Here is a 114,393-nt window from a genome sequence, read left to right on the forward strand (position 1 = left end):
ACTGAGGCGTAAGTCCTGCAGCCCGTGGACTGCAAGACAAAGGAGCCGAAAAAAGAGAGATGCTAAAAGGAAAATTCGGAAAAATTTCTGGGTGAAAACAGCTAGAAAATTGCGCAATTTCCTGCGCCTGCAGATACGAGAAACACGAATCTATGCACAATACTCTCGCACTCACTCACTCACTCTCTCGCTGTCGCACATTCATTAAAAGTCGAGTCCTGGCCAGCAGGACTTTGGGGAATCGCAACCAAATTAGTTGCACAGCCAGTTATTATTACTGCAGTGCTGGGCCGCTTAGGCCAAACGGAAAGGAAACGAAACGGGACGAATCTGAATCTGATTCCGAGTTGAACATGGCCAGAGTTCGCTTTTTGGCCCTGGCCAATTTAAAGTTATTTGTAAATGCAACTAATTTGCCGTAGACAAAAGGGACTTCTTCAGGCCTTAATTATCAGCATGGTTCTGCTTCGGCTCTCTTGTTGTTGTGTCAACCCTTTGTTGTTGGCATTTTCCCCCCCACCCCCACCCACACCCCACTCGGCCCGCACCGGAAAAATGTACTTAATTAACATGCAACTGGATCATGGAGACTCAGTTTTGAGTTTCGTTTGAAAGGCGAGCGCCCAGCTGCCTCGCAGCCACTTTTGTTCCCGGTTCAGTTGAATCTGACAAGTATCGATGGAATTTTCATCTCGACTGGGGCTCCAGTTGCCTTTTGTGCAAATGATAGCATTATGCTAACTAATAAGCTTTTGCCGTTCGCCTCACCAATGCGCTTGTAATTAAAACTCCGCCCAGCCTGATGGGCGCGACATTTCTGAAAGCTACTAAAATGGCAGCAGATTTTCGACCGTCGCTTTAAACGTTAAGCAGTCGTTTAAGATGTTCGCAGGTGTAGCTGTCGGAGATTTCGCACACGTACGCCTGGTGTGAGTCGGCTCAATGATTTGACATGATTGGCAAGAATGTTGCCATAGTTGCTGGGGATAGGACATGGCGCAAGCGTCGCTGTGACGCCGGCAGCGGTAACCACAACAAGCGGAGCAGGCGGTGTCCTTGTTCCGTTTCGTCCTCGCTGTCGTCGTCAATAAGTCAAAAGTTGGAATTTCATTATGCCTGGCCCGAAAGTAGGCAACGCATTTTGGCACACAAACGCCGAACGGGGGGTAACTGAAACTAAAGCCCACTGCCGCGCCATTGGCTGATGTCCTGTTGTCCTGATGTCCTTACCCTCCACGGCCTACGCCCCGGATCCATTCTGCCCGCTTCTGCCCGCTGCCCCGCATTCCTCCTGCCATCGCCGCCCCTTGGAGAGACAACATGCGCTGCAAATTTGTCATTTTGCCAAACGTCTAGCGATGTGAGTTAGTAACCGACGACATCGACGAGGACGAGTTTTAGCAGCCGACTCAGGCCGGAAAAACCAAAAAAAAACACAAAAAAGAAAAGAGCTGAGAACCGAAACCAACTACCAGAACGGGAAGCAAATAAAAATTGAATAGCGAGCGGAACAGCCCGACATTGGCGGGGCATGGTGGGCTCAGGGGTTGGGTTTTGGGTTGCAAGTTCCGGGAGGCTTTCATGTTGCTGGCGCAAGTAGAAAATTAAATTCTTGTTTCGCACGTCATTTAAATTCGACATTGTCAGTGTATTGCGGCACAGTGATCACTCGCAATATGACGCTGTCTTAATAATATAATAATTAATAAGCTAGAAAGATGTGTACAAGTATACGGAAAGAATCAGAATTTGGCCCATGATATATATTACTAAGATAATGCTGAATATGTTGAAGCACTAGATTTGCTTAAGAAAATCCAATGTTTTGGTGGGACTTATTTACTTTATTTTGCTGCTGGTTATATCCTTGGAGTCCACTGTACTTGTGTATCGCGGCCGCGGATAAGACATCGACAGCTGCGGTGGCGGCAATGCGTTTAATTTCATTTGCGGCTCTGGCTGCTTGGCAACCGCAGCTCCAGCTCCAGCTCCAGCTCCAGCTTCTAGCCAGCAGCCTCCATAAAAAGCAGTCGAGGCAGCCGCCAATCGTGTCCGCTTGATTTGACTCGACTGGGGCGAAGTTGGCCCGTTCCATTTGCAGTTGTTATTGAGACGGCGACAAGGCCGCGCTACTTGGTGGCATCAGCGTAAATGCAATCAGGCATAAGCTGGGCGCAAACAAGTTCTGAGTGCGAGTGTACCCCATGTGCTGTGCAGGGGGTATAATGATCACGATCTACACTTGCCACCTAATGCCGTGGGAAATGACGCTAAGGGCTTAAGTGGGCACGACACGCCAACCTTGAGGGCGCCGCCCGTGGCGCAGAAAAGTATGCGACACTTTTAGCGGCAATCGAATGATGCCACGATTTTCGCAGTTGGCCGTCGCCTTCGTCGTTCGGCCAAGACAACAATTATCCGGCGAAAAAATGGGGGCGGGTATTTCAGTGGGCGTGTGGAGCGCTTGGTCACTGGCAATGAAGTCGCAAAGTCGTAAAAATTATTTTGTGACAAATCGTCCGCGTACGTGAGCCTCATTTAAATGCGTGAGTCCCAAAATGTTATTAACAATTCAACGGGCCATCTCTTCCCCTGCATGGAAAAGAAATGACTTTGGGGCGGGGTTCAAAGGCCAAGCCCAATTCGAAACCGCTGAAAAGTGCGCATCAACTATTTCAACTATTTTGCCACGCACAAGTCCTCGCAGCAAACAGCTCTCCCAAGTTTTCCACAGCGCAAAAAGGACGTTCATAAATAAAATAAACCATTTAGATTGCTTTTATCTTGCTACAGGTGTGCAGGGGCGTATTTAAAACGACGACTTTCTTCCCTTGGTATTTTAGATTAAGTGCAGAAAACGCTACCAATAGACGGCAATGATTGATTTGGCATACTTTTTCCCGCAGTGCAAGAGCCCCAGTCCTCGCACATTGGGAATGCTAACAACAACGTGACATGGCTGAAGAAAAGGGCAAGTGGGATGAACTGGATTGGGTTCAGTCACTCGGCGAGTGATGTAATATGTAATATGTAATAGCGACTATGACGAGGACTTGCTTAGCGCTCGCTAAGCTGTCGCCTGCATGTGTCGCCGTGCATGTGTTATGAGGGGCCACTGTACTTTTCGCAGTATGAGGGGCAACGTTTTAAAATAGTAAAACGCCGCTCCACGCTGCCATAAGCGGCAAATTGCGTGCCATGGAAAATTGTGCGTGAAATGTAAAATACACCCAAAGGCTCGGACAGTTGCCCCCTCGCCTGCCATATCCTATCCATATACTTGTAGTTATCCTGGCATTGCATTGCGTGCGTGTCCTGGTCGGATCGAGAGTCGCCCTCTCTGTGCCCAAGTCATAACTGTTTGGGGTGCGTCGTCCTGAACGTTACCCTCCATTTCCTATGTGCCACCACCATCGAGGGCTGCCATGTATCAGTGCACTTTGGCTCCGAGTTGCAGGCCGTCCTTTTAAGTAAATTAAGCATAAAAACGCAAAGTGGACGCCATTATGTCGCAGTGCGTTGGCATCGTTGTTGTTTTTCTCGCCCCATATTCGTGGCAGTGTGAAAACGAGCTCGAGAATGAAAGCTCCGTCGACTCGGCTGACATTTCAGCGTTTTTCGCTTTTGCCACTTTCTAATTTATTTATGGAATACGCACACATACACACGCCCAGGAGCTCCCCTATATAACGCGTATGCATCGGAATTTCCTCGCTTTTCCTTCCTTTAATTGCAGTTGAAGTGCGTGTAACAGTGCTCTCGGCGCTTATGGTTATTGTTGCTATTAGATTCGCTAAGGGGACTCATATTTCTGTTGATTCACGCAAGGAATAAACAATCAGCAAGTCCGCTTAACGGACTACGATGGTTATTGCCCCTTAAGGGGGAATATACAAAATTAAAAGTGAAAAACCTACTCTGCACTCTTAATTTATATAGAATACAGGATTAGTACAATATTAATTTAACATTTAAAATATTGATACAGCTTTGAGGGGCTCTTGATCGGCCTTGAAAAACCATAAACTATTTCAACAAGTAATTTGCATACCAATAGGCCAGCAATAAAACCCACAAGTTTCCCCGAGTTTAATGGACTTTGAATAAAATTGAACTAATTTCGTTGGCATATTCTCGTGCGGTAATCATCCATGGCTGCCACGTAAATAGACATGATATCATAAACTATTTGAATTTAATGGTTTTGTCATTTCACAGTCTCCAGAAATTGATTACTGCCTTCACCCAATAAAAGTTGACTGATCCTTGGCCGAGGGCTGTGTCGCTCGTAAAATTGTCCATAAACTTTTTTCCACTTGTTTGGCAATTGTCTCGATGCTCGTTTAATTTTTCAACACGACTCGTTTTCCATATCGTGGCAAATGACTATTAGCCGATGTAACGAGTGCCAGTGCCTCATTGTCCTGGCAAACAGTGCGTAACGGAAGTTGGTCGTCCTTCCAAAAGGACGAGGCCCAAGGAGGAGCAGCAGCAAGTTGACGTCGCATTGATTAGCGCGTGCCATTTGCCTATCATAAATGTCATAAATTGATTGTCGTAAAGAAATGTCAACGAGGAAGTTTATTTGTTTTACGACGCAGGATACGAAACGTTTTACAGTCGGTAAAACTGATATAGAATTTCTCTGGGGCGCCGTTTGCGTAATGAGTAAGTGACGTCGGCCTATAAAAAGGGTTCCTTGTGCCGCGTTCAAGACTGGCACGCCTACGTCGCGTATACGCAATTTAATAGCCGCAAATATTGGTCACAAAAATGGGATTGATTGACGCTCGACAAAGGTGGCATTCGGCGTTTTCAAATTGTCACGCTAATTGTGGAACATGTGGGCGTGGCCGAGGTCCTTTGGTATGATTGTTTTTATACCCGTTACTTGTTGAGTAAAAGGGTATACTAGATTCGTAGAAAAGTATGTAACAGGCAGAAGGAAACGTTTCCGAAAATATAAAGTTTATATATTCTTGATCAGGATCAATAGCCGAATCGATCTGGCCATGTCCGTCTGTCCGTATGAACGCCTCGATCTCAGGAACTACAAAAGCTAGAATGTTAAGACTAAGCACGCAGCTTCCAGATACTTGAAGTGGCATACCTCTAAATGTTTCTAGAGCAATTCTCTAAAAACCTGCATTCAAATTTGGAAATTTATTTTTTCGAAATTTTTTGGTAATTTTTCTGATGCTGTGATGTTGTAGAATTTCAAAAATGTCCCAAGGCTGAAGTTCTAAAGTCCATAATTCAACTTATCTTAATCGGATTTTGAAGTGGAATACCTCTAAATGTTTCTAGAGCAATTCTCTAAAAATCTGCATTCAAATTTGGACATTTTTTTTTTTTTTAAATTTTTGTCATTTTTCTGATGTGATGTTGCAGAATTTCAAAAATGTCCCAAGGCTGAAGTTCTAAAGTCCGTAACTCAACTTATGTTAATCGGATTTTGAAGTGGCATACCTCTAAATGTTTCTGGAGAAATTCTCTAAAAATGTGCATTCAAATTTAGAAATTTATTTTTTTTTTGAAATTTTTGTCATTTTTCTGATGTGATGTTGTGGAATTTCAAAAATGTCCCAAGGCTGAAGTTCTAAAGTCCATAACTCAACTTATCTTAATCGGATTTTGAAGTGGCATACCTCTAAATGTTTCTGGAGCAATTCTCTAAAAATCTGCATTCAAACTTGGAAATTTTTTTTTTTTTTAAATTTTTGTCATTTTTCTGATGTGATGTTGCAGAATTTCAAAAATGTCCCAAGGCTGAAGTTCTAAAGTCCGTAACTCAACTTATCTTAATCGGATTTTGAAGTGGCATACCTCTAAATGTTTCTGGAGCAATTCTCTAAAAAACTGCATTCAAATTTGGAAATTTATTTTTTCGAAATTTTTTGGTAATTTTTCTGATGTCGTGATGTCGTGGAATTTCAAAAATGTCCCAAGACTGAAGTTCTAAAGTCCGTAACTCAACTTATCTTAATCGGATTTTGAAGTGGCATACCTCTAAATGTTTCTGGAGCAATTCTCTAAAAATCTGCATTCAAATTTGGAAATTTATTTTTTCGAAATTTTTTGGTAATTTTTCTGATGTTGTGATGTCGTGGAATTTCAAAAATGTCCCAAGACTGAAGTTCTAAAGTCCGTAACTCAACTTATCTTAATAGGATTTTGAAGTGGCATACCTCTAAATGTTTCTGGAGCAATTCTCTAAAAAACTGCATTCAAATTTGGAAATTTATTTTTTCGAAATTTTTTGGTAATTTTTCTGATGTTGTGATGTCGTGGAATTTCAAAAATGTCCTAAGACTGAAGTTCTAAAGTCCGTAACTCAACTTATCTTAATCAGATTTTGAAGTGGCATACCTCTAAATGTTTCTGGAGCAATTCTCTAAAAATCTGCATTCAAACTTGGAAATTTTTTTTTTTTTTAAATTTTTGTCATTTTTCTGATGTGATGTTGCAGAATTTCAAAAATGTCCCAAGGCTGAAGTTCTAAAGTCCGTAACTCAACTTATCTTAATCGGATTTTGAAGTGGCATACCTCTAAATGTTTCTGGAGCAATTCTCTAAAAAACTGCATTCAAATTTGGAAATTTATTTTTTCGAAATTTTTTGGTAATTTTTCTGATGTTGTGATGTCGTGGAATTTCAAAAATGTCCCAAGACTGAAGTTCTAAAGTCCGTAACTCAACTTATCTTAATCGGATTTTGAAGTGGCATACCTCTAAATGTTTCTGGAGCAATTCTCTAAAAATCTGCATTCAAATTTGGAAATTTATTTTTTCGAAATTTTTTGGTAATTTTTCTGATGTTGTGATGTCGTGGAATTTCAAAAATGTCCCAAGACTGAAGTTCTAAAGTCCGTAACTCAACTTATCTTAATAGGATTTTGAAGTGGCATACCTCTAAATGTTTCTGGAGCAATTCTCTAAAAAACTGCATTCAAATTTGGAAATTTATTTTTTCGAAATTTTTTGGTAATTTTTCTGATGTTGTGATGTCGTGGAATTTCAAAAATGTCCTAAGACTGAAGTTCTAAAGTCCGTAACTCAACTTATCTTAATCAGATTTTGAAGTGGCATACCTCTAAATGTTTCTGGAGCAATTCTCTAAAAATCTGCATTCAAACTTGGAAATTTTTTTTTTTTTTAAATTTTTGTCATTTTTCTGATGTGATGTTGCAGAATTTCAAAAATGTCCCAAGGCTGAAGTTCTAAAGTCCGTAACTCAACTTATCTTAATCGGATTTTGAAGTGGCATACCTCTAAATGTTTCTGGAGCAATTCTCTAAAAAACTGCATTCAAATTTGGAAATTTATTTTTTCGAAATTTTTTGGTAATTTTTCTGATGTTGTGATGTCGTGGAATTTCAAAAATGTCCCAAGACTGAAGTTCTAAAGTCCGTAACTCAACTTATCTTAATCGGATTTTGAAGTGGCATACCTCTAAATGTTTCTGGAGCAATTCTCTAAAAATCTGCATTCAAATTTGGAAATTTATTTTTTCGAAATTTTTTGGTAATTTTTCTGATGTTGTGATGTCGTGGAATTTCAAAAATGTCCCAAGACTGAAGTTCTAAAGTCCGTAACTCAACTTATCTTAATCGGATTTTGAAGTGGCATACCTCTAAATGTTTCTGGAGCAATTCTCTAAAAATCTGCATTCAAACTTGGAAATTTTTTTTTTTTTTTAATTTTTGTCATTTTTCTGATGTGATGTTGCAGAATTTCAAAAATGTCCCAAGGCTGAAGTTCTAAAGTCCGTAACTCAACTTATCTTAATCGGATTTTGAAGTGGCATACCTCTAAATGTTTCTGGAGCAATTCTCTAAAAATCTGCATTCAAATTTGGAAATTTATTTTTTTTTTGAAATTTTTGTCATTTTTCTGATGTTGTGATGTTGTGGAATTTCAAAAATGTCCCAAGACTGAAGTTCTAAAGTCCGTAACTCAACTTATCTTAATCGGATTTTGAAGTGGCATACCTCTAAATGTTTCTGGAGCAATTCTCTAAAAAACTGCATTCAAATTTGGAAATTTATTTTTTCGAAATTTTTTGGTCATTTTTCTGATGTTGTGATGTCGTGGAATTTCAAAAATGTCCCAAGACTGAAGTTCTAAAGTCCGTAACTCAACTTATCTTAATCGGATTTTGAAGTGGCATACCTCTAAATGTTTCTGGAGCAATTCTCTAAAAATCTGCATTCAAATTTGGAAATTTATTTTTTTTTTAAATTTTTGTCATTTTTCTGATGTTGTGATGTTGTGGAATTTCAAAAATGTCCCAGGACTGAAGTTCTAAAGTCCGTAACTCAACTTATCTTAATCGGATTTTGAAGTGGCATACCTCTAAATGTTTCTGGAGCAATTCTCTAAAAATCTGCATTCAAATTTGGAAATTTATTTTTTTTTGAAATTTTTGTCATTTTTCTGATGTTGTGATGTTGTGGAATTTCAAAAATGTCCCAAGACTGAAGTTCTAAGGTCCGTAACTCAACTTATCTTAATCGGATTTTGAAGTGGCATACCTCTAAATGTTTCTGGAGCAATTCTCTAAAAATCTGCATTCAAATTTGGAAATTTTTTTTTTTTTTAAATTTTTGTCATTTTTCTGATGTGATGTTGTGGAATTTCAAAAATGTCGCAAGACTGAAGTTCTAAAGTCCGTAACTCAACTTATCTTAATCGGATTTTGAAGTGGCATACCTCTAAATGTTTCTGGAGCAATTCTCTAAAAATCTGCATTCAAATATGGAAATTTATTTTTTTTTGAAATTTTTGTCATTTTTCTGATGTTGTGATGTTGTGGAATTTCAAAAATGTCCCAGGACTGAAGTTCTAAAGTCCGTAACTCAACTTATCTTAATCGGATTTTGAAGTGGCATACCTCTAAATGTTTCTGGAGCAATTCTCTAAAAAACTACATTCAAATTTGAAAATTTATTTTTTTAACATTTTTTTGTTATTTTTCTGATGTTGTGATGCTGTGGAATTTCAAAAATGTCCCAAGACTGAAGTTCTAAAGTCCGTAACTCAACTTATCTTAATCGGATTTTGAAGTGGCATACCTCTAAATGTTTCTGGAGCAATTCTCTAAAACTCTGCATTCAAATTTGGAAATTTATTTTTTTTTTTAATTTTTGTCATTTTTCTGATGTTGTGATGTTGTGGAATTTCAAAAATGTCCCAGGACTGAAGTTCTAAAGTCCGTAACTCAACTTATCTTAATCGGATTTTGAAGTGGCATACCTCTAAATGTTTCTGGAGCAATTCTCTAAAAATCTGCATTCAAATTTGGAAATTTATTTTTTTTTGAAATTTTTGTCATTTTTCTGATGTTGTGATGTTGTGGAATTTCAAAAATGTCCCAAGACTGAAGTTCTAAAGTCCGTAACTCAACTTATCTTAATCGGATTTTGAAGTGGCATACCTCTAAATGTTTCTGGAGCAATTCTCTAAAAATCGGCATTCAAATTTGGAAATTTTTTTTTTTTTGAAATTTTTGTCATTTTTCTGATGTTGTGATGTTGTGGAATTTCAAAAATGTCCCAAGACTGAAGTTCTAAAGTCCGTAACTCAACTTATCTTAATCGGATTTTGAAGTGGCATACCTCTAAATGTTTCTGGAGCAATTCTCTAAAAATATGCATTCAAATTTGGAAATTTATTTTTTTTTGAAATTTTTGTCATTTTTCTGATGTGATGTTGTGGAATTTCAAAAATGTCGCAAGACTGAAGTTCTAAAGTCCGTAACTCAACTTATCTTAATCGGATGTTGAAGTGGCATACCTCTAAATGTTTCTGGAGCAATTCTCTAAAAAACTACATTCAAATTTGAAAATTTATTTTTTTAACATTTTTTTGTTATTTTTCTGATGTTGTGATGTTGTGGAATTTCAAAAATGTCCCAAGACTGAAGTTCTAAAGTCCGTAACTCAACTTATCTTAATCGGATTTTGAAGTGGCATACCTCTAAATGTTTCTGGAGCAATTCTCTAAAAATCTGCATTCAAATTTGGAAATTTATTTTTTTTTGAAATTTTTGTCATTTTTCTGATGTTGTGATGTTGTGGAATTTCAAAAATGTCCCAAGACTGAAGTTCTAAAGTCCGTAACTCAACTTATCTTAATCGGATTTTGAAGTGGCATACCTCTAAATGTTTCTGGAGCAATTCTCTAAAAATCTGCATTCAAATTTGGAAATTTATTTTTTTTTGAAATTTTTGTCATTTTTCTGATGTTGTGATGTTGTGGAATTTCAAAAATGTCCCAAGACTGAAGTTCTAAAGTCCGTAACTCAACTTATCTTAATCGGATTTTGAAGTGGCATACCTCTAAATGTTTCTGGAGCAATTCTCTAAAATTCTGCATTCAAATTTGGAAATTTATTTTTTTTTAAATTTTTGTCATTTTTATGATGTTGTGATGTTGTAGAATGTCAAAAATAATCCAAGACTGAAGTTCTAAAGTCCATAACTCAACTTATGTTAATCGGATTTTGAAGTGGCATACCTCTAAATGTTTCTGGAGCAATTCTCTAAAAAACTGCATTCAAATTTGGAAATTTATTTTTTCAACATTTTTTTGTAATTTTTCTGATCTTGTGATGTTTTGCCACGCCCACACTTTAAAAAATTTTTTTTTTCATTCCACCGATATTTCAGAATACATATATTGAAAATTTTCGTTTGCACTTCCACTAGCTGATTAACGGGTATCTAATAGTCGGGGAACTCGACTATCTTGTTTTTTTTGGGGGGGCGGACGAGCGTGTTTCGTGCAGACAATTCGACATTGCTGTCATGTTAAATTCATGACACTTTGTGACTGGGCTCGTAATTGATTAACTTTGATTTGAAATTGTTTTCGACTGGCCAAAGTTCACTTGCACGCCAAATCCGAATCCGCATAGTTATCCGCATGTAAATCCATGGTAAACAAGTCAACAATCTGTTTACCAGAAAAAAAAGAAAATAACCCAAATTAAATCCTTGGCCACAACAACACACAGCTCCTGGGGTCAAAATGAAAATTTGCGCATGCATTTCAAAATACGTAATTTCGCACATGGCCAGACAATTTTAGTTTGTGTTTTTGGGTTTTTTTTTGTTGCCCAGGCTCAGGCTGCTCTACCGGCTAAATAAAACATTAATCCATAAATATTTCATGTTGCCTCCTTTCGCATGACGAAATGTCTTGGGGCTGAGCAATGCGAATGCTTTTTGGCAGAGCGCAAAACTTCTTAGCCAAATGCGTTTTATTAATCAGTGCGCATGTGGATGTGCCAGTGCCACTCGAGTGCACTCACACGCACATACACACACACGCAGAAAAACACACACACACAGTTTTCCCTCGATTGTGCTTACATATTCATAAATGCATAAAGGTAGATTCGCAAGGAAAACATTTCGCATCACTCTATATCAAAACTCTGCCCCGCCTTTCTTCTTTTTTCTTTCTCCAAGTGTATGTGTGTATTTTTCTTACGGCCATCTGCGAAAGCTCTGCTTTCTCTTTCTCTTTTGTTTGCTTTTAATTTTCGAATTTTGAAATAATGCCCGTAGTTATTTGCTTAAGTGTGCGTATAAAAATCAAGTATACGCATACCATTCTAGCACATTTCTCTTCACTGTGTTCCACTGCGTTACGAGCTGAACAAAGTTCGAGAGTGGAAATATCTCGGTTGCTGCAGTTGCAAATGCAAAAATTCCTGCCTCCATGGCAATTGCATAGGTGTGGATTGACGTGTGGGTTGATTTCAGCTGGCAGATATCAGTTAGCTCCCTTATGCAGCAGCCCCTAGATTCGACTGGCTTACAATGATATCACAGACTGTCTGCATCGTTTAACCAGCACAAACAACAGGGTCTGTTGTTGCCATTTAATTAATTAACAAAGCATTCAGAATTTATCGAAAGAAGTTTTCGGCAAAATGCAGCTTGCAAAATGCAGCAATTAAACGAAGAAAGTTTGGCAAATAAAGCCCACAAAAACCGGCCAATTAGGGCCTGCCATTCGGGCCAAAGTCAATCTCCACACGCCCAAAACCTGAATCATCCTTCTATGACAAGTCGAATCCGAATCTTTGCCCCGAAAGAATGCGCAACTAACTAATCTAATTAGGCGAACCACAAACATCGCAGGATATACACATATGAAATGCCTGGCTCTCGTAAAATGAATTTTATGACAGTGCATAAAAATGTTGAATGGAATTAATGAGCAAAAATTAGACATTAGATGGGAGAGGAGCAGATACAGATACAACCACTCAAGTATTCAATGACCGCAATTGACATTTATATGGCGAAGCGGCCTGCGACTGGGGGATAATCGAAATAAAATGCAATTAATTGAATTTATCGCTGCAGTTAGGGATCCTAAGCTCATCCCACTGCCAAAAAGACACAAACGTAATCTGGGCATGGAGGGGATTGTAATCTCAATTATAAATAATATACTTGAAGGGAAAAATAGGTAAATAGAGGACTTTACTGTGAGATGCAGATTTTTTTAGGAAAGTGCACATGGTTTTGATTAAAAGTTGGCAGGGCAGCAACTTGGACAACGGTTGACAGTTATTTTCACAGCTCAACGATAAATTTATGAGCTTTAAATTACACATGTCCCTTCGTCATAAATCATATCGCAGGGACAGATATGAATTTGGGCGGATAAAGTGGCTGGGGAATATTCACATCCACTTTTGGTATTGGATGCACTCTGCAAGTGTTTCGGCTGCAACGGCAAACATGGCCAGTCCGAATCCAAGTGCCTGGCCCATTCTTGTTCCGAATCCCGGCCATATCCCAATCCCAGCCCAATCCCAATCCCTATCCCTGTCCGCACTCGTATTCCTATTCCTGTTGCAATCCCAAATCGAGTCGCCGGCCTTTGTGCATTGCCACTGACCATTCATCCGGCTCGTTCACTTGCACGTCGTCGTATTCATTCCTTTTGCCACGGTTGCACATTGTCACCGGAAGTGGCACACAACCGCACAACACTCGCACACACACAGCGCCACACTCGGCTCCAATACTGAGATCATTCCTATTCCTATTCCTATTTCCATTCCCATTCCCATTCCCAGTGCCAGTGTCATTTAGCCGTTGACATGGCAGCCAACCAACTTCCTTCGACTTTGGCCAGCTGCCGCTTGGCTTTCGTACACTGTGAAATACGTTAGCCCAAAATAATATGTATAAGCTTGAAATATTTCATCAAGCGAGTCATTTGCTCGATTTGGTTTAAGGATCCGGTACTGCGTAGACATCAATAAAAGTAATTAAAAATTGCACGTTTAATTGCAGGTTTGTTGTTTTCTCCCAGTGCAGCCGCTTCCCCACCGTCCTGCTCCACTTTTCCCTTTGCCACTGCAAATTCTATGCAGTTTCTTATTCTGTTTATATGGCAGGCAGCATTGGCATGCAACGCATGCGTGTGGCACATGCCACACATGTCGTGTCCAGCTCCAGGAGCTGCTCCTGCGACGCCTGCTGCTGCTCCGCTCCTCCTGCTGCTGCAGGGTTGCCGCGCCCGTTCCTTTCCAGCTGCATGTTGTTGAGTTTCATGAAGTGTTTGCGGCTTTGTCGGACAACAGCGACATCAACGTAAACTGATGGCGGACGGTCACCGGGAGCCGGCTGCCGGCTGCCGTTGAGAGCGATTAAACTTTTTCGAGAAACCGAAAAGGTCCGATGATTATCACCATTACAGATATACGGAGTGGCCAGGGTCGGGCTGGCTTTTATGCCACGCATTACGACCATAATCCCAACGGGGAGGCGGTGAACACGGCCGCCGAGGACCATCAAATGGCTGCAAGGTCCCTCATAAAATGCATAACTAAAGCGCAGTCTTACACTTCGCATTCATAGGTGCACAATGGTGTCTCCAGTCTTCCGACCCCCAGGTACCCCTTTCTCATCTCGTGGCCTTTATTAGATGTCACGTGTTTGTTGTTGTATATGTAGTTTTGTGGCTTTGCGGTCGGGTGATAAATTTCATTGTCTTCGCTAGTGCTGCTGCCGCAGCTTCTGCTGCTTCTGATGCTTCTGCTATATGATCCCCGTTTTTTTGCCATTCATCTGCGTCCTTCAAGCCATATCAGCAGGAGCTATCCGAGTGAGCGACTTGAGGCCCTCGCCACGGCATCATCGCCAGGTCAGGACTTGGCCTTGTGCACCGCGAAAAATTCTTCGAAACTGCGTACCAATCTGCATAACATAGAAAAACATACACAACAACAAATAATAGTTAACTGAAAAAGAAGTAAATGCAGTAAATATTGAATGGCGAATCATTTCACGTTGCTATTGCAATAAAAGGCAAAGCAAGGTTTTCAGCACTATAATATATCTTTATTTTCTAAGGTTGAAGGATTAAATACCTAAACCTATCACTGGTGTCTCCCACTGCACAGTTTCAGTCATGTGTGCCATCGGTTGATCTAACAAATGACACAAAACTGCCAAACCAAATCACTATGAATGTCGCTTGAGTTTCGTCATTCGGACCAAAGTTGTTCCCCTCAAACTCCATGCCCCAATGTTGCCACAACCCCCCGTTCCCAGCGAGCACCCCTGCCTCCACTGTGCCGCTTGGGGCTAACGAATTTTGACAGGTGCCATTATTAGTTCAGCACTCTGGCTTTTTTTGCGGTTGCTCCGCTCTGGTTTTGCTGGTTTTTGTGTTTTTTTCGTTACCCGTTTTCGGTCGGGCTTGGCTTTGTTTTTGCCCCGTGCGTTCTAGAGTTTTATGGCCATAAGAGTTTTACTCCTCAGATGGATGACAGCAATAAAAGTACCCACAGACACGGGGACCTTGATGCGGCCGGGCCGTTTTATCACACGAACACACATTGCTCATACGCAACGGTGGCCACAGGCTTCCGCTTTCCGTTGGCCTCACTGGGTGCACTAATTAAACTTGCGCTCGCCTCTTATTATGGCAGCATTGCATGGCATCGGTTAATGTGAGTTACACGACACGGCACTTGCCGCACACCTTCAATCCGACCACCACCCACCATTCACCTTTCACCCCTCGGGGATGGGCACCTGTTTTTATGTGGCGGCCGCATTGTCTCCCAGGTGAAACTGCTCTGCGGCGAGGGCGTTAAGCATTTATGTGCGCGCGTCTAATTAAAATAAGTTCGCATGGCAATGGCACTTCAAAGTCTAAATAGTCCTTATGGCTTACTTCGCTCCAGCTGCGCAGGACCCAAGGCGCTGCGGACCATTCACCGTGGCGGTGGTCACCGCCGTCAGATATATGTAATTATAATATTTTTTATTAGCTCATCTGATATGGCGGCAAATGGGGAAATAACATAAATTGCACTGCCGTTCCCTCTGCGTGTGTCCTTCGGGTTGAGGGGCTTTGATTTGCCCAGGGTCGATAAAAGAGCAGCTCTAAAAAGTGGACGAGGGTAAGCTGTTTTTCCGATGCTCTATTACAATTTATCTGATATTAAAAATAACCAGCTTAATATATTTTTAATATGCTTTTTTTTTTAAAGTTATCAATTATTTTGTTTGACTCCAATAGTTTTTAAAACAAGCAATCTAGGTCAAGTTCCAGTTAATCATTTCATTATTAGGGTGTGCAAAAGTTTCTGGCCAAAGTTCAGCTGGAAGTTGTGTTTGTTTATTTTCGGCAGGTCGCATTGTTTGTTATAAATTTTAATATACTAAGTACATGTATATGTATATATGGTATACATGTTGCAGGTATCACGACAGCAGTGGCAGCCACAATGAGACCACGCCCCTTTCCCGCTTCGGCCAGACAGAGAGGGGCGGCAACAACAAGGCCCTGCCGCTTTTTATCCTTGTGGCTGTCCGAAAAGTCCTCGTTTCGGCGTTCCCCTTGAGTTGATAATGTAAATGGAAAAACGAAAGGTCGACATTTATTATGAGGCTTTATCAGCAGAGGACATTTGTTCTGTTTTGTGTTATGAGCCGAGGATATTCGGCTACTTGTACCGATGCAGGACATCGGTGGGCAGGACCTGCCTGTTTGCTTCATTATGTCCCGAATTGTGGTTGCCCGTTGGACGCAAAGGAGGGCACGTGTTTTCCTTGGGGTGGCATCTGTATCAGTTAGCAGTCATAGCCGTCCGGTAATATGCCAACAAAAATAAAAAGTTCTTGGCCATAAATAACAGGGTTCTGTATATGTTAATGATCTCGTGCATTGGAAACTTTGGCACACTCTTTGGCGCACAACCGCTTTGCGAGTGACCCAATTAAAGGCTGCCATACATTGGGGGGCACAGGATGTGTCACGACATCTGAGCGGAGACAAAACACAAATGCATATCTGCTGTCAAGTGGCATTGTCGCCTGCCAGCTGCATTGTTGCTCCGCTGCCGTTCGTCCTGTTGAGTGTCTAATCTGCTGGCACGAGGATATAGGGATATATGCTGTGTAGATGGAGATGTAGATGGAGCCACTCAGCTGGCACCGAGCTCTGCATGCGGCCACAGCCCCGTTGCCGTGCGGAATCGTGCTGAGCGTAAAAATCCTCAGTGCCCTGCTATTTGCGCATTTCCGGTTTCCGTCGCACAGCTGCACGTCCTGTTGAGACCTTCCCCCCCTCGTCCTGGCAACCGGCTGCAGCTGCTGCTGATACATTCTTTATATTCTGCAAATATCCTGTTATGCAGAAAATGCTTCTTGCTGCCGTGTCGTCTTAGTGGAGGCGACAGGCTTTTAGCCATGGGAATTATTAACTAAACATGCCTTGGAGAGGCGTGGAAGGCTAAGCTGTGGCATTTGAAAACGAGCTAACCTTATATAATCATAATATGAGGCTGCTTTATACTTGCATAGATTTTTGTGCTTGAAAATCTAGATATGTTACCCATATCCTACTTATATATCGTTCTTGTTTCTGTTTATTGATGCCTACGCTCTCATCTGCCCACGGTTAGCCACAATTTGCCAGCCTTTAAACAGTATTATTTCCGAATTGAAGTCGGCAAATAGGCGAAGCCCTTCTAAGATACAGCTGCTATTTTTCGTACGAGTCTAAATATATCCATGGAAAAACTTCGCCGGCGAAATGTACTTATCCGTATGTACACAGCATTTCCTAGTCAAACAATCTATTTTTCCCTTCGCCCCCATCTGTATTCTGAGCCAAGTTAAAATAAGCAATGGCTTGGATTTCACTTTTTATGCTGCTGTATTTTTTTAAGGCCAAGGAAACTTGGGCCAACATTTGCACGCCTGCGAAAGGAATCCGACGAGGGTTGCGGATGACACAGTGAAATCAAAGTCAAATGTAAGTAAATAAAACATATTGTTTCTCTTATAGGAAGACATTTTGCAAAATTACGCCGATTTGCAATGCAAATCAAACATAGCGCCATTACTTTGTGAGAGCTAACACAGACACACACACGCACACGCACACACACACACGCAAGTCGGGCGAAAGTGAAAGTAACGCATATGTTGCTTAAAAATGCAGCCATCTCAGCGTCCTTGCGCGTGTGTGTGCTCGAAATCTTTGTGATAATAGACACACTCACACGCACGCAATAAATATAAATGGGTACTCGTATGTGTGAGTGTGAGTCTGCTGGTTTTAACCTGCGGCAAAAATGTGAAACAAGAGCCAGCAGTCGCGACGCCAAAAAAGGGAGAGCAAACAACAAAAAGAATTGGCGCAAAAATATGTTTTAAACATTTTTCTCCGCTTTGCATTTTCCGCCATCCCTTTCCGCTGCCCTCCACTTTCCCTTCAGCATTTTGTCGTCGTTCTGTTTTTGTAAATTTTTGATTTGTTATTGTTGCACGTGTTGTCCTTTGCCTTTGTTATGCCAATCCATCCTTGGCGGCCCAACTGCGAAGCAGCTGCCACGGTGTATGTGTGCCCTGTGTGTGTGTGCCCCATCCGGGGCATAAATGTTTTTAACGAACTCACCTGTGAGGCATACGCATAAGTAGCAGAACGTCTTCTTCGTGTCACCTGTGTAAATGGAAAAGCAGCGCTCCTCAACGGCGAAAAAAAGCAGGGAAGATGAAAAACAACAGCAGATAGCGATGGCCAAAAGCCTCGGGGGAAATGAGCAACCAGCCGGGAAAACAGCCATATGCAGAGATCATAAGGCAGAACAACAACATAATGCAAAATCATCTCGACTGAATTTTATGGCAGTACAAAGTGCTCGGGGAACCGATACTTCAACTGTTCAGCGGCGTTCAAAATGCGGACTTTAAATAGGAGAAAAAAACTTATTTTAAAAAGCTAATAAATGTTATAAAATAATATGAAAACTATAAGTTCAAATTTAACTACGAGTAACTTGAAAATCCTTGCTGAAATATTGTGAAATAAGAACACAGGGCAGAAGTTTTATTTTTACAAAATTTTTTTGTTCGTTTTTATTTGTTTTCTTTCAATATATTTATGTATACATAATATAATTTTTGTTGTTTATTCGGTATATTTACTTATTTTCATCATTTCTATGTTGCAGTTGTTCTTTGTTTTCCGTCTCGCCTGTTATTACACTCTTGTTTCTGTGTTATTTGTGTTTTTATCTCTTTTTTTGCTGTCACCTAAGTATAATTTCTCTATGCATTTCGCCTCTTATGGCCATCCAGCGTCTAGCTCTAAAACCTTCCTCCACTGGTCGGGGTCACCTCTGCTGCGAGAGCTTCTCGATGAGGTGGTGACCTCCACGCTTCGCTGACATTGTTGTAAAATATTTTGCTTGCATTTCGCTGCCGGGTTATTCGGGTTTCTTTGGCGCGTTGGTATACAAATACGCAACCAAATTGCCCGGGTTTTTATTTGTTTGTTTTGTTTTCAACTATAAATATTTTTCTTTTGAATTTCTTGTTATGCTTAATTTGATTAACTCTTTTAATATTCGTTACGTTGTTTCACTTGTGTGTTTTCTTATGCAAATGCCGTTTTTATGTGTGTATGTCTGTGTGACTGGTGATGCCGTATTTAAATTGTATATATATTTCTGTTTTAGTGTATATTTAATACTTAGCTTATGCATTAGGTTTTCAATTTTCGGCTTTGTTCTTGTTTTGTTTGGTTGTTTTGGTTGTTTGCTTATGTTTTCGGCCCTTATATTCCGCTACAATGTTTTCGATTTTTTCATCCTGTTTGCCCTACGCCTTTGTGTTTTCCTTGTCCTAAAACACACTCAAACATGCTTAAATTTCTACAAAATATTTGCAATACTGCAGTCGATATCTATACTTTGTTTACTTTAGTTATTTGCTATTTACTTATCATATTTTACGTCTGTATATATATATGTATATATATATATTGTGTTCGTATAATATCGATATCTATGTTTGAGTTTGTATCTGTAGCTGTAGCTGTAGCTGTATCTGTATTTGTATCTGTATCTGTATCTGTATCTGTAGCTGTATCTGCATCTGTGAGTGTGAATGTGTTCTGTCCTTGTGTCGAATGGCTTTCAAAACTTTTTCGGTTTTAGCTTTTGTTTTCCTTTTGATGTTTGTTTTGTTAGCAGCTTTTGGTTGTTTGCTCATCGTTTGATTTTTTCTACATTTGCATTTGATTTGTTTACAATCTTAGTGTAATTTTAATTGCATAACATGCCCTTCATTCCGCCTGGTTTATTGCACAAAAATATCCTGTTTGCCTGCTCAGTAGATGCTGAATTTGATTTGGTTCCAACGGCTATCGTGGCTAGTACGTTTACTATACTATTTCTGATTTTTATTTGCATCTGCAAATCATACTCTCCTGTGCCCTATCCTTGCTGGTGTGTAATTAAAGTTACGAGAACACACACACTCAGAACTGGGATACTAGTATGCACTGCCATTCACGTTGAAGGGTCTGCCTGCATGTAAATATATATAATTGTTTGTAGCTTAGATAATACTTTTATTTGATTGATTTTCGGTTTCGCCTTGCTGCAATTGGATCTCGTTAAAATTTGTTCTCCCCCCGTTTAGTTTAATTTATGCTATGTGCTTCCATTTGCATCGCATGCTGTTGCTTTTCGCGTTGCGTGTGGTAAATTTCGCTAACTGCTCCTGTTTCAGCACTCCAGTTAATTACACTTCGAATTGACTAATTGGTAATTGTAGTTTATGGTTAATAACTGCAATCGTTTCAGTGTGTAGTTGGCTTTGAACCCAAACCGAATTAGTAACTCAAAGCGAAGGACTCGGAATTGAATTATGCTTGACTAATGGTGGAAACGGGCTATGATCGGAACAGAACCTGAGTCGATGAATAATAATAATAATAATCATCTTCTGGCAATATAGTGCAGCTACACATTATCCTTGTAGTGCTTTGGTTTTTGTTTCTGTTTTCTGTTTTCTGTTTCTGCTTTTGAATGGGCAAATCCTTCTGCCAGTATTAGCACTTCTCTGCTGTATATGTGACGTGGGCTGTCATGTGTATAAATACTTTGTATATGTTCATATATATATATATATAGACGTATATAAATGACTTAGCACAGTTTATAGTTACACAACATAAATACATACAGTTACAGCTGTTATTAATATATTTTAATGCTTTCTTTTATACTTGTATATTATTTAGTTCGTCGTCTTTGTCAGCTTGTTTTATGCTTCTTACCATCCACAGTTAATTCTTATTTAGTTTCCAACTCTTCACTATTTCTACGTGCCAACTACCCATTTTAACTCTTTACTGATATGTAGCGCAAACATTAACAAACAAACCGATAATATTTTTTTTTGTATTTTTTTTCGTCTTAACTATAAACTTGTTCACTTATAAATGTTTTTTAATTTCTTTGTTTTCCTAGCCAAATTTTTGTTTTCTGCAAAACTGTGTTTAAGATTATTTTATTTTTCGTTTGGTCAACAACATTTCAAATTTTTGTTCTCGCATTTTCGTTATACTTAACAAAATTCTAGAAAATAAAATAACAACAAAAAATGCATTTGTCAGCTTCACTTTGCTTGCATTATTAATCCGGCCCAATCCCGCCCACTTTAAAATCACATCTACATCTAAGTCGCATGCCATGCGGCTCGTAGTTTCTCTAGATTCTAGTGCTAAAAACATTTAAATATACAGTACGATTGCCCCATAGGACTGCGTGTCCTGCTGATCCTCAGATCCTTGGCTAAAATCCCCGACCCCTCTTTTCGTACTGAGTGAGCGCATCCAACGAATACTACACATCCGTATTTGTATTTGTATCCGTGTGTGGGTATTATCGATAGACATTTACTGGTGCTAGGGCCACACCCGTGTGTGTAACTAAATGCTCTGCTGCGTTTGATGCAAAAATTCTACTAAAAAATGACATAACAAATTCCACGCTGCAATTCACTGGGGATTGGGGCGTGTCAAATGCAAATCAAGCCTCGTCCTTGCGTCCTTGCGTCCTTACGTCCTGTCGTCCTTTGCAGCTTAATTGTCCGATACGTATGACGATACGATGCGATTGCGATTACGTTACGTATGCTTATTGCTATTTCTAGTACTTGGGATTTCTGCCTGTTGTTCTTGTTGTTGTCATCGTTTTAATTGGTTTTCATTTTGAACATCTATTTGTGATTTATCATCCAACGCACACAACACAATAAACAATAAATATCATTTACCATACGTTGCTCGCATCTAGTTTTTCTTCTCTATGTTGTATGTAAACACCGTGTGAGTGTATGCATGTTTCTGTGTGAGTGGGCGCTGTCGTGGTGTGAGTGTTCTCTATACGGCTTGTATATATATATATAAGTATATATATGTTATATAAGCATGTTTGTTTAATGCATATGCTGTATACTCTATGTACTTATCAACCAACTCTAAGTCTAGACTTTACCACTTTACATTAATATACTCTACACTTTTAGTTGTATTTACCATATGACTATTTTTATGTTTCACATTCATGTTATGCTATGTATTCTCGATCCCTATAGCTTCGTGTGAGTGTGTCGTGTTGTCTATAAGTTGATTAATGCTTGCCTTTCGGATATCTTGTCCTATGTCTTGCTCAACTGTCTCGGTTTTTGGGCTGCAAGTGTGTTTATTGGCTTATATGATTAGGCGATAATATCTACTTTATTACGGCTATGCTCGATTAGCTAATATCAATTAATATCATTCGATGGCATACTTTGATTGTTTTCAATATATTTTACTTGTTTATGGGAGTTCTGCTCTCTCTCTCGCTCTCTATATATATATATTTAACTCGTACTCATACCACATACATATTTTTAACTACTTGGATATTCTGCTTGGTTATCGGTTCGGTTTTGGTTTCGGTTTCGGTTTGGTTTGGTTTTGTTCGGTTTGATTTGATTTGACTTGGTTTGCTTTGGGTTTCCTTATCGCTTTCGTTTGGCCTAAACAACAGAGAACTAACACAACAAATTTGCAGCTAGCCACTCCTCATCTGGCAACTGAAATAAAACCATAAACGTAACATGTACAAACATGGATTAGTACTGGCGTGTTTTCAAGAGTAAGTTGTTTGGAGGGAGTTTGAAACATTTTTGCGGCTGCTTTGTACATGGCTCTCCTGAAGCGCTTGTTGAAAGTGAAGCGAGAAGTCATAATGAATTAGGTTGTGAACTTTAAGCAATTTATGGACTGGTCAGGGCTGGCTGGGCTGGACGTTCCTGTACTTTATATGATTATTTTATATTCAGATACTTCGAACTGCGAGTGCTGGTGAGACCGTGTGAGTGTGCGTGTGTAGGAACCTGTCTTTCGATTGCTGATCGATCACAAATCGGTGTGAGTGCGTGAACTTTCAGTTGCATTCTATATAGGAAATGATAGCAGGACATGACGAGCTAGTTGGCCAATTAACTGCACTTGGCCCGATAACTGGCAGTTATTTCTAAGCAGTATCATCTATTATAGTTTTTAGGCACTAGTGCTAAGTGTGTGCGGGTGAGTGAAAGTCGCGCTCCCTCTAATTTCCTGTCTTTTATACCACTTTAATTTCACACACTAATCACTTTATAGTGTGCAAGGGCTGGCTGAATGAGAAACGGCTTTCACTCGCCCAGTGAAGGTAGTGTACAAGTGTGTGTCTGTGCTAAGCTAAAACCAAACTGCGCACAAAAGTAGGCAATGCAAAATGATGCGGATCCTGCTGTGAGAGGGATGATGTGGGGTTAAGGACTGTTTGCATACACGCACACACATACATATTTGCTGGAATACATGTGTCAGCCTGCCTGTGTGCGCGTAATTAATTTTAACGCATTTTTAATTATGTTTATTTTAATTTAATGCCCCGACTATGTTTGATTTAGGCTGCAACATCCCACTCGATTTATGTTTTCCTTCGACCAAATTGTATTCCTGGCCCGCAATTTCTCCCGCTGCCTTATTAAATTAATAATTGTTGGTTTTTTAACGCGCTGTGCTCCAACACAATTACACAAAGCATTAAAATATGTGGTTCGAGGTGTGTTTGTGTGTGTGGTGGTGTAAGCAACTAGGGTTAAAAATATGCTCGCTTTCTTTTCATTTTCTTTTTTCTTTTTTGTTGGCATATACATAATAATTGTTTGCTTCCCCGTTTGCTTTTTCAACGGGCGTTGACAGATAATTATGCTCTAGTTTTATATATATATAAAGATATATATTCATGTGGGTGTGGGATTTCGGATTTTGCATTCGCGCTTGCTTTTTGTTTCTGGGGTGCAGCTCTCTAAAATCGCCAAACTTCAAGATGCCATCAATTGTTTTGTAATTTGTGTGTTCTGCGCTTCGCATTTTATTTACAGCTCAGTTTGGTTTTGTTTCTGTTCAGAAAATTGCGGCTGTACTTAAAAATTTTGCTTGGATTTTCAGTTTTTGGCTTTTGGCGTTTACTGTGCCTGCAAGAGTAGAGGATAAACCTTAAAAAATAATATGGGTGTTAGTAAGAATTGGAAAAAAGTAGTAGACGGAATAAAAGTAATTGTTATGCAAAAACGTGGCTTATTTCTCAATACAACACACAAATTTTAGATGCATAAATAATTGTTGGAAATTGTTCGAAATATTTGAGCTCACGAGATAAACAAATAAAGGGTACAAGCTAATTGGCAAATATATTACACGTAAAATAGATAGCACTAGTGCCACAAATGGTTTATGGCAAGATTACTAAGCCATACATGCAAAAGAGTACTATACATATTTCACTAGAAACGGCTTCAGTATTTATTATCCAAATGTTTATTTTAATATTCAATATACTTTGTGTTCAATTGTTTTACACCCTCTCCTATTCGCTATAATGTTGTTTCATCAAAAGCATGCATGCATATTGACAGATTACAATTGTCTCTGTCCACATTCGATATTCAAATGCAAAAGAATAACATTAGCAGGCAAAGGCATTCGAATGGCGATGGAATATTTTGATAGCAGCCAGAAATATGTACGCATTTCGAGTGCACACACAGCTGCCGAGCAAACAACCCATCGCACACCCTAACGAACCGAACGAATCCCATCGAATCGCATCGAATTCAATCGAATCGAGTCGAATCGAATCGAATCGAATCGCATCGCATCGAACCGAGCGAACTACAATGGCATCCAAAACACATTCAGAACTTTCAACAAACGGAGTGGAGATGCACGAAAAATGTTTCAATGTGTCGGGCAACGAGTGTATCTATGTGGCCGTGTATCTGTATCTGCATCTGCATCTGTATCTGTATCTGAGTGGGAGGCACCTACCTGGGGGCTCACTTGGAACTGCTGTATCGGATAGGCCACCACGCCGGCGGCCTGCGGAATGGCGGTGCCGGCCACGCCCGTTGCCAGCTGCTGGGCAGGTGAGATCTGCGCCTGGGTGACGCCTTGCCAGGTGGCCGGAATCTGCACGCCCATGCTGCAACGAGAGTCGATAGTTTGCGCACATAAGTACACGCGGAGAAAAGCTAGGCAGATCATTTTCACTAAGGGTTTCCCTTCCTAGAAAGCATTTCTAGTGCTTGTAGAGAGTTTTTACAGGTAGCTTAAGGTTAATTAAATAATGCTCAATCAATGAGGTTCTGGAACTTTCTCCCAGTGCAGAGCTGCTGCACAACAGCTGCATTTGCTGATCCGCTGGTTAAAATCCCCGGAGCGTGGTGTGCGCCACAATTATCACGGGTAGCATAGTCGCCGGATGGCAAAGGGATTCGCAACCAAAAGGGCGGCGAGTTGGAGGGGCGGCGGAAAACAAAATTTACGCGACTGCGATGCAAATAGCACGTTATGTTGACAGCACGACGGACGCGGAAATGTATTTCATACGGCCGCAGACCGAGGAGGGTGCAAATGAAAAACTTTCGCAATTAGCAAATGAATTCACCCATCCGTCATGTTGTCGTTGTTGGTGTCGCCTCCGTTGCTGTTCCTGTTGCCGTTGTTGTTGTTGTTGTTGTTGTACCCAATCCCTGGTGGCGGTTCAATCATTGCACAAAGTACACAGATGGAACGGGCAGCTTTCGGATTTGCATGCACGCACGTAGAGAAAATACGGCTACTTTCATAAATAAATCTCATGTTGAGCAATACATACGCAACAAAAGATGGCGTGTTAAGCGCAAGATACATTTTAATGGCCTCTATAAACGTTAATTTATTCGATTTTTAAAATGGATTTGGAATATATCTTATTTCTCTCTCTCCGTGAAACGTTGCGTGTCTGTTGCAAGCAGACACATCAGCCAATAAAATTATTGCGCGCAAATCCAATGACAATGGATGCCACCCCTCATAGAGCCCCTAATCCCAATCTCCCAATCTCCCACCTCCACACCCGCACTCACCCCATGTATCCCTGCTGATAGCCGCCGTACTGGCCGAAGTGATAGCCCTGGATGCCCTGCAGGAACTGGTTCTGCACGGCGGCTGCACTGGCCGCCGCCGGGGTCACCGCTGCGGCCGTGGCCGAGGAGGCCGGGTAGGTGGGCGTGGGCGAGTACCAGCAGCCCGTGGCGGCCAGCTGCTGTCCGTAGGCGGCGGCGGCGGCGGCCGCGCCCACTCCGTAGGGGAAACCGGCGGCAGCGGCGGCGGCACTGTTCAGCGCCTGGGTGGCGATGGTCTGCGCATTGTTGGGGTCACCACTCTCCTTGCCCCACGAGCACTTCACCGGCTGGGCGTTGATCTCTGTGTTGTGTACGCCCACGATGGCGTGGGTGGCCGCCTCCTTGGTGGAGAAGCTGTCGGGGAAACGCGAGAAATTAATAAGACATTGCAAAGCGTTAGAATGGAGCATATCAGTGGGATGGCGATAAGGATATGGCACTATGAATATGATTTTGAAAATACAAATATACAAGGATGAAACACTTAAAAGCGCAAAGATGCTCCAAATTAAATACATGCTGGAGACTTGGCTTACCGCACGAAAGCGTATCCCTTGTCCTTGAAGACGCGGATCTCCTGTATCGCGCCGTAGGGAGCGAAGGTCTTCTGGAGGACCTCCTCGCTGAGGGCGGTGAGGGCGCTGTTGACGCCGCCCACGTAAACGGTGCAATTGGAGGGACTGCTCTGATTGTAGACCTCGTCGAAGGTCAACGGCTTGATGTTCTCTGCGGGTGATGAAATGGGAATGCAGGCAAGTGTTACTCGGCGTGTGTGTTGGTATGATGGATCTGGATTTAATGTTGCCACCTCGAACGACAATTTATGGAAGGCTGTTTTTCTGTTCGAGTCGGTTTTTTATTCGCCAGCTGCATGATTAATATGCAAATTAATTAACGGATTTACCCGCAACAACGGCAGCAACGCAACGAAAGAGCAGCCTCGGCAACGTTTTGGTAATTAAAATAACCGCATGCACTTAGTCAATATGCTTGTGTGTGTGCGGTTCCTATATGCGTGTGCTCCACTCGGTGAAGGAGTGTGTGTGAGTGCGTTAGTGTGCGTGAGTGTGAGTGTGGACTGAGGGGGGCGGTGGTGCAACACCATTTATCGTTGCTTTCTTGTTGTTGCCGGTGCATATTTAAAATTGTTGCGGTTGTTATTGCATTTTTTATTATACGTATTTTGTGGATATACATTTTTCGTATGCCGTTTTATTGTCGCCATGCTTTTTGCACTCACTGTACGCCCTGCACAATATGCACCACATATATATGTATGTATAGTAATGGTCTGAAACAACCCCACATTGTCGTTGTCGTTGTCGTTCTCGTTGCCCTGATTGTTGTTCCGTATGCGCCATGAATGCACGTATTTGTATGCAAAGCTACACTAATTACTTCCTTTGAGGTTAAAACTAAATTTGCACTTTTAAAAATAATGCCTGCCTTGCGTGTTTATGTCTTTGTTTAGTTTTTCGTTGGGATTTCCACGCACTCGATTGTGGGCAACTATGGCCCTAATGACACTTGCACAGATCGAAGGGGTGGCATATGGATATGCTGCAAGGACCTTCTGGGTCCAGGCCTACTTAACATGGTCTGTTAATGGCAGGCAACTTCTGGCCAAATCCCTCCATTTGGACCACTCAAAATGCCATTGCAGGATGTCTGGATTTGTGTGTGTGTGTGTGTGTGCGACTGCTTTCTGTTTTGCCTTCGACGGCGCAGCGAACATGCAGAAGAAAACACAAAAATATGGCTCAATGACATGCAACAGGATTGCTGCACACACACGCCACCAAACAACAACAATCACGGCTCCAAGGCGAGGGTGCAGCCGAAAAACACGGAAAACTAACAAGCTCGCAAATACTTTTGAAAACGTATGCGCTTTGGCCACGCACACACACGCAAATCAGAGCACGAGCACTGGGAGAAATTACCTCTTGTCTGTGTAGGTAGTTTAACATTTTTTTTTAATATTTAATGAGATAGTTTAGCGCAGCGTGTTGCTTTGGCTTTCAATAAGCCATATTTCACTAAGCGCTTGACAAGTGAATTACAATTGTTCTCAGTGGTCTCGTGTAAGAAACATTGCATACTTTAGAGCGTCATGTTTCACTAATTTGCACTTGGCTTTGTGTTTGTGTGCGCCTGCCTTTCGCCCCGTATTATTTCCACTTTTTGTTTTCTCTAATTTCTTTTTTACGCTTTTAAATAGGTGTAATTAAATTTTGAAAACTTCAACCAACGAGCCGCACATATTCGCACACGCCCTACGTGACTGAGTTACTTGGCCAAGTTTCATGTCAGCAGCAAATTAAAGCACTTTCAGCCGAGCATGGGCATAATTATCGCACATTTTTGTCTACGACAGACCATGTGCATTCCCATTTCCCATTTCCCCGTTTCCCAATTTTCCATTTTCAATCCGTGGGCGTCGTGGGGCAGACACAAATAATTGGAGTCTGGTCAGTCCAATGGCCATTATGGGACCAAATAGCCAGAATGCGAATGCCAACGGCGCGCCGGCAGGTGCTCCCATTTCTGCCGGCTATTTGAAATTTTAATGAGCAATTATAGGCATGTAAAACTAAATCATGAAATAATCACCGAATCATTAACATAAATAATTCACATTTTTACACGTGGCAAAAACAACACGAGCTTGGAGGACGTGGCAAGCACTTGAGCAAATTCAAAAGTAATTAATATGCATGGAAATTCTCGTTTTTTTCTGGGTGATGCCAATGGGCGTCTGGCAGGGGCGTGGCAGTATGCTAATTGGCACGCACTTTAGATTCCAGCAAAAAAATACCTAATGATATTTGCAACAATTCATATGAAGTATTACCACTTAAAGACAAAATTCACTTTTTTTTACATTAACCAAAAACAAACTTAAATCCACCCATGGGTGTCTATATTTAGGTCCCTTTTCCGAACGCATTGAGGCATTTAAACTTTTACTTAATTGTGCGCAACTCTGCATAAAATGTTGATTTATTGCGTCAACTAGCGACTGCCGGTAACGAGTTCACCTAACTCGAACTCTTGCAAATATTTTGCTGCGAGTTGGCCAAGAAACTACCGCCCACACAGCCGGGTCAAAAGTCAAATAGTTTCGGCAAAGAAATTTGTCATACGGAGCGCAGTCGTCTTTTGTCGTCGGCATATTGTTTCTGGTTAATTAAGTTATTACCATAATGAGCTTGCAGGTATTTCGGTCCTTATTTATGGGCTTGCAGCGGAATAGAGTCTAAGGTCTTGTTTGACAAAGGTAAAAACTTTGCGGCAACTTTCCCTTTTTTTCCCAGGGCAAAGCCATAAAAAAGGTTCGCGGCAAATGCGTTTGTTGTAAACCCGGTGTAGAAAAGTAGAAGGGGGGGGGCTGAGAAACTCTTAGCCAGGACGAAATTGCAAAGCGTCGCCAAAATTGTCACAACTGTAAAATGCGCAATTGCGCCGGATCGTAAATCTTTAGCAACAATGGGGCAGACACATGAGTGGCCCACTAAACGCGGACGGACGTGAAATGTGCAGCCTGCTTAAAACATAAAAATGCCGGGCCAACTGGATGGGATTGCCAAAAGAATCGGGCAAAGTGGCTGCGTAAAACATGAAGTAATGCGAATGCCAAATGCGAAATGAGTTGAGTGCTACAAATCGTAAAGTTTCGCCAGCAGTCGCTAGGCGTATCATAAAACCTATACCCATGCAGCCATATACCATTTTTTCAACCCTTGCATATGTGAGCGGCACATAAAAAGCCCTTAGCTGCTGCGTATCGTATGCTACTCATTTCTTCCGCCGACTCAGCCCATCAAGGCGATCAAAAAATCAAAATTATTTCGCTGTCAAATTGCTAATAATAACTTGTATTACAGAATGCCAGCCAACTACCGCCCGGTAATTTAGCTTTATTCCACTTCACCCCACAGAGCGGCAGATAGCGAGGAGCAGACAAAACCGTGACAGAGTCAAATAAACAATGAGACCAATAAAAATACGCTTAAGCTTTCATAGGCGTTTTTTATGACAACAATATAAATGCAAAGGGGAAAATATTATACTCGGGAAAGCCCCATCCGCTCTTCCTTCACGTTTTCCGAACCCTTCAACAGTTTGCGGGCCTTTGCACGATAAATTCCACCTTGACTCCAACTATTTTGCCCAAATATTCGTTGTGTAACCATGTTCGCCTTGTGGCGAGGGGGCTCTTTTATGATAATAGTTTCGTGTTGGCAAAATTTATTTATCTGATTCCCTGCGACTCTCCTCCACTCACGGCGTATGTATGTCTAACAAATAAAAATTATGTTAAAACATGCAAATATGCGTTAAGTTTTGATTTATGAACGTCGAACGGGGGAAGCCCCCCCCGCGCATGTTTGTCCGCTGTTAATAATGATTACGCCCCATCCTAAGGATATAGGATATAGTTACGTTTAGGGTCCTGGGAAGTTTGTGCGGTTGACAACGATCCGTGGCCATAAATTGGGGGGCGTGTCGCAGGGCCCAAATGAAAATTGATTTGCCGGGCCTAATTGAATGGGGTTTTCTTGGCATTCTTTTTGTTGCTTAGTAGCTTCTATACTTATTTCTGGGTCGACTAATTGAAAAAGTTAAAACCAAATTGGGTACAGGCCATTACGGAAATTAAACGCGTGCGCTTCAGAAGGGACAAAAATATTAAGAAAACATAATCTGGCAGAAAATTTGTGCGCCGTTTATAAATAGCGAGCGGTTTTCCTGAATGCCGCCGCTCTCCCTCGATTTTCCCAGCCATTTCCCAGCATCACATTTGGCCCTGGCATTGTGCCTGTGTCGCTCTACCTTTGGCATTCATTGCCATAATTTCCTGTAATAAGAACGACGCGTCGTCTGGCTCTCAGTTCGAGCCGCAGTTTCGGTTCGAGTTTGAGTTTGAGTTTGAGTTCGAGTCCGGGGTCCCAAGTCCGTAGTCGAAAGTCCGGAGTGTACGCACACCGGAAACTTTGTTGGCCTGCCGACTGGAGTGACACTCATGATTTCCTTACCTTTACTCGCCGGCGGTTTCCGTGTGGCCCAATTCGTGCGAATCGAGCGGGAGCCAAGCCACTGGCCATTCATGGCCGTAATGGCGCTTTCGGCTTCCTGCGGGGCGATAATGAAGACAGAGACACGGTCAGGAGCAGAATCGGAGTAGGAAGGACACGGTGAGAAATCTCACTTGAATAATGTCAACTCAAATAAATACGATTTTTTCAGAGTAATATAAGTTCAGTGGTACATCAAAATAACTATTTTAAATAGTAAGAAAACCGTCAAAACAGAAAATATTTAGAAATATATTTTAGAAATAATAATAAATCGAAGGAAATCCATTTTAAATAGTAGGTAAATCGACAAAACAGAAAATAACTTGTCCAAAGTCTTAGTCCTGATTTTAGAAATAATAAAAAAACTAAGGAAATCTATTTTGAATCAAGTTTTACCATCAAAACAGAAAATAACATGTCACAACTCTTAGTCCTGATTTTAGAAATAATACCAAATCTATATGAGATTTCCTGAGCATTGTTATATTTGCAATATAAGACTATTTAATATTTTTGGCAGCGTGCATTGTCGAATTCAAATAAAGAGCCTGCGCACGACTGCATAAATATGCACTTAAATATGCTAATGCCACTGGCGGCTCTTACCGATTTCTTGATGAAGGACACAAAGCCATAGCCCTTCGACTTCAAGGTTTGTGGATCGCGCACCACGCGACAGTCGCTGCAAAAAAAGAGGAAAATAACACGAAATGTAAACATTAAAGTCTCGAACAGAGTTCACTAAGTCTTAAATATATATTTCTGTGCAGGGGAGCCTCCTGCCGTTCTGGCAAACTTTAAAATTTATGCAAATTCCTAATAAAGACATCTCCCGAGAACTCCGCCTGCGTCTCCGTCTGGCCGACGTGTTCAAATATTTCCGTTCGAGTACAAAATACAAATATATTCAGTCTGTGTTTGCCGGCGTGGGCGGGGGCGTCGGAGTGGGCGTGGCTCCTTGTAATTCGGAAATTAGAAATCTGACCTCATGCTGGAAACTTTTTATTTATCTTGCAGTTTGCGAAGGGGCAGCTTCCGGATTTGAGCTGCCAAGAAACCAGTAACGGTCATCTCATCGCTGGGCTTTAAGATAACGATAAAGTTTCTTGATGAATTTCTGCCTTCCGAACCGTGATTTGCCCCTCAGCCATCTTGTTGCTTCCCTTCAGCGAAATCGAACTGCGCTCATTACAGTTGCGGGATAAAAGGACCTGCTCGTTTTGGTCACTTACACTAGTGACCCGGCACTTGTGCCAATTGGCCAACTTCCGACTCGGGGGCCCAAATTGATTTCCCCCAGCGGCTGTACGACTTCTCATTTGGACAATTGGGGCCTCGACACCGCACTAAAGCGGGCTGCCAGGAAACTTTGGCAATTACCCCCGGTCCGGCAGTTTACTTTTCATTTATGAAGCATAAACCACAGCGGCGGCGAAGTTGGCGACGCTGGCCGGCAACTTTTCTTTTTTTTTTTTATGATTATTATAAGTAAAACGCCGAGCTAGCGAACCCGTCGGGCGTTTTGGCCAGGCTTTGACTTTGTTTTGGGCTTTGGGCTTTGGCTTCTGGGGCTTGTTGCCAGGTCTTATTAAATATTCACACGCGCCGCGCATTTAACAAAACGAAACAAAATGCGCTGGGACCTCCGACAAAAATCCAAAAAAAAAACAGAATGTAATGCCAAAACCAGGCAACACCAAGCCGGGCAACAATGGCCCGAAAAAAAAACCAGAAAAACAAAGCCAAAAAAAAGGGCAAACAACGCCAGGCACGCATAAAAGTTTTGACAGCCGGAGCGGGGACATCTTGATCCTTGGGAGCCGCACGACCGAATCCCGGCGACTTTGTGCGTTAAGCGTTTTGACATGTTGGCTAGCAGATCGACTCCGAGTCCCGAGGAAAAGCCATAAGAAATAAAGTTCTTTAAGCCGCTCCCATACCAACCAGGCTCCTCCCTCCCTCGTCCAACATCCTTCGAAGATAATCAGCTGGCGAAGTGGGCTGAGTTTTTGGGGAGTATCGGCGATAATGATGTCAGCGATAGCTATCACAAAGGTGCCAAACGATTGTTCAATGGCACTGAAATGCGTAGCCATCGATACGGTTGTCAACAGGCGGTGATTGGAGTGGTATCGCTTTTCTATTCCTGACTGAGGTTGGCTTGTAAATGCGTTGTGTTTGTTCTATTTAAAGGTGCCTAAAAGCATAAGCAGGCTTACTTGGAACTCTGAATTCGAATTATTTCCTACTTTTAGACACTTGCCCAAGTATCATATTGATCTGATGCAGAGTTTTGCGTAAGTCTGCAGCTGTCAACGGCATTTGATGAAAGACATGACCAGTTCATTAGCGAATCAGAAAACCCTTTAGCCCAATCAAAGCCATGGTCATTAGAATGATTTTCAAATTATTAAAATTTAAATTGGCCATCGGCTGGAAGATGAGCGGAGCAGATTGCTGATAGACCGGCTGACTGAATCCTCCGCTTCGCGGTTCAAACAAGCGGCAAATCCGAAAATCAAATACTTTGGCGTAATTTTTGATAAGCCGCCGCAGGACCTCTTTTTGTGGGTGGAAGGGGAGGTGGAGGAGGCGGAGGAGCAGTTCCTCCCAGGAGACGGACTAACATTTTGACTCGAAACTTTGCGATTAAACAGAAGTTAATTAAGCCAAGTTTTTGATGCTGTCGTTGCCACGGGAGAGGAGGTGGGTCCTCGTGGGTGGTAAGTGGTTGTGGATGGCTAGTGACTTTGCCTTTTCATGCCGAAAAATAGCAACTTAAATATTTGAATGTCCCGACTTTTTGCCGCACTCTCCATCTGGCTGTTCGAGGCGACACTTACAGACAGCGAAAAGAGTTCGGCCAAAGTGGCATTTGCATAAATTCACTCTTTTTTTTGCCATTCAGTTATGAATTTTTTATGGAGTAGCGAGTTGCGAGCCTCCTCCACACGCGCCTGCCAATAATCAGAGAATGTGTGACAGGAAAATTGTCGCAAAAAAAGGGGGAAAATGCGAAATAAAAGCTGCAGAATGGGGAAATGGGAAAAAGGCAATTCCAAGTTAACTGGCAAATGGAAAATTTGCATTTTAATACTTACGAGATTTCGCCGAATGGTGTGAATGCTTCGCGCAATTGCTGAGTTTCAATTTCTGAGCTCAAGTCGCCGACAAAGATGTGGAATTGTTCTGCAAAAAAAGAGTGGGAAAGTGTCAAGTTGAGTATCGGGTTTTTTTGCAGATTTTCACAGATTTTCGCAGATTTTCACTGGGACTTTTGGGAAAGGGTTGATGCCGCTGGCGCATCGTGAATCGCACAAAATATGCACCAGATAAAAACGCAAATCAAATGAGAAACTCAAGTCATGCGCTTTTATTTCGCAATTTATTGCCAACGCTGACGCAGTACTTTAATGCATATTCATAAAAAAAAAGTCCAAGAAGCAGAACTTTCTCATGTATAATTTTATGCTGCATAAGCAGAGATAAGTTAATTGAAATCGCAAAGGAGCCGCGCAGATTGATGGGTTCAAATGGCTGGGCGAAGGCGATGACAAAAGCTGCCAAGCTCCCCGCCACCCACACTGTATTAGTTTTTCAGATACGTCACGCAAACCTCGCCCACTGTGTATCTCTTACGCTGCCACGCCCACTCGCCCACTGAAGAACGTCCCCATTAATACTAATTAACCCATTCATCTAAGTAAACTTTCCACGCTCGAATCTTCTGGCCCCATCATCAGGCCAAACATGGTGTACACATGCACAAACTCAAAGCCATTCGCTGTCATGCAGGCTGCACAAACACAAGTGCAGTGGGTGGCGCCACCAGCCACCCAACAAGCACCTATCTGCAATGCAACCACCTATCTCTGCACCGCAAAACACTACGAGAGCTTGAGGATCAAACAGAGAGGCAACTTTGGAATTGAACAACTTTTTACAGTCTTGGTGCTCGCAAAAGATTATACTTATTGCAAAGCAGACTGTATTAATTTAAGGAATAGATATCCCAAAGGATTTTAAATAACTCATATCTGTTTGTAGATATTACACAAATTTATGGGCTATTTCTTTTGCCATCAAATGCAAGACCAGAAAGTTTAGAGTGTACGCTTATACAATAAGAAGCTCACATGCAAAGCAAACACAACCACACTTGCGCGAATCGCAATCATTTATTATTATTTTTGTGTGCTTTGTCTCTGTGGCACAGAAAAAGTCGCGAGTGCGAAGGAAAGGGTGGCTTAGTTCGTCCTGGTGGTGCTGGTGGTGCTGGTGGTGCTCGTTCTCGTTGTCCTTCGTGCGCTCTTGTGTCAGCTCAGTTCGGTGGAGCTCAGCTCAGTAGCCAAGACTTGGCGAAAGGCGAAAGCAGCGGAGCGACGCACGTGGGGTGGTAATGGGTTAAGGGCCAATGCAATGGGGCATTTTTTCGGGGGTCAGCCCAGCGACGCCCCTTCCCATTTGCGCAAACACAAACACACAGTGAATTCTTACCCTAAATAATTAGCACTATTCAGCTGGGGCCACTGACGACTGCGACGACATTCGAGGCTGACAACGCCGCTGGGCGTGGCCCAGACCCACCCATTATACCACCCACCACCCAACGGCCTTGTCTGCTGCACGTGCAGAAATTAACATTTCCGGTAATTTTGCGAAAATGAAAAGCAAAGCGAAAAATTAACGGCAACGTCGTCGGCGCGGCCGCAGCGAAGGCAAAATGCGAAATGCGGAAAGCTTTTGTGTTAAATAAATATTAAAAGGAATTTCCCAGAGCCAGCGGAACTGATGGCGAAACGTTAAGGCGCGGGATCCTGGCCGGGCTGAATAAGTAGATTCGTTCTGACTGCGGCCTGTTGGCCTTTTAAAAACACAAACCAAACGAGTAAATCTCTGCGTGTTCACGTGTACAAATATACCAAGGGGGTGCACTGCGAGAAATTACACAGATTGGAACAGAAGCACTAAAATAGTAAGCGCCCATTGCGAAGGTATTAATGCTGAAAGCTGAAAGAGTGTTGTTTATAGAATGCATCAAATTGCACAGCTTTTTCGCGCAGTGCTCGCGTTTGTGTGTACGTGGCCACTTTTTATTTAATTGCGAATTGCGTATACGCCACCGTTAATGAGCCCATTGTAATCGCAGTGGCGGAGCCGAGCGCGGCTTAGTACATTGAGGCGGCTTGACTCGGCTCGAGTAGTTGGGGTTATTGTAAATCAATTGTGGGGGCTCACCCCCTTTCGCACACTTGGCTCAAAGGTGAAATGCTTTCGCCTGGCTGGCCAAAAAGGCGAACAGCACTGGCACGCAACCCGCCAAGTGTATGTAACGTTACTCTCGCACGTATCCGTGAGATTCGCGCTGACTGTGTGTGAGACAGACAAACGAGGCAGCCACTAATTGCAGTCAAAGGCCGCTTTAAATTTGCACTGAGCCGCGGGCTCGATTGGCAGTTCTTGCCCCACTGCCACGCCCCCCCCCCAGCTGCCACGCCGCCTTCGGTGTCAGCATGTCAAGCGCGATGGCAGCTTTTCATTTCTTTCGCCCGCTTCCGCTGCCGCTGCCGCAGCTCGGCTCGTTTGCTGATTAAAACGGTGCGTATGTAATGAGTTAATTAAGTTTTTGCCATCGTTACAGTCGCCCACTGTCGTTGCCGTTGTCGTTGTCGTTGTCGTTGTCTTTCACACACGTGCCCATAAATTAATCATAAATCCTTGCTAGCTGCACGGCAGTTACAAGTGTTTTGTATATTTGCCATGGAGGCACCCGGCCCTTTCCGTTCACCTGGTCTCCTGGCCTCCTGACTTACTTCACCCACCAACCTCCCGGACTTTCTGGGCGAGAGCGTTAACATCGTCGTCAGCCAGGTGATTCAGCCGGCGGGGACTGTGAGTCGCCTTTGGACAAAGTGTGTCAGCAGTGCCTCTTGCCACACCTCCTTTTGCCATTTGATTAAAGACGGCAGCTACTCAGGGCGTACACCAGCGTCCATGTGTGTGGGGCATTGGAGCACTGATAAAAATCATTCCTGCGGTATCAGCAATTTTGTTTCGCTTGATATACTTTCCCAGAAAGCCAATTAAACCGATTTAAATGTATAGCTTGGACGAAAGACTTGATTTTGGAAGATTTCTTGTGTTTATTTCTCCCAGTGCATAACTATACACTTCTACTTGTCTTGCCTGCTTCGGCGGCTCCTGTTTGTTGGCTTTAGTTGTTGTAAATTTTATGTTATCCGCTTTCATTGTTTGTATGCCTTTATTTATGTTACCCACTGCCTGCTGCCTTGCTTTACTGATTTGCCGTTGTTATTTATGCGTTTGTGCTAAACCTTATTTCCTGTTTGTCTTACATAAGCTGCAGCGCTTAATTACACGCAACCCCATCGAGGACACGATTCCGGGCAGGATGTGGCTGGCTGCCTTGCTGGCTGCCTTGCTGGCTGGTTGATCAGCCCCCAGGGAGTGAGTTGCTGCCCACGGCCTTGCCAAGATGTATGTGTCCCAGTCGCATCGATCCGTGGGCCCTAATGTTTTATTGACCGACCCCGGCAATCTCATTTCGCAATTCACTTTGTAAGCGACCACGCGGCGTATGCGTAATGGCAATTATGAACTGCCCAAACTAAGTGGGCAGTGCATTAAGGCTAAAAGCGTTTAGCCGGCGGTCAAAAAACCACCAGCTGACCGACTGCGCACTGATATCGTCCCGCTGTGACACTGAAAGCCCCAAACAAGCAAAACAATTTGACGCCAGCAACCGCAAAACGTGCTGGCCGCCCCAGCATCCATTCGCATTCAGATACATTTGAACCCAGCCCGGATACCCGTATACCCGGATACCCGGATGCCTGAGACCGCCCACAACTTAACCCAAAAATTGATGAATATGTAAGCAAATACGGGCCCAACACGCAGCGGGCTCCCTCTGTCATGTATACACATATAAAAAAGGATCAAAGTCCTGAGGCGCGTTAATTTTCCCAGACGTCAGCAGGAAAAGTTAGGGCTGCCCTTCCCCATTCCCATCCCCATTCCCATCCTCGTTCAGTGAATATGAAGGCAGGCCCACAAATTATATTGAAATGTTAATAATCCAGTTGCCTAGACGTGCTGTGCCATCCCGGGATGTCCGAAAAGGACAACTCAACTGTGAAAGGATATTTACATGGAGATTTGTATGCCGCTGACTTATGACTTTGATCAAGGCCGTCCCCTAAAACCCAATCAATGGGCTCCCTGCCGCATTTATGTGCTCTCGAGAGTCACTTATGCCCACAATTTGGCACTGCGGTTATCTAGGGGCTGCCTAAGTGCTGATAAGTCTAAAGATACATACATTTGTATGGGTGGCTTGGCAAATCTTTAAATTAAATTTGCTTGGTTGGCAAATCACAAATCAGGGCGCATTATAAAGTATAATGTGCTTTTAATTTCATTCATTTGCATGAAATGCGAGCAAAGAAAGCGAGCAGTGGGTCCTGGCCAACTGCTAAGTCGAACTAAAAAATCTAATTAGCGTCGGCCACTGCACGAGTCGACTTAAAGCAAACTTTGCGCTTTAATTTCATCTTGATTACGTCCTCGAACTGCAGCTGCAACGCCTGTTTGTGCAGCAAACTCGAAACAGAAAGCTCCCAACTCGAAAGCCAATCAACTTGACTCGCTAATGAAACGCCAGTCACTTTAAGGATACCCAACTCCCAGCCCGCTGCCTCTTTGGAGTTGACGCCATTAGACGCCGTTGCCGCCTTTGCAATGATAATGCTGATTTTTAATGCTGATTACCACAAGCTGCCAGGCCGCAATCCTTTGCCACCATTTTGTGCCCATTCTCGCACCGAATCTGTGATAACCGAGCTCTGGGAGTCAGCATCATTTCCGCAAGTGTGCGTGGCATTTAAGTTGCCACTTAAATGAGTCCCAGTCGTTTGTATTGTGTAAGTGCACAGAGAAAATAGGGGAATTACACTTTCATAACAATCCTGAAAACCATTTCGCAATGAGTGATATTTACAGATTCTTAGTACGCAAATTGTATAACTCAATATCTTTTATAAAGTTGTTTAAACAATATATGTTATATTTGGCTTTTGGTATTTCTTTCTCTGCATAATTCAGGTGGCAAGCTCCTTGGTTTGGAAAAAAACTGAGTGGGTGGAGCTGCCTCATCAAGTTGTCGCGTCGCGCAGATCAAATGAAAATTTCATTGTGTTGTGACTCGCTTTTCCTGTCTTTGTGTCGCTGTTTTCGCGGGTCCCGAGAAAATTTGCGCGGAAATTCGCCACCTTTTCATGTTTTCGTGACTGGCTTTGGAAACTTTTGGGAGCAGTGCACTGCCGCCGTATTGTTGTTTGTGTTGCCACCGGCGTCGGCGGCGACGTCTTCTGCGCTCGTCTAACGTGTAAAACAATGACTCATTAAGACTCATCTAAATTCTAATGAGATTCAGTAACTATTAAAAACAAAACATGACAGAAGCAAAGGCAAACGCAAATGCGGCAAAAGGGTTGCTGCCCCCGGGGCCACAAAAACCCAGCCCCAGCCCCACCCAAACCCCTTTGCACCACCGGAATCATCAGCAACCCCAGCAATTCCCGACTCTTATCAGGACCTCAACTCAAGTCCTTTTTAGTGCTGACTCTGCGAGTGCTCGACTTTAAGTGCCCGACCGAAACTTCAATCATTTGTATGCGACTCAAGCGCCCGGCTTTTAAGCAAATGTCAATAATTTGATTTAAATGTGGCAGGGTCCCACATTCCGCTTGCAGATCGCGTGCAAAATTCGCATTTAAATGCCAGTAGCCTACTGCCTACACTGGGTATTTGTCGATTTTCCAACTCCATGGGGTTGACAATCGTGTGAGGCGACAATGCAGCAGCAGCAGTCGGAAAACCCGGAGACGACAACGAATTTGCGTAGCCAGGAATCGAAAAAAGGCAGGACAGGCCAAGAAATGCAGCAAGGTTCAGTCCGGAGTCCTGAGTGCCGAGTGCCAGGAACATGTTGCCCTATAACTGGGAAATCCCACACACAGAGCCACTGCGAAATGGAAATTGCGTGTGTTCCGGCCTAGAAACAACAAAAGCAGCGCTGGTCGAAACCAAACAAACTTGGCTTAAAGAAACCAGGCGGTACACTGGCAGCAAATGTGGCAACTGGCTGAACAGCTGATCAGTTCATAGCCTAGGAAATATTCCAACAAATCAGTGAAGTATATAATATTTTAATTAATATAGGTAGGGATTGATGCGTCTTTCCTCTACCAATTCTAAATCCTCTGTCTGATTTCAAAATTTCCTCCACTCCTTTGATAAATACTCGCAACAATTTTCTATCCGTGCTGCTGGGGAGCCCATGTGTTTGCATTTGTGTCCGGGTTAGTTATATCCCACGCACACAAACGCACAGCAAGGCTATAGACAACACGCCCGCCCGCAACCCCCGGTGAACATTTAACGCTGCTGTAAGCGTTTGTCAAAAGGGGGTGGAACGGGTGGGGAGAAGATACCAAGCCAGCACCCGGAAAATGTATCTGTCGTCGTTGGTAGCACATGTTAGAGGTAAACGCGTCGCAGGTGGGGCAAGGGATGCAGCCCCCGTGTGCCAATCTGCATATTTGTCGGGCGCCACGAAATGTAAAGCAAGTAAAAACCTGGGTCAAATTGCGGTTACCGTTTTTATTTTCCGCCGTTACCGGTCTCTCGTCTCTTTTCCGCTTTCATTACACTTGGCCAGTTCCCATTTTTGTTTGCGCTGTGGGCGGTTGTATACAGTAGGTGTTGATACATCCACACTTACGGGGCATTTCCCTTTATTTCGTAGTGTCACTCGTTAGTCCGTTAGCCCGAATCGCTGTCGTGGCTATATGTTAGTATCGTAATAGTGGCAGTGATACTCCTTTTTTCCCAGCTCCAACATGACTTGTACATATGGGTTAGGCCGGGTTAGGATGGGATGGCATGGGATGTTATAGGGTACGATTCGGGTTAGCCGGGCGTTGGAGTGTTAATTGTAAGGTGTATGTGCCTGCTTTTTATGGAAATGCCGGGCAAGTGACTTCATTTAGTCTCGCACGTTTGCAGTTAATTAATTTGGCCCACTAGACACAGCAAGGCGTTGAAGTGGGTGCCAAATGAGATCATTTCAAGGGGTGGCCGTGTAAGTAAATTAATGTATAACAGCCATGAACTTGGGTTTCATTACATTAAAGTCATAAAAATGGTGAAACAGATGTACCTACTTGTCATCTTCTTTTTATTTAATAATTCTGGCTAAAATCCCAGCTCTGCTGCGGCAGTTACCATGCCAAAAAACAATATATGCATCGCAGACGGGAAAACGCAAAAGACGACGAACTGGAAATTCAAAAATCGTCGCTGAATGAAATGTTGAAATTGCACAACCCGCGTCTGGCATTTGGCTAACACATACATGGAAAAGCGGCCGGCAAGCTGACCGACCCCCTTCCCCTTTTCCCTTCTCCTCAACCTCCAGACTCTTACAAACCTTGTTACCTTTTTTTAGAACGCTGCGCAGCTGCTGCACTTTATTTCAGTCACTTGCTTTCCATTTTTTCCGAAACTCTCGCTCTTTTTTTGTTGGCCACGAGTGGCTTGTTTTTGCCATGTTCCCCCACTTTTTTCACTGTGCACATGTACGTGTGTGTGCGTTCGGTCGCTTTCTGTGAAGCCCGCTTTTGTGTGCAAGTGCGGTCATTTAATTTCGATTTGTGTTTTAGATTGTTTTGCGTTGCATTTGTTGATTTTTGCCATTTAAATAGAAATTTTTATTTTCTACACGTTCCCATGGCCGTGGCCCCCAGTTTTGGATTTGGGTTTGGATGGCCGGCTGCAGCCGTCGCCAGTTGGCCAGTTTTTTGTGCCTGTGTTGTTTTGGCCCGACGTTTTCCATCATTTTTTTTTTTGTTTATTTTTGAGCTCCCTTTTTTCTCTTTTTTTTTTCTTTTTTATTAACGCATGTCCATGGGGCATTGCCAGCGCGAACCAGCGCCGGGCAAATTGGATTTCTTTTTTCGGACATTTGAAACTGACGAACGCCGACCGGGGACCACGGATGTGCGGCATCAGCAGGGACCTAACTCAAAATATATGCAGCTACCATGCTGTCGCAGCCTCCTAGCCGCCCAATCAGCCAACCACCCAACCACCCAATCACCGAACCACCGAACTAGCCAGCACCACCCATCCTGCACCACCGTTTCTATTAGCTACGCGCATTCATAAGAGCGGAAATTTAATCTATGCCACAGTCGCGTTCATTTGCCCACTTCTTTTTTCGATCGCGCTCTGTTTCGCTTTTGTCAATTTAAAGCTGCCGGCAAATGCTATCAACTCGCAATGTTCGTTAAATATTTAAATTGGCGCAGAACTAATGAAATAAAACCAATGCGAGAGCGATGTCAGAGCGATTCCCAAGTGGCTTCAGTTGGTTAAATTTGTGCCGGCTGCTTGGTTCGTTGGTTGACTGGGTTCGGTTTCGTTTGGTTTGGTTTAGAGGTCTTTAATGTCCCTGGGGAGTCGCTGGATTAAGGGGTGGAATTTAAATATATATCCCGGCTGGGAGTGGGTCATGTTAGGTGGCTAATAAGGGGGATTACTGTGCCGCAGCGGTGAGGTTTTTAAATGAACAAGCTAGACAGATTATGAAGCGCACAAATTATGAATAAATAATCTGTATTAAATGTAAGATTTTTGGGTAATTTAAGTACTAATTACTAGTACTATTATTCGCTTTTCTTTCTATCATTCCTGATCTCTTAAAGAGCTTAATGCCCAAATTAGAGCAGACTTTTCGCAGTGTAGGCTGGGGTGTGCAAGGCACGGCATTCAGCTCACGTAGCATCTTGCTTTAAATGCTTAAATAGAAGCAAAGCCAGCCGAAAATCAACAATAACAAACGAGCCACAATCCGGCAGGCACATCGCACTCTCGCACACGCAGGCCAAAAATTGGCATAAATAAGTAAAAGCGGCAACAGCGCCAAAGTCAACTTAGACGTCGCCATATTGCGCATACGACGCGTGTGCCCGTGTGTGTACGGGTGAGGGCAGTCCTCCCCCTGCCCACGTGTGTGTGTGAGTCCTGTTGGTGTATTTACTCAACTGCTGTACCCAAAGCGCACTTGAGTGTGTATCATCATCAACATCAGCTGCTCTTCAGCCACCCAAACCAAACCAAGCCAAACCAAGCCAAACCGACGACCAGAAGCAGCAGCAAAAACCCGGACCAAGTTGAAGTTGCCGACTCCGGCGGCAGCACTAAAGATACAATGCTGCAGATACAGCCAGAAGAGTCGTGCCCCACAGGACATTCCCCCCCTGCATTCTGTGGCCACTACACTGACAGTATCTTTGGATGCTTAACAACATTACAAGCTGACTTATGAAAAAGGGGATGCGTTCGGGCGAGTCCCCTGCAATTTGACTTGACTTTTACGTATCGTCAAGTACTTTTCTGGTTTTGCCCACTCGGGGGACATTTGTCAGTCGAGAGACGAATTTAATTTCTGCCATTTTGCGAGCGATGTCTGCGCACAGATATGAATTGCAATGAAAGTCATACTCGACATGTACGAGTATGTATGACGAGACGAGATATCCATATTCCGGATTCCAGTGGGTCGTGGTCGGTCTAGTCCGGTTGTCTGGCCAAACGGCAAAACTCGTTTTTAATATGCAGCCTGCAGTGGGCGCACACAGCGTATGCGTAATATTATTACAACTGCAGCAGAAGCATCAAATGAAACTATTTTCTGGCCCTCTTCTGTGGGCGTGTGGCCCACACTGAATTCATTTCGCATTTAAATTGCTGTTCAGAGAGCAATTAGCCGAAATTATTGCTGCTACGTGTGCATCGTCACTTGGCATGCCCAAATTAGTGGAGCTCGGGCCACCATGGCGAATGCTTAATGCGAGGCGAAAGGGAAAAATGGGCAGAAAATGGGGGAAAAAAACAGAAAACTGCTGATTTGCGGTTTGCCAATACCCAAACAATGCGAGTTCCGCAACCACAACGAGATTCCCAATAATTTACCAATCGCCCAGCCAAAGGAAAAAAGTCGGAAAGACGGCAGAATTATGCCAAAACAAATCAAGCAAATGAAAATATCACAGCCACAAAATCAGGGCAAGACACACGCAGCGCTGCACAGTGGGTGGGATGAGGATGATGGGTGGTGGATGGTGGGTGCTGGTGGTGCCACAAATGCTGTGCTTAATAGGCATCAGCTGGGTATTAAGTTGTTGTTTTTTGTCATCGTCTTCGCCGCTTCTTGGCAGCATGACAACCTTTTTTTTATGCCATTCCTACAGGACGAGCGGCTGGCGGAAAGGAGGAAGTAAGTCCCGAAGTCCTGAATCTCAGTCGTTTTGACAGGCGTTTGCCCTTGCCTGTGAATTCAACAAACAATTTGCGGAATGCCATTAGGTGACGCCTATTGCTGAAATTATCTCTGGCTTTCTTGCTTTCTCCTTTGTGGAGCGAAATTTCAATCACCTCATCTTTTGTTAAACTCCAGACCTGGGCAAATAGGCAATAACAAAGGAAGCCCATGGAAAGTATTGCCTACTTTTGTGGGCGCTCAATGTTAATGGGTTTTATTGTGAGCAAAAAAGGTAATACAAAGAAATAAAATCCACAAACTCTCTTCCCCTTTAAAATCATCATATAGCCATAAGCCTTTGATTGTTTTCAAATCATTTAGGCTGTTCCTTATTCAACACCCTCGCCGAAATTGCATTAAAACTTTGACCTCACACGGGGGAAAAAATAGAAGCACAAGCCAAAAGAAAAAATTAAAAATTAATAGCAACTGTCGAGTGCCAATGGAAACCACAATGCAGCGCACAACTAGAAATACAAAAAAAAAATAAAGAAATAAAAAGAACAACACAAACTGCGCAACAAAAACTAACCGACTAACAAAGTGTAAAAAACTATTGAGTGCTGGCGTCCCAACACTTCACTTTTGCCCTTCCCCATCCTCGATTTCTGCAACTAACAAAAATTTCTAATTTAAAAGTTTTACGCCCAACCGCCGACGACGAGCAACGAGCAACGAGCGGGCCAAAAACAAAAAGTGGGCGGAAAATGAAGGCAGCCGAAGCTGGAAAATAGAAAACAGCAACAAATACATAGACATAGACACAGACATAAACGGCAAATAAAAATGCAACAAACACAGAAAGGCAGGCACACACACACACACAGACGCGCGCAGATAATGCAATTCCCGCCCAGGAAGAAAGTGGCTAGCTGCAATTTTGTTGCTGCCGACTTCGTCCTGCTTTCGTCCTGGCTTTGTCCTCGTCATCGTCAGCGCTTCGTCCTCGTAGGCGTTGTGTTGTTCTTGCCCACATCGTTAGCAATGCTCATCGGCAACATTTCGTCAGCTTCCGCTAGTGGGTGGGCTGGGTGGTGTGGGTGGTTCTCGGCGGTTCCTGGTGGCTGCTGGCGGCTCCTGGTGGGGCGGTGGGTCAGCGGAACAGCCAGTGAGTTTGCGGCGGTTGGAGGAGCGCGTCATGCGCGTTGGCCATCCTGCGTGGGCTGCAGTCGCAGTCGCAGGGGCAAAGCAAAGGCAAAGGCACTCGCTCCTCCTCCATCTTGCCAGCCACTATTTTTATATGCTGGCCCAGTCTTTGTGGCACTCGCCCCCGGGGATTTCTAGCCGGATTCGGTGGTGCCACGGTGCCAGTGGTGGTGGTTTGGGACGAGCGTTTGTCATTGTGCATTACTTTTAGCATGCATCGCGGCGCGTTCTCTGATGCAACAATGTTGCCCGCCCATTGTTGTAACTTGCTTGTTGTTGCCCGGTTCGTTGGCTTACACTTGGAGAAAGTTCAGCAAGCGTCTGCACTTGGCCATAAAAGTCCCCCAATTATCATAAGCATATTAAAACCAAAGAAACTTCTTTCAACTTTTTGGAAACATTGTAAGTAGAATAATACATTACATAAATGCTTAACTCAACTTCGCAAGTAATTGCTGCACATTGCTTTCAGTGATCGCTCAAGGTTCTGCTCTTCAAGAAATTTTACGATGATTTTCATTTTCATATTCGAATCGTGTGCTCGTGCGGGTTGGGAATAGCTTGCAAATCGAATTATATCTGCTGCCACAATGTAGACAACGAACAAGGTCGCATTACAATGCCTGCAGTCTCGTCCTGCATCTCGTCCTTTTCGCCCTTTGGCCTTTGCTATCCCTTTGACCGCCACTTTGTTGTGTGGCCTGCGGTCCTCTTTTTTAGCTGGGGCTCCGAAATTACCTTACTCTCGAAATTGGCTGCCGAAAAGGCCATACTTTTATGACCCTGTGTCTGAGGCTTCATATTTCATTTTTATATGTGCTCTTTAATATGTATTTTGTCGTGCATAAGGTTGACATTTTGACACACTAATAAACATAATTTGCCCATAAAATACACTTTATTGCGCGTGCCCTGTATCAGCCATCAGTTTGGCTTCAAGGATTCATGGGGCTTGTGCAGCTCCAGTGGGCTAATGCCGATGAGCGACAGTTAATGACAGGATATAGCGTTAGACGAGACAGGCATAAAGCCCAAATTAGGCGCACCTGGGTTCACTGACCAACCTTTCGACCAACTCCATTTGCTCGCGCCTCGACTTGCATAATTAATTGCCAGTTTAATGGGGAAGTTCTTGCTGCACTGCTCCGCTGCTGGAAATCACATTTTCCCATTTCGCACACAAACATTTTGAAAAATTTATTAGCAAGAGCTTACAAGCGCCATCCCATTTTGCAGCGTTAAGTAATTTCGTTATTTGCCAAACATGCGACCGGTTCGGCCCACAAATCCCGACGAGCCACGCCTTTTGATGCCATTATCTCATTCGGCAGCCTTGTCATCTCGTAAAGGATGCCTATTATAAATTAATTTTTGCCAGCCGTGGCTTTTCCTTGCCATCCTTATCGCCTCTATCACTCGCAGAGGGCCCGCACCTAAATGCCGAGCATGTTGCTCCTGTTCCGGGCCATGTGTTGGTTATGGCGCCGATGTGTGTGCGCCCGACTATATGACTATATAATTTTTTGATTTAACGCCGAGGCTGCTACTCTTCCTGCTGCTTTGGCAATTTTTCAAAAAAAAAAAGGAAGAGAAAAAAGAAAACACACCCTCATGCTTTCATTTTTGTTGGCCTGCTGTAAAAGTTGAAAGTTGTGCTGGTGCTTTTCCGCATTTCCCGCTCCTCATATGTGACATTGATGCCTCCGCGCGCTGTGTGTGAGCTGTTTTATTGTTATCATTAAAGCGTGCCACATCCCATCTTGTTTGACATGTTGTCTTTGTCTTGGCCCTGGGCCTCCGATTCCACCAATGATGCGGGCTGGCTCCTGGAGGCTGCCTCAACAAGTTTGACATGGCACTGGGGATGGGTGCCGGTGCCGGTTCCGAGATCCCATTATGATTAAAAATTGCTCTGCCAGGGCTTATCTTTTGCGGCTGGCTGCGATCATTAATGAAGCAGAAAGTGATTGCCTAGGGCCATGATTAATTGGTGGCTAAAATACAGAACGGCCCCGAAGGGACGAAGGAGTATAATCAAAAGAAAGCTTCCTGCTTTTCGGGTGCTAACTGCATTTCATTCATCAACGCTTGCCAACCGCAACGAGCAGCTGCTGTTTGGGGCTGTGGGGGAAAGCAGATGCATTGGAAATTCAAATAAAATTTACCACAGTTTCTCGTAACTTTGTCAACGATGCGCAACATGACGCTGATGTCTGCCAGACATCTTGAGGGTGTGGCGGGGGAAAAGTCTGGGGGGGGGAAAGTGGAAAAAGACCAAGACCTGCCAGCGAATTGCAATTTGCAATTTTATGGCAGCGCTGCTGGAAACAGTGGCAGTACGAAACACTGGGAAAAGTGTCCTTTATGTCAATTATGCAAATGCCATTAAGCAGACTACAATTATTCCCTTAACATCAAATATGTACAATTTATAATTAAAGCCATGGTCTGAATACATCATGTTTCCAAGTAACGAAGCTCCATAACTATAAATATTCGGACAGCAATAAATATCAAATTAAACATATTTATAATTATATTACTGTGAAAGTGACAGCCCTTTTCTGCCAGTGCACCAGAAGCCGCCGCAGTACAAAACAAACCAATTTAAATTTTCAGCGAAGTCGGTGGATCGGCGGTCGGTGTTAGTTTGGATGCAAAAACACAGTTAACGGGAATGAAGATGGGGAAAGGCGTGGAAAATCAGGAAAAGCGGGAAAAGCGGGACAGACGGAGCTGGCGAAAAGCGCAACAAAGCGTAGCTGACAAAATCAAACCGACAGGGCCAGCAAAACAAAACGCTGCAAAAAGAACGAGCTGAAATATTCGCAATGACAATTGAAAGTCGGAATTGAAAGTGGGTGGTTGTGCAAGGTGGTGCAGGGTCATGGGTGGCGGAGTGGCGGGGTGGCTGGGTGGTGTGTGGTTTGCTGGTTGTGGGGGCACAAGGTGGTTGCTGCGGACTGGCCAAACACTCAATCAATAAATTATGCTGCCACGAAATATACAAATCAGCGAACGGGGAAGTGTCGCGGCTGCCACAAAGTCAGGGGAGCATGGAGGAGCTGTGGGTGGTGCTGTGGGTGGTGCTGTTGCTGGCACTGGGGTGGTGCTGCTTGTTTGGCTGGTCACGCGGCAGCTGCAGAACAAAAGGCCATGCCACGACCCAGGAGCAGAGCAGCGAGTGACCCAAGCGGCGCACAGACGGATGTGGCTTTGTGGCTTTTTGTGCGGTCGCTGCTGCTGCTGCTTCTCTCTGCCTCTGTTGACGTCGGGCACCGCAGCTGCTGTTACTCATTCGAGGAGGATCCTGTTGTCGATGGTCATGACCAAGATAGCACCATCACATGGCCAACACAAGCAGCAGCCGAGGGCAAACAGGGGCGTAGTGATTGGGGTTGTTTTCAAAAGGGGTCACAAGCTTAAGCAAAATGAATTCAAATTAACTTAATTGTGGCAACCAGAAATATTACCGAAATGCCCATTGAACTTTCAGCTCCATCTGCAGCAGCCCTAATCTCACCACGGATCCCCAAGGGAAGCCCCTCCAAGCCAAAAGTGAATGGTAACCATGTCCACCCGGCTGACATTGTCAAGCGCGTTGACTGCCGGCTGCATTGTGCCCCGTGCCACGGACATGGCCTGTTTCTGTTGCTGCGTCCAGCTTCTGTGGCTGCGACAGCCTCCAAACAGGCGCCAAAGACAAAGGCAAAGGCGCCCAGCCACCCGGATGGCAAAATGGCCGCCCGGCTGACGCACGGCTGACCTCAGCCCCTCAGCCGCAACCCAGAGCGGACTTTAAAGCCGCTGCCAGACGGAACGGCTCAACGGCATCGATTTTTCCACACAGGACAGGAAGAGGAGCAGACATTTTGCATGTGCGTCTGGCTGACATTTAAAATGCTGTGTATAAAACATTGATCATGATTGACGATTGCGAAATTACGAGCACTGGGATCCGCATGTGGATGCTGTGCCCGCAGGATAACAAGCACAATGCTGCCACCAGATGTGCTTGTATTTGTGCATGTGCGTGTTATGATGGCCCGCCAAACATTTTTATCTGCGGCCACTGCGCACAAAAGTATGCAACACCGCTCCTGGGGAAAGTATGCACGTTTTATGTGCTTTTTGGCAGACTCATCTGAGAGCGAACGGTCACTGGGATATGCAGCTTGGGGTCTTTAAAAGTTTTGGATATCGGAATAAAATAAAATAAATTGGATATCCATCTCAGTTGCACTGTTCCAGTCAGAAACCTAAGCTATATACCCAACTGAATTTAGATAAGATTATTTTTAATAATTTGTTTATGTTATCCCTCTATAGCTTAAACTAAAGAACATTCAGTTTGACCGCCTACAAGAGAAGACAGAGATGTTACAGACTTTCGACTTACTGCCTTGGCTCGCCTTCACAGGCTACTTGATCGATATTTGTAATCGTCCTTTAATTTGCACCCATCACGCACACGACGCACCTGACCAGACCACAGGACCTCCACTGCCACACCCCTTTGCCGCCTCCACCGCCTCCACCTGGCCATGTCCAGTCAAGCGGTCCATTGTCCCCGCTGTGACTGTCATGAAGTCCAACAAAGCGGAAGCTGTAGGAATTTACCAACGTTTAAACTTTAATGCCTGCTACAACAGTTTTTATTCCTTCCTCCTTTTCTCTTTTAGTCCTTGTTGCATGTGAGTGTTAGTGTGTGTGTGGGCTTGAGATTTTTTTCCAGCCGGGATGTCTCTTTTTTACGCCCCTTCTGCCCTTTATCCCGCCGCCCGCTCCAATTGAACCTAATCCGGCTGCTAAAGTATTAGCTACGTAGTTGTATGCTCATCCCGGCTGTCCAAACTGCCTTATGCTGCTTTTGTTGTTTGCTGGCATTTAGCAAAAAACAAAACAAAAGGAGCCAAGAAAGGACGAGGAAAACGGGCGGAAAATCAGGCGGAATGCCAGGCAGCTCTGCACAGGAGTGACGTTTGTAAAAAGTTTTCCCTCTGGAAGTGGAACTGCACCGTCCACTTAATAACAGGGCATCAGCCGCTGGACGTCACTTGGCATACTAATCCATTGCCCACTTGCACCGCCCACTGAGCTAAGAGGGCATCCTGTAAAGAAATGCCCCATTCCACCATGCCATATGCCATATGTTGTATTCCATATCCTGTCGCACGGGGAAAAGCGCAATACCATCTACCAATGCTCAACTATTTGGATCATCATATCATGAAAATCCTGAACTCATTAAATTACGGTGTAAACTTTTCCGTCTTTCCCACAAGCTGTCTTAGCAAAATTTATGGAAAAACTTTTTCATTCATTGAAGTGCAATTGCAATTTTTGCGAGTGCATCCTTTGGGTATTGGGTATTCTTTGCTGCATTCCAGCACCTTCCTGGCAGCCAGACAAAGTCGCTGCCAAAGTGGACAGCGAATGGACAGCAGGGCAAAGACATTAATGACAGCCAACATCAATGAGTGTCGGGTGGCGTTGAAAAATTAATACAAAACGACGTTGACAACCGGGGAAAAACAAAGGGGTCTCCCTGGGGACTCCATTTCCTTCAGCGAGCTGGCAGGTGATGGTCGGCTGACTTGGCTTGGCGTCAAACATGGCGTATGATTGATTTTCCAGTCGTAAACTATGGCTGAGCTGTGAGCCAAAGTCGGGGGCGCCAGATAAAGCGGCAAATAAGCTTCAATAATAATAAAAGTTATAAATCTTTCGGCATGGTCTGCGGAGGACAAGGCGAAGTCCTTCCAAAAGGACGACGACGACATGCTGCAACTCGGCGATAATAACAATTTATTGCACACACACACACACACACACACCGACACACACGTGCAAGAAAATGCCGCGAGACACGATTGCAACAACAAATGGCGAGGACAAAGCGCAAAAAGCGAGCATAAAAACCACACAATAATAAAAATGAACAATGACAGGTTAATAGCAAATAAATGAAAGCCCATAAGGAGAAAGCAGAGCAGCGCACAGGAGCTGGGTGGAAAAAAACGCAGCCAGACAAAGGACGAGATGGCGATGCCGATGCCAATGCCTCCGGTCCAGACGACAAACTATCCCCTTGGCCTAGGCACAATTGATATATAGTTTTCAATTTTAAAAACCATCGAGCAGCTGCAACGGCGAGGCGTTGTGGCAGAAAAAATGCCCAAGATATACGTAGCACGCAGCTGGCATATTTAAAGCATAATAACTGCAAGGGGGCAAGGACACGCCAGGACATGGAGGAATGATAATGGCGGCAAACGTACTTAACGGCCACAATAATGACGATAATGGGCGATGAGTTAGCGAGCAGTGAGCACTGAGCAGGTTGACAAAATGCACTCGGCATGCAATTCACTGGCTGCCAATAATAATCGTAATCATCATCATCATTATCATTAGGGAGCAGCAGTGGCAGCAGGTGCAGCCAAGGGACATTCGACTTTCGCACACGAATCGGTCTTTGTGTCTGCCTATGGAAGCGGAAAATGCATTAACTCAGCAGCAGACGCCGAACTGAATTTACACTGCACTTTGAGGGGGCTTTTCCCACTCGCCAATTGTTATTCCGAACTACGAGTATGTCTCTGAATTCATCGGTCTAATTATAGGGCTTTTAATGGCTTCTCCCACGGAATTTATAGTGTTTTCCAATGTATTCAGGGGATCTGCCCTGCAAAAAGGACCCCAGTTTAAGCTGTAATTATAAAAAATGTATGTTGGCTGTCGGTAAACATTTAATATGCTTATTTATTCAATTACATTGAAGCGCAGTGCAAAAACTATCGCTGCAGCCAGAAACATGAATATGCAAATCGTTGGAGAGCTAGGAAAAAATTGCTAGATAAAATAATATAAATAATTTGCATTATGTGCAGCAGCTACAGCTAAATGGGCTTCAAATTCAGCCATAATCTGCACAGCTCTGCGCGCTCAATTTTATTTCACTTTATTTTATAATTTAAATATGCCATATTTAATATACGATAGGTGTCGCAAGCCGCCTGCAAGCGGATTAAATTCCGACCCGCCACAATTTATTAAATTTTCGCTCGGCCAGCGCGAGCAGCTCCATAGCGACAAAGTGAAAAATCGATCACCTGTTTAAAGTTGGCCCACCCAAGCCAGAGGAAAATAAAAAAATTTTTAAAAAAATAGAAGAAAAAAGGAAAAACTGAGAGCACAACAATGGCCAGGCTACTTGGCAGCTGTGCCAACGCATCAGTCAACGTCCTTACCGTCCTTAACAAAGGACGACATTTGCCGGTTGCGACACTCAGACAAAAAGAGTAGCCACTTTATAAGCCAAATTCAACGCCGCCTTTGTCTGTTTGCTTACAACTTTCGAGTTGCACATTCTTGTGTCGTTCGCTTTTGGCAATTTGTTTCTGCATCCTACAACGGATTCAATTGAAAATTTTCCTCAGACACTCGGCAAATTTAAAAACAAATTTGCCGCAAAGCAACGCCAGCAAACTTGCCAAAGAAACTTTTCTTTCCACAGTCCGACTACAACTCCACAGCTCCACAGTTCTCCAGTTCGATTTTCAATTCCCCGTCTCGGAAAAGCTGGTCAAGTGTGGACGTGCGTTTAAATGCTACGTATACGCCGCGTTGGCCGCCTTGTCTTGCACTTTTTGCTCTGACCCACAGGGGGCACCAAAAAAAGCGAAGAACAAGAGCGGCGGCAGCAGACAGACAAGTGCCACGCCCCATTCTGGTATTTACATTGCCACCCACGCCGTCTGTTTGCTTTTGCCACGAGTGTGTTTGCCTTTCGTTTAGTCAGCATGCCAACTATGACAAAATCGAGGAATCAGGGAGTCCAAATCAAAATCAAAATCGAATCGAATCGAGTCGATTCGAGTCGATTGACTGAGCCAATGTCACTGTGGAAATTGTCAATAATTTCAAATTGATTTCTATTTGACTTAGCAGGGCAACAAAGGCAAACACCTTTGCTTCTATAATTGTGATACTGATAGCTGTTGTGTGTGGGCTGTTGTATTCCTTATGTTTAGCGGCAAAGTGAAAACGTAAACTTGGACAAACACGCTGGCCTCGTTCTGGGCCCAAATATCATTAGACAGCTATTAGAGGCTTGGCCAACTTTTACGACGAGACCATAAAAAGCATTACTTGAACTGCTCAAGCTGCTCGTAAAACTCGTGAAATTTGTATGGACCTGCGACTCAGACTGGGAATGGAACTGGAGTATGGCCATAGGCGTAGGCAGGCAATAAAAGCCAATCGATAAGTGCCCAAAGTGTTGGAGGTCCTCGTAAACAAATGGGGCGAGCCCACACCTCAATGGGTAACGCTCATCCATCAGCGAATCGTCAAGGGAGCTGCCCAGTTTGGGGTACGAATTTATTAGCTGGCCCATCAACATATCGATTATGACAATTACGCGCGGGGCACACTAATATTAATGTTGCCATTAGCCTTGCAACAAAATGATGGAGCTGCCATTTGCGGTAATTTAAAGTCCATATATGGTTAGAGTATGCTGATTCTTTAGCTTACCCTGCTTGGGCGAGATGCAGAGCACCTGCTGCTGCTGCGGCGACTGCTGCTGCGAGTGGATCTGGTACTGCTGCTGCTGCTGCACCACCACTGCCTGCTGCTGGGCGGCACAGACTGCTGCGGCCACGGCCTGCTGCTGCTGATGGTGGGCTGCTGCGGCTGCAGCGGCGGCGGCTGCTGCGGCGGCCTGCTGCTGCGACTGCTGCTGCTGGTGCGGCGACTGCGACTGGGGATGCTGCTGCTGCTGCTGCTGTTGCTGCTGCTGCTGGGTGGTGACAATGGTCATCTGCTGCGACTGCTGCTTGCCGTTGGGCGCCTGCTGCTGCGACTGCTGCACCTGCTGCTGCTGCTGCGGGGGGGCGGTGGCCTGTTGCTGCTGCTGCTGCTGCTGGAGGTGCGTCTGGTGGATGGCCAGCAGCTTTGTCTCGTAGGGCTTTCCGTGGGCGGCGCTGAGCGTCATCTGGGCGGTGGCTGGCATCATCAGCGTGGGCATGGCCAACATTTTCCGGCTGGCTCAGTGGTGCTGGTACTTTTGCGGTGCGAAATTTGCACGTTCTGCGGTTAAACGCAGCTCGCTTTAATGCTTAATGAAGTGCCTGGCGCCTTGCAGTTGATGATATAAACAAATTGTGTTATAATTTGGCTAGGTTCGGGTTTTTATTTTAATGGCCGCCTTTTTGTGTGAAACCGCACCGTTGTTGTTGCTACTGCTGCTGTTGTTGCTGCTGCTGCTTTTTGTTTGATCAAACGATTTGATGCATTAAATAATTTCTACAATTTTGCTAATTTGGAAAATGCTGCCTTTTTGTGGTTTTCCTTGACGTTTGTTCCGCTTCGTGTTGTTTGTGGTTGGTTTTAGTTTTTATAAAAAATTTCCTCTTTGCTTGACCGTCACTTATCACAGACCAATGAATTTTGTTTTCGAAAAGTTCATTTGGTTTTTGAATTATGTTTCCAGGCAGAATCCCCAGCACTCAAGGCAAGCGGATTCCCTTGGTTATAACTTTCTATGGAAATATTAAAGCACATAATTCTTTAGCTTGACGAAATATTTGCCAAACAAAAAATGAAATTATACCGCAGGCTGTAAAACATGAGTACAAGCGAACAAACAAGGATAATTAACTTCGCCTGGCTGCTAGTGTGATCAATGTCCTTCGAACCATAAGAAAAGTAAATAAAACTGACGACTTTCCTGGTTTTTATTGGCACCACGCACAACCATTACCATATATCAAGACTAAGCCATTCACACATCATTTGAAAAATTAAATTTAATATTTTACGATTTGTGTGCTGCGGCATACGCATACAAAAGCGAAACATGAGCTAACAAAAAATAAAAAGTTATGCGCGTAACGCAATGTCTAAGTGCCAAAAGCAGAAACAGACAGCTCAGCCAGCTCAGTCAGCTACCAGGCAAAAAAAAAAAAAAAAAAAAAATTATAACAATAATAATAAAAGCAGCGGAATACAAGTGCCAAAAAACACGCACAAGGAACCGTGCCGGGCTTTTACGACAGGACCCCGAAAGATGGCATTCCCAGCAGCCCAAACAAAGCGAGTCCTGACACCCTGTACGCCCCAAGTGTTGGCAAGTGTCAGGATCAGACGCTTCCGGTTTTTATATCTCGCGCACGAGGAGGGCAGACAAATGCTATGTATAAATATAAATATAAACTTATATTTTTATGTTTATTTGGGGGCCCAGGACACACGGAAGCACTCGCGGCCGCAAGGATAAAGCGAAGAAAAAACCAGGACGAGTGCAAGGGCCGCACCAAAAATACAAAATACATACGGCACCCAGCATTCCCTCTTTTTTTCTCAGGCGAGTGTATTTCTGGGCGTGTGTGTGTGTGTGTGTGTGCGAGTGTGTTTGCCGGAGAATGAGAGTATGAATCACACACAGCTGCAGTGTCCTTTTTATATAGAAACCCAGTCGGCAGGCAGCATTTATTGGCTGCTCGTTGTCGGTTTATGTGGCCCACAAGCCGAAGTGCCAGACGCCTGTAGTTGTACATAATGTGGATATGGCCAAAAACACAACAGGCACAACAAAATACATGCACGCAAAAAGCGTTCTGGCTGGCTATGTAAATATGGCCAAAATCGATGCTCGCCTGGGTGACAACGAAGCCAAGGAACTCAAAACGGGTTAGGCGATTTCAAAAATTCACAACTCGAATCGATTTTCTATGAAAATCTTTACCAATGTTTAAATAACTTTAAAAATCTGTACTAAAAAAAACGCTATCTCTAAATCACACTTTATAAATTCCGATTCACACATCTTGCAGTTCGAAACACTTGGAAAGTTTATGCAACAAAAGTCTTTTGAAAAACCAGTAACACCAAATCATATCATATCATTTTCAAACACTGAAACAGCAGGCACTCAGCTTAAATAAAAGTGAAAAACTAGTTACTAAATAAACATATAAACGATTTATAAATATTTTCTTTAATTTTCCAAGCTTTAATATTTATTTTCTGCAGATTTATATTTAGTTTGATTCTTAGTTAGTTTTTCATTTGTTCGGCTTTCGTTTGTATCACTTCGTCGATTGCTGGATTTTCCTTTTTCTCGCTTTTTCTTACTTTTCGGTTTTTATTTTGAATTCTCTTTAGCGAGCAGTTGGCTTTCGGTTTGCTTTTGGTTGGTTGGTTGGTTGGTTTGTTTGTGAAATTATAATAACAACTTAACAACAATGTAACGAATATCCTTTCTTAACGAGGACACAATTCAAACTGAAAGCGAAGCGCCTTCGTCCGCCTCACAAATAGTCAACACATCGTACCGCTCCGGTCGTTTACCGTTATTCTGCCGGCGTCGCTGCCGCTCCGAAAATCTTTCATCCTTGCCGAACGTTTACCATTCGTGCTGGCCAAAAGGAAAAGTCCCGAGTGGCGCCGAAGTGCTGTTGGGAAAATCTTTCTCCCAGGCATGCGCGTGTGGAATCTCGAAAAGGTTGCTGCCTTGACTAAAGGTTTTCCGCGATTTCCTTTGTGCTCACTCCTAGGAAAATTTCCCTACTTTTCCTGATGATTATGGCATACTTGTGTGTTATACACAGCCACTCTGTTAATCTGCCTTATCATATTTCTTAATAAGTTCTAGTTCTAACAGCGGTTTCGACTGCCGATTACATTAGCGCCTTTTTACTCATTATGCAAAAGCCACACAGTCGTGAGTGGAGTGTTCTTAAACGCTTTACACTGGGCAAACAAACAAAGGCCCAGAAACACACAGGCCCACATGCCATTGTTTATGCGCTCGAGAGCCAATAATCCACTTTTGTTTTGTTATCACTCTCCAGCCATCGAACCACCCAGTAAACCACCCACAAAACCACCCACAAAACCACCCACTAAACCACCCACCACCAGCAGCACTCAGCTCGCTGCGGCTGCTTTTGCCTTTGCTTTTGCCCTTGCCCGCCACCACTTAATTTCTACTTGATTTGTCGTTTAAGAAAACTAATTGTCTGCCTTTTGTTGAGCGTGAAAACAATGGAAAACATTTTAGCAACTGTTACTCTTCGCCGAGAGCGTATTAGACGCAGACCTCCAAAGACGTTGGGCCCAAAAGTCTGGGCGGCGTTTTGCGGCCGTGTGGAGGGAAAAGTGGCCAAGATGCGTCTAAGTCGCAAATGGCTTTGGTTTTTGGTCAGGAATATTCCCTTCCACCTCCTTCAAGGTCACTTGAATGCGGGAGAGCTGCTTAAGTTCATAAGGCAAACGGAATGTCCTGCATTTCTACGTTTAACAGGCACTAGTAGTTTGCTTGCTTTCCTAGCTTATAAGTAAGGTTTGATCAGACTACTGATTTAAGTATGCTTCCTGTAGTTCCGAGATGAGCCTCCAAAGCGACAATCTTCTTTTTGGTATCTCAAAGCGGACCCCGATCGATTTCCCGCAAAGCGGAAACGGATACGGATACCCATACCAATCTTGCAGGGCGGAATAACGAGCAAACTCAGCGTTGCATATTCATGGGCCCTGCACAAACACAAACACAAACGAGGACAAAATGACGTCGATGGTGTAACAGATATCGGTTGTGTTGCATGCAACACCAGCGAAAAAACCTTCGTGAAAGAAGGGGTTAAGCTTGGGAAAAGCGACCGAAAAGTAAGGAACTTGTCGCACGCATAACTTAAATTGTATAAATAAACTTTATAAGCAAGGTATATTGTAGTAAATAAATTGCTTACATTTTACACACCAAATATATAAAATAAATTTGTTTTTATTTTATTTATTATATTATATTAAATATGATTGAATGCTTGATTAGACCTACTTCTGGAATACTAGCACATGTCTGACTGGAACCCTAGCTGCTGCAATATGCAAATGACCAAGTTGGCCGTGACGACAATGATGGAAAGTTGGCGGCAACAGCAACACGAGCAGGAAAATCAGAAAGTAATACAGCAACAGCGATAGCGATAGCAGCTTGGCGACATATTATCCTGCGACTAAATATGTAAGAACACAAACAGCAACTGCGCGCTCACACTCACACTCACACGCACACTGGCAGGACTCACGTGAGCGATTAAAATCTGAAGGAAAGCATTTCAGTTTTACTTTTTTAGGTTTTTTTTTATTTTTAGGGCTGCAGCCGAGGGTTGCTGAGGTGCAAATGAGTTCAGTTGGAAGGGTTGCTGGCTGTGCCAGTGGCAGCGGCGTGTAATTGGAGGCGAGTGTCGTGTAAAATGTAAAACTTGCGCCGTAAATAAATCAAAACTTTCTGACTGAACAAACATTCAGGTGAGCGAAAAAATGCAGCAGCAACGGCAGCAACGGCAGCGCCACCGGCAACATCAGCGGCCCAGCAGCAACATTTTCATATTGACAAGTGTGCCGAAGAGGGAAAGCGTGGAAAGTGGAAAGTGGAAAATGGATGGGCGGATGGCGATGGGTTGGCTGGGAAAACTCAAGGCGGGGACAAAAACAGGGCTGCTGTCGGGGTTATTTACACTAAAAATTGGAACAGCTGCAAAGCGAAGCACTTACAGCTGCTGCCGCGGGCTTTTTAAAGGAGGAAAAAGCAGGAGAAGACGAAAGCCAGCTGATGTTAATTCCCCCTTGAGTTTGAGCCCTCTTAATTTGAACACGATGTAAATATAATGCATTTGTTTAACTATATTTATGCAGTTCTAATAGTTTAAGTAGGTTAAACTTTAGTTTTGTAGTGAACAAAGCCAGTAGTGATCAGAAAGTATACATGGTTTGCCTACTTTCTTACTTAAAGTATTAGCTTACTTAATAAGTGTTTTTAAATTCCAAGCGAACTTAAATATTTTATTCTTATACCCAAAACATGCAATAATCCTTTTTCATCCCGCCCTGAAAAGAGTTAATGTGCACACAAAAATGCCACTATTGATTTATTACACAAAATGCTAAACACCAACCACACAAGGCGTAACGAAGAAAGTTTCGTTTGATTTATATATTCATTATTCTATCATATTTACGGGCGTGCCGCACAAATGAAATGTAAATGGTGCTCTGCTCAGCGGATTAATACGGTTGCTCAACACAACGAGCAAATAAAGTGAATTTAAGTTGCAGAAAAGTTTCGGCCACAATCCCGGCTCAAGGTGGTCACAACCAGGACGGCGTCTTCCACATTTGTAGAGTCGTCATAAAATGATAAAAATATTAATATAAATAAACAGGCGAGTTTGGAGGAGATTTCGAGACCATTTGCCAGTGCTACAAGGCTTTTGTTTGCCGAGCAAAGTTTTTGATATTATCTGTAGCGGAACAACCGGCAAGTGGGGAGAAAAGGGCAGGGACTTTCTCATAAGTTGACATTTTTTTGCCGCTGTGACTTGGCCTTCCCCTGGCTGGTTTGTTTTTTGTTTTTTTTTTGTTTTTTTCTGTCCTGCTTGTCTATTTACCACCCTGGGATAAATATACAAAGATATATATTTGGGCTGCAAACTTTTGCCCATTGCGGAACACACCGGCACCCAGCTGCCTTAGAGCTCGTCCCATAATTGATGGTCAGCGTTTAACTTAATTGTATGTGGGAATCTGCGCTGCCGGTGGCATGGGCATGCTGATTGTGTCAAGATTTCATTTCAATTTGCGCCGCGATAAGGCTGCGAGACATAAAAGTAAATTGAAACGCCTGACAGTGCCTCTGACAACGGAGCACTGAACCACTGAACCACTGAGCCAGTGGACCACTGGACCAAAGGACCCATGGATGGCTGGATAGCCGGGATAGCCAGGATGGCCAGGATGGTCAGGTGCTGCCGGACGTCAGAAGCTCGTCACGCACGTGCAGGTGGAGCAGTTTCAAAAATTTTTAATTGAATTTGCCGCTGGACGGGGAAAGGCGCTCTTACACCGCCAAAAAATACTGAGACATGGTGTAATCTTATATGTCGAACACATTTTAAAGTTTTTCTTTGCGAATTATAAGGCCTATCTTATTTCTTATGAGATAGCTTGATATTTAATTTCATTGATTGGAAAGTACAATATAATAATCGTACTTATTGTAGCATTTCCTTAATAATATATTTAGTTTTTATATTAAGTTCGCGGCAGTGCAACTGTACTCACTGTGCAGCGGCGGCATGTACTCCATTTCCTCGTCAGAGTCCTCCATGTCCTGTCCGCCTCCTTCGGTCCTTGCTGCGCGAGGGGGGAGTGGGGCATGGGGCGGTGGAGGGGGCGTGGCAAAGGAGTTGGTACGCAACGCCATTTCCATGGCACGCAGTGCGGGCAGGCTCCTGGGCAATTTGCCATTCTGCAACGGACAGAGCGAAGCGATGGACCATTAAAATTAGACAATAAATAGATAAAGATGAAAATAAAAACACGTGCCAGGTCATTCCAATTTCGAGGTAGAGACAGCCACCTAATTGAGGCATTCAACTTGATTACGACTGGGAAAGTCGAGCTGAGTTGAGCTGCGCTGAGCTGAGCTGAGGACAAACGACTAACCTGAGACTAATGCCAAGGCCGACAAATGTCCTCTGAAGTGGCGTGCAAATCATGAAAAAGGATTACACGTACTAAAACCAGGAATGGAAACAAACTTCAAGCCCCAGCCCTTGTCGTGTGGGTTGAGTTTTGTATTTCTCCTTGGGTTTTCCTCTCATTTCGGTGACTAAAAAGCAACGATGTGACGACAACAATAACAACCAAGGGGAGCAGCGGCCAGAAATCCAATTTCAGCAAGTAGCACGACATAAATTTGTTTTCTCCACACCAACACAACATGCGGACGCACACACACAGACACAAGCTCACATGGATGGGGTTGTCCTGGCTGCTGGCCATGTCCTGCAAATGAATTCTGTTAATGCAGACATTACTCGAGCATATTAAAAGTCCGAATGTCCATTCCGCACAGAATTTTATAGCAGACGACCGCACCAAAGGACCCCACACCAGCTACAAATAGGCACATTTGTTCCACCCCAAAACCATCCCAATCCACCCCACTCGGTACCCGAGGAACCCCAGGAACCCCAGGAACACCAGGAACCCCAGGATCAGGACTGCAGCCAATGGGCAATGTAGTTAGCCAGCCAGCCATACACGCATATTTGTTTACCTTGCCACGACAATTGCGGTAGACAGTTTTCCCCCGAAATCGTGCGCCATTTTCCGGCCGTGCCCCTGCCGGACATTTAGTTTATTTGATGTTGCCAAATGAAAATTGTGACATAAAAGGGACTAAGAACATAATTAACTAGTGTCCAAATGTGCAAATCCAAACGCATAAAAAGTGAGCAAACAACTCGGGCAAAAAAAGGGAAAAAACCCGAGGAAAAACTAGAGCAAACGTTGCAACCGAATTCAAGGGCCACCGAATGACACTTAAAGGATTTGCCTGGACGAACCTTGAATATGCTCGGCGTTATGGGAATGCCGAATTCAGAAGCTGTTGCGAAGGATCCTGTAGTCCTATAGCCGGGCATCCTGGGCCCATTCAGACCATCAGAGCGCACATTATTTGCTGTCCCCGGGTCCGCTTTTATCAGCCACGTGTCGGCCACAAAGGGTCATGATTAGTTTGCTTAATAAAGAACTGGGAAAGGCAACGATAAATATGAAAAAAGGACCAGGCACTCTAAGAAAAAGTACAAGGACACTAAGCATACTACTTTTAATGATTGCCGTTTAGCTATTAATTCATTTCTGTAAAAGAATTTATACAATTTGCTTAAAAACGAGGTAAAATATTATTCCACAGGTAGCCAGGATTTGAGCAGGTTTTTTTCCCTGTGTAGCAACACTGAAAAGTGGGCGTGGCTGTTGCAAATTATTTGCCGCTAAATGGCACCGAAGTTATTTCATATTTATGAATATGCCGCTCGTATTACAATTTACCATTCACTGTGGGGTTTTGTCAGTCGGGGATAATATTTGAAATTAATGATTTCGAGTGGCGTTCGAAACTCGAATGGGTGGACAATTGGCAAAGATGAATGAAGACAAATGATGGCCGAGCATTTACAGCATTAGCATCAACATTTTGTCATGGAACTGGGGATTACGTAGATTTCGTGGCCCAATTTCTGGGGGAGAGCAAATTAAATAACCGTCAAGCCGTCAAAGGAAATCTACAAAACAAAGCGTTTTGCAGACTTACCCCAAGAAATTACAAAATTGCCAAGCCCCATCGGATACATATTTTGTACATTTTTGTTCCTGTTTTTTCCGTTGCGTTGCGTTGTCGCCGCCTTCCTTTCGCCTTATTTGCTCATTTTTGAGTATTTGATTTCATTTCTTTCATTTGCCAGCGTATAGTGCACAGTTTTTAATAAAACAAATTCAGCGGGCGACGGCCTGCGGCGAACATGGCAGGCGAAATTAAATTATTTCGCTTTCCACACCCTCTCTCCGCATGGAGATGAAAGTAAGAGAAAGTCGCTGGCTGGACGCAAACATTTTATCATTTGTTGTTGCCGCTGACAGGACGACGATATGTGCGTGTGTGTGTGTGTGCTTTTCACTCGGAGAATTGGTGCAGACTCAGTTGACAGGCTGCCTTCCTGCGCAGCCCAAGGAAACGGAGGCAGATTGTTTGTTAGTTGATGACCAGCAGACATGTTAAATATGCTACGTTTGAGTTCAGTGAAAATGGCTACATGGCAAATGATCTCAAGAGGCCTTCAAACGGATTTTTAATCGAAAAAACTGGGACTTTTCCTTCTATGAAAGGATATACTGATTATCTTTAAAAAAATAGATGGTATAGGCCTGAACAAATAAAGAAATACATTTTTTTGATCGTTCTGTGTTCGGTAAGGGGATGTTTTCCCCTTTCCCTGTTTTGATTTCCTTTCTGCGTGACTCGTCCTTCAAGTGGCACCTGCGTACGCGTGTATGTGTGCCACACTTCCGTTTCCTGGCGCACTTCTTCGGCTTAATGGACGTTGATTGATGCCGCGTCCAGCGACAGGTGAAAGTATATGCTGTAATGCATATTTATGAGGCCAGCAGCTGAACGGAACGGAACGGACCGGATCCGATTGGATTGAATTGGATTGGATCGAGCGGCTCGGCTTGGGTAGGCTTGGGTTGGGTTGCATAATTAGCAGCGCGCCGAGGTATGCAATGCAATTTATAGGAGCCCAGTTGCGGGGGCAATCGGCGATCTAATGCCATGCAATTTTCTGCAGTCGCCGCTGCAGTTTCTGTTGCTCTCCTGCTTTGACAGTGGCCGTTTGCCATTTCGGTATGCAGAACGGGCCAGCAGGCAAACCGGGCCATAAATTAGGCCCCACATCACTCAGGCTGCGGCATTGCGAGCAGATGGAGATGCGGATGCGGATTGGGATGGGGATGCGGATGCGGATGAGAATGAGGATGGAACTGAGGATGTAGATGAAACTGCAGCTGGAGCCAAACACAAAAGCATGCCAAAGGCATCAATCGGCAAAAGTGCAGTGCCGTAGACACTCGCAGCATGCAGTTCCATACAACCAATGCAGAGAAAAAATTTTAGCAAAGTGGGTAACCAACTATGTACCTTCTACTATTGAATGGATCGGTATCAACATTGGCTATTAGATTGCATTTAAAATAACTTGAATGTTTAGCACAGCTCAGATTTTATATAATTCATATTAGGTATATAATTTGTACAGTCCAGCTGTAAAGTAGTTGCATATTCCAGTGTACTGACAGCTGTTTCCGGAAGGACACGCAACAATGCATATTGCGACCACACGTCATATGAGCAATGCCAAATGTGGCATCGCACGGTAGTAGAGCCAGATCCAAAGCCGTATCGGGGTATATAGCCCAAGACTCCGTTCAGACGCACAGCGATGCCATCGCTCATAATTTGCAGTTCGCATGTGCCGGCCTACGGCAGTCTGAGCCAACAAACAAACAAAGATAGAGGAGTGGCAGCTTTTTGGGAGGACACCGTCTCGGCACCACTTTGCATATCCTGGCAGGGCTGTGCTGCTTAAATGGGAGACAGCTCGCCGCTGTTTTATACGATCATAAAACTTTCAAATGCCATTTCCTAGCCATCTCAATGAATTTACTAGCTGTACACTTTAAACAAAACTTTAGTTTATATTCTGTTATTCTCTACGGTATGTTAAAATCAAGTTTAGATACAAAACCAGTTTAATGTTACGGAAAATAATCAGATTTTTCATCAGAATTTGGGAAATAATGGTTCAAATGTGGAATGTTATACCTCATTAAGCTCGTAATTACTTTCCCAATCAAACTGCGTTCAAATTTTCAAATTTTAAATTTTGCAATTTTTTTCAAAATTTTATGATGGTACCACTTGTAAAAATGTGAAAATTTATTGAAAAATACATTTTCCTAGATCGGCCAAAAAGTGATGTAGGTCGTTAGCGGTGGTTATTAGCTATACAAAACAGTCTTTATTTTCGCTGCATGACTATTTTTAGCCAAGTTATGCTGAAAATCTTCATCGTATATGTCTTATTTTTTGCAATACCACATTCCTCATTTTCCGTCAAAAAAAATAAACGCATTTTTTCCGCAACAACAGAAATATTTTCCCTAAATAGGAATGCTATACCTCGTTAAACTCGTTATTAAATTCCCAATCAATATGCAAATCGTTAGCATAGTTCATTAGCTGTGAAATAAAGTGCGTTTTACGGTTTTGTAGGTACATGTTATGCAGAAGTTCAGTACTGTAGTTGCAAAGAAAATGCAATTATAATTTTCCCAAGGAAAGTAATGAAACAACTCATTAATGCCAGCAAAGTCCTTGGCACATCCTTCACATTTAGCAGTGGCTTCAAAAAGTTCATTGCTTGCGCAATTCGATAAGTCATGGCATATCCTTTTCTGAGTGCAGGACTTAACTCCTGGCGACCTAGCGCGCTCATTTATCTTCTTATCAGTTGCCAGACCCAAAAGTGCATTGTGCAACTGCTGGGTCCTTGGCTAGCACAGTTGTAAATGTTGTGTATTTGCCGTTTGAGTGGCCACCGGGGATGCATCCGATCCGTGCACCTGGCTATCGGAGTGCCAGAGTCTCAGCCCAGGGAGCGGGAATAAATCAAACTGCTGGCCGGCCACTTAAGCGGGCCCAGTGCAGTGGGCCAATTATCAGAGAAAGTTGTCCATGCCGCCGCTGGCTTGTCGGACATTAATTTTCAGCCACAAATATTTGCACACTGCTTCCCAGCTGGGAGTTACCAAGTTGGGGGACTTGGTAGTGCGGACGACGTGCTGCCATTGTAAACGGGGCCAAAACGGCTTAAGCGACGACAGCAACTACAACGGCGACTGCCATTTAATCGAAGCCAACTAATTGCCCCGTAATTGACAGTTTGACTGTTTGGTAATTTGTTTTTGCATGTTGCGCTGTCAAAAAGTTTGCCTTTTTTCCGCTTCCCGCCACGATCGCGTTTTCCAGCTCATTGAATGCCAAAAAGCGACGGACTTTGGTCTGCTCCAAAACGGCAGCTACATAAAGCTAACTGGCATAATGCCAAAAGTTTGATACTACAATTGTGTTGGCCACATTCTGCTTTACAATGTGTTTCCTTATTAGGTGGGCTTTCAATGGTGTTTTAATATTAATATATTAATACTCAATTAATACTCGATATATGCCCTTCCAAAAAAACATACTAATTAAACTCTAAATTTCATTGAACTCAGCATTTTAATTTGATATTATACCGTATAAATATGTAACTAGATATTTCTTTATATATAACTAGATTTAATAAATAATTGCTGTACTATGAAAAATACTTTAATGCTTAAATCAAGTGAAATGAGATCCCATAGAGCAGCACTCACTCCACCTGCAGTTCGGCTGCGAATCCAGATATTCAGCGCCTAATTTATGTAAAAGGCAAATAAATCAATTAATGTCAAACAACCTGTGAGAGCAGACCGAAAAAGATATGCAGACCTGGCATCGCTTTTGGGGGCTGGAGGCCAATGGCCATTCTCCCCTATTGGCATAATAATAATTAGAGACCGACTGACATTTTGAGGCTGAAGCAAATATAATTAATTACGCACCGCAGAGTACAAGCCGGCACAATACAAATTTATAGAGGCAGTCGGAACGGAAAGCCCAGTCAGCAAAATGGGGCAAGGGGCTGTGAAGTCTATCAAAGGCTCGTGCCACGAGCCAATTCAATAGTTGGCCAAAGAAAACTTTGCCACTTGGGCTGGTATTTTGAAATGTTTTGCTGCAAATACACACTCACACACACAGTCCACACACAAATAATGAGTTAGATGAGGGGATCGAATGCCGGGAAGTGGCCACAACAACAAACAGCAGCAGCAACAACTCCAATCAATTATACGGCCAATTAAATGCCGAAAAGCAAAGGAAATGCGAGGGAACACATAATGGACTGGAATCCAGGACAGTCTGCAAAACTGAGGCACAAACAGCAGACAGCCAGAAGGCTCGTGGCTGCAATTTATTTTACGTTTTACTTGGCCATTTTTATTTGTTATTGAAAATAAAGATGCCCGAACACGTTGCAAAAGACAAACAAAACAAGGCCATCGTCCACATTCCTGGACTACCAACATAACGAACCATCTGCAAGGATACCCGGAGAGGAAAAGGAAGGGTATGAGTTAGCAGACAGACAGACAGCCATTTTGTCAAAGTCACCACATACACTAATTTAATGAAGAAATACCACCTGGGAGTGGCCGACGTGTTCACTTGAACATTTTCAGAGCCCTGTTATCCTTAGTTACGGCCACCAACGACATGCAAATTAATTGACCAACAAAATGCATCGAAATGAAACAAACAACTCGCATGCATCAGTCATTAGACGAAACTTAAAGTCCCAGCCCGTGTCTGCATTCTAATTTACCTACGCTCGCATTCATTTCAACTCAGGTAATTTCCCGGCAAATATTTGCCATTAAATAAATTTTATTCTAAGCCTGGCCAGAAATTCGGAAAGCATTTTACAAACACTAAGCTGAGACAGATATCGATAGTTGTTTCACTTTCCATGCACTGCAAACAAAAATATATTGTGCTGAAAATATTTAATACATTTGAAAATGATAGTAATATTCAAACAATTTATCCCTTCATGTACCTCAAAGCAAATATTAGTTTTACTGTTTGGCAGTAAAATACTCAATCATAATTTGTTTAATTTAAGTGACCTAAAATGGTTGTTTTCCCCAAGGAAAAATAAAGCACAATTGAGATTGGTCAATTCTGATTAAGGACGTCGTTTCTATCGGTGTAAGGACATGCCAGCCTATTCATTACTGCAGGCAAATTTGCGACAACAGCTTCGACGGTCATTACTGTTTCTGTCGAGCAATGAAACTAAATTACGATTCGCTCCAAGTGCTGGCCAAAACTTTAATTCGAACAATGCCGGGTTATTTCAATTATGATTACATGTGAGCTGGCCAGTGGAATCACAGTGGTCATGGACTATGCAGCATATGAATCAACGCCTTTGGCGCAAATTGCTTACTAACCAAAATGATTGATTCAATAAGCTGTGAATACATTTCAGTGATTTTCTCACTTGCAATGCGAGCTATGTCTCATGTTGAAATTTCACCGGGTATCACCTCATTTGTCCAAGGGAAATGGAAACACATAGGTGGGATTGGATACAAAAGCTACGACTAGTTGATGAGAAATTCCGACAAAGTTTCCGAGGTGCCTGCCTGAATGCCTCTAATTTGACAGCCGCGGCGGTTTGGTTTGGCCTGGCATTGGTTTTTCCGCTTACGTGATGTCTATTCGTTATTTTTTGTTGTATTTTTTGTTCCAGCCACGCCCCCTTGGACCTGAGCCCGCCCTCGTTCCTGCACGAGCGACTTCTTGGCTCACATTCGGTAAAACATTTTCTTTGTGTCAGTTGAGGTTGCATTTTATTGTGTTACTGCGAGTTTGGACTTAGCGCAGCTCCACTCCCTTGTTTCGAATGCAGTTTCTCTGGGATTTGGCCTGACAGCCAGCTGGAAATTGCAACTGTCAATTGCATTTAATTCGCCCTGTTCCTGGCGGTTTGACCTTTTCGAGCCACACAACAAAACAAAAAGCGGAAGAAGCAAAAACTGAATTTACACTAAATTAAATTAGGACTGGCCAGGGTTTAAGAGACGCTGCTCGAGCGCGCCTCAACTGTAGCAGCCAGTATCAAGTATACGCCGCATGGGCTGCCATTGAAAGTGAAGCTGCTGACGGCGTTTACACTTTCAAAGGATGCGTGCCATTTCGAGTGTCGTGCAAAATAAACCGTTTGGCAGCGAAAAAAGCTTTTGCACGGCTGCTTTTGAAATTTGGCGCCCTCGCACACACAGCGAGAAACAAAGAAGCACTTGATGGGCACACTCACAGACACACACACACACACACACACTCGCCCAGGGATACACGGACACACGCACCGATACACAGGCATTGTGGTAAAAGCTTTCAAGTGGCAGCAGCAACAACAAGAAGGCAGATGCTGCTCCTGACGCCCGCGTCCTTTTTATCTGCTACGCGATGATTAACCCATTTCTATTTTTTGGCCAGCGCCATTCAGCTTTGGCCGATTTTTCAGCATTCCATTGTACTTTTTCCATTCGTTGAATTGCAAAGAACATTTTTTTCTGTCAAAATTCTTTTATATTTGATTCATTTTGCATCTTTTCGGATGAAGTGATTTTATACCTCCATGTTGTTTCCAAAAAAAAACAAAAACTTTACTATCCGCCTTATAATATCCAATAAAAACTACAGTTGTAGTTTTATTCATTGTTTTCAGGTACAGCTTCGTAGCACTAATGGGTTAATCGCCTTCTGGCAAGCCAGTGCGCGACGTACTCGCACACACAGGCGCGCACAAGAGAAAGGACGAAGGACCAAGGACGAAGGACGCTGCGGCTTACACCCACACAATCAAATGCGGTGAGATTCGGGCCACTCAACAGCAGTGGCTGGCACTTTGGGGCGCCATCTCGCGGCCAGTCAGCCAGCAGATTGAATTAACAGAGTACCCAAGATTCTCATGGTGAGATCGGCATAGAGTTCCCATTCCGGGGGCGGATGCCACATCCTCCGGAGAGCAATGGAGCACATTTACAGGCACTGTGAAAGGCGAGAAAGTCACCACATTCTGTTAATGCCGCAACTTGGCTGTTTGGCAGCCAGTGGAAACTACAACTGGCCTTAAGGCCAAGTTCTGATTCGGATTTGCGCTTTGGGTGCGTTTTTTGTGGGTTCCTGCAGGGTCCTTTCTTTTCGTCCTGTCTAGCGCTTGTCCAATTTGCCACTTTGGCTGTTTGGCTGTTTGGCTGTCAACTGTTTCCCTCGACTTTCCTTCGCCGTTTGTCACTCGTTGGCCACAAGGCAATCCTTTGATATCGCATCCTTTGGCGCAGCTATCAAATTTCTTATACTTAAGCAACGAGAAGGACACTGCCGACTCTCCACCGCTGGCCTTATTCCTCTGCCTTTATTTCGTTTTGTTTCAGTTTCATTTTGCCACTGTTGAGAGCGAAATAATGACAGCCTCGTTGGTCGGTATCTTCAACTTTTTCCTTGGATTTCTTCCAATAAAGTGAACGCATTCTGGCAGTCCTCGAAATATGTTCCTCACTTTGTGTGGCTGCTTTTTGCTGGCCCGTTAACGCGGCATATGAAATATGGATTCACTTACGCATCACTCGCGACCCTTCGAGGCCATTAAGTCACCATTGCTCCAGCTCCGGCTCCTGCTCCAACTGGCGGCTGAAGGATGCCCTTTTGGAAGTGCCCCTCTACATCATATCCTTTTCTTTTTTGCCAACTGCACTCTTTCACGGGAATATCCAAATATGTATGAAGCTGTGACTCTTTCTCAATTAACACTTTTTTGCCACTGGCTTCTTAAAGTGCCCTCCTCGATCTGGTGTACATAGCACACTATATAATGGCTTAAAGCGTTATATACATATACTCTTTTCCTGCCCCACTTACTAGAGTTGTGAAAGGAAAACAGCCGCAGCCTAATATCCGGAGCATAATTGTGGGCTTACCCAAATCCTCTTAATAAATTGTGCACAAGCCCGCCACAATAAGAACTCTCTGCTTCATTACCATTCATTTAGGATTAATTTCCTTTTGGGCAGTACTTCTATTTATGATATAAGTACTTAGTAACACTTGCCCGAAACATTGTTTCCAGGGAGCTGCATTAAGTAAGATATTTCGACAGCCCAAATAAACAACATGGAATAGCTCACAGCATACGGAATCAGCAAAAAAAAAGGGATAAAAACAAGTAAAACCCAACAAGCAAATCCGCTTTGAAATACTCCGCAAGTGCATATGGAATATGAGTAGAACAATTATTAGATGGAAACCAACTGTTTTTCCAACACAATGAAGGGGGCGGGGTCAAGTGGGCGGCTAAAGACAACCAGGCGATTCCCAGGCTTCAACTGATTCCGAATGCACCACAGATCCGGGAAAACTTTCTAATGCAGGGGCCCAAGAACCGAAATCATTGCGGGTGAAGTGCACAAAAAACATAATTACATGATACAATCTTGATAAACCTTTTTAAAGGTTTCGGGTAATACAATTTAGCGTTCAATATTTACTTATCTAATATAATATATTTTCAAAAAATTTATAACACAAGTTAAGTTTCTATGGGATAAAAATGAGTATTTTTTGGGAATGGATAGACATTTCTTCAAGTGCCCATTTATGGTCTCCCATGCAGTCGCACACGTACTATAGGCACCCATACGAGTCTGGGTGAGAGTACATTATAACAGTGGGCTAGTGCAAACATTAAAGGCAGCACATAAAATGCTTTCTTTGTGCATGATAGCGCGCCCAGTTTTCCAGAAGCAGGGGAAGGAAATGCAAAAACAAACGAAAGCGAGTGCCGGCGGATGGAAAGCGGGAGAAAAGCTGGAAAATGTGAGGAAAAGGTATTGTTAAGTTGCAGAAAGACCACAACAAACCGACGGACACACACACACACACACACATAGCACACATATAGGAAAGCACTCTCACATGAGCGTTTTCTGCATGTATTAGATATGGACAAACGGACAGACAGACGGACTGTCGAAAAAATGGCATTTCATAAAAGATTTAACATTCAAATGTGCAGATACAGTCCGGAGTACTCAGTGTGCGGGTGTGCTCCTTCTAAATAAAACTACTTAAGCACATGTGAATGAACAGCATTAAGGATGCAGGACTATGACGTGCATTTTTCCCATGTTTAATTCGCGTGTTACATCAATTTCAGTCGAAGAAGCAGGCCGCCACATGACATGCCACATAGTTGTCATCAAAAATGTGAACTTATGCATTTTTCTAAGGCATAAGAAAATGGCCAGTTGACCAACAGCGAAGCTCTGACGCCGCGATTTTCCTTTTTTTGTGCTGCAGATTCTTAATCAGGACCAACTTATACGCTATGCAGGAGCATCAACAGCAAGGCTATCAAATAAACGAATCGTCGGACACGGCCAAGAATTGGAAAGGAAGGAGCCGTGGAGCTGTGGAGCTCAGGAGCCGAACGGACAGCAAACACTCCTTGTCCTTGCAGGCGGCCCCACCTGAAATCCGAAATCAGAAATCTGCCGGCAGGAACGTAATTTAAACAGCACGTTTTGCATGTCGCTGGCCAGGACTCAACCCGCCGTAAAGGGCCGAAGCCCAATCCTTAAGTCCAGCTCAGCTTTGGCCCACCGATGCACAGAGAAAAGTGAACTTTAGAACAACAGCTGAACTTATATGCCAGACAGGCTTAAAAAGCCTATTGATAAAATACTTTTTGGCAGATAGGCTTACAAATTTATCGACATCTTTGTGTATCTTTTAGAGTACAACTCAAAGCTCCTATGAATTTTTCCAGTGGATTTATCTGCTGTATCTCTTGTCGTCCTGCGCTTCTTTACTCATATTAAATGCAAAAGTCATTGAGCGCAGGACAACACTGCGGCAGGAGGAACTTAAAGAAGGGGCAAGCTGGCGAGGAACTTGCAGAGGTAGCGGACCTGGTAACAAAAACAACTAGTTTATTTCCGCATCCTTGGACATGAGTTTGCTGTAAAATTTCGTGTTGATGATCTTACTAGGTTATGCATTAGTTTTTCGTGCTCGCCGTAAGCCCGCCTCAACCCCTACGCCCCCCACCATATTCCTTTCCATATCTGCGCTTTCACTTCCGCTCGTTGCGATTTGCATTTGGACCCCCCTTGAAGCTTTGATTTTTTGTGTCCTGTCGCTGCGCTAAATCTCACCAGCAACATGCATGCAGATTGTACGGAAAAGGGGAAAATGTAGCTCCTCCGATGTTGCTTGTCTTTTATGTTTATGTAAATTGAAGTTCGGCAGCAGCAGCCCAACCATAAATATTAAGTATACGTGGCATTGTCCCTGCCTGTGTTGCGCTTCGCAAATTGCAACATTTTAGTAGCCCAGGAGGATTTGCATCCATTGACTAAGTGCCGCTGATGTACTATAAATATTCTACGTTCACAGCCAGCCACTTTGTATAAATGTCAGACACCTCACGGGAATTTTGACCAAGCTTTGTTAAGATTTTTTGAGTTGTCGATTGGAAACCCTCCTTATTAATGTGTACAATTCAAAGTATTGAAATAATAATTAACCGCTGAGAGTAAAGTACAATTTTTAGATATTTTCAACTTGGACTTACCCGCTGGTAAGCACTGACAGCCGCTGCAGCCGCGGATTTGAGGCTCTGAACTCTGTAGGTTGCCGGCAGGGGGGGCGTGGCAGGTTGCCTGCTGGGCGGGGGGCAGCCAAAGCGTTGTGGAGGCATCATCGGTGAAGGTGGTTTTGGTGGTGGTTGCATCATCGCCTGGAAGTGGGTGAGCATGGGCGGCGGCTGTGGCGGCGGTGGCACGCTCTTGGCCTGCAACAAAGGCTTGCAATCCTCCGGCGGCGGCAGAGGAGGTTGCATATGCAAATGGGGCTGCTGCTGCTGCTGCTGCGGATGTTGCATGGGCAACATGAAGGGCACAAAGATCATCGACTGGGCAGGTATGTTATTGTAAATTGCTGATGCCTTGTTGCTGCCGCCGGTGTTATTGCTATGCTGCATGTTGCAATGAGAATGACAATGTTGCATAGTCAGCAGCGGCTGCTCTGTGCCAATGTTGCTCACATAGCTGCTTGTATTTGCAGTCGCTGGCATCAGACAATTGCCGTATAAACAATTGGATGTAGTTGCTGTTGTCTGCTGCAAGGTGGTGATGCAGCTGCCCTGCTGATGCTCCTGCTTCTGCTGCGGATTTTGGTTGAGCGGCGGCGGCGGCTGTTGATGCAGCAATCGCGGAACGGGCAAGTGCTCGTAGTCCTGTTGGTAGCCACGGCACTCCGGGCAGCAGCCGCTGGTGCTGCAGCAACTGTTCCCGGAGGCGGACATCGCATAGGGCTGACTGGTGGCACGCGCACCGGTGGAGTAACTCAGCAGCTTGGGCGCCTTGCCCGGCGGCTGCCAATGGAGTGAGCAGGGCAGGATGCCCACGATACCCAGTCCCGCGGCGGGACTGGTCGATACGCCGGTCGACAGGTTCGCTATTTTGGCAGCGTCAGATAGGTCAGCTATATTTAACTGAAATTAAAAGGGAAATTAAAGACTGCATTTAAAGGCCGTTAGATATTTTAACAAAAAGCAAAGTCGAAATTTTAAAGAATTAAATTATCAATCAGCCATTTAGTGGCCAAAAGCCAGCGAAGTTCAGAAAGGGCTTTAAATACCAAGTCATATATTTTTAATGAGTCGAGCAATTTTCGGCCTTCTTGTTATCATTCCTTCGGCCTCCCCATCTGCTTACTTTGGCTTTCCATAATTTATGAGTTATTTTCGGCACGCTTGATTAAAATGTACGCCTTATTAAAACATCTTTGAGAAAACAAGGTGAGGAGGCGCGCTGGCTTCCAAAAAGTATCTTGTTGTGGATGGGGTTTTGGCGCCTCGTCTACCGATTCGCCCTCCATGGGCTGGCAACCGTCAGAGGCTTTCAGAAATCACTCAAAGTTTGTCAAGAACGAGAAAACCAATTTTTCAGCTGAGTGCATTTTAATTTCGTATACGCCCCGTGTTCGCCTGTTGAGTCCAGCAGCCCAACAGCCCAACAGCCCAGAGACCGAAAACAGGCGACCGAATGCCTAACCCCAAATGCGTGTGCGATGGAAAGTTTGCTTTTCATTGCAACACGCTTGAAATGGCAACTTGGACAAACAGGACGGGAGGGGTAACAATAACACGGGAAAAACCGAAAAACTCGAACTCGAAGGCAAATGCAAGAAAAATTGGCAGGGCCTGTTCCCTTTTTCCTTCTGGCCAGCTCTCATGCCATTCCCTTTTCCTGGCCAATTTGCATGCCTCTGTCCATAGAGCATTGTTGACTCCGTTGGCTTTGCTTCTTGGAATGTTCCAAAACGCATTTCGGCCAGGAACGAGTCCTTGCCACAGACCAAACAATGGAATATTAGATGTGACAAAACAGGTGCACGTGTCCAGCCATTGTGGCAACTGCCTGTAGCCAAATTTCTGAGCTGGGAGCTTGGCATTCGCCTCAGTCAGTCAGCCAGTAGGCACTGGCCATGGTTAATTGTCAGACTGGCTGCAGGCCATAAATCCCCATTTTAAAACATACGTGCAGTATCAATCAGGAGTCAATAGGGGTACTTGACAGAGGACTCCTAAAATTGCAGATCTGAAATGAATACGGGGATCATTCCACAGGCTTGGCACTCAATCAATCAAAGCTGTGAGCTGTATCGAAGCAGTTTATAATGATCTAAAACAGAGGTTCAAACTCGGAAATCGCAGCGGAGGGCAGAATCGAAGGTAAACTTGTACAACCTAAATATTAATAAAAAGGCAGAGCCTCAAGTGTTTTTAAAACAACAAACAGCCATCGAAACGACCAAGATTATTTCCTAAAATCCGCTCTTGAATCTGACAGGTTTTAACTTGCCGTCTTGCGGAGAACGAAAGCAAATATCTTGAAAACAAATTTCCATAATTCCATAAATACTTGGCCCGCATAATGAAAAATATTTGCACAACTCAAGATCAAAAGTTTGGTGGCAGAGCTGGAATAGTTTAGTTTCAGGGTTTAGACAAGCAAAACAGCAACTTTCTGACTTTTCTTGCCGGCGATTAAGTTGCCAGCATATGGAAAGTTTGCATTTTGGCCAACAATTTTCAGCTGTAATCGTGTTCAATTTGTGTGCACAATATCTCGGGTAGAGATACGCGTGCATATGCAACTATTGTGGCTCTCGGAGCTTAATTACAAAAGCCGAAAAGGGGTTAAGTCCGTGCACATAATCACTGGCAAGGACACAGACCGACCGCCGGAGTCCTTTGAAAGTATGTTTTGTGGCCCCGTGTTGTCCGTGAGATATACAAAGCTGGAAGTACAAAGAAACTTACAAAAAGAATTTGGTAGCATCAAAGCAAAAATTTTTAATGAATTTCTTGCCGGGCAGCAGAGCCGTAAGCCTGCAAAACGCACCATACGCAAATGCAAAAGGCGCAAAAAGGACCTGACCCCCAGTCCAGAGCCCCCCGCCCCGCGCATAACCACCCGTTTCCTGGGAACGGGAATGCAGGGTCAAAGGTCCGGCAAGGACCGGCACCACTTCATCTTCCCTTTTGGCCGCTGGCCCCGGCAATCGTGTTGCTCGTCGGTGGCCTTAATTAAATTTAAATATTTTATCACCGAAAAATTGCCAGGCGGCAGCAACTGCGCAACAACAACAGCAACGGCGGCAGGAGCAGCAGGACATGAAAAGGGTGCAAGTGTGTGAGTGGGTGGGTGTGTGGGTGGGTGTGTGCCGGAGTGCAGACAGCCGAAAAATACTGATGTGGGTGTATTTTTCATTATTTGCCCAGCGCTGCAACTTTTTTTGCACCCCACATGCCCGCCCCTGCCATCGCCACACTTCATATTCAATTGTGTTGAATAATTGCCATACGCTTTTTTGACCAACGGTTTTTGACACTTTCCTAAAAGGACACACGCGCCCTCAAGTGCCCCGCCCACAAACACACATTCATACACACAGCAACTCAAGAGCCACCCACATGCCACATTTGGAGTTCGGTTTTCCCTTTTTTCCCAGCGACCGAAAAGTGAGCAAAACACTCGACCAACCGGGGGGGAAACTCCGAGGACCTCTGGACACACACACACACCAGCAGGGGAAACAGCAACAACAATTATAAAGGGAACTGGGTACAAAAACAAAACATGCCAAAAGCGTTTTTTGAAATATCTTTGTAAATATTTAAAATGTTCTGTACATGCGGGCGCTTCAATCAAACCGAATCGCCAATGGCGGGGAAAGCGAAGAAATGGCCAGGATGGGGGTCCTGAAAAAGGTCCTGGGACAGGGACCAAGGCTATTGTGCGCCGGGCACAGACCGGGACAAGTTTTAAATAGTTTTTGTTGGCAAATGTCAAAATGCAATTTGATATTCATAAATTAATGAAGCGCCATTGCAACAAAAAACCTCTCCTGGATTATAAAGTTTTTACATAAATTACGAGGGATGGCTTTTGAGGGAAGGGTTGTGATTTAAATCTGGTATTTAAATGTGTAATCCTCGGCTGATTATAAATGCATTAGACCTGCACAGAAAAGTTGAAATTCCTTCCAAATTCCATTGAACTACCATTTGAATTTGGAAATAGTTAGGTTAACGTAAGTAATTAACATAAATTTGAGTAAAGAGGGATTGTTAGAATAAATACATTCTTTAGATACATTTAAATACATTTTGAAATTCCTAGGACTAACAAAATATTTCCTTTGAAAAATTTTAAAAAAAATCCAAAACTAATAGCACTAAGAAACAGAAGCAAAAATTTCCATATATATTTTATAGCTTCCATATTTTAGTTGAAATTTACACTACTGATCTGCTTTGAATGACTTAAAAACTAAATCCTTATTTATTTTTATATTTTCGTGAAACATTTCTCAAAACAGAATGTTTGAAAGGACCAGCATCTCAGAATGACTCAAGATATTTATTTGACTTAAGGATCTGTTGTCTTGTACACATGCGCACGCATTTGAGCCGCGGTTATCCTTTGCGGCTACTCAAAAAAAATTTGTAAACAAGGTCAGAACACGTAGGCCAAAACACGTAGCACAACAAAGAGAGCGGCCTGCAGAGGTCCTTCTACTCACACTCTCTCTCTCTCCCGCCGAAGTGCAGTGCTCACTCACACTAGTGCAGGTCCTGCCAGGACACCGCCCGAATGGCCCACTTTTCGATGGGTTGTATCGAATTTTTATACTTCCGCACAACAAAACTCGCGTTTCGGAGAGGCAGGAAAACAAATCAGCACGAGTATGGGAAAAACGGAGAGGAGGACGAGCACGTGGCAGCCGTGAAAACCGGGAAGTCAGGAAGGATATCCTTTCCAAGACATTAACGATTTGTTCTGAGCGAAAAGCAGCGCCTCGTGTCGACGAATTGACACTGAAGAGCCCAGTCGCCAAGTAGCCAAAGTCGGCGTCCAGCAGTTTCAGTTGCTTTTGAAGTGGCAGCGCTGCACCACCACCAAAAAAAAGAAGAAGAAGGCGACCCATCACACACACACACACACACACGTGTGCCACCAATACAGTGCACGCAAGGCGAGCCAACCCAAGCAGCGGAATAAAGGCGAACGGCTCTTCTCTGTGGTTGACATTATCGCATGCAACTAAATCACACGCACACACACACAGCTGCAGGTGCACCCACCCCTCGTCCTTTTTGCACCGCCCTTCGTGCGCTCATTCGCTCGTGCAACGTGGCGTATGGGTAACAATGGAGAGTGGCTCACACACACAGCCACTAACACTCGGCTATCTGCCTTAGCGCCATTTATGGCATTTGATATGCTAATTTGCACATATTCATAGAGAGAGCTAGATATAAGGAGAGAGAGAGAGAGAGAGCAAGGACATCCACCACCAGGACGCAAAGGTGCGAGTATGGCCATCCGCTGAACCAGGCCGGCTCATCGCCAGCTCCTTCGTCCTGCTGCCTGCTCCTGGCCAAGTGGCTCACGAGTATCTCTGTTTTGATGGCTCTTCAGCGCGCCCGAGTTCTGAGTCCTGAGTGGCAGCAGGTTAAGTTGCCTGATGAGCTGCACTTTGTCATACGGACATACTCTGGGATTTCATTAATTATTTAGAGCTTAGGACGAGAACTTTAAGCATGATTTTCTGCAAGCATACGGAGTCGGGATACTATTAAAATATGATCTAATTTACAAATGCTTGTCCACAAAATATTAAAAATAATTGAAGTGGTATTCACATGCCCCTTTTGAGTTAAAACAAGTACTTATTTGGAATCATCAGCAATCAAAGTATTTTATGTTTTACCTTCCACTATTTTGTAAGCTTAAAACCTATTATCAAGTTTCATATTGTACCAACTGTAGCGCACTTCTCGAATTCGTCGAAGTCCTTCGGCTGCATCCACCACCGAGGAGCAGCACCACGTTTTCGTGGGCTCTCTCAACTCTCCGCATGCTGCAAGGATTCTCACCAATACCAATGCACTCGCAGCCCAGTGGAAATGCATGTACGACACAGAGGCGGAGTCTGAACGCTGGTCATGTAAAAGTCACAAAGGCTTATGTACCCAAAGGGGAGGCGCCATGGAACAAGAGTATATAGTCGCTCTCCAGCTTTAGTTTTCCGCAGAAATCACAAAATGGCGGAAAATTTGCGCGTAAAAATGTTCGAATACGATCATTTCCGGTGGGAAGCCCCCAGGTAAAACGACGCCTCTGCGCTTTGTTTACCAGTTGTTTTGCGGGCGGGATGCAATACAACAACAGGCTGGTGGCGAAAATGCGATACAAGTCACGAAGAGTCGCTCACCGAGAGCGAAAGTTGGTGCTCCTTGTATCGCAATTTTCCTCGGCTCGCTCTCGGCTGCAAAACTGCGATACAAGCCAGCAACAACTGGCAACCACTGGCAACGGCAACAACTATGAGCACGTGGCATCCTGTTGAGCCTGGACCGAGGAATCAGCTGACAGGACTCGGCAGCGCTCCTGACACCTGCTGGCCGGCAAAGACGACATCCTGGCAGCCCGATGGTCAAACCGGCGTCCAGTTTGACACATGCCGGACATAATCTCCCACTGGCCAGGGACACATGTGACGCTATCGAACGATGGCATTGTTGGCCCAAAACTTTGCCATCCATCCCGGCGAGCAAGCCATGAATACTACTGCGACTTTATCGGTGGCAGACAGTCTCTGTCTCCTTGCTTCTTTGGCAAATTATGCAAATTTCAGATTTCCCAAGTAAACATTTACTTTACTTTTCAGCGCAGACAGCGTGGCCCGGCGGCGCTTAGACCTCCACCTTGCAATCTCCATCGCTCCTTTTGGCCATTTGACATTTGTTAAGTTTTCTTATCGCGCGCTTTCATTAGCGACCGTCGTCTGGTTCGGCCAGAGACCTTCTAATTGTCTTGCAAATTAGTCCGCCAGTGACGAAAAAATGCGACCCCCAGAGATGCGGGAAATCCCAGAGTCCGCCATTTATTTACACATCGAACGACCGGAATGGGGAGCATGTGGCATCTGCTTGAAGGAAATGAAAAGTAAACAATGCTGCTGCCGTGCCACATTTGGCGGCATGTGAGCGGGCCAACCCCCGTAATTTTTGAATGGCGATTTCCGTTGAGCACGAGGACGTGCTTCTGTCGAGGATTAGCCTCCCAGACGAGCCAGCTGCCGAGCACCGTCACCGTGTCCGGCGGAAACGCACAACAGACACGGCCCACTCCGGCGTATTTTTATAGACTTTTTCACTTAATCCCCCCACAGAACCATAACACAGACCTAACGCCAATCGATTAACTGCCAAGTAAAAGGCTTTAAAGTGGCTTTAACTAAAGTCAGACGGCATGAAGTACGACCAAAAGTTGGTCGTGAATATTTCATGAGCTCTATTCTTAAAGCGATGATTTTTCAGACCAGAATAGTCTACAATATACTATAAAACGTTTATAAAAATGTAATTTAATTCCTTATAAATGTCAAATTATTACTAACTCCCGAAATTATTGATCATATTGTTCTTAGATTTATAAATATTAAAAATAATGACTTTTAAGAGTGCAGATAAATATATTTTATAATTTATGAAGTGGGGATCGCGAGGACAGCACTTTGTTACCCTATAAAAAGCAATGGGTGTGGTGGTCATAATTTGCAGATTCTTAAAAGCATCAACTCAAAAATGTCTGTTAATTTGGTCCCCAATACTTCATTTATTGCTTCGAGGCGAAGACAAAATGTTTTTGCTCTAATTGAAAAATTATTGTGCCATAAAATATGTAAGCTGCGTGGAGACGATGTTCGCAAATTTAATTGGCTGCAAAAGTTTCAAGTACTTTTAGCTCTCGCCGAGTTTAATACATTTTTAAATTGTTGTGCAAGGACGAGCTGGGCCCACCGTTTGATGGCAGTACTTAAGCAAAGTTGGAGAGTCATTTGCAAATCGCAAAGAATAAACAAAACTTCTTTATATATTTGCGCATAATGAAATCCCACAGCGATGGTGCCGCCAGCAAAACATTCTGCAAAATTACCCTTAAAACAAAAATGCATTATTGTCATCTAAAATGCAAGCATGCATTATCCTGTCACAGGTCCTTTGAGAGTTGGCTTTTTGCGTTGCTCGCCTGGCTGCTCGAGCTGTAGAGCTACAGCTTCTTTTACTTCGGCAACGTTTATTATCCGCACAGCCCCACTCCGCATTCGCATCCGCATCCGCATCTGCATCCTCCCAAGGAAAGCCAGACAATAGTACTGCCCGTGTCCTTCATAAGCCAGTGAGCTGGGATCAATTTGCCAGCAGCCAGAAACCTTTTTAGTTGCGCATGCAGATATGACAAACACACAGTACGAGAGCGGGTATATTGCCCGGAATAACCCTTCCCAATCCCAATCCCAATCCACATCCCCATCCCCATCCGGATCTCCTCCCTGAGCACTCCGATCTAATCCACTCCTTGGCTGGCCCTTTGGCCATCTGTGTCTCGTGTTAATGCTGCATTCTTGTGGGAAATTATCGCTGTCGGAGGGCCAGAGACTTCGGTTGCAGTTGCTGGCCAAAAATTTGAATTTGGCCAAATTACATATTGAAATATTATTGCAGTGCGCCCGAAAATTCGCTTTGCCGGCAAAGTGCGAATTTGACAATTTTTTTTTTCCACATTTGGATATTTTCTTCCCTTTTTTTTGTTCCTCCGGGGCTCAAAATTGCTTTCAAATTATTTTGTCAGCTGCGGAAACGTGGTGGCGATGGGTCTCCAGTTCGAATTCCACTTCGTTTCCGGTCCGCAGTCGTCACTTGCGTGCAATTTGCGGCCAAGGCGACTGGAAATTGAACACAGATTATTATTGCTTATTTCTGCATGCGTTGCAGGTTCGCCGTTCGCCGGATTACTGTAATAAAAGTCGAGCGAGGGAAATCATACGGTTACGGCGAGGACTACGGCCGGAGTCTCCGTCCGGGCGGAACCTGCTCTAATGAAAGCCCGTGCTCATGGGTAAACCAAATCAAAACCGAGCAAGTGTTAGGTATGCCACGGCGGCAGCCTGAACTATTAAAAGGGTAAGCCCTTTATTACCCTGTAAAGTATCGAAGGATATGAAACATCAAGCTCCATAACAATTAATATAGAAATATTGCCCCAAATGTTTAAAATTGGTTAAGCACAGCTTATAAATATTTAATACCACTTTGCTGGACAATTTATTATTCATTTTGTAATTACAAGTAGATCAAATATCCTTTATTTCCCGCACAATAACGAGGTATTCGAACGGCAACGCTTAGAGCGCAACTGAAACCACAGCCGCAAATTGAAAGACAATAAATGTGCGCAGTCATATGGAAAATTGTGATATTCACACAATTTAATTAACATGAATAAATATTGTTACAGGCGGGCGGTTGGTCGGGACCTGTGCAACAACAATGCCAAATGGCAGTAGGCAATCGCTGGAACCAGCTAACGAGCGGACAGCATGGCGTATGAGTAACGGCGGCCGTTTGATTGTCTGCATGCAAAAGAAACAACTAACTGTGGGCAAATAAATCGCAAGACAGGACAAACTCCGGGGAAATGCGGCCAAAACAAAAGGCTCGACAGACGGAAAACATCATAAATCCCCCAAAATCTCACTGTGTTATTGTTCGAAAGCCGAGCTCATCAGCGGTTGGCAGTTGGCTGTTGGCAGTTGGCAGTTGGCTGTTTGGGCCAGAATGTCGCACGCCTGCACACATTGTCAGCCACTTGAATTGCCAACCCAAATGGTGGCTAATCAGAGCATTTTCCAGGAGTTTAGCCCCAAATGCTGCGACGCACTTTGAGGGCTCTTCATTAGCCAGTTTGCAGTGAGATTGGGCACACACAGAAAAATTGTGTTCTCTAAGCAGGATTTTACTCATCTATCAAGTCAGGTAAACTATATATAACAAAAGTTAGTATATTAAATAATAACTAAAACTTGTAAAGTAACATATAATATCCAACATATTAAATACTCCATTTTGGATTTATGTAGGATATTTCAGAGGAATGAAACTTTTTTTTTTATGCATGATTTGATAAGTTTGGGTTGGATTACCCGGATTTGGACTGAAATCACAGCTTGACTGGCAGCGACACGACTTTATTAGGGTCTCGCCTTTGTTTTTGCGCTGTCACCTCTGACCGCATGACCGACATGATTCCGGCTCCAAGATTAAGTGGAAATGTCAGAATTTGGTTCGTCCATTTACGACTTTCCTTACATTATGCTAAACAAAGAGGCGCTTGAAATGAATAAACCGAGAATTAATACGCATTTTGCCAAACAATTTCATTAGCAAAAATTTCAATTAGTTGCACGATTGAATCGACAGGATTTCAACAACTTTTTAGAGCGCTGTGTGCGTGTGTATTAAAATCAATTGAGAAATCAGTAAAAAGTAAACTCGAATTGGCGGCCCAAAGTTTCGCGATTCACGATTGAAATCTTTTACGGCCAGAAATTATGAGAACATTTTCAATTTGAGTTCTCATTCTTGGGGCGCGGGAAGCAACAGAGCGTGACACAAAAGTAAAGCAAACTTTTCGCTTACAGTTTCATGAGCACGGGGCAACAATCGCTTCACTTCAGTAGCGAAGACGACGAGCTGCCGGCAGCACCACCATGCCCTAACCCATTCCCAAAAAAACCAGCAGCGGTGGCAGCAATTCGCATAACAATAACAATAACTTGGCTGCAAACATTTCAATACCAAGATTCAGCCACGTTCCAATTGTCGGGGCAGCAAAAGAGTAGATAGATGGATGAGATCTGTGCACTGCAAAAAATCATACCACTTTCGAAGTGGAATGTCAGGCAGCAAAGTACCTGAGTGTAAAGTGCATTTTTATTTAACTTGTAAAGAAACTGTTTCGTTGTTATTAAATCGTTTGCATTTGAGCAAAGTGTATGCGGTTTTTTTTTAGCGTGTGGAAAGTGGAAAGGAGTTTTCCGGGGATGTTGGAGCAACCGGTTGTCTTTGGCCGCAAGTCAAGTGTTTCGGGCGTGGGTCCAGGAACAACACTCCTCAGCCACGAAGGTCCTGGCGAAAAAAGTCAATTGTTCAAGTTAAAGTGAAACTTTCTCAAGAAGTTTTCCCAGACGCCGCAGCCGCCTTTCTTTTCGTGCCTTTATCTGTGCTGAAGTGGGGATCTGGGAGCTGGAACTGTATGGATGTACTGGGCGGAGCGGGGAGAAACGCTTCAATGGTTGCCATTGACACGTTAACTTTGCAATTGCAAAAGCCCCCGCCCACCACCCATTCCCGACTGTCGACCCATAATCTCGTGTCTGCCGCTAAACGCAGTTTTTCCGCTTATTTTGCCAGCTGTGCGTCCTGTGTAGACAGTTCCTTTCGCTGCGTGCCTTATCTCCGCCAGTCGCCGTGTCGTCCTGCTGACTTAAACACGGCTGGACAAATTGTCCTTTAAAATTCAAGCGATTCTCGACCTCTCAGCCAGCCATCGCACTCGCAAAATGCACGACACTCTCATATTTCAAATGTAAAGTTCATGTTTATATTTTGGCTAATGTTTTTTCTAGTCGAGTAGTCGAGTGTGCTGGACAAAATAATAGAAAAAGTGGCCGAGAAAAAAGGAGAACAAACCACTTTTGAGTTTGACACCAGCTGGTGCCTGCCTGCGGTCGTCCTCGAGGGGGATGGGGGGTTTGGGGCGCCCCTGATCACCGCCTCCAGGCCACCCCCTTCACCCCCTCGGGCGATCCATGACTGCCACTGGCTGCCTGAAGTGGCCGTAAAAGCTTTCAGCATTAATAGCTTGAGTGAGTTTCAATACATATTGTCAATATGGCCATTGGCCAACACACTGCGGAAATCAGCCAAACAATTATTGAATTCTTAGGGGCAGTTCACATCACTACAATATATATATATTATAATATGTTTATAATCATTCTTCAAAGCGAAAAACAGCAATAATATTTCTCCCAACTAAAATGCAACATGTTATCCCCGAAGCATTTACTTCCGAGCTATTTGAGCTTTGAATTTGTAAGAAATACTTTCAGGCATATTTCAGCTACACTTGCCACTTATGCATATTTAAATATTTCTCTCTCTGCACACACGCACACAGTTGCAGCGACGGCGAGTCGCCAAATTGATGACAGTTTACCAGAGTCAGTTGCAAAAGCCGCAGCAGCTTCCATGGGTCCCTGGGTTCATGGGTCCATGGGTCGATGTCGATGGCGATGGGTATGGGTATGCATATGTGGACCGACCCTGGCTAAATACATTGAAATGGCTTTGGCTATTTGTTTTTGGGTTTTTGGAGGAGGCTAGGGTTTGGGTTTGGGTTTGCGGGGCGAGCTTAGACTGTTATGGCTTGTGCCATTTTGGCACTTTGTAATTGCCTTGTTTGGCCTGTTGTCATTTTTTTGTTTTTTTTTTTTTTTTTTGTGGCCCACTGTTCATGTTGTTATTGCCATGTTGGCAACGCATTTGGCTTCGTTTTTTGCGGCCTGGCCGGGGTTTTAGCTAAATCTATGCCATGAGCCATGTTTTTATATATCAATATTTGCACAGTGCCATGCAATAAGGGAATTACAAATACATGGAAATACAGGCGGAAATGCGCCTCGACTTTCGGTCTCGCAGGGCGATAAGCCTTGCTTATGGCCGGCATAAAAATCTATTGCCAGTCGCAATCGGGCAATTAAGGAAATATGAATATAAATTGGATAAAGATGTGTAATTTGCCGGCTCGAAGTCAGCCCTAGGCGTAATTTGCCAGTCGTTACTGTACAATTGGAATTCCGCAGAGCAAGGACTCGAACTTCCCGGAAATTCCTTGGGCCCGGGCGGATGCATTTAGAATTTATGTGGCACTTGTCGGCCCAAAAGTCGCGCGAATTTATGTCCCGCATTCGCTGACCACTAACCGTTTGGTCGAACGAACGGCGGGCTTAAGAATACTTTGTCCGTCGGCCATCGTTTGTTTTATTGTTATTGTGCAGTCATGACTTAAAAATTTGTCGCGCAGGCTTTCCAGGACCCCGAAAACAGGAGCAGGACTTCGAAACTCGGCCCGTGTAACACCGACAGCCATGACAATGCAAAGCAATTTCCGCCGCTGGGGCTTCGCTTTTATTTGGCCATTTGTTTGTGAAACCTCCAACCAACCTCACATGCCAAGCTCACACTCGTAAAAACTTAACCCTAAATACTACAGGAAAAATGTAAATTGGCGTGTATTAAAAATATAGTCTATAAAGAAGGTTTCCTTAGGCCTGGAATTTCTGCCATTATGTTTAACCATTGATGGTAATTGTTTGTAATCCAGAACACAAAATACCACTCTTTGAATATATTTTCCTGCAGAGATGTATCTGAAAGATGTAGCATCTGAAAGGACCACAGTTTGTTCCGAGTGCAGGACCTCGGGATCCGTATGCCGGATCTTGATGCGCGTGGATTTGTCTATGGCAGCCGGAAGTCGCAGCTCGGGGAGATGCACTCGTATGCGCAGTGCAAATTTATCGTTTTTAATTTGCCGCAAGCGCAAAGGGACGAAAAAAATCATAGAGGAGGCTAGTAAATAAAAACAACAGCGAAATATTGAGAGGAGTCGGCTGTTGGCGGGCTGAGAAAAAATGGCAGCCGCGTAATGCCTTTAATGGTTTTTGCATTTCGAGCAAACCCCATTCTTTGCCGACATGCCTGCGGCGACTTATTGAAAGCGATAAATAAGGATTTCCGGTGACGGGCAGATGGGGCGTATGAGCAATGCCACACGTGCCACAGAAAGACGCAATGATTATGCGGTTAACGCAAATTTGTTTGCGGATTTGCTCAGCTTTTTGTCGATGGTGGCGGCGGTGGTCAAGTGCTTATAAGAGCCAACGCCTCATAAATATCCACCGCAAGTGCCATAACTCCTTGGCCCCGAAAACTTTTGCGCCCAGCAAATGAGAACGAGGGCCCATCAAGTATCCTGTAAATGACTGCAGTTGCACTACAGTTTGAGTACGGAAATTGCAATTTTATAAACAGAGGGCATAAATTCACCAGATGGCAGGGCACGGAATGAAGTCGTCGGTGTTCATACCCTGCACAGATGTGGAAGACCCTTTGCGATTGCAAAGTCACGCATACCCGAGCGAAATCAGTGCTTTGACTATGTTGTACAATTTAAATTTATGTTATAGCCAAAAGTTTGCAAAACTCAATTAATTAACTTTTGTTGCACAACGACGGCAACTATAATACAAACATGAAACTCGCGAGCATACCAGCAGCAACAAAAAAATAAATAAATGGCAAACAAGGGCCGGCGAAACAATAACAATAACTAATAAAAATATTTGCTGTGGCAAATAAAAAATAGAAGAATATTAACAAAATGGCAAAAACAAGGCAAACATGAGTAGAATGAGTAGAACCATGCAGAGAAGCAAATGCAACGCGGTCAGCTACTGAAAACAATTTGAAAAACTAAAACATTTCCGTCAGCAAAGACCGCAGGAAATCAGTGCGAAATTTGTGGCACTCTGCGGTTGTTTTTCTTCTGTTCATTTTCTGTCCGGCCGAAGGACGCGTATACGCCCCATGGACGCGCTTTAATGCCCGGCCATTGCTCATACGCCCCGTGAACCGGCCGCCGTTCATCATCGCCGCCCTTTGGCGCTTTTGTTCCAGCGCGCATTGCATGTTGTTAAAACTTATTGCAGTTTCTGTTACAATTTGTTCACTGCCACGGCTCGGACTCCCTAATTGCAGTGTATTAAAACATCAAAAGTTAACAGCCAACAACGCACAGCAACTGCAATTGCCAGCAGTGGAGTGAAAAAATATAAATAAAAAAAAAACAATCGAGAATGTACGAAAAAATTGAAGAAAACTTTGACATATTTGTGCGGCGAAAATAATTCAAAAGTTTTGATTGCCAGCATGTGTAACTGTTGGAATTTGCAATTAATTTCGAGGTAATGACATTTGTTTTCGCAGCCATCGTCCATGGTAATTGAATTCGATTCACTGCGGAGCCTTCACATGCCATGGGTTAATAGTTTTGATTTCCAATCACTTGACTCGCCCAATGAACCATGAGCTGCAGTGCACAAAACTCAATTTATACTTTTGTTTTTCTTAGGCAAAAACTGGCCAAAATAACAAAACTAGCTTCCAACTTTACTTGTAGTACACATATATCGACACTTTCCAAAAAAGAGGCAAATAAGATGCTGCATTTTAAATGGTTCTTCCAAAAAATAACTAAATGACTTTATGTTATAATTAACATTTCCGCTCTGATTCACATTATAATTGTAAAATATTGTTAATAACCATACAAGTCTAATTACAATTTTTTATAAATAATGACCGTGGAATCGTAATCAATCAAGGAGTCTTATTTATTTTCAACTACTTTTTCTACCAACCATAATCACAATAACCATCAATCCTGGAGACTTAACATGAATTAGCTAACATATGCTGTTTAATGCGTATATAATGTGTCAAAAATATTCTTGATTGATTTATGGAAAAAGGAGCACAATTAAGGCCAATGACTTGATTTTTTTATGTGTAAAGTGCGTGTGTATAAATGACTTTTAGCATTTGTGGGCGCTTGGGCGTGTCAAGGCAAGTAACACACACACACACACACACACACTGGCACATGCACATGTTTGTGTTTGCTGGCAAGGGTATGTGTGAACGTTAATTTCCACAATATGTTGTATCCTGCAGCCAAAAGTTAATTAAAAACCAACAAAACTCGGCGCTGCATACACCACCGACCCTCGAGTCCTGCCAGGACTCCAGCTTGTGGGCTCCTGGAAATAGTTGCCAGCATCCTGGGCGTCGTCAGTCATTTTTCTGCTTGCCAGATCCGAAAGCCCGGAGCTGGCGAGCGCGTGCTTCTTGGAGGCAACCCCTTTTTCGCAGGATTTGTTTATGGACGCGAAAATGCCATGCAGTTACCCTATTTTGATTAGACCGCGCCCGCCGAAGAGCTTCGGGATATTCAATGGCGATTGGCGCAAACATTCGCACCCATATGGCGTGCGAAAATGGAATTTTTAATCCAATTTAATTGGCAGCAAGGAGCAGGGATCAGGATTCCGGAATCCGGCTCCCCATTAACCCCCTCCCTCACCCTTTCCGCTTTCCGGCAAATGTAAATCGAGATGCGAGTATGCTCGAATGCCGCGGCGCCACGGCAACCAGAAGTGTCGGTGCGGAATCGGGCGGGACTTTAATAAATAAATTGGCTGCCAGCTGTCGGGATATGCACAATATGCTTAAACAAAAACCGTATTAGAACAAAGCACGTCGGCGACACATATATTTAAGGTCGCAACAACGCCACACAAAAAGGCAACATCAGCGGCAAACACAATTTCGCAGCGCACGGCACTAAAAACAAAAGCTAAAACAAAAAAGGAGAGTAAAAAATAATAAAAACTTGCTGCACTTTGTTGATTAAATTTCATGCTTGGCTCCACCTTTTGGCGCATCGAGTGCAGCTCCAAACACCGCTCCAAAATGCGAACACAACCCGGCGGGTCCTGGCATCCCCCCCCCCCTGCAGCCCCTCGTTGCAGGCTATTAAATCTAAATTTAATTTTTGCGCTAACGCTGACAGGAACAACAAAAACGGCAACATCAACTGCGAGGACAATGCCAAGGAAACCGGGAGACTTCTGGCTTAGTCGCTTCTCGCAGCTTTTCACTGCTCCAGCTGGAATGGCCAAAAGTCAAGCGAGAAATGAAAGGATAATGGTGGATCTCTAACATTGTCGGTGCATTAGGACTGCCCATCTAAGCCGGAAAGTTGTGGTAAATATGGTGTAACAATTGGACAATGAGATGGCTTCATACGAACATTTCTTTGTGCGCTTCCTTTTAGATACAATGTGTAGTACTTGTTTCCACTTACTTTCACGGAATGAAAAGGAGTAGCAATAGCCGGCAAATTTGCATCATATTCTTGCAGTTCTGTTTTTCTAGAAAGAAAGCGAGTATGATTTCCTCTTCACAGAACGTCAAAAAGGATACACTTCGGCCCTGGGAGAATGCCACGCAAAAGTGACTCCACTTTCACCACATTTGAAGGTTCATTGAACGACTTCATACCCCTCCATACCAAAGCGGTGGAACGCCATTGTGGCTGCTCTTGGTTACCCGTGTGATTACCATATGCAAAAGCGAATCTCGTAAATCAGAGCAAATATATCCTGGCTCAGGCTTATTGCGGCAGCTTATCTGCTTATGACAGCTTTCCGCAGCACAAGCCACAGCCCGAAGGACTCTTAAAATGAGGCGGCAGCATATAGACAGACAGCATAAAACAAACGTCCAGGGACGCGACAAAAAGCCAAAGGACATAACCGAAAACCAAAAAACCGAAAAACTGAATACTGAAAACTGAAAGCCAAAAGAACCGCAGCACACAAAGAGGTGAGGAGCCATGAAAAAAAAATGAAAAAATATAGAAAAATTCTGGGGCCTGTTTGGCCGGGTTAAAAACTTTTGGCGAGCAGCTGCCTTCATCACTTTTTCGGCAGGACAGCCAGAAGACAGCGGCAAGGACGACCAGGATAACGCGTAAAATTTTCATTGTCAGCTCGGCCTGGCTGCGAACCAGGGTTAACTGTCAACGACATCTTATTATGAATTAGTGTTAAATGCCGCGCTGATAGCGCTGATGGCACTTTACAGCAATTTCGCATTAAATTCGAACGGCGGCAAGCGGTTCGGGTTCATAAATATTTTGCTAGTGGATTTATTTTTATGACTCCTTCTTAAAACGAACGGACGGGCGGCAGAAATCAGAGCCGAGACACAAAACTTGTTAATAATGTGTGCAGCTGGCCAGGGGAAAGTCCCGCGTGCCGCATTTTCGACACTTTCCAAAACAGTCACGTAACCACGTCAGTAATAATCACTAAAGTTCCGGAGCCACTCAGTCCTGCCACCGTTGTTGTTTTTCCTACTGGTGTTGGTGCTGCTGTTGTGTCTGTTGCCGGGCTCATAAATATTTCAGAGGCGGCGGTCTCCCAAAACAGGCCCAAGCACCCAAGCACCCAAACACCCTGCAAGGTGGGCCGCTGGTGGTTTTGCAGTTCCTCTAAATTATTGAGCACGGCCCATCACCAACATCAGAGGCGTCAGCTTACACTGTGAGAAAGGTGATATGTTGATTTAAAAGCAAGATCAGAAATACAGCATACGAATTAACACGAATTTCTTTTAAAAAATATCAGCAGGCATTACATATTATCTTAAATTTTAGTACAATTTTTTTTATTTTCAGTGCACTTTGGCAAAAATCTACTACGATTCTCCTGCCATAGCTTATTTACATTTCGTGCGCATCGCGCTCCGTGATTTACTTTTGCGGCTTAATTTCATCTCCAGACATTATTTGTGCCCCGTGCGCAGTTTATCTTTAGCGTTAAGCACTCGACGCCCTCTGCACCAGCGACTTGCCGACTGTTTTTGGCCGCATTTGATAAACTTATGCAACTGCACGTGCCAGCTGAACGGGCGTGAGGTGGCTCTTTATGGCCCAATCCGTGGTTACAAATCTGCCCGAGCTAAATTAACGTGGATTTATAGTTAATGTGTCTGCGCCGGTGACTCGCTCTTCAAAGACAAAAGGCCAGAGTGCGAGTCATACTCATCCTCGTCATATCATCATCCTGACCGCAGGGAACCAGCTACCAGCAACCAGCAACCAGGACATTCAGTGGACTCCCAAACCCGTGGCACTTGCTAATTGATTATGGACTCGCTTGCTGCTCCATTGAAGCGTCATCAGCTGGCGCATAAATCAAGCAAATGTCTACGGGGCACCACTTGCTCTGGCTGGGTTATGTATAAATTTGCATTTTTAAACAACAAAAGCAAATGTAATAATAGCAAAAATACAAAAAAAAAAGTGAGTTACCCGGGGCTGAATGAGTCTTTTTTTCCTGGCAATAAAATTGATTAAATGGCGCAGTTGAATGAACTGGTGTGTTTCTCGAAGTTCTTTGAGATATCCCTTTAAGTCTTCCATAAGAATTCAAGTGGCTTTAAGATAGAACTTTGTCCAAAAATGTATACATTTTGCCTAATTATTTTCAATTAATTACACCTGTCGCTCCAGGGCATCTGCAATCACTTACTGACAAATTTAAATATTTAAAATTTACAAAATATTTCGAAAAATATGGCTCTGTGGTAGCATTTGAATGCAGCCTTTATTTGAAATGTAGTTTTTTTCGAAAACGAAGTTTTGACAATTTCCAATTCCCAGCGAGGGACAAAAGTTTACTCGGCAAACCAAATGCCTGTCAACAAAAGGAGGAGGCCACTTGGCCACCCAACCACACCCATTCCCCATGACATCGGTCAACTGTAAAGCTATGGAGCTGGCAAAGCAAAAGCAAGTGCTGCCACTTGGGGAGCGGAAAAGCGGGAAAATCGGAAAACAAAGGCCAATGAGCTGCGGGCGCTGGGAAAAGCGTGCAAAGGCTCTTAGTTGCAAGTGCAACCACGTCTCGCTGGCTGTCCATTATGTGTGCTCCTCCGAACAATGCGATGGTGCAAGAAAAACTGCGACGCCAGCGTGGATAAGTTTTGGGAAATTGTGAAAGGCCGTCAGCGGCACGAAGGCCAGCAACAACCACAGAAAAAGCCAGGGGCGAAAGCAAAAATCGCGGCAAGTGCATAGATACACGGATACAGATACAGATACAAAAAGGAGTGCGGACCAGAAACTAAAACGGATGTGCGCGCAGTTGTTGCAGAAAACAAAGATTCGCGGCGCTGAGCAGTCGTGCGTGAATGCGTGTGAATGGGCATGAGTGTGTGTGAGTGCGTGTGCGAGTGCGAGTGCGGCTGTGTGCGTGCACCGGAAACCATTAGACAAAAACGTACAGTTGCAGCGGGAAAAGAACAGCACAGGATTTTCGCATTGTTGAAGCTGCCCGAAAGTGGACACTCAGTGTGGGCCGTGATTCCCATGCACTGCGATTCATCAAATACTCTCTTCTAAAAGTTTACCAATTTGTAAAAGGTATTGCTCGGTGCAATACCAAAGTCATTATTTACTTTATAATCATTACCAAAAATTTATAAAAACGCAGTAAACCAAAGTAAGAGTAATTCGTAGTCTCCTTTTGACCATTCCACACCGGAACTGGTGGCGCCCCAAAGTAGGCAACGCTTTCGACTCCTACTTTTAGAGATGCCTGTTCTGAATGGATTTGCTTCCGCCGCGGGCTGTTAATGCAGCTGGCACTCTTGGCCCACGGTTTGTCTGTTTAATTAAGCGAATCTTATGTAACTGCTGGCAGGTGCCGGTCACCTGTGCGCCGGAATTTGCTGCATCCACACACACACACACACAGATGCTGACATGGCAATGCAACAGCTCGCAGGTTCTTCGAATGTGTATTTTTCTGGCTGCTAATGAGTGGGCCGACTTTTGATAATGACCATCTGACGCCCTTACTGTGTTTTCGCGATTAATGGCACTGCCGAGAGTTTCTTTTGTGGTTTTAATGGCCTTCTTTTTCGTGATGAAAACGAGACATTTAATTAAAACGTGTGAGTGCTGGCCACATTTTATGGCGCTTTTCAATTTTTAATATCACTTATCGCTGGGTAATTAAAATCATTTCGGTTGTTTTATTGGCTGCGATTTTAATCAGCACCTAATGAGCTAATCAATGCACCAAAATGTAATTTCCGGGCTGGAAAAAAAGTGAAGCATTTTAATTAAAATTTTCGCGTGCCTGCTGATAATTGTCGAACAAATGTTTCCATTAATAATCTAATTGCGCATAATGCGTGCAAAATTAGCACTAAATTAGTCACGGCCAATGCACTATTGTTGCTCGCCGGCTGGCCAGAAATGAAATTTCCCAACCACCAACAGCCATGAGCCAAGTACAATGCTCACCAAGGATGCATAATTCACGAAAGTTAAATTAACCAACATTTGCAGCCAAAACAACTGTGGAAGCCAAGCAAAATGCAATTACATCGCAGTGCGCACACTTTTGGGTAACTCGAGTGGGTCTGCTGCCAAAAGCTCAAAGGTTTATTAGATTTGCCCTTTTATTAAGCGTTAAATTATTTCGTAAATTGTTTGCACTCCGCAATGCAAAGTAAATAAATACGCCTCTTTCTGATCCACCCCTTTTTGCTATCTGTGTCTGCTGCAGTCACTTCATTTCGGCTGCCATTTGCATGGATTGGAGGACGGAAAAGAAGGCGCCCTGCGGTGCTTTAATTAATCATTTGTGAGGTTGCTCTCGCCAGCAAAACTACTTACACCGGAAAGAAAATATCACAAAAATAGCAAATTTTTCAATTTTAAAGATATTTCCCAGGATAATACACTATGTAATACTTAAAAACTAGAATAAATTACTCTTTTGATGATTTCGGATATAATGGCTACCTTTTCGCATATCAAAATTGTGTATTATTTTTCCCGGTGCACCTAGCACTTTGAAATGGCTGCAGCGGAGGTGCATCCTACAAAAAGACGATTAGCTAGCAGGTCCTGCGGCCACGCCCAGCTAGCTGGGCGCCCCTTTGTTTACCGAGTGCGGCACAACTTTGTCCCAGGCTCCGCAGATAAATAACTAACTGAATAAAATGCATAAATGTGTAAACAAACTCTCACGCACACATGCTAGCACCGCAGGACAATGGCTGCCTTTGACGCGCGTACCTCAGCTGTTTTTGTTGTAGACACAGTTTGCAGGACTAACAAAGCCACAAAGTTGGCAAAGGGAACGCACAGAGTGCAGCCTGCGAGGCTTCCAGCTGTCCTCGCAACTTTAAAACAGTCATAAATTTAAATTCCCGGCGACAAGGACCAGGCATTAGTGGCCAATACAAAGGGTTGGGGCCGAAAAGAGGAAAGCTAAAATTATTTCCTGTTCAGAGGAAAAAAGTTAGCACAACAACAGCAACTACAACCGGAAGCTCATCCATCGCCGTGTGCACTGCGTCTATTTTATAAGCTTTGCCAAATCTTTTCGAGTTGATTAAAAACAATAAAAACAGCGTGTTTCTTATGGCCAAAAGCTGAGCCATAAATAAGCAATTTATTGTGCGCTTCCGCCGTGTTTTCCCATTGTTCTGGCCCAAAGTCAGTGGCTCAGCGTGCGGCCACTCCTGTTTTGGTCCTTGCTGCTCCCTGACCCTCCTGGGTCCTTCGGCGATGCCAGGCCAACTGGACAGAACTGGGAGCCAAGAGCTGGGAGCCAAGAGCTGACAGCCACCATATAACCATGGCTGCTGGCTCGACTCCGTTTGGCATTCGGACGGCTTTCGATGTTTATTGCAGCATTTGGAGTGAAAGGCACAAAGCAATTTCCGCTGCCGTGAGAGCTTAGCAATATTAACAAACTGGCATTGCCCCCTCAGCGAAGGGGTTCATCTGCAGTGGGATGCCCATCTGACATGACTTATTTTTGCTGCGTTTTACTGCTCCGCCCTGGGTTTATGCCTTTTCAACTATAAATATGGGGCTAAGCCTTGATTTAGATTAATGCCAAAGCGGTGAGCAGTCAAGGGAAGGTTATAGGAGATTTCTTAGGACTTTTACCTTTTAACAGCAAGTATAGGAAACTGAAACCTAATTCAGTACAATTGCGTGTTTTCGGCGAGAAACAAAACGCATTTATACATATCTCAAAAACATGCACCCACGCTAAACGGGAAGCTGAAATTAAGATCGTGCTGGCAATTATTTTTCCAACCATGTAGCCCACCGAAGCATATCCGACTCCTTTTAGCCAACTTGCCTGGGGGAATTGTAAATTCAGGAACGTATTTCTCACAGCGCTGCTTATGATTACTTTTCGCTAATCGCTCTGCATTATTTCCTTTCAATTTGTGGCTTTTTCATTTCGTGCAATTGAGCGCGATGCTGACCACTCATTGCAACAAACACACACAGCCGCACAGCACGTCCTTCACACACACACTCGCACACACAGAAGCAAAGATAGAACCATTCTTCGGCATGGTCACGTAGGAAAATTGTTTGGGTTGAAAATCTTTTCGAGCTCCCCACGTGTACGTGACAACACAAATAGTTGGCTAGTGGGCTTTTTTCTTTTTATTGTGCCGTATGCTCGATATATGCCCGATATTCGAAATAGTTTCATTGCATTTTTAACATTTTTCTTTGGCCACTAAATCCATTAAAATTATATATTTTTTGGCATATGCCTTTGATGCGTTGCTCTAATTTCATTTTACTGCAATATTTTTGTTTTATTTGTCCTCGTCCTTGTTGTCAAAATAAATTGAAGATATTTTATTTTCCGTTTTTCGATTCGATCAAAGGGGGTCTACGATTTGGGTGTGAGAGGAGGGGTGTGTATAAATTGGAAATGTGTATGTACGGCCAATACCGCAACACATCCTGTGATACGTGCATATCCTGCTCGCCTTCAACTGCAGTCCTCGCCAAGCTTGGCCACAACAATTTTCTAATTAAATTCGATTTTCGCCATGCATGTGGCATAAATTGTTTTGTCATTTTACGGCAACTGTCCATGGATGTGTTCGACTGCCGGAATATTGAAATTATTGGAATGCCGGAACGTACGGACGTAGTGGGGTGTACATGTGTGTCCACAAATCTTGTACGATTCGGGCCAACAATCGCTTGGATTGCCACTCGCCGCCGCCGGCCACGGTCTTGTATATTCATTTGAGATTAGCAAAAATTGAAAATCTTTAGCCCCGGGGCCGAAAAATGTTTCACCCTCGTCCTGGTACTGGGTACAGGCAAAATAATAACCCGTATAATTGGTGAACATGGCCAACATGTGCCCGGCTCAGACCAGAAAACCCAAGTATACAAGTATCCCTGTATCCCAGTTTCCCTGTATCCCAGTATCCCGGCATGGCCACATGTCCTCTGGCGCAATTCTTTTTTGTTTTTTTATTCCTTGTTGTTTTTGACTTTGGTGGGGGTGAGACATCCTGTTCCTGCTCACATATCCGCATCCATGTTTTATTTATCATCGGGGAACTGGAGATACCTGGTACGAGGCTCATACATGACCTTCTTCAATTACCCATCTGATTGGTCCGATCCGGCTTGTTTATGCGCTTGTTTATTGTTCCATATTTATTATTGCTCTGCCTTGCACTCTATTGCTAACATTATGTAGCACAAGATGTGGTTATTATTTCAGCCGTCGTTTTTGTTTTGTCTGCACCTAAAACAAGTGCTCCACAAAGAGTAAGACATCTCTGCGAAAAGTTATGTATCAAATGGATAATTAGGGGTATGGACAATTTCAATGGCATTTTTCAATGTAGCTTCTTTATCAAAGCTGAAGCTGATTTCCGGAAGTGGAATGAATGGCGAAGAAGGAAAGCCAGAAAGATTTTCACCATCTCCTTACCGGAATCCATCCAATCACTGACCCCACCATCCGGCTATTCCTATCCTCCAGGCAATCCGAACCGAGATGCATTCAAATCCCTATCGCTGATCCGCATACAAAGTAAACAAAATCCCATCTGGGAAAAAGGAGCTCCCAGTCTATTTCACCTGCTGCGCTGTTGCCTCCGCTGCTCGATTTCACATTGACAAAATTAAATTGAATATTGTAAAAATATGCTGGCCATAATGTTGCATCCAGCCAGGGGCAACCTTTACGAGCGGCTATTAAATATTTGTCCTTGCCGGCGACGACGGAGCGATGTCCTCGCTGTGTCTCCACCATTCGCCCCCTTTGCCATCCTGTCTTCTCCAATCTTGTCCTGTCCTATCGCCTTCTAAATATCCTTCTCATCGACGGCAACAAAAACAAAGAAGTGCAACAACAGGAGCGACAACATTTCACTCAATTCAATTACCTTAAGAGTGCCGCCATCAAGTGTCTGCTTCAAAGCAGGACGAACAGGACGAGGTACTCGTGCAACACAGCTGATACACCAAGGGAAATTGTTGGAAAATTTTATTTGAAGATTTATTTATTTTATTTTTATTTAATTCGCTATTTTGCAGTAATATAAAATTCTAAGGGCTGGCTTCAGTATCTTTATTCCCCCTTATTTCAAGGGGATTATTTATAAAACTTTTTGATAGAACTTTTCTCCAAGTGAAGGATCAGGAGTGTGAGAGCAGAACCCCTGGTTGCAGTTGTTGTTTCTGCTGTGTTTGGCATGTTAAATCCCACATTTGATGTGCTTAGAGCGTCTCCTTGCTGTCGCATTTCGTTGACTGTCTGCTGGAAAGATGTGGATGTAGTTGTGAATGTGGTGGAAAAGGGGTTTGAAGCCACCGGCGAAAACCACCACCCACCACCCTCCCCTGTCAGCTGACAATTTTCTTTGGCTTTACCTGTAAACTCGGCTTGATTTATTGCCCTAGCATGTCAGGCCAACCGTTTGCAACATGGCGTGTAATAAAATTTTAATCGATGTCGTACATTTGCATGCCAATTGCAGCCGGTTGGAGGCACTTTGAGGCGGATCCAGGGCTCCTGTGATCCTGGGCCTGGTCTAGCTCTCTTTGGTCCTTGGCAACAAGTCAAGGCGAGCAACTGCGTCACGTGCCATAAAAACGCATAAAGGGCGACACTGGTCGCCTTAGGAGCTTTCCAAACTTGCCTCCCATGTAATTTGATGCGCATTTGCATAAAGAATGCGCAAAATGCGAGTAAATGCAACTGTAGCGCAGCGGAAAAACGTAACAGAACACAATTATCAGAGCAAGCGCTCTGAGACACAAGGAAAATCGGGAAAAGCAGTGACTTCGAGGTAGCGAAAACTTTGTTGCATACTTTGCTGCATCGTTTGCGGCTGCCGGAGAAAATGTATAAAATGCGAATATAAATTTGTATTATTCTTAAATTAAGAACGGAAATGAAAACAAGAATTGAAACGGTCCTGTCATCCGCCCCCGCTCCCCCCTTTTCAGCCGTTGGAATCCCGGCCAGTAAATTGAAAGCAATGCAAATCCTTAGGCGGCAGACTCCTTTCGCGGCTTGTAATGAAAAAACTTAAATGGAATTTGAATATGCGGCGTACGCAAGGTGAGTCCTTGGTCGCAGAAATAATAAAATAAATTCCAAGAAGTATAAATGCAAGATAATAAATCACCAAATAGATTGGGAACTTTGCAGTTGCTGTTTTGAGAATCACTTTTGTTTTTCCAATTTGTATTGAAAAGGAAGAGTTCGTATGAAATCTACCTTAGGGCAGTTCATAATTTTTTTGAATTTCTACAACATCATAAAATCAGAATTGCAAAAAAATTAAAAAAAAAAAATTTCTAAATTTGAATGCATATTTTTAGAGAATTGCGCCAGAAACATTTAGAGGTATGCCACTTCAAAATCCGATTAAGATATGTTGAGTTATGGAGTTAAGAACTTCAGCCTTGTGACATTTCTTAGTTTTCTTGAATTTCTACAACATCATAACATCAGAAAAATGACAAAAAAAAATACATTTTAAATTTGAATGCAGATTTTTAGAGAATTGCTCCAGAAACATTTAGAGGTATGCCACTTCAAAATCCGATTAGGATAAGTTGAGTTATGAAGTTTAGAACTTCAGCCTTGGAACATTTTAAACGTTCTACAACATCATAACATCAGAAAAATACAAAAAAATTTTGAAAAAATAAATTTTCAAATTTGAATGCAGTTTTATAGAGAATTGCTCCAGAAACATTTAGAAGTATGCCACTTCAAAATCCGATTAAGATAAGTTGAGATATGGACTATAGAACTTCAGTCTTGGGACATTTTTAAATTTCTTCTACATAAGAACATAAGAAAAATTACAAAAAAATTTTGAAAAAATAAATTTCTAAATTTGAATGCAGTTTTATAGAGAAGTGCTCCAGAAACATTTAGAGGTATGCTACTTCAAAATCCGATTAGGATAAGTTGAGTTATGGTTTTTAGAACTTCACCCTTGGGACATTTGAATTTCTACAACATCATAACATCAGAAAAATTACAAAAAAATTTTGAAAAAATAAATTTCTAAATTTGAATGCAGATTTTTAGAGAATTCCACCAGAAACATTTAGAGGTATGCCACTTCAAAATCCGATCAAGATAAGTTGAGTTATGAACTTTAGAACTTCAGTCTTTGGACATTTCTGAATTTCTACAACATCAAAACATCAGAAAAATGACAAAAATTTAAAAAAAAAATAAATTTCCAAATTTGAATGTAGTTTTTTAGAGAATTGCTCCAGAAACATTTAGAGGTATGCCACTTCAAAATCCGATTAAGATAAGTTGAGTTACGAACTTTAGAACTTCAGTCTTGGGACATTTTTGAAATTCCACAACATCACATCAGAAAAATGACAAAAATTTCAAAAAAAAATAAATTTCCAAATTTGAATGCAGTTTTTTAGAGAATTGCTCCAGAAACATTTAGAGGTATGCCACTTCAAAATCCGATTAAGATAAGTTGAGTTACGGACTTTAGAACTTCAGTCTTGGGACATTTTTTAAATTCCACAACATCACAACATCAGAAAAATGACAAAAATTTAAAAAAAAAATAAATTTCCAAATTTGAATGCAGATTTTTAGAGAATTGCTCCAGAAACATTTAGAGGTATGCCACTTCAAAATCCGATTAAGATAAGTTGAGTTACGGACTTTAGAACTTCAGTCTTGGGACATTTTTGAAATTCCACAACATCACAACATCAGAAAAATGACAAAAATTTCAAAAAAAAATAAATTTCCAAATTTGAATGCAGATTTTTAGAGAATTGCTCCAGAAACATTTAGAGGTATGCCACTTCAAAATCCGATTAAGATAAGTTGAGTTACGGACTTTAGAACTTCAGTCTTGGGACATTTTTGAAATTCCACAACATCACAACATCAGAAAAATGACAAAAATTTCAAAAAAAATAAATTTCCAAATTTGAATGCAGATTTTTAGAGAATTGCTCCAGAAACATTTAGAGGTATGCCACTTCAAAATCCGATTAAGATAAGTTGAGTTACGGACTTTAGAACTTCAGTCTTGGGACATTTTTGAAATTCCACAACATCACAACATCAGAAAAATGACAAAAATTTAAAAAAAAAATAAATTTCCAAATTTGAATGTAGATTTTTAGAGAATTGCTCCAGAAACATTTAGAGGTATGCCACTTCAAAATCCGATTAAGATAAGTTGAGTTACGGACTTTAGAACTTCAGTCTTGGGACATTTTTGAAATTCCACAACATCACATCAGAAAAATGACAAAAATTTCAAAAAAAAAAAATTTCCAAATTTGAATGCAGATTTTTAGAGAATTGCTCCAGAAACATTTAGAGGTATGCCACTTCAAAATCCGATTAAGATAAGTTGAGTTACGGACTTTAGAACTTCAGTCTAAGGACATTTTTGAAATTCCACAACATCACAACATCAGAAAAATTACCAAAAAATTTCGAAAAAATAAATTTCCAAATTTGAATGCAGATTTTTAGAGAATTGCTCCAGAAACATTTAGAGGTATGCCACTTCAAAATCCGATTAACATAAGTTGAGTTATGGACTTTAGAACTTCAGTCTTGGGATATTTTTGACATTCTACAACATCATAACATCAGAAAAATTACAAAAAAATTTTGAAAAAATAAATTTCTAAATTTGAATGCAGATTTTTAGAGAATTCCACCAGAAACATTAAGAGGTATGCCACTTCAAAATCCGATCAAGATAAGTTGAGTTATGAACTTTAGAACTTCAGTCTTTGGACATTTCTGAATTTCTACAACATCATAACATCAGAAAAATTACAAAAAAAAATAAAAAAAAATAAAATTCTAAATTTGAATGCAGATTTTTAGAGAATTGCTCCAGAAACATTTAGAGGTATGCCACTTCAAAATCCGATTAAGATAAGTTGAGTTATGAAGTTAAGAACTTCAGTCTTAGGACATTTCTTAATTTTTTGAAATTGCTAAATGAACACTTTACAATAGAAAATTTTATTTTTACCTTTTTGAACACTTTACAATAGACAATTTTACATTTCCCTTTTTGAACACTTAAAAAAAAAAACAAATATAAGCACTTTACAATATACATTTTTCCATTACACTTTTTGAACACTTTAAAATAAAAAACAAAAATAAGCACTTTACAATGGGAAGTATTCCTCTAATTATGAGGAATTACTTTTATTTTAACACACCAAGATTTTAAAATTTCAATAAATTCATGCACATAAAATACCACTCAAAAAAAATGGAACATAAAAAAAAGAACGCGTTGAATTAAATTAAATCATTAAACACTATTTGCGGCGAGTTTCGCATCATTGCCAACACACTTGCATTTATGCACGGCGAAGTAGAAGCACGGCGAAGTAGAAGCACGGCGGATTTAAAACACAGCGAACTGTCGCATCGCGACACACACACACACATAAAAAGGCGCGTCACCCGCTTGAATGCCTAAATTAAAACCGTAAATTCGAATATTATATTGCATCTTGCGTTCGCACGTTATTGCTAACATACTAACTAGCCGACAATGCATTCATTTTAAGTAGAATAACAGCTTTTCGATGTCTATTTATCATAAAATTGGCAGCTGCCACTTTTTGAAGCTCACACACACACTCGTGTGCACCGAAGCACGTGGTTTTTCACTTCTTGCAGGTGCTTTAATTACTCAAAATCGAAACAGAAAGATTGATTGAACACAGAGATAATAATTACTTAGTATTAACATAAGTTTTAACTAATTCCGAACGCTTTTAGTTTAATTAAACTTATAAAAACACGTGATGCGCAAAAGCGACCGTCTGAGAAGAGCGCAGCTAAGAACTGGCAAGTAACGACGTACTTAGAGGAGAGGAAGAAAATGGAATAAGCGAGGATCCAACGGAACTTTGCTCTCTTTCGCTCTGAGCATGTAAACTACTGGAAAATAGAGAACTATGCAATTTTACATAGGCAATTTGTATGTACACTGGAAATGCATATAAAATAATATCATTCTTATGTGATAATGTAAATTGGAGTGCTTTTATTATAAAATAAATGAAATACATTCCTGATTTTAAAGATGGCAATTTGGCGATCATCACACCAAAGAAATTACATAAAAATTTATAAAAAATAAATTTCCAAATTTAATGCAGATTTTTAGACTATTGCGCCATAAATATTTGGAGGTATTTCACTTCAAAATCCGATTAAGATAAGGTGAGTTATGCAGTTTAGAACTTCAGACCTAGGACATTTCCCAATTTTTTTTAATATCTACATGACTAAATGACTAAAAAATTAAAAATAAATAATTTCTAAATTAGAATGCACATTTTTAGGGAATTTTGTGCGGCTTGTGGGCTTTATAAACTTGCGCTGTGTCTGGAAGCTGCTTAATCTCATTCTAGCTTTTGAAGTTCTTGAGACTGAGGCGTCCATACGGACAGACTGACGGACAGACATACTTTTGTTCAACGAATCTAGTATACCCTTTTATTCTGCGAGTAACGGGTATAAAAATTAAATATAATTTGATTTGTTTAAGGCTGCACATTTGGCATGAAGGCCTGTAATCCCACTGGCTTTTAGCCTTAATTACGCCGTTGCCAGTAAGCCGTTAACATCATATTTGCCGACCATTAAATACATTTATGCCACACATGGCTGCCCCTTGACCCCGACCTCCTGTCACAGCAATTGGGCCTAAGCTCCGTCAAGTGTCAAACGTAATGCAAAGAACAAACAACAAACAGCTAACATCATACAACAAACAACGGCAGACAGTTGTCACAATTGCGGCCATTAAGACGCTGCCAAATTGCTGACCATGTCCGAAAAGTCAAAGGGACAAATCTTTTTAATAACCGTGCGTGTGCGCCATGTGTGCAGAATAGTGGCCACGGATCGGGATAGAAATCGGGATCGGGATTGGAGGCATCTGGATGTGCCAGTTAATAAAGACATAATGGCATAGATTTATTTTTTATGGGCCCCAATTTGAGGTTGATATTATTATCGCTGTATTTTGTTGCCTTGTTTTCGTGGCCATTTAGGCCATGTGATGGGTGGGCTGTTGATGGTTATTTGGCAAATCACCTGCGCTTCCTTACAAGCTTCCTGCTCAGCAAACTTAATACTTCCTTAGGCAAAAATGTAAAACAAGAAGGCATCAAAGTCCACATCCACCCACGTACACATTTAGAGCGAAAGACGGACAAATAGCAGGCTAAATTTCAGCTCCTTCGAGTCCTTCCAAAATGAACTACGCACACACACAGAGAGAGGGGAGAGGGAGGGACCGGGGCGTATTACATATAATTTTGAAGGAGGCCTCATCCTGCCAGGTCTGCACACCTGAATGGTTAGCTACCTGGCTAACAAGCCGTCTTGTCCTGTGCTGTCCTGTTCTGTGTGGCTCCGTGTTCTGTTCCGTGCTCTGTGCTCCATATTGTACTTAATTTTTTCACCGACGCCGGCTCTGAAGTGCCTTTTTCAATTTCCCCAGAGGCGCTTCCGATCAAACAGGAAGTGCTTAAGTTCAAACTGAAGTAAAAGTGCGCTCGGAACCACCCCTTCGCCCAACCGCCACTTCGTATATCAGCGAGCAACAGTCAGTCAGGACTCTTCAAAGGAGGCATCATCGCAGGACCTGCCAAGCGGAATCTGGAGTGCGCTACACAGAACAACGAGTTTAATGAAACCTAGATCTTACTCAATCCACTCGAAATAGTTACTTTTTTATGTGTATTTAAATATTCAAAGATATTAAGACAAACTCTCTTATACTGCAGATAAAGAGATGATGGTAGATCGCTTTTCTCAGCAACAGATATGCCCGCACTGCACTTTTCAGTACCTTGAATACCCTACGCACCCCGTCCCTCTTCGTACCTGTAACTTCATTATGGGGGCGTGTGCGCTACGCCATAAGGTATGCCATATGAACACAAAGGACAGACAAAGCTGGGGGTTGAAGAACATCATATTTCATGTGGCTAATAAACATAGCGCCGGAGTCCGCAATGCGGGAGTCGCCGAGTGAACTGCATAAATTTATTAATGAGTGGGAAATGAGGTATTCTGTCTGCGGGGGAGCAGCTCCAAGGCGGAACGGGTGGTGGCTTAGCCCCAAGGCCACAGGACTGACAACTAAGCCTCCGTAGCCGCCACCGTCACCGCCACCGCTGCCGATGGCGAGGACCTGGAGTTTGCGGAAAACAATAAGCCGGGAATTTCGGGGCGGCACCGCCACCAGGATACACGGATAGGCTGATTTACGTACCAGCAAAAAGTCGTGCGGGATCAGGAGTCAGATGCCGGGATGGCAAATTGAAAGCACACGAAGGCAGCAATTTTTCCTGCCTTTGCTGCTGGGGTGAATGCTAACCAACTCCTGTGATTGATAAATATTTAAAGCGCAGCAACAAAGCGAAATAATTGAAATAAGTGAGGGAGGGTTGTGACTTTTACACCGAGGGTGGCTGCGTGTGGGCCGAGATGTCCTGGCGCGTCCTGGCTCGTCCTGCGATGCCCAAACCTGCCCTGCCCTGCCAATTGTGGCAACAACAAGCCAGGATGCTTGTTAACCTCACGCCAAGTCCTTTCTCCCCGAGACGTTGCTGCACCTTCATTCAATCTAATTTCGCTGCTTATCACTGGAGCTTAGCTGCTCTAAAATGCGAATGACATGCCAAAGTACTCGAGATTCAGCAGATTGTCGCGTCGCCCCGCACACACAGGATGCTCGGCAGGGATGCCAGGAGCAGCAGCGGCAGCAGCAGCAGCTTCGTGGAGATGGGAGACTGGCAAAAGGAGACCGAAGGGACCCAAAGACCCAGGACGAAGGACGAAGGACCCAGGACGAGCACTCAATGAGCATGCTTCACTGCAGGCTTTGTTTGCCGGATGAACAGCTGCTGGCTCGATTGTTGGCGTCACCTTCATTGCGCTTAAATGGCTCTCAGCTCTTCTATAAATATAAATATCTTCAGACCTGTTCCGCTTGTTAATGAGGCTAATGGACTGCTAGTAACATCAATGATTAATGCCAAAAAATCCAGGACTAGATTTTAAGAAAATATATGATATATGAGGTTAGGTAATTGGCATTTCTATTACACCGTTTTGAAAGAGTATTTCCAAGGCATCCTTTGGCTTCCTTTCGAAATCCTTCCTCCTGCTTTTTTCTTTGACTTGGCTGGCTGCGTGGCTCCGCGTTCTGTTTGAATAAAGTCGTCTGTCTGTGCCCACATAATGTCGCAATTCTGGCAGACATTGTTTGATTTGAATTCATTGTCGTGTAATTTGTGCCGCACGCCCCTTTATTTCTCTGCCGACCAACCCACTCGCTCTTTTTCACGCTCCTTACTTTAAGCATTTCGTGTCGCTAATTACACTGTAATTAAAATTGCTGTATTTACAGGCAAACACACACACACGCACACACACACGCGCTCATTCTGGGTGTGAGTGCGTGCAAATATTTTTTAAAAATACATATCACATGTATGTACACGGCTGCATTGCGCATACGCCGCGTGCACCGCTTGCACTTGCATGAGCTTTGTAAATTAAGCGTGAAGCGGGCCGCAGTGCGCTTTACAGCCGCCCATCTGGCTGTTTTTTGGGGGGGCGTGGCCGGCATTTAACACATTTCGCCCACGTCGATAACAAGCTGTAACTGTTTGGGTGGCCATTAGGCGAGCTGGGCAGCTCGATTCTTATTTTTTGCCCATTCGGAATGCGAGTGCGCCATGTTAATTGCTTTTCGCCGGCCGTCATGCATGCTGGGGCCCAAAATAGTCGCCTAAGAGTGCTTTTGCGTGTAGCTATTTTCAACTTAATTAATAGCAAACACACGGCCGGCCAATGCAACGCAAAACAGGGCCAGAAACAAATGCAGGTGGCAATAGGACTTTGGGTTTTGCACTTTGCGTTTGTACTACTTGTACAGTACAACTTTTAGTTTTCAGCCCGCACTTGATTTATGCGGCCAGCCGTATGTAGTTTATGCATAATGCAGGTCGTAATTAGTGAGGCAAATGTACAAAAACATATCGTGCCAGGGCTCAAGCTTTCGGGGCTTAGACCTCGGAATCGGAATCGGAATCTGAATCTGAATCGGAGGCCAGGACATCTAATATTTATTATCAGTAAATTACAATTGTCTTTTACATGCATGCGATTAATTCCATTGCTGCTGGTCATAAATATTTATTTACAACTCTTCCAAAAAGCTGTCATGGCCACAGAGCGTTTCGCTTTTGTCCTTCGATCTTTGTCTTCGGCTTATGGCCTCCAGCAATGTCCTGGATTTTTCAATGACATTTGCAGTTTTAATTAAACAACAAATAATAATTTTTGGTACCAACTGCCCCCAGCCAATCGAACTCCGCTTTATGCTGGCAAATGAAATATGATTGTACCGATATTGGAATTCCTTTCTTTTCCTTTCCCAGCAAAAGTGCATCAAACATGCTGCTTTAATTACTTTCGAGTCCAACAAACAGAGATTGCCAGAGGTTCCACAGTCCGGAAGAAATTAACTTTACCGCTTCTGGTTTAGTTGCGAGTGCATATATAAGGCAGTGCCGTATCCTATCCGCTAATGAAGCAAAATTATCAGCTCGCTACGTCGCCGTAGTCACTTTATGCCACCTTGCCACCTTGCCACCTTCAGCAGGTGTGCACGGGGCGATAATGATTGTAATTAATTTAATTTCGTTATATTTTCATCTAGACACAGCGAGTGGCGATCCTCCGCAATGCGCTAAATGCTTTCTGTTTTCTGTGACTTTTGCCAACGTCCCCTGCTGTTTACTGTTTTCAGTTCTTTTTCGCTACACAGCGGGAAATTAAAGAGAAGTTAATATAATTCAAAATTTATAGGCGAACTATTTATAACTATCTATAAAATTGTAATTAATGTTTAAATAATCAGTTTAAAAAATACCTCTGACATATTTTAATGAACCTTTTGTTGGGTAAATCATTGCCATTTTATTTCTCTCTGCACTTTATTCCTTTCGCCTCATTACGTTTCGTGTCTTGGTTGTTTTTGTGTTTTTTAAGGCATGCTTCATTTGCAGTTACTGTGCCACTGGCCTTCTGCAAAATCAGTTAACTCCCTTTGCTAATTACTAAAGTTTTATTTCGCTGGCTCCCCATTCCGCATCTGAAGACCCAATAATCTTGATGTTCGTGCTGGGAACGTATGCTCCATGTGCGGAGGGTTAATTAAAAGCCGTAAAACTTTCAGTCTTTCAGCCGGTGATTACATGGCACACAGGATATGCAGGACTTTTGGGCTTGGGAGACAGGCTCGTTTTGCAGGTGCATACGAGTATGGCCGCCACTTTGACAGTTGCAGTTCAAATGTCAAGTGCACTCCGCTGCAGATACAAAGGACCAAGGACCTGAGCAGTGAATGGGCCTTGTGATTGACAACAGGGGCATGTAAACGAGACTCCATCTTAAGTGCGCCGCAAGGACAACACTTTCCAGTTTCGATGGGCATTGGCGGCGGCCATGTCGATGAAGTGCACCATACTCTCTGCTCCATTCAACATTCACTATTCTCCGTGCCCCGTGCCCCGTGCTACATGCTCCATGATCCGGTTGCCAAAAGGTAAATATTTTTGCCTCGGTTATTACATTTTCGAGCACTACCAAGCCAACTAGCTCGTCGTCGGCCAGATTCAGAATCAATCAAGTGTTCAAATTTTAATCAGTTGCCCGTTCAAGTACTTCCATCCACTCTTAAAGTTTGATGCCACAGCCACAAGGAGACGCCACCGGAGCACCCTTTGTCCGCCAGTTACACCCGGATGCCCTCGAGCCACTATCACTGGCCGTCGGAAAACCGCAAATTGCACGTTGCCCTGGCCAAGGATATGCCGCAGCAAGTTCTGGCGAATTTTGATGTTTTTGCCAGATTGATGAACATACCCAAAAACAAGGTTTCGAGTGGAAGGAGCCGGAGCCGGAGCAGCAGCACCACCATGAGAAGGGAGCTGATGGCCAGGACAAGGACAAGCCACAAGGCGTCGCTGGAGGAAAACAGGAACCCAACTCCCGTTCGTTGTTGCTTCATTTTGTGTGCCCCTGTTGAAAAACAAATAACAATAATTATCTTGACAACAATTTCCGGTATTTGTGCTCAAGTCGAGCGCAACAAAAGGCAAAATGAAACTCAACTCAACTTCAGAGACGTGCCAAAGGATCCAAAGGAGCCAGGACGAGCGCTGGAGGGGCACAGGTTTGAATATTCTGCCGCACCCCTTGATTGCGGTAGAGTGGCAATACTGGAAGTGGGAGTGGAACTCGAAATGAGATTCGCAATGGGCCTGGCCATGGAAGTGGGTGGCATTGTGTGGTTGGGCGACTTGTAATCATTTGATGAGCTGGTACACTTGGCAGCTTCTTAACGATTCAAATTATAAGCATATTCATTTTATTTCCTTCGAAATTTTGCATTTTAGCCAAATAGAAATGTATGTTTAAGATAGTTTTTAATAGCTTGAATAAGCAAACTTACTTTTTTTGGGCAATCACAAACGATTTTTCGAGTGCACCCTACTTGGCCCTTTTCTCATTACGCAACGGTTTGCTCCTCCGGCCACTTTCCTTTGGTCTCGTCTCACATTGGTAACTTCTCGCAGATATTGTGTCAGAAGTTGGGGCCCATTGTATGATTTCTGGTGTTCGATAAGGCAGAGGTTGCAACTGGCTGTCACTCATTTTCACCCAGCCAATCTGGCCCCAATAGGTAAACAAAGCCAGCCCAGGAACCTGTCCCAAATCAAAATATTAAATGCTAAGCTGAGCGTGAAATTAAAACATTAATTTCTATATGTATTTAACAGTTGTACTTTGGCATATTTGATGTAGATCCAACAGCTCAGCTGGGCCTTATCGCATTAATGATTTACGAGCATTTACCTTTAAAACATAAGCCTAGATATTTTAAAGTAAAGTATGGTATTATTCATTAATGTATGTATTCACCTGAATGCCTCCTGAATTCCCCAACAAAATCCGGCCACGTTTTAATCCTGTACGTCAACTACTTCAGCAGCCACAAAGAAACATTTCCGAGCCATTTCATTCGAACAATTTCTGGTCTACGAGTTGGAGAGCAGCAGAACACACTCATGTACACACACATATCGAGGGAAATATTTTAATTTGTATTTATTTTAATGCTCCAACGCCCTTGTGTTACAACCCACTTCAAAAGCGGCAGGATGTTTGCCACCCCATCCACTCGAATCCCATGGCAGATGGTCCTGCCTCTGATGCTGCTGGGAATTCCTTTGAGCTCATGGTCAAATGATTCTCAGATATTCTTTTAATGCTGCACAAGCGACGCCTTGAGCTATGCACTAACTTTCGGCGGTTAACCTGGGACAAAACACCACCAGCCCAAGCAAATAGCCAAAGGACTCGCACATACACACACACAAACACACCCACACATACTCACCATAATAAACTTTAATGGGCCTGTTCATAATAATAAAATTTCATTAAACTGCCAGAGAGCAAAAGGGAAAAAAAATCCAGTGAGCAGAAGGGCATGGGCATAGGCAAATTTTCGCTGGCAGGCAAATGAAGACGAGTGGTTAAAAAATGTGGTATTTTGGGTGGGCGTGGCATGTGTGAAATTCACCAGAGAAACGCCGAGCCACCTTACCTCCGTTTTTCGGTTCATCTTTGACCCATGCATATGTTGCCCGGAAGGAAGCCAGAAACAATTCAATTACGTTGCAAAATGGCTGCGCCAATGTATTGTGTGTGTATGTGTATGTGTATTGTGTGTGTAGGGGGGGTCCTGAGTGTGATGTGTAATAAAGTTTCATTTTATAGACCTGCCAGCACGTCTGGGCAGCTTTTGGTGACGCCAGAGCCGCAGTCGCAGCCGCAGCCTCAAAAGCATAACTCGTGCCCATCAGACTCCTTTCCCCTCCCCTCACCCGCCTTTCCAGATGCAGCTGCAACAGCAGCAGGAGCAGCAGCAGCAGCAGCAGAAAATGTGGCCCGAATTTTACAGAAGAAGAAAATTGAAAGCATTACTGTGGCCCGTTGCTATTGTACATTTTTTGGCCAAAACTGGAATTCTTGTGCCGAAGTTTTGCAATTGTTGTTGCCTTGCAGCTGTCAGAGGAGGCGCACTAAACACTAAATAAAATTTCAGTTCTCAACTGCGTGAGCAAACACACACACGCACACATACGCACGCATGTCCTTGGGCGCTCTCGCACACACACTAGCTCACACATATGGAAAGGCCCCCTACCCGTTGCGCTACTCTGGCATATTGAACGAAGATTTATTGCAGTGCCAGTGTGTCCAAGTGGAAATAAATCAAATAATTTTCCATGTGGAAAAATTTCAAGCACAAAAAATCGAGCTGAAAATTAAAATAGGACAAAAAAAGTGCCATAGCTGAAGACCAAAACAGAGCGAGAGAGCCGAAAAATAAAAGAAAGTCAAGTGAGGCGCCACCAAAAATTGGACAGGGCGATTGTGTAATTTACTCATTATACGAGTACGCCAACCCTATGTGCATTACGTAAGTGTGTGCGAGAGTGCTGCTCATTTAACATACTGCATATGCATGAAAGGACCTTCTGCCGCTGCTCCGCCGTATTTCTATATTAGCACACAGACACCTAAAGGACCTCCAGCCCCCCTGACCACTTCACCGCCTAACTGTCATTGTCCAGAAATTAACGAAAATATATACACAAACACACAGGGAATGGCGAGAGGAAAAATGCAAAAAAATGGGAAAAAAAGGAAAGCAAAAGGAAAGCGGCGAATAGCGAAAAAGGAATGGCAAGAAAAGTTTTGCATTTCCTCGTGCTAATGTATGTTAATTACAGGGGGATTTTCCATGCGGAGGATTTGCATTTTAATTTATGCACCGAAAAATTTGCGTTTTGCCAGCCACCCCGGCCAAAGTCGTTAAAAGAGGAAAAGCCGGCCAGAAAAAAACAAAAAAAGCGGCAATGGCGATGGGCGAATGGCGAACACTGAACGGCCCGCAAAATAATGGCCAAAATGAGAAGTTACAGTGACGCAATTTGTACACGTCATAGGTGAGAGTGAGTGCATGCGAGTGTAGGGGCATTGGGGCACTTCATTACCCCGGTGCCAAGTGGACACGCCCCAGCACTGCAGCGGAAATTGCTGGAAATATATTTATTTATAGGCCAAGTACGGATACTTCAAGACTGAAGGCCCCGAGCCCTGAGCAATTAAGACGACCACCTGCCGGCTCGCTAATTAGGCCAAGTGCTCGAAAAAATGCAACCTAACTTGAGGGAAACCAATGTAAATTTAAGCTTAAGTGTTATCGTATCTTTGGGATACGGTATAAACAGATCATCCTTCCTACAGACGTCTTAGGGGCTTTTATTGATGCTTCAAGTCGCCCTGAATACCCGAGTAGTTCCAAGGCAAGAGTTCTTAATAAGTCTTTGGAATAACATTGTCCTTGCCCATAAATCCACGCGCTATCGACCTTCAATCAAACAGGCTTCAGCATTTCAAATCTCGCCCGCAAATTGCCTTCGGATCTTGAAATTTAATTATTATGTGCGCCACTCGAGTGGCCCCAATCGACTCACTCCCCCAATAGCTTGGGTGGCCGGAAAATTAGGCCTGCTGCACCCCAACCACATGGAAGCCCCACCATGGGCTACCGCTGCCCCACGATCCGTGTCTGTTCAGTTAAATTAATACAAAGCCCAAGTACATGCACTAATGCTAAGTAGATACGTATACGCAAACAAGGAGTTTTGGGGGCGGGACAAAGCCTACGCTAAGCTAGGCACTTGGAATGTGTGAGTGTGTGTGTGAGGGAGGGGCTGAGGAATGAGTGTGTGCTGGTTAAGCGTCTTACTTAAGTATTTATGTATTTACATTGCGAATATTTAATGGAGATATGCGCTGGATTACAACTACTACTTGTTGATGAGCGCAGGGGCTTTAGTGGGTCGTAGGGATGTGTGAAAAAATGGCACGCTCAGAGGTAACCAAAAGAGAATACTTAAGCAATCAACAACAGCCAGTGGAGCGGAGCTCAGTGTTTTATTTCACTTTAATAAATATTGCATAACGACTAGATTGGGCCAAGCGGGATGTGGAATGTGGAACGTGGGACGTGGCGCCCGAGCAGGCGGCACAGAACATCTAATAAGCTAAAAGCGAGCGTCAAAGCTAATGGCAAGCATAATATTCCAATGGCTGCTCCCCATTGGCCTAAGGCTGAAATTATTCAAGCGTTTCTTTAATGGAGACTCGCCCCAGCGGAAGCGCCCCCCATCGTCCTGCGTCCTGCGTCCTGCGCTCATCGTCCTTCGGCCCTTCGGCCCTTGTGTCTGCGTTTCTGGCTGACTTTCAGCTGGAAACTATTTAAAAAAGCAATTTTTTAGTTAATTAAACGACAAAGACAAGCAAAAGGCAAACAATTTCCCCTCGCACATTGCACCATTTGGCTTTGCCACTGCCCCAAGCGCTGCTCTCCCACTCAGACAATTGGACGCAGGGACAGGACCTCGAGCTGCATCAGCAGTTAGCCACTAAAGTTTGCCAGCCAGTCATTTCTTTTGGCCCAAACCCAGATCGTATATAGCGCATATGTATGTGGACTGAACAATTGGTTTGCCTTGTAGGCTCCTGCTGCGATCCTTATGACTGCCACAAAGTTGCAGCGGCATAAAGAAACCCATCCGCTGCAATCAATTTTAATGGTTTTTAATGAGCAATTGCCTGCAATTGCAATCAAGGCCTAAAGGTTCTTGCAGAATGCAGAGTGAAAAAAGGCTGCTTCATTATAAAATACATTGAATTACTTTTTAGGTTATTTAATGAATTAAATAACTAGCTTTCCTACTTCCAATTAAGAACCTCTACTTACATGTAGCCCATTTTTACTTGGACGCACACCTGAGGCGCTGCGGGACTCAAAATTATTTTTCACAGTACTCTTTATCTGCCGGAACCATACACTACTCGTGCGCTAATGATGCCCAGCAACAATTGCCGGGAAATGCAAATAAGTCGGGGTCCTGTCGCACACAAATTACTGGTCAGTGGAGAGCCCGTGGAGAATGGTAAATGAAGAGTGGCCAGTGGCCAGTGGCCACTAAAATGCGCAACTTTGTAAGCCAGTTTTGCCATTTCCCAGCTATTTGTCGCATTTCGCTTAGCCATTTATTTATTTGCACTCATTTAAAGTGTAAACTGCATTGTTTTTTCCACAGCCCCTGTTGTTTCCATCATTGTTATTAAGAACGGCGTAATCATA

The 114,393-nt window shown here is 43.4% G+C and overlaps 2 protein-coding genes across 8 annotated transcripts; one reads left to right on the forward strand and one right to left on the reverse strand.

The window, feature by feature from the left end:
* Positions 1-20,955: 20,955 nt before the first annotated feature.
* On the reverse strand, positions 20,956-77,982 carry LOC6554278 (polyadenylate-binding protein RBP45). 7 transcript variants are annotated; one of them, XM_026983591.1, is made up of 10 exons: positions 77,733-77,982; positions 73,174-74,094; positions 60,596-60,782; positions 34,011-34,098; positions 31,516-31,591; positions 30,868-30,964; positions 26,365-26,554; positions 25,790-26,182; positions 24,711-24,864; positions 20,956-23,878 (listed from the first exon to the last, which is right to left on the reverse strand). In XM_026983591.1, exons 2-10 carry the CDS (start codon positions 73,903-73,905, stop codon positions 23,849-23,851), a joined length of 1,947 nt encoding a protein of 648 aa, XP_026839392.1. In that variant the 5' UTR covers positions 73,906-74,094; positions 77,733-77,982; the 3' UTR covers positions 20,956-23,848. The 7 variants fall into 7 exon arrangements, with proteins under 7 accessions (XP_026839392.1, XP_015009027.2, XP_026839398.1 ...); XM_015153541.2 differs by lacking the exon at positions 77,733-77,982 and having other exon boundaries at positions 20,956-22,423; positions 73,174-73,920; XM_026983597.1 differs by lacking the exon at positions 77,733-77,982 and having other exon boundaries at positions 20,956-23,857; positions 73,174-73,920.
* Positions 77,983-108,796: 30,814 nt separating this feature from the next.
* On the forward strand, positions 108,797-109,468 carry LOC113563727. The gene has a single exon (XM_026975824.1). The coding sequence runs from the start codon at positions 108,905-108,907 to the stop codon at positions 109,466-109,468; it is 564 nt and encodes a 187-aa protein (XP_026831625.1). The 5' UTR covers positions 108,797-108,904.
* Positions 109,469-114,393: the final 4,925 nt, after the last annotated feature.

This window comes from Drosophila erecta, unplaced genomic scaffold (genome assembly GCF_003286155.1).
Source record: "Drosophila erecta strain 14021-0224.00,06,07 unplaced genomic scaffold, DereRS2 tig00000000-arrow-pilon, whole genome shotgun sequence".
NCBI classification, from domain to species: domain Eukaryota; kingdom Metazoa; phylum Arthropoda; class Insecta; order Diptera; family Drosophilidae; genus Drosophila; species Drosophila erecta.

Excerpts from the sequence above, each read along its gene's own strand:
- LOC113563727 (XM_026975824.1), top strand. The coding sequence starts at position 108,905 with ATGCCCTCGAGCCACTATCACTGGCCGTCGGAAAACCGCAAATTGCAC.
- LOC6554278 (XM_015153541.2), bottom strand. The coding sequence starts at position 73,905 with ATGTCCGCCTCCGGGAACAGTTGCTGCAGCACCAGCGGCTGCTGCCCG. Across the intron at positions 60,783-73,173 it reads CTGTCAGTGCTTACCAGCGG|AATGGCAAATTGCCCAGGAG; the intron begins GTAAGTCCAAGT and ends TGTCCGTTGCAG. Across the intron at positions 31,592-34,010 it reads ACACCATTCGGCGAAATCTC|CGACTGTCGCGTGGTGCGCG; the intron begins GTAAGTATTAAA and ends CTTTTTTTGCAG.